Genomic DNA, 144,179 nt, shown 5'->3' on the forward strand with positions numbered 1-144,179 from the left:
ATACTCCAATTCTGACTGGCCTAGACAATATGACAGCAAAGTCCTATAGGAACAGACTGTGATGATCTTTGAAGCGCTGAAGATTTGGCACTGGGCATGCTATAGGCATACACACTATCAAGATGGCTCCCTTTTGGCAAAGTAGCATTAAATACTGTTTCAGATGATAATTCACACCCTTGGTACCCCTGGATAGGATCTGTTTGCCACTCCCTCCAGTGCTCAAATTCCTCTTTTTGTGCCCACAATATGGACCAAAGATACTTGTAGATATGGATGCAAAGTCCTCTCAGTGGACAGGTTTCCACTCTGAATCTTCTGTTAAAAAGTATTACACATGATAAACGTAGCCCAAGTTAATTCTGAGATATTCAGTTCAGCCATCAAAAATATTATTTCCTCCCATATCTCACTGAATATAGGCCCCAAGATTCCAAAGACAGTATTCAGTGAATGCCAGACATTCTAGAACTGCTCCCCCAGTCCATCTGGGTAGCAACACTGCTGAGTTACTAACAGAATTACAATAAGCTCCTTCTTCCACTACTGCTTTTATTAATGCGCCTTTATGTCCGCGTACCAAAGCCAGATTAAGAGCCATGCTATATCAATGTAACAATTGGTGTGGCAAATTAGACTCTTCACACCCTCTTTCCTGCCTACATATGGCACTGGTTGGTTTCCTTAGCTTCTGCTTCCAATGTGTTTCTATGGTTCTTCTCTTTCCCTATTAATTCCTGACGTCACAGAGAACAAAATCTACCTCCATCTGTTAAGAAGACAGAAGTCCAGATTTCCAGACTGTCCGGAGTAATTTCAGAACTCATGGTGAAACCACATCTTCAGTGGGAAACCATCAGATCCAGATACGACAAGCGGAGGGAGTGCAGCCTGAGATTTGTGTATGCAACTGATTCTCAAGAGGTCACAAAGATGCAACTTGTCTTAAGGATTGACCCTGAATAAGACCTTTTATGCTAACATTGCAGCTTAGTAGACATATGTTATTTCTAGGTGTGATATGGTGTTTAGTGAAATGAACCGAAAAGTCCATCACAGCAAAATAAAAAATCCATCAGCACAATATAATGCTGGTGGGTGAGTTTTCTTATTTTATATTTAGACTTAAAGGCAAGATACTGATTCAGACAATTCACTAGTCATAGAAACATAGAAACATAGAATTTGACGGCAGATAAGAACCACTTGGCCCATCTAGTCTGCCCCTTTTTTATTTTATCCTTTTGGCAATCACAACCCTTTTTTAACCTTAATTCTTTGTAAGGATATTCATATGCCTATCCCAAGCATGTTTAAATTGCCCTACAGTTTTAGCCTCTACCACCTCTGATGGGAGGCTATTCCACTTATCCACTACCCTTTCTGTGAAGTAATTTTTCCTTAAATTTCCCCTGAACCTCCCCCCCTCCAGTCTCAATGTATGCCCTCGAGTTCTAATACTTCTTTTCCTTTGAAGAATGTTTCCCTCCTGAACTTTGTTAAGAACCTTGATATATTTGAAAGTTTCTATCATGTCCCCCCTTTCCCTTCTCTCCTCCAAACTATACATGTTAAGATCTTTTAGCCTTTCCGGGTAAGTTTTGTGATGTAGGCCATGCACCATTTTAGTTGCCCTTCTTTGTACACTCTCTAATGTATTTATATCCTTCTGGAGATATGGTCTCCAGAACTGGACACAGTATTCCAGATGGGGCCGTACCAATGACCTATACAGTGGCATTATCACTTCTTTTTTCCTGCTACTGATTCCTCTCCCTATGCAACCAAGCATCTGACTTGCCTTTCTCATTGCTTTGTTGCATTGCTTTCCTGCCTTCAAGTCACTTGAAATAGTGACTCCTAAATCTCTTTCCTCCTCAGTAGTTTTCATTATAGTACCCTTGATACTATACTTAGCCTTTGGGTTTTTGAGACCCAAGTGCATGATTTTGCATTTTTTAGCATTAAACTGTATTTGCCACGTACTTGACCATTTCTCAAGCCTACCTAGGTCATTAATCATTTGTTTGACCCCTCCCGGTGTGTCTACCCTGTTGCATATCTTTGTATCATCTGCAAAAAGGCATATCTTCCCTTCATTACCATCTGCAATGTCACCAACAAAGATATTAAAGAGAACTGGACCAAGTACAGATCCCTGGGGTACTCCACTGGTAACATTTCCCTCCATAGATTGCACTCCATTAACTATGACTGTCTGTTTCCTATCCTGCAACCAGGTTCTTATCCATTTAACTGATTTATAATCCACCCCCAGGCTTTCAAGTTTATTTAGCAGTCTGCGATGTGGGACAGTGTCAAATGCCTTACTAAAGTCTAGATATGCTACATCTACAGCTCCCCCTTGATCTATTATTTTCATCACAGAGTCAAAAAAGTCAATAAGATTTGTTTGGCATGATCTCCCACCAGTAAATCCATGCTGTTTTGGATCCTGTAAGTTGTTTGATTTAAGATATTCCACTACTCTTTCTTTTAATAGTTTTTCCATTACTTTCCCTACTACTGATGTAATTCTTACTGGTCTGTAGTTACTTGCTTCTTCCTTGCTTCCACTTTTGTGCAGTGGAACTACATTTGCTCTCTTCCAGTCCTCTGGAATAGCACCTGTATTTAGTGACTGGTTAAATAATTCTGTTAAAGGTGTAACCAGCACATCTTTTAGCTCTTTGAGTATCCTTGGGTGTATCCCATCTGGTCCCATTGATTTATCCACTTTTAGTTTTGAAAGTTCTGTTAGGACCTTCTCCTCTGTAAATGTATTTTCATCTACCTTATTTTTATGAATGTCCTTGCAACTTAACTGTGGCCCCATCCCTTCTTCTGTAGTAAATACTGAGCAAAAATAATTATTTAGGTGATCTGCTATAGGGGGTCATTCCGAGTTGTTCGCTCGCAAGCGGATTTTAGCAGATTTGCTCATGCTAAGCCGCCGCCTACTGGGAGTGAATCTTAGCATCTTAAAATTGCGAACGATGTATTCGCAATATTGCGATTACACACCTCGTAGCAGTTTCTGAGTAGCTCCAGATTTACTCGGCATCTGCGATCATTTCAGTGCTTGTCGTTCCTGGTTTGACGTCACAAAAACACCCAGCGTTCGCCCAGACACTCCCCCGTTTCTCCGGCCACTCCTGCGTTTTTTCCGGAAACGGTAGCGTTTTTTCCCACACGCCCATAAAACGGCCTGTTTCCGCCCAGTAACACCCATTTCCTGTCAATCACATTACGCTCGCCAGAACGATGAAAAAGCCGTGAGTAAAATTCCTAACTGCATAGCAAATTTACTTGGCGCAGTCGCAGTGCGGACATTGCGCATGCGCATTAAGCGGAAAATCGCTGCGATGCGAAGATTTTTACCGAGCGAACAACTCGGAATGACCCCCATTGCCTTGTCTCCCTCCACCAAATGCCCACTCTCTGTCTTAAGTCTTATTATTCCTCCATTTGATTTTCTCCTTTCACTTATATACTTAAAAAAAGTTTTGCCCCCTTTATCTACTGACTGGGCCATTTTCTCCTCAGCTTCTGCCTTTGCACGTCTGATCACTTTCTTAGCATCCTTCCGTCTGTCCAGATACACCTCTTTGTCATTATTATTTTGAGTCTGTTTGTATTTCCTAAAAGCCATCTTTTTTGCTTTCACACTAGTTGATACTTCTTTTGTGAACCACACTGGCTTCCTTTTCCTGGTGCTTTTCCTAACCATTTTGATACAAAGGTCTGTTGCACTTAGTATTGCACTTTTCAGTTTTTTCCACCTCTCCTGCACTCCTTCCAAGTTCCTCCAGTCTGCCAATGAATCACTTAAACATCTCCCCATTTTTGCAAAGTCAGCATTTCTAAAATCCAACACCTTTGTTTTTGTGTGACAGGAGTTGGATCCTGTCTTTATACTAAACCATACTGCTTGATGATCACTGGATCCCAGGTGCTCACCCACATATATATCAGATATCCTATCACCATTTGTAAGAATAGTCCTTCTGTGTTCAACTGATTCTTATCTAATCATTTGCTTATCATAAATTGTGTTACCAGGATAAACCTTGGTCCTGATTTCCAGTGCTTCTATTCATTCCGGGCCCCTAAAGGTGGGTACACACTAATAGATATATCTGCAGATCAATTGATCTGCAGATATATCTATGGACGGATCGAGCAGTGTGTTCAGCATACACACTGCTCGATCCGTCGGGGACTGACGTCATGAACTTGGCGGGCGTGTACACACGCCTGCCCAGTTCAGCTGTCAATCACCGCCGGCCACCGCAGCATGTGTACGGGCGGTCGGCCGACCGCCCTGTACACACACAGCGACGCGCCAATATATCGGTAGATATATTGGCCGTTGGCTGTGCTGCGCGGCCGACGCGATACGTCTGTGAACGACGGAGTTCGGCCGTATGTAACCCCTCCTTAGCTACTATATTTCCTAGTGGTCTCACTAGAAGATGGTTACTAAGTATCTTGTGCCTCCACCCAAGCTATTTACTTAGGCTTGCCTGGGTAAGCCTCCCCTATATAATAATGTACAATAGTTATAAGTACATATGTATCCTAAATGTATAGAGGGCACATTTGTTTTCACAATATAATATGGTACCTGTGCTTTGTCTTCTCGCCTCCAGGGTCTCCGGATTGAACACAAAGTTACAATTTACATCGGGTAAGTATAAACATGTATATTTATTTACCCCATAACACTGAAAGTGTGACTGTATACATTAATTATAATTCTGATACTCTAATATAGATTTATCCCATACTACTATTTCCCCTGTCAGGAACCTATACAATATGTTTGCATGCATACACAAAAAATTTTACCTTAAGGCTAGTATGAGAGTGACCCGGGTACTCTTAAAAAATAGTAGTGCACTACAACATACTCATGACATTTATCAAATAAAGCATTTATATTAACTATGTAACACAATGTCTTTAGCCAGAATAACATTCCCCTCTCCTTTTTAGTGACGTGATGATCTCACTGATGAATGTTACTGTAGCAAATGTTGCAAATGTTGTTAAATATGTTGCTATATGTTTCCCTGGGTATCGGTGTCCTTTCTGAAGTTGTAACAGAGATCAGCTGTCAATTACTATCCAAGCAAACACTTCGGGGAATAATTATGAATCATTGTATACTGAACATCCTCAGTTAGTTTAGAATTTCAGAGCCCTGTATGCGGTGTGGCTTGAAAAAATGCCTGCTGTAGTAGTTCTTGTCAGTACTGTCCTTTCTGTGTATGCAGCCGGAATAACTGCACTACCACTTTAAATCCATGCTGTTGCATTAACTCATCCCTAACTCTCCTCCTCATACCAGCTCACAGTCCTGCGGGATGACTTCAATAAGATATATATCTATTTCACAGTTCTCTGAAAATGCTGCAAGTTAAAGCATGAACCGAGATACCATGCTATAATAGTATTGGCTATTCACTTCCTATCTAATTCCATATAGTTTATGTGAATATGCACCTGTGTCCTCTTGACATCGTTTCGCTTATAGTTCTATATGTAACCTGGTGATAACGATGCCTATCGCTGGTATTCTTGTGCGTAGGTGAGGTGTGCAAAAGGGTGTAATATACAGGGGTTTGTTCACTCACATTTTAGTTGTCCTGATGAGTTACTGAGCGCTCCCCCGACTCCTCCTTCACTTCTATGACAGAGAGTCAAGTGGGCGGAGATCCCCCTCGTCATTAAACCGACCTTTTCATTTTGCTGTCTTAGCAACCAGAGTGGCTTCTCTGGTTGCCATGGGCCGTCACTTCCCCTCTCGGCAGTCCTCCTCTTCCTCAGTCAGCCACTGCTAGACCGCTATACCTGCCGCCTGGGGCTGGCTGTCGCCGCTGTCATCCGCCTCACCCCTTCTCCGCGGTGAATAGCGCCGGACCTCTTCCGCTCGTCGGCCACTGACCTCGCGGCTTCCCCTCTCAGTGGGCGTGCACAGCCACTCCAGCGCAATGGTGAGTAACTTAGTAGTACTCACTCTGCCGCCCAACAGCGTCTCTCCGTCTGCCCTGCTCCGGTCACATCACCTGGACTCCGCTGTCAGCAGTGAACATACCGCTCTGTCACTTGCCCAGGAGATCCAGGTGTGTACACTCACAGGGGGAACCGCAGTCTGCCGTCTGTCAGCGGGGAGCTCTATTTATCGTCCCCAGACCCTCGGCTCGTGCCTCCTGCTTCCCGCCGGAGCCGCGCGATCCCCCTGCTGCCGCCAATCAACTCCCATCTTTCCATTAGCCTCGCGGTCAGCCCTGCTCTCTGCTCGCGGACCCGCCGTTCCCGCCCGGCAGGTTGTTACTCCTGCAGCACGCGATCACAGCGAGAGACCCTTTTAGCCGCCTTTACTGCCCTGCAGACTATTGCCAGCCACAATGTCTCGAGCCCACATTGAAGTACATATACTAATATATATTAAAGTATACAGGTCGGCTGACTACATACACAATATATGGCCCAACTACATCAATTAATCATCAATACTATTTACATATATAGACAAATATATCTATGTCATATATATATATTTATATCACTTATACTTATAATACACTGTATTATAACACAATAGATTGATATATACCTCAGACATATTGTCTTTTAATTAATAATCGATAGCTATATTAATTGACTGCTAAACAAACAATAAGAACTAACATTCGTGTTACACTCTCCCCCTGGTGATCTGTATATCTCCCTTTTACAAACTATAAGATCACCAAATATCCTCTGCCTTTCCATACCCAAAGTAAGGCCAGGTAAGTATTATACTTGGGTGAATCATTTGAGGTAAATATGAGGGTTTACCTAATTCAGGATATGATAATATCAATGGAGGTTTCCGTTCCCTGGATGGCCTATAACTATGCACTATATTCTCACCAGCATCAGGAATCCTATCCTCACTACAAAGATCCCTACTAGTGTCAACATCAGTATCACATATACTCCCTTCTGATGCAAGTCCTTTTTCAGGTTCTATCTCTCCATCCTCATTATTAATATTAATTAATATATTACAATCGTTTTCTGGGAAACTCTCATTAATCGCATGAGGTGTGGTACCATCAGAGATCCAAGGAACCGAGCTATCATTATCACCACTGTAGTAGAAATATCCTGGGCCATGTTCCTTTTCCTCAGTATCCTCATCATGACCTACTGGGATTTCTGATAATTGATATTGGTCTTGGGAAGAACGTAATCTACTACCATTTCTCCAATTAGATCTTACGATTAGCTCATCTTCAGTAATATCTGGGAGACGAAGATCTTGTGCTATAGGCAAAAGATGCTGTCGGTGGTACGTAAGAACTGGTCCCTCCCCCGATTCTGACCTTAATTTATAGACTGGTATATTGGGTAATTGATCTACTACCACATATGGATTAGGCCTCCATCGATAAGCTAGTTTTTGTCGTCTGGGAATTCCTAATTGCTGTATTAGTACCCGATCCCCTATTCTTAATACATTCTCTTTTACTTGCAGGTCATATCTAATCTTGTTCTTAGCCCCAGCTTTTTTTGACGCTTCCTGCGCTAATTTATGGGCATCTCTAAGCTCTCTTCGTAATTTAATTATATATTGTGAATGAGTTTGCCCATTTGCATCATGGGAGGGAAGACCTAGTGAAACATCTATGGGCAATCGGGCTTCCCGCCCAAACATCAATTCATATGGGGAGTACCCAGTGGATTCATTCTTAGTGCAATTGTAGGAATGAACCAAATGACATATCTTCCTATTCCATTGAGTTCTACCCTGTGGATCCAGTGTACCCATCATATTGAGCAAGGTACGATTAAAACGCTCCGGCTGTGGGTTACCCTGTGGATGATAAGGGGTAGTTCTAGATTTTTTTATCCCACAGCACAGACAAAGTTCCTGAATAATTTTTCCTTCAAAATCACGCCCCTGGTCGGAGTGCAATCTAGTTGGTAGCCCATAGTGGACAAAGAACCGTTCCCATAGGGTCTTGGCTACTGTAGCCGCCTTCTGGTCAGGGGTAACATAGGCCTGAGCATAGCGGGTAAAGTGATCCGTTACTACAAGAATGTTACACCTTTTCCCTGGTGATGTTTCTAATGATAAATAATCAATACAGACTAGATCCATAGGACCCTGGCTTTTAATAGTCACAAGGGGAGAAGACTTAGTGGGAAAAGTCTTCCTCAATACACAAATACCACAGGTTTTGCAGTAATTTGCAATATCCTGTTCCATAAATGGCCAGTAAAAACGGTCATTGATCAATCCTGCTGTCTTATCCACCCCGAGATGACCATGCTGATCATGTAAGGAATTTAAAATAGTGGCCCTATAACATTGTGGAGCAATCAATTGAAATTTTATTTTTCCATTTGATTTAACCAATTTACGGTACAGTATACCGTTCTTCACAACCAGGTGCTTGACATGTCTCATCATCAACTTTGAAGCAGGTGTCATAGCGCCTATATCACAGTCGGCACCACCTGACTCAATACAGCGTATAACAACAGAGATATCTGAATCACTCCGTTGATCCATACGGACTTTGTCTTTACCTATGCATGAAAGGCCTCCTAATTCTAATTGACTTAACCAACAGTAAGCCAGGGGTAATGCCTTTTCAGAGGCTCCAAGGGCACTAATGCTTTCCCGGATCTCTTCCTTTTGGCATCGTATAGTAAAGCACAATCCTTTAATGGTTGTTGAAGGAACTTCAATCCATTCTGACCTATTAGGTTCACTCTCGATTCTTGTCAACCTAGACAACGAATCTGCATCTATGTTATTGATGCCTGGACGATATTTAATTTTAAAATCATAGATAGAAAGTGCAGATAACCATCTGTGCCCTGTGGCATCTAATTTGGCAGTGGTAAGCACATATGTCAGAGGATTATTGTCAGTGAATACCTCAAAGCTGGCTCCATATAGATATTCATGGAATCTATCAGCCACAGCCCATTTAAGAGCAAGGAATTCTAGTTTGTGTACTGGATATCTCCTCTCACTATTGGACAATCCCCGGCTAATATAGGATATAGGTTGTAATTTTTCTTCATGAGGTTGATACAATACTGCCCCTAGGCCATCAAAGGACGCATCCACATGTAGTACATAAGGTATTGTCGGATCAGCATATGCCAATACAGGGGTATTGGTAAGACTCCATTTTAACTTGAGGAAGGCCTCTTCACATTGGCTTGTCCATCTATCCCCAAATTCTTCAGATGGTTTAAAATAACCCCCCCCTGTTAGACGGTTTGACCAGTATGGCTTTACCAACAGGTGGATATCCCTTGGTTAATTCATTAAGCGGGCGACATATCACCGAATAATAGGGTACAAAGCGGCGGTAATACCCACAAAACCCTAAGAAAGATCTTAACTCCTTCAGCCTTGTGGGTCTGGGCCAACTATTCACAGCTTCCACCTTAGTGGGATCAGTGGAAATACCATGTCGGCTCACAACATGTCCCAAAAAAATAACAGAGGGCTGACAGAGCTTACACTTATCTATAGAAAGTTTTAACCCTTTTTTTAGTAATCTATCCAGTACTTTAATCAAACGATGATTATGTTCCTGCAAAGAGGATCCAAATACGATGATATCATCAAGGTAAACCAATACCTCACGGTAATTCATATCACCCACTGTTTGTTCCATGATCCTCTGGAAGGTAGCCGGGGCACCCTTAATACCCTGAGGCATCTTTAAAAACTCAAAGAAACCTAAAGGGCAGATAAATGCAGTCTTCTCTCTATCATGGGGACTCATAGGTATTTGATAATACCCACTCCTGAGATCCAGCACTGTGAACCACCTACTTCCCTGCAGACAGTCCAATGCCTCCTCTATCCTAGGAACAGTGTATTGATCTGGTACTGTGCGTTGGTTAAGCTTCCGATAATCAATACACATTCTGATATTGCCATTTTTTTTCCGAGCCACTACTATAGGGGAGGCATATGGACTCTCAGAATGCTGAATAACTTCAGTTTCCAGCAAAGTTCGGAGATGCTGTCTAACATCCTCCAAATCCGCAGGGGCAAGTCGGCGTGATCTCTCCCTGAAGGGAGTCTCATCAGTAAGTTTAATACAGTGTTCCACACCTGCCGCTTTACCCAAGTCCCATTCCCCAAGAGAAAAGACATGCTGCCTTTTCATCAATTCTTTACATAGAGCATCTCGCTCTGCCAACCCAAGGTCACTCCCCTGGAAACATGGAATTAAATCGCCCAGTGATAGACCCTGAGCCAAAGAGGATTCCCTGTGCCCAGACTCTATTTCCGGGAAATCAGTAATGTGAGTCAACATGGTAGCAGCCATAGTTTCCCTACTCATTTGTAAACACCAATCACTGAGAACTTTGAATAAGTGAGCATTAGTTCCTATAATCACCGGCATTGCTGTCTTATCCCCTGGTGACTCTGGGCATACCAGAGCAATGAAAGGTAATGGTTCTGACACACCAATGAATTCCGTTGGGAATTCTATATTAACTAGTACATAACCCAAATATGGGTATTTCTGGTCACTTAACCCCCAGATTACCAATCCTTCCAAGGGCATAATAGGAACATCAGAGAGATAGTGTCTATACCAGTGCTCAAATATAATGGATACCTGGGACCCACTGTCTAATAATACAGGACAGGGATGTCCATTCAATTTAACGACCACACGAGGAGCAGGTCCAATCATACCATCAGGGATAGAACTACTCCACTGGGCACTCCCCATTGAATCTACATCTAATTTCTGGGAGACGGCGAGGGGCCCGCCAACCTCCCACTGTCGTTTCCCTGAAAAGGAACATTATCTAACTGACCATTAGTTCCGGCTTCAGGGGTACTCCAGCCAAAGGGACAGTTCACCACCCTATGACCCAGCTGTCCACATCGGAAACACCCCCTTGATGTAACATCTCTACTTCCCCTAAACGTTCCCCTACCATTAGTAAGCCCTCTAGTAGAATTATGGGAAGCTACATTGGACGGTGCCACCCTTTGGTTTAATGCCAGAATAAGCTGGTCCATTTTTTTATTTTGTTCTTCTACCAAAGTGAGTAACTTGTCATCCCGTGACACTTGAGCCTCAGGGGAGGGTACTACAACTTTTACGGCTTTGGTATGGGTTTTCTCCCTATTTGTAATTAACGCTTCTTCCTGGGTAATTTCCTTAATTAAATCATTAAGGGTGGGACTTCCTAACAATAACGAAGTACACCGCAATCGCTGAGCCACAGGGTCAGTCGTTAATGCTCCTCGAATTACTTGGGTCAACCTACTACTATTAACCTCAGCAGGAGATAATCCTCCCTTATCTACTATTTTATAAATTATTTTATCCAACCTATATACATATTGCGACAACTTTTCCCCTATCTTTTGATATGTATGGTTGAATCTAGCAACCAAATCACCTACGTCTTCTAAGGTCCCATATGTGTATTCTAAAGCCTGGAAGTAGTCAGCCACAGTGGCCTCAGGATTACTCTTTCTAGTGGCCTGAATGATTCCCATGGCAGGTCCCCGTAAACTTTCTACAATTCTTTGCTTCTTTATGTGATCAGGGCAATGCCACTCTTCCGACTGCTGTATGGCTGCTTCCCTCCAGGCTTCATAAGGTTCCTCACCAGTAGGTACAGGAAGCATTCCTGAGAAAATCCTCAATCGTCTATAGCTACCCTCATAATGCCACCTTTCTAATTGATGTACTACTTTATCAGCTATAACTTCCAACTGATTCCCTAACTTTTCTTCAATACCTGGTGATTGACTACTTTCTCCCCTAGCTGCAGAAATATCTCCTCTATCCGGAGATGACAAATCACCCTCAATTAAGGGTTCAGCAGCCCTTTCACTGCTATCCTTTTCAGGCCATATAATTTTCCACCTGCGGTCTGGGTTAGATCTCACAGCCACCACCTTAGGCAACAACTCAGACTCTAAATCTTGGCTAGTAGATATTAATACAGCGCACAACTCTCCGCTTTCCCTAAACTGCTTATCAGCAATCTTTGGTTGTTTTACCCCAAACAAAAATAACATCTCTGTCATAATTGTTCCCTCGGTGATGTCTGTGAGATCCCCACATAATATAAAACTCCTTTCTGGATTCACTCCCTTTCTTGTACACCAATTAAAGGCTTCACTACTTGTATATTGATTCATTTTGGTTACTGTGCTTCAATTACTCCTGAGTATATTGGAAAAAGTATCTCAGCAGTGCCTCCAAATGTAACCCCTCCTTAGCTACTATATTTCCTAGTGGTCTCACTAGAAGATGGTTACTAAGTATCTTGTGCCTCCACCCAAGCTATTTACTTAGGCTTGCCTGGGTAAGCCTCCCCTATATAATAATGTACAATAGTTATAAGTACATATGTATCCTAAATGTATAGAGGGCACATTTGTTTTCACAATATAATATGGTACCTGTGCTTTGTCTTCTCGCCTCCAGGGTCTCCGGATTGAACACAAAGTTACAATTTACATCGGGTAAGTATAAACATGTATATTTATTTACCCCATAACACTGAAAGTGTGACTGTATACATTAATTATAATTCTGATACTCTAATATAGATTTATCCCATACTACTATTTCCCCTGTCAGGAACCTATACAATATGTTTGCATGCATACACAAAAAATTTTACCTTAAGGCTAGTATGAGAGTGACCCGGGTACTCTTAAAAAATAGTAGTGCACTACAACATACTCATGACATTTATCAAATAAAGCATTTATATTAACTATGTAACACAATGTCTTTAGCCAGAATAACATTCCCCTCTCCTTTTTAGTGACGTGATGATCTCACTGATGAATGTTACTGTAGCAAATGTTGCAAATGTTGTTAAATATGTTGCTATATGTTTCCCTGGGTATCGGTGTCCTTTCTGAAGTTGTAACAGAGATCAGCTGTCAATTACTATCCAAGCAAACACTTCGGGGAATAATTATGAATCATTGTATACTGAACATCCTCAGTTAGTTTAGAATTTCAGAGCCCTGTATGCGGTGTGGCTTGAAAAAATGCCTGCTGTAGTAGTTCTTGTCAGTACTGTCCTTTCTGTGTATGCAGCCGGAATAACTGCACTACCACTTTAAATCCATGCTGTTGCATTAACTCATCCCTAACTCTCCTCCTCATACCAGCTCACAGTCCTGCGGGATGACTTCAATAAGATATATATCTATTTCACAGTTCTCTGAAAATGCTGCAAGTTAAAGCATGAACCGAGATACCATGCTATAATAGTATTGGCTATTCACTTCCTATCTAATTCCATATAGTTTATGTGAATATGCACCTGTGTCCTCTTGACATCGTTTCGCTTATAGTTCTATATGTAACCTGGTGATAACGATGCCTATCGCTGGTATTCTTGTGCGTAGGTGAGGTGTGCAAAAGGGTGTAATATACAGGGGTTTGTTCACTCACATTTTAGTTGTCCTGATGAGTTACTGAGCGCTCCCCCGACTCCTCCTTCACTTCTATGACAGAGAGTCAAGTGGGCGGAGATCCCCCTCGTCATTAAACCGACCTTTTCATTTTGCTGTCTTAGCAACCAGAGTGGCTTCTCTGGTTGCCATGGGCCGTCACTTCCCCTCTCGGCAGTCCTCCTCTTCCTCAGTCAGCCACTGCTAGACCGCTATACCTGCCGCCTGGGGCTGGCTGTCGCCGCTGTCATCCGCCTCACCCCTTCTCTGCGGTGAATAGCGCCGGACCTCTTCCGCTCGTCGGCCACTGACCTCGCGGCTTCCCCTCTCAGTGGGCGTGCACAGCCACTCCAGCGCAATGGTGAGTAACTTAGTAGTACTCACTCTGCCGCCCAACAGCGTCTCTCCGTCTGCCCTGCTCCGGTCACATCACCTGGACTCCGCTGTCAGCAGTGAACATACCGCTCTGTCACTTGCCCAGGAGATCCAGGTGTGTACACTCACAGGGGGAACCGCAGTCTGCCGTCTGTCAGCGGGGAGCTCTATTTATCGTCCCCAGACCCTCGGCTCGTGCCTCCTGCTTCCCGCCGGAGCCGCGCGATCCCCCTGCTGCCGCCAATCAACTCCCATCTTTCCATTAGCCTCGCGGTCAGCCCTGCTCTCTGCTCGCGGACCCGCCGTTCCCGCCCGGCAGGTTGTTACTCCTGCAGCACGCGATCACAGCGAGAGACCCTTTTAGCCGCCTTTACTGCCCTGCAGACTATTGCCAGCCACAATGTCTCGAGCCCACATTGAAGTACATATACTAATATATATTAAAGTATACAGGTCGGCTGACTACATACACAATATATGGCCCAACTACATCAATTAATCATCAATACTATTTACATATATAGACAAATATATCTATGTCATATATATATATTTATATCACTTATACTTATAATACACTGTATTATAACACAATAGATTGATATATACCTCAGACATATTGTCTTTTAATTAATAATCGATAGCTATATTAATTGACTGCTAAACAAACAATAAGAACTAACATTCGTGTTACACGTACACACTGGCCGACGGTCCCGCGATATATCGGCCGTTCAAGAGAACGGCCGATATATCGACCAGTGTGTACGGGCCTTAAGTCATCCGGGCTTTTCAGTTATACAAATTAGGCTGGATTCTTGGAATAACAACCTATATTTTACCAATAATGACTCAGCAACACAGGTTTTCGGTCACCTAATCATAAAAAGGTTTTAGTATTAACTGGAAATCTTCATTTTAATCTAGGAAATGACCTAATTTCATTACTGAAACTCTCAAACATTCTCACATTTATTACCTAGTAGGCTGAAAACTTGTAGAACAAACAGGTTTAGGTAACTGGTAAAGTCTTGTGGTTTATGATAATGTAGAAGACATCTTGGTCTGCATTTACATAGCTCATATATAGCTTATATAGCAGCAATTTGATACAGTATTTATTTAAAGAACTACAGTCGGAGGAGAGCCTGGTAATTCTGATGACAGAGGCAGAATCTCAGTTGCCACCACGCTCATCTCTTACACTAATTACCATAAACATACTGTCAACTAGACAGAAACCACTACCCAATTTTTTAAGCATAAGACTGCATTGTATGGACAGAAATTGTGTTAATTAAATAATGTTTCCCCACCTCTTTATCTATGTACTCCTTTAAGATGTAGGTAGTAACAACCAGCAGTATCCCATGATTTGCTGTGTCTCTGATAGACACCTCTATACTGTACATACGTGAGTCAGCATCCATTATATATTATCATTTTCAGAAACTTTTTATTATCAGGTGGCCCTGTCCAAGGAAATGACACTTAAGGCGTTGTAAAATAAATCACAGAGCAACAGCGCCGTTAGTACAATACACAACAGATAACCATGTTGTACGCATATAACATAAAAACAGATGACATTACTATAACACCACAGAGTGCACAGGACAAATAACAGTTCCTGCTAATAGTCCTTACTCACCAGCAATAACTGTTCTGATGTTACCATCAATTGAGGACAGTGATAGTGCCTGGACTGGAGGAGTGGACCTGGAAACAGAGGAGAGGAGCACAAGAGGATGGCAGCAGCCTGGCATACGTTACCCACTGGATAGGGCAGGGGGGATTGCCAATGAAAAATATACAGGGTCGACTATCAGCACATCAATAATATTTCATTTAGATTAAAAGACGGGCATCTGCCTATGGCCACCTATTGGGAAATGGAGAGAGGAAGTCTCTCAATCTGAGAGTATAATTTTACAAAGCAAATTAAGACCCCACATGGTTGCACTCCTAAATTGGTTAACAGCATATTACATAACATGTGGGACAGAGAGAATAATATAAAACATACTTTACTTACTGTAGTTCCTCTCCCAACACAATTTGGGTGATCTGTGCATCATCAGTCCCCACGCACTGCTGCACTCTGCTATAAGGTGGGCGGGATGGGCTATTATGAGGGGGTCCTCATATAGTGGGGACCCCTTTTCTACACTTTTTTTATATATGCTACAAATATTCAAAATACCTTTTAAACTTGTTTAAATTAAGAGAAAAAAAACGATAATTTCTAAGTGAGTGAATATTCATGTCATTTGGATGCAAATAATATATTTAGATGTCGACATTATAATTTCAGAACATATGGGCCTGGGGCATCTTTTTTCCCTCGTGTCAACAGCCAATGTAGTACTCAACAGGGCCGTAACTAGGTGTATGTGGAGGGGGCACCGCACATAGCGCTGCAGGGTAGGGGGCGCTGTTGGCAGCACTTGTCAAATATCTATTTTCATTACTTTCACGTGCAGCTTTCCCCCTTTTTGAAGCCCAGCATCTCCTGACCACCCCTGTGCCTTACCCCCACCCCTTCCGTCGCTAATTCCTATACAACATTCATCAACTTAACTTGATAGCTCTTTATTATTGAGTCACACTGCCCTTTATAACATTTCAAGATGCCGACATACCCGGGATTCGAACCCATTGCCTGTGGCATTACAGTCAGATACACTATTCATTGAGCTACAGTATCTGTCCTTACAAAGAAATCTAGAGAATTCTAAGCTTGAGAATTCTAACTATATGAAGCTTACCTTGTTCTTTGTGAAAAAATCATCAGCATTGCGGCTGAGCAGATCTATGTAGTGTGTGGCTGCAAGAGATTGGATGTGTGGCTGCACACTACGTAGATCTGCTCAATTGCAATGATGATTATTTTGTACAAAGTACAGGTAGATTCATATTGTTAGGATTATCATAGTTTATATGCAGGATTAATGCTCCCGTATGACTGCCCGTGCGCCCCCACTGCCGTGCATGTGCTTCCATGCCGTGCGCACCTTTGGTGCAAACAATTTCACGGATGCTGGGGACGTAATGTGGCACCAGACCGTCCATGGTAAGGGCTATTCCCCAAACCAAGCAATTAGATGTTTCATCCAGGGATGTGGCTGTGTGCAGGACATAATATATGATACAGTATGTTGACCCATACGTATTGTCAGTATACAGTATTTTCAGTAAAGTGTTCTTAGAGGGGTGGTATTCATGTGACCGACGGTCGGGAGACCGACGGTCACATGACCTCCTCCAGCATCCCGACCCCCACCATCCCGATGGTCGGCATGCCGACCAACAGGGACTATTTCCACTCGTGAGTGTCCACGACACCCATAGAGTGGGAAAAGAACCCGTGGCGACCGTAGGTCGCCACCGAGCCCGCAGCGTGGCGTGCGCAGCGTGGCGAGTGCAGCGAGCCCGCAAGGGGCTTGCTGCACTCGCCCCTCCCCGCCGGGATCCCGGCGTCGGTCAGCCATACTACACCCTCTTAGAGAAGTCCACCAAGAACTACTGTAAATCTGTAAATGCCACTAAAATCTTGTGTCTTGAACTGGCAGAGGTGTTAATGGGGCGTGCACGGGCGTCGACGTTGCATTTGTTTGGCACAGTCCGGACAACGGGTCATGTCTGGGCCGTTTGCAGGGTGGGGTGCGGTGGCTGTGTGACATCACACGCAGCCGCTGCAACCCAAAACATAGCGGCTCGGTGACTGTATTTGCAGCTAGGCTGTGGATGCAGGGGGCAACCCTAAACATGTGTGCGCTTCGCAAGCGCATTTTATTGGTGTGGGGGGGGGGGTGCACCCTGCATGATAGTAGAATGAGTTGTAATTTTGCACATTTTTGCAAAACGACAATGTGTGCTGAATTAGGCCCTGTATCCAACCTGTACTGTATCCGACCAGCACTCTATCCAACTCGCACTGTATCCGACCCGAATGTATGGGACACTGTTTTTATGGTTGGGGAGATTTTGGTTAACTGCTCAACAAAAAGGCTGACTGATCGGGGCTTTACATGGTCACAGAATGCCAGTTATCAGTGGCCGAGGATACCAGGGAGGGGGTACAGATGACTGGACACTGAGAATAGGCATGTGCTGGTGGAATATGCACTTGTGTAGGGGGTCTGCTGTTTCTATTTTACACAGAGTTTAGGGTTTATTCTTTGCTGTGGGGTTTTTAAAAAAACGTTTTTATTATTCTTTTTTACACGGGAAAGAAAAACAATCAGTACAGGGAGCAATAACCATACATGATGATGAAAACAGTAAAGTCCCTGACATACAGAAATACAAAACATAAAAAAGAGAGGAGGGGGACAGAGAAGAGGAGGAAAAAGGGGGAGGGGGGCAAGGGTAAGGAACCTCAAGCATTATCAGTCACTGATTATAACAATTGGGTCAACCAACAACATTTAAAAAGTCCAAATCGTAAGAATGAAGTATGGTACAACTGAAAGAGCAATACATTAATGAAAAAAGCATCTATCAAAATCGATATGAAATATAAGATAGGGAGAGCAGGTCATTATGTTGTGTCAGACATCCCGTGAGTATTCAGGTGTATACCAGCAGTAACGTTTGAGAGACCAGCTAGTAGTTTCAAACACCTGCATAACTTTGTCTCGAGTAGGGGAGTCGAGTGCTTCAACAAGGGGGCCCCGTTTCTTATAGAATGAGACTACACCAGATTCTAGAGCAGGAAAAATGGTTTGTCTATCATAATAAAAAGTTTTCACCAAAAGGGATTTAACCGTTCCAAGAAAAGGGGGGGGGGGGAACTAGTCCAAACACATAAAAGTGTCTTCCTGGCAATTGTTACTACACTATATTGGTCAACAAGGGGATGAAGTTAGGGCCATCTGAGTCTGAGGACCAATGTTTAAAATTTGCACATAATAGTGCAAGGGGTTCGGCCTGAAGTTGTAAATGAAAAATAGAATTGATATACTTTGTTACTTTGCCCCAAAATTTCCGTATTTTCAGGCATGACCACATGTTGTGAAAAAAGGTGGCGTTCTGGCGTTTACACTTTAGGCAATCACCTGACTCCCCTGAAACTATATGCTTTCTCCTGGCCTGGGAGATATACACCCTATTAATTATATTAATGTGAACCTCTTGTAACCAGGTGCATCGCAAATATTTCAATGTGGATTCGAAATGATCAAGTAATATGTCAAATTATAGAGGGAACATCTCGCTCCCATGCTGCTGCATTCTGCTTCTAAACTCTAGTAGGCACTGATCTTGTCAGTTCGGCACTCAAGTATTTTGTCTTATAAGGGTGTAAAACAATAAATGCTAAGAGTGATTGTATAGGATCAGGTGATGGCAAGAGAGACAGCCGTGAGATAATTGACTTAGCATACTGAGAAGCTTGGAGATACATAAAAAACTGTTAGCGTGGAATCTGGTATGTGGCCTGCAAGTCAGAAAACTGTAAAAAAAAATCTGGTAATAGAAATTCAGAGAATTAGTTACACATGTTTGCAAACGCATGTTTAAGTTCTCTGTCTGGATGTGTTTCAGTAATGAGGCCTACTGTGACAAATTACATGGCCCTATGTGGGCACTGCTATTATGTAGTGTTAGGACTGCTGATATCAGAGAAGCCGTGAAGTGGCTCAGCAGCTTAAACATGCGTTGAAAACAAAAATACACTTTTCACTTTTCACTAAACCTGTGTGTTTCCATGAGAAAATGTTTTTTTTTTTCCAGGCAATTTCATTGGATAGCTTGTAAAAAAATATTGGTGAAAATGTTTTATCAGGCCTAATTGGTTACCCTGCCCCCCTTTGTGGTAGATGAATATCTTGTATCACAAATATCTATTTTTACTAAAGGAGTGAAAATCTGGTAACCTAAATGTACTTATTATTATTATTAAGTGTATTTGTCTAAATCATAAATTGATAATATATGCACAAATATAGGATATAGTAAGTTATATACATAAAACACTAACACTGTTGTTACTATTTAATAATACCTTAAGATGCTGCATATAAATATATAATGGTCATAGTTAAAGTTTTGGGGTGCCAATTTCTCATGTCCGTAACTAGGAATGTGCGAATGATATGCAGCACATAGCGCATTTGCCCTGTGGACGCTGTCAAAGTCAGAAAAATATCTCTATACACACTGCCATATTTGCACCTCATACACTCTCCCGTGCGTGCGCATACTCACAGTCGCGGGCACCCGCAGGCGCACGGTATGCGTATTTACGGTAGAGTTTATGTGATCGTAGCGTGCGACTCAATCATTACATATTTTCACTATATAATGTATTTTGTAGATCATGGTCCCTTTGATAGATTCTGAAAGTTTAGTTAATATAGCATGTTCCTGGACAGAGAGATCCCTCTTTGTATTGTACGAAGGGTCTAACAGGAGTCATACAGTGGTGTTTAGTATCCATTGGAAGAACATTTAAAGAGCAATATTCCGGTGTTGGTTTGGAGCGGATTAATCGCTCGTGCGAATAGTTATGGACATAAGAAGTTTATGTCCATTTACTATTATTTACTCTTACTTAGCCATGCGGCGGGAAACCCAGTTTCCCTCCCACCTGAGCTGTTGGAAATCGTCACAGCCCACCTGTATGAATCAACCTATGACCTTTTGTTATAGTGCGAAGCCGAATTCCTGTGTCCAATGAACAATGAGATTGTAGGGACCATTGAATTGTATTGTGTGTGGGGCATAAATAGACAAGCCGATCACATCCAGCTCACTCTTCAACGGTTATCATTGCTGAAAATCGGGAGCTGGATGTCCAGAGGCGCATGCGAACGTTCCCCTTGTGCGTAAGTGTTTCTCCGCAACCATATTGTTCTTACTGTTATTGTGGGCCATTTCTCTCTCTCTCTCTTCTCCTCTTTCTCTCTTATTTTCCCTTAAAACATAATTGTATTGTATTGTATTTCCTGTGTAGTTATCTGGTTAGGTAGTCTATGTTATATTGTAGTGTATGACTTGTATTGTGTTAATTCTTTTGCAAGTATATCATTCATAATATATATATATTAGGCGTTGGACCCTAAGCCCAGGTATCTGTGTATTTCTTATAGTGTTTAGTATTCTCAGAGCGTCGGTGACGCTCGAACAGCATTTGAGTTAATAAGGTTACACTAGGTTGCATCTACACCCTATTTCTACACTAAGGTTTTACTGCATAATATACTGTTTATGGTTTAGATATAAAGGTTTAACATTGTGAGCGTCAGCGCCGCTGGTGATCTCCTCGTGGTCCCGAGCGTCCGCTACGCTATAGCGAATCATTACGTTAGACGGCAGCCAATAGCGTGCCTGCCTGTGATCTCTTGGCCGTGAGCGAATGTGACGCTTGAGCGTCTCAACTACGGCTAAGCGATTGCTACGCAACGAGCGTACCCTTACGGTACTCCATACGTGAATAGCGTACAGTGTTCTTAGACCTCATAAAGGGTTTTATATAAGATAAATATTTAGCTTTATCAATTGGCTGCTCGCCCGTCCTTCACATATCTGCACTAGGTAATTTCAGCAGACATTATCCAGCAGCAAAGGGCGGGAGGTCATATTCCTCGTAGTGCTGTTTGGATAAGCGTCTGCTTCGCTTAGTAAAGGGTGCTGAAGGAATCCGGGACCGGAGGTAAGAACAAAACGATAGTGTCTTTTTAAAACTGTTTATTTCTGTCTTGCGTACACACGCACGCATATCTGCATTTCTTTTCATTCGTGTATTTTCATATATCACTCTCCTGTTTGCCATTGTATAATTGATAAACGTACTAAGAGAGATGTGCCGCTATTTCATAGTTAAAGAGTAAAGGTAATACAGTTAAGGTATAGAAATACACACAGCTCTACCTAAAGGTAAAAGGAGAGATTGGTGTGGTGTGCGGTAGATGATCGAGGATCATCTACATTGATAAACGTGTTAGTTGTGTTACGGTGGACAAAGACTGGTGTACACGTGTCTCTAACAAAGGGAGAGACTCGCGTACGCAAAGGCCGACGCACGCAGCGTAAATTACGCAACGGAGCGTCTGGGTACGCCCACGTAACTCAAGTCACACGATAGTGTTGATTTTTAAGTAACGCAACAGGCGATAAATAGCGCAACAAGCGATAAATAGCGCAACAGGCGATAAGTAGCGCAAATCTATTTTAAATTCGAAATTTAAATTAATAGATCCTTCTCCTAATTTGTAACACATCTGGTCTAAAGAGAAATTTCTGCGCAGAAATAGAAATAGAAACAAAAGTGTATATGTGGTGAGTGAGTGTTTGTTTTTACAATTTTGAGGATTGAACCAAAAGAAATCATCGAGTTCTCGTGAAGGTACATACGTGTAAGTGACATGCACGGTGGCTAGGGAGGCATCCTTGGTTAAACATAAAATTTGAGCATTAGAGTATAGCAGACCAGGAGGTCATACTGTAGCAGACCAGGAGGTCATAACAGACCAGGAGGTCTAGGTACAGCAGACAAGGAAGTCCGCTATAGAGTCCACAGGCACAACACCAAAAAAAAAAGGGTTGGTGCAACACCCATATAGGCCATACAAGCTCTTGCTGAAGAAATTAGCAGCCGCAATTTTCGATTCCGCTGGTCGCTCCGTACATAAGATTAGTTGCTTATGTGCTGAACGATTGTACCGCACGTAATTGTGTGCATTAGTAAACCTGACCGGTACTATTTGTGTACGAAGGTCATAAACGCTATTTGTACATTCTAACGTGATTTGTGTAATTTTTTATTTTTTCAAAAAGGGAAGTTCGCTGGTCACTCAGGAACTATCTGACAACCACACCTTTACTGGAAAGGGTTAATGCTCTGCGGATCACACTCACATGTTCCAGTAAACAAAGGTTAATAGGGGCCCTGGGTCGAGTACGCCAGCACTATATCAGTGTGATCAGGTCGTATTGGTCGGCGTGGGCGAGTGAGTGAGGTGCTCGGTAAACTTCACCGCCAACCTATCGTGAATATCTTGGTTTTTTGTAAGGTTCCGTAACACCTGCAAATTATGGGGGCCAGTTGTTCAGGAAGGGGGCGATCAACCTCGGTTCGGGTTGATTCTATAAACCGACCAGTCGGGTCGGCAAGGTACGTAATGTGTGAAAAGTACGGAAGTCACACAGAAGCTTTATGTGATGAATGGGAGAGAATGACAGTACATGACGGGGAGAAATTCCCAAGAGTAGGTAGCTTCAGCACAGAAGTGTTAACGAATTTAAGGAGAAGGATATGTCTCATTAAATCAGCAAAGAGACGAATCAAGCATTATGATTATTTGCAGTTGTGGCAACAGGAGGGTGACATACAGAGAGGATTGGCTCAGGCGGCGGGATCTGGCTCGATCAGGAAACTGATAGCCACGGCCCCACCGCCACCATACATATCAGGAGAGAAATTGGTTGCGGAGAATGACGCACTAAGGTGTAACAAACAAACACTTAGCAACTGTGTAAATGTTAAAGATAATGTTAACCAATTAACCAATGCAAGTATTAACCCGTGCAAGTTGTACCCTGTTTTGAACTTTCCCCAGGAATGTGATCAAGAGGACGAATCGGCAACAATATCAGCGCTCTCTCTAGCAGCCACCATATCTGAGACAACAGTAGGCACGGCCCAACCTATAAGATTAGTAACAAAGCCCCCTAGCGGAGGGACAGGTGAGGTCGTATCAACGGGTAAGTACGGCACCATACACTATGCTGAAACTATTTCACCACAAACTGCAGAATCTACACAGAATGATGTTGTTAGAATTAATCCTGTTAAGGTAATAGTAGTGCCAAATGGGAAAACGGACACTTCAGGAGTCACTCCTGTTAGGAATATCGCCATGTATAGCCCGTTTACCCGAATGGAATTAAGGACCATAGTGTCTGAATTCCCTGACCCTAGAAAAGATTTAGTTGCTAGCCAAAAATACATCAGAGACCTAGGAAACACTTTAGAGCCCAATAATAAAGATTGGCAAGTACTGCTAAGAGCTTGTTTACCCTCCAATGTCGACGCAACTCAATTTTTAGCTGACTGTGGATTAGATCAGGATGTACCTCTTACAGATGTGTACAACAAAGATAATGTAAAAAGAATAAGTTTACAGTTAAAGGAGTATTTCCCAGCGGTAGTTAAATGGAACAAGATATTCTCCATTAAACAAAAGGAGTCAGAAACAACTGCAGAGTATTTTCACAGAGCATTATCAGAGATGGCAAAATACACAGGCATAGAGGACATTAAAACAAACATAAACCATCGAGAAGTAGCAGTATCGGTACTGATGGATGGTTTAAAAGAGTCATTAAAGACTAGGGTACAGACCACACAACCATGTTGGCGAGGTCTGTCTGTGGCTACTTTGAGAGAGGCTGCTATTGATCACGACCGGAATATCACCAGACACAGGGAGTCACAAGGTGATAAGTTAATGTCAGTAAGTATACAGGCCCTGACCACAAAACAGCCTGTGTTAATATCACCAAACCCTGTGGGTAAGTCAAACGTGGTAACATGTTATTTTTGTCACAAACAGGGACACTTTGCACGAGACTGTAGATCGAGAAATGTACCAAAATCTTATCAACCCCCTAGACAACGACACGACACACGACATTGGGATCAGGGTCCACAGAGACGGAGTTATGAGCCACATACAGGGGAAACAAAAAGATACCCCCCGAACAGAGACTGGCACGCCTCTGGTAGTTCCCAGCTAACTCCCTCACAAGTAGTTGCTGCCAGCGGGATTCAGGGAGGTCACCATACCCAATAGGGGTGTGGCCATACCTGTAATCTGCAGCCAGTAAAATTGATTGCAAGCCTTGGAAGTGAACCCGAAGTTGCAATTAATGTAGCTGGTAAATCATTAAACTTTCTTGTAGATACGGGGGCGGCCAAATCAGTGATAAATTCGACAGTGGGCATGAGAACCACTGGTAGGACAATTCCAGCCATGGGAGTAACAGGAGTAGTCCAGCATTACCCTGTTAGCAAGCCAGCCGAGATTACAATAGGGCCTTTACATACCAAGCATTCCTTTTTGCTGGCTGCATCGGCACCGACCAATCTCCTGGGAAGAGACTTACTGTGTAAAATGGGGTGCGTCATTTATTGTACTCCTGAAGGTGTATTCTTGGACATACCTGAGAATCACGCTCAGGAAGTGCGAGACATGTTAGACTCCCCATCAAAATTAATGTCACATACCATTATGACAAATAGGACTCCCTCCCAAGTAGAAGAAATGACATCTCAGATACCAGAGTCACTTTGGACTAAAGATGGACAGGACACTGGATTAATGGCAAACGTAGCTCCGGTAGTTGTACAAGTAAAAGATGGTAGGATAGCTCCAAAAATCCCACAGTACCCTCTGAAGCCAGAGGTGGAGTTAGGAGTGTACCCAGTAATAGAGCGCTTGCTACAACAGGGCATTCTGGTAAGAACGTCCAGCACTGCCAATAGTCCCATCTTCCCTGTGAAAAAGAGTGGGGGGAGGGGTTACCGGCTAGTGCAGGATCTGAGGGGGATTAACAAAATAGTTGAGAGTCAGTTCCCCGTAGTGCCAAATCCAGCTGTCATCCTAATGCAAATCCCTCCCACTGCGAAATTTTTCACTGTTATTGACCTCTGCTCCGCTTTCTTTTCGGTACCTCTGCACCCTGACAGCCAATATTTGTTTGCATTTACATACAGAGGAGTCCAATACACATGGACTCGATTACCACAAGGATTCATAGATAGTCCAAGTATATTTTCCCAGGCTTTGCATGATTGTTTACAGTCTTTCCAACCAGAGAGTGGATCAGTATTAATACAGTACGTGGATGATCTACTACTGTGTTCTGATTCATTGGAAGCATCCCTGAAGGATACGAAACAGCTCCTGTTTCATCTTTCAGACACAGGACACAATGTTTCCAAAGACAAGTTGCAATTATGCCAAACTAAGGTAAAATATTTGGGACACTGTCTAACACAAGGACTGAGACACCTGACCGCTGATAGAATTCAAGCAATTAGAGACATGACTCTGCCACAAACCCAGCAACAGATCAGAACATTTTTAGGAATGTGTGGGTATTGCCGTAATTGGATCCCAGGGTTTTCCATTCTAGCGTTACCCTTGCAGGAGATGGTCTCCTCAAACAAACCTGATCGGATTTCACATACAGACGAGTCTGAGACGGCATTTGAGAGACTTAAACAGTGCCTAACGCAGGCACCAGCATTAGGTATGCCAGACTATGGGAAACCCTTTGAGCTATACGGAACAGAAAGTGCTGGTTGCGCGGCAGGCGTACTAACCCAAAAGCACGGTGATGCCAGCAGGCCAGTAGCATATTACAGCGCTCAGCTAGACACGGTAGCGCGATCCCTCCCCACATGCTTGCGAAGCATTGCTGCGATAGCATTGCTAGTAACGAAAAGCGAAGATGTCGTGCTAGGTCACAACCTCACAATTCATACACCACATGCAGTGTCAGCCTTGTTAAATTCTGCCCAAACCAGGCACGTCTCATCAGCGCGGTTTACAAGATGGGAATTGGCACTAATGGTCCCCGTAAACATCACCATAAGGAGATGCAGTGCATTAAATCCTGCAACATATCTCCCAGGTGTGCCTGGACAGGCACAAAGGGTGGAGGATGAGAGTGGTGGGGAAGGAGGATTTAATACAAAGGAAGACACACATGATTGTATGGAATATTTGACCCAAAATTTTACCGCAAGGCCTGACATCAGTGACAACCCACTGGAAGATGTAGAACTTACGTTCTACACGGACGGTAGTTGTCATAGACAGTCAGACTTGGGAGACTTGTGTACTGGATACGCAGTCGTAGATGACCAAGGCACCATAGAAGCGGAACCGCTAGGCCCACCTCACTCAGCCCAGGTTGCTGAACTGGTCGCCCTAACCAGAGCATGTGAATTGGCTAAGGGTAAGTCAGCCAATATCTACACCGACTCTAGATACGCATTCGGGGTAGTCCATGATTTCGGAGCCCTATGGCGCCTCAGAAATTTCATGACGGCAGCTGGTACACCGATAGCGCATGCAGCTCACATAAAAAGGCTTCTAACAGCGATACAGGAACCCGACAGAGTGGCTGTTATCAAATGTAAAGCACACACATATAGCCAAGACCCAGTATCACTTGGTAACAGCCGAGCAGACGAAGCTGCTAAGTTAGCAGCTGGTACCCCCAGACAGACAGACACCACACAACTGATGGTATTTAATACCATCAACACACAGAAGTTGTGTGAGATGCAAAATTTGTGTTCCACACAGGAAAAGGCAGTCTGGAAGGCAAAAGGATATGGCCAGGAGTCCTCAGGACTTTGGACGGATGGACACGGTAAACCAGTGGCCCCCAGAGCATACCTTCCATGTTTAGCTGAGGCAGCTCACGGGCTGACTCATCTGGGCAAGGAAGGGATGTGCAAGTTGGTAAGAGCATATTGGTGTGCCCCAGGATTTTCATCTCATGCGAGTAAAAGAGCAATGTCATGCCTTACCTGTTTGAGAAAGAACATCGGAAAGGCAATACCTACAGAACCATCTCATATCCCACCTGCCGGCGGCCCTTTCCAGGTAATACAGATTGACTTTATACAATTACCCCCTTGTTGAAATTTGAAATATGTACTTGTTTGTATAGATGTTTTCTCAAATTGGGTCGAAGCATTTCCGGCGGCCACAAATACCGCTATGTTTACTGCTAAGAAAATTGTGCAGGAATTTGTATGTAGATATGGTATCCCTAGAATTATCGAAAGTGATAGGGGTACCCATTTTACAGGTGATGTCTTTCAAGGAATGTGTAAGTTGATGGGAATTGATAGTAAGCTGCACACTCCATACCGCCCCCAGGCGAGTGCAAAGGTGGAAAGAGTGAACAGCACTATTAAAAATAAACTGAGTAAAGTGATGGCAGAGACAGGATTGACATGGCCAGAAGCTTTACCCATTGTACTGTACAGCATCAGAACCACTCCCAGGTCCCCTCTTAATCTGTCTCCCTTTGAAATCTTGTTTGGTCGACAACCGCATGTTATGATTAACCCTCAGGATGATTTGAAGTGTAACAATGAAGTGACTGTAAAGTACCTGGTTAACATGAGTAAACAGCTAAGGAATCAAAATGATAATTTGAAGTTGGTGATTCCTGATTTGCCAGATAGTAATTGTCATGACATTGAACCTGGGGATTATGTAATGATACAGAATTTTCTACGCTCAGGTTGCCTTATTGACAGATGGGAAGGACCATACCAGGTCTTATTGACTAGCACTACAGCATTGAAGGTTGCTGAGAGAGAGACTTGGGTTCATTCGTCCCACTGTAAGAAGGTTGCTGATCCAGAGAGGTCCCGTGATAAGGAACAGACGGTAGAGGTTGTATCACTGGAGTGTCTGTTCCAGGAGGATTGAGGCGGCACCTGAGCATTGAAAATCACAAGACCAAAAGCAGTTGTCGATCCCCTGTTCCCTTTTATTGTTTTTCTCCAACTTCCCATCCCCTCTCCCTCAAATTATTTTTTCCCCCTTCTCATTCTTCTCCGTTTCCTCCTACAAGATGGACTTGCCCCAAGAGACTGTGATCCGGATTTTCCTGTTGACCATGATGTTGACCAGAGCAGTCTGTTCCGGCGAGAGTACCATGGAGGTCGAGAGAGGTTCTGGAATGGGTTCTGATGATAAAGATGGAGGCGTAATTTTCCAAGAACAACTTAACCAACAAGTAAAGGCGAGTATCAGAAAACGATCCGATAGCATTGACAATAGAAGGAATTGTGAAGGATTGTTAGCTGAAGAAAACTGTATCTGTAGGCTCTGTGACAACGTAGTGGAGGATGGGTGCATTAAGAAATGCCAATCCAGTTTTAATATCCATATGGACCGGCATCCATTGAGTGACTATCACTCCTTAGTGGGTAGTGTGTTAAATAAAACAGATTGTTGGGTATGCTCTCAAGTACCTCAAGGTCATAGCAAATCAGGGCTAGTACCATTTCCTTTAACGTTAGGGGAGGTACTTGAGTTAAGCGGTGGGAGACCGGTGGACAGGAGGTTTAATATCTCCAGCCCTCCTAGTTTGAAGCTCCACCAATACCATGTGGATAGGTCCCTATTATGTTTTAACATCTCCAATCCCCGAAAGCTAGGAAATTGGGAAGTATCATGGAGTAACCAAACCATGACCTTTTCGCATAGAGCAGATAGAATGCCTACAGATACAGAGCTTATACGCCACATAGCCAGTAGAGGAAAATCTTTCCGATATAGGTATACCTTAGGAAATAGGATTACGAGAGTTGGAGAGGTATCACCAGGATACTGTGCACATATCGTACAACCTGATACGTGTACTAAGCAGATGGAAGAATTAGGGTTAGGAGATTTCACATGGAAGGTGTGTAATATGGTTATGTCCTACTCCGTCCCATATGTTCTCCCCGATGATGCATATTTCATATGCGGGAGAAAGGCGTATAAGTGGCTTGCCCCAAACTCTGAAGGATTGTGTTATATTGGAAAAGTACTGCCTGAAGTAATGACTGTATCACATGACAAAATGAAAGACATACACCGTGTTGCCCAAACTCCTTATACTCACACCCATTACGAGCACGTAGTTAAACGGCACCTGATAGAAAGAACAGAGCATCCGGCCTCTGACATGATCCATGAATCCACCGGGATTCAGTTTCTAATCGCGTTAGACATCACTCGCACCGCCAGAGGAGTGTTGAATTATAAATACATATCTGCGCTTGCAAATTTGTTAGATAATATCACTGAAATGTATGATGACACGTTTAGGTATACTGGAAGAGAACTTCAAGCTTATAAAACAGAACTGGTACAGCATAGAATGGTTCTTAATTACCTCACAGCAGTGACAGGCGGATATTGTGTCACACTGGCAACACAATACGGCGTGAAATGTTGCACATATATTACGAATAGCACAGAGGACCCGGTCGAGGTCATAGACCAAAAGATGGACGATATTCTCCAACTGAAGTGGGAATTTCGCAGGAGACACAATCTCACTCTTGCTGCTGTAGGTAATGAGCTGACTGGTTGGGTGTCATGGTTGAACCCGCGAAATTGGTTTTCTGGTTTAGGAGACTGGGCTCAAGGAGTCATAATGGATGTTGGGAAGTTTCTTCTATGTATCTTAGGTGTTGTCATATCAATTGGTTTGATATTTAGATGCGGTCAGGCTTTAATGAAGTGCAATCGTCGTACTAGGGTAATGAGTCTGAGGAGTGAGGAAACTGTAATTCCAATGGATTTGATTTATGACCCAAATGTAGAAACAATGATGTGATGAAAATGCGATTTCTACGGTCCGTTTCTTTCACCTGTTTTTCCGTTTCCTCCAAGGTAAAAAGACCCACTTGGACGAGGAATTTGATGAGCCGATATACAGACAACAGATGGATTAAAGAAGAAGCTTTGACAACCTGATACACAGATTTTTGATGAACTTTGCCATAGATCCCCAGTTTCCCTAGAAATTTTAAAATTACGCTAGCCCAACACTTTTGTAAATCTATGGACATTGACAAAGCTTTTGCTCGCACCTTATGGGCAAAAGCACAAAGAAGACTGCATTCAACAGACACCGAACAAGACTTCAACCGACAAATGTTCATTTACCTGACATAGAATACCACTGCATTTACCGTAATTATGTCTTTTCTTCATCTCTACAACCTTCAGGTAATTACACACATAGTATAGGGAATACAGGCACAGATATCAGCAATCACATATTCCCCCATTCATGTATCATCAACTAAAATGTGCTCCCCATTTTGTTACAACCAAAATCCGAAAAGAGCTCGGTAAAGTTTGACAGCCCATCCACAGACCCGTACCACGGGATAAGAAGGAATTCAAATGTATACTTCGCAATACCTCGAAGCTTGATTTAAAACATGTACGGCACGATGATACATGACCCCCAAACATGGATTCATACACACATGCTTCTGCTATCTCACTAGGTCATACCCTCTTCACACCTTCTCCTCTCTCCTCCCTTACCCAACCATGGAAATGTATTAACCCCTGACATATATTTTTCTCTTTTTGAAATGTTTTAGGAAGTGGCAGTTATTGTCGACTGCCAAAGGGTGGACTGTCAAAGTCAGAAAAATATCTCTATACACACTGCCATATTTGCACCTCATACACGTCCGCGCTGCGCATGCGTACGCTCTCCCGTGCGTGCGCATACTCACAGTCGCGGGCACCCGCAGGCGCACGGTATGCGTATTTACGGTAGAGTTTATGTGATCGTAGCGTGCGACTCAATCGTTACATATTTTCACTATATAATGTATTTTGTAGATCATGGTCCCTTTGATAGATTCTGAAAGTTTAGTTAATATAGCATGTTCCTGGACAGAGAGATCCCTCTTTGTATTGTACGAAGGGTCTAACAGGAGTCATACAGTGATGTTTAGTATCCATCGGAAGAACATTTAAAGAGCAATATTCCGGTGTTGGTTTGGAGCGGATTAATCGCTCGTGCGAATAGTTATGGACATAAGAAGTTTATGTCCATTTACTATTATTTACTCTTACTTAGCCATGCGGCGGGAAACCCAGTTTCCCTCCCACCTGAGCTGTTGGAAATCGTCACAGCCCACCTGTATGAATCAACCTATGACCTTTTGTTATAGTGCGAAGCCGAATTCCTGTGTCCAATGAACAATGAGATTGTAGGGACCATTGAATTGTATTGTGTGTGGGGCATAAATAGACAAGCCGATCACATCCAGCTCACTCTTCAAAGGTTATCATTGCTGAAAATCGGGAGCTGGATGTCCAGAGGCGCATGCGAACGTTCCCCTTGTGCGTAAGTGTTTCTCCGCAACCATATTGTTCTTACTGTTATTGTGGGCCATTTCTCTCTCTCTCTCTTCTCCTTTCTCTCTTATTTTCCCTTAAAACATAATTGTATTGTATTGTATTTCCTGTGTAGTTATCTGGTTAGGTAGTCTATGTTATATTGTAGTGTATGACTTGTATTGTGTTAATTCTTTTGCAAGTATATCATTCATAATATATATATATTAGGCGTTGGACCCTAAGCCCAGGTATCTGTGTATTTCTTATAGTGTTTAGTATTCTCAGAGCGTCGGTGACGCTCGAACAGCATTTGAGTTAATAAGGTTACACTAGGTTGCATCTACACCCTATTTCTACACTAAGGTTTTACTGCATAATATACTGTTTATGGTTTAGATATAAAGGTTTAACATTGTGAGCGTCAGCGCCGCTGGTGATCTCCTCGTGGTCCCGAGCGTCCGCTACGCTATAGCGAATCATTACGTTAGACGGCAGCCAATAGCGTGCCTGCCTGTGATCTCTTGGCCGTGAGCGAACGTGACGCTTGAGCGTCTCGACTACGGCTAAGCGATTGCTACGCAACGAGCGTACCCTTACGGTACTCCATACGTGAATAGCATACAGTGTTCTTAGACCTCATAAAGGGTTTTGTATAAGATAAATATTTAGCTTTATCAACGCATCCACCCGCTATCCCCTTTGTGTGTGTGTGCGTGCCTCTGCCAGCTGCTGTTCAATTAATGTGGATAGGGGCACCAGCAAGTGGGACTTCTTAAGAAATACGTGGCAGGCTGCCCACCCTCAGTGGCTGTCATACAGTGACCTCCGGTAATCAGTCTGGGATACTAGGCAGGGAGCTGCAGCGGGGAGATCACCCAGACCTGCGGAGCAGTGGGCAGGCGACTCTGTCCTGAGGGCACTACAACCAGGTGGACTGGCAGCAGACCTCAGGCAGAGAGCAACAAGGAGAAGTGGGCAGGAACATGGCTCTTGGGCTAGGCCGTGACGTAAGCCACCACCGGGTCTCCTCCGAAAATTTAAGTCCCAGCGCCAAGCAGGTCTGCAGGCCTCAGCATGGAGAAACCCCAGCTGCAGCCCCCCCCCCCTCCCCGCCCCCCACCGCCGCTCTAGGTTCAACCTCCAACCCGGGTCACCTCTGGAGAAGCAGGGGAGGTAGAGGCACACAAGGGGGGATCTCCAGGCAGTGGGAAAAATGGAATGTGTAGGTGTTGTAGGAGCCCAGGCACAGCACGTCTCTCATCCATCAGCTAGTCTTTTTTTTCACAGTTATTTATGTAGTGGTATATTTACTTTTTGAATAGATTATGCAGTAAGGGTTTACAGGCCTAATTCAGACCTGATCACAGCAGCAAAATTGTACTTATTATTATTATTTTTATCATCTGCTCAACGTCTGGATTTGACCCAGTGGTGGCCGTGGCAGCCCCGATGCGGAACGAGTGTGTTCTGTAGTCATCCGGAGAAAGACCCAATTCCATGATGCACTGCCTCAAAACCCAACCAAACTGATAACGGCTAAGCGGCGACACATTCAAATGCATCGACCAAGCACCCTGGGAAACTGGATGAAGCCAAGACCATGAGACAAATCCTGCGATCCCGGCAGTGACCCAATGAAACCCAATATCCTCTTCCAGTCGAACAGTCTTGGAGGGCTGCACCATACAAAAGACCCCATTCTCCCGGACAACAACATGAGATGCCAGCATACACAAAATGGCCCTCTTGGAGGGGGCCACCATTTTGCCGACCCTAAATGCCTTATGATACACCATTGTAAAAGTAAATTTAAAAAAGCTAATTTTCAAATGCTGATGTGCAAACCCTCAAAGTCACTTTCAAAATCCTATGCATCAAAGACCCGTGTGTCAAAGCTGTTATGTCAGGCGGAGTGGGTACTACTCTCACCCAACCATTCATGACTCACCCAGTCAGCGGAGAAAATAGGACGTACCCACCAGCAATTTCCCCAAGTTCACCCTGGATTTCCCCGCTGAATAAAACAATCAAGGAATTCAAGCTGACAATTAATGACATAAACCACCCCAAGATTGTTGCACCAGAAAACATCGGAATGGTTCTCCACCGTACCATACCACAGCTCCAGATTGACCATCACTGGAAAAAGTTCCAGCAACAGAAAATTCTTGGCTTTATTGGGCCATCCATCGGGCCATGAATGGCACCTAGTTATGGCCCTGAACTGCCATGTGTTTGTGACGCTGTTGTGTTGCTTAGTTTAGCCAGCCAGCATGTAGCCTATGTTGGTGAACAATATTGTAAGGTGGTCTAAATTGACTGGAAATTAATGTTACGGAGGTTAATAATATTGTAGGAACAAAAAAAGGCCCAAATTATGTGATTTTTGCTTTTTTTGTCAATTTGTGAAATCCAAATCCAAAATCAGTTACAATGGTTTAGGAAATCCAAAACCGGGCAATAAATCAGAGCCAAATCCAGCAAAAATGGTCCGGTGCACATCTCTAATTATAAGACACTCTCCAATTCAGCCTGGAGTAAAATTTAGGTTCTTAGCATAATTTTTGGGCAAACAATATGGGCACACCTACCACAGCCAGGTGGCCTCATCAGGTGGGTTCCTAACATTTCTAAGGTAAAGTCCAGAGCATGGTACCCCACGGGCCTGCTTAACCCAACCACCCAAAGGCATCACTCCTTTTTTTCCATAAGGAGTGTCAGGATTGGGGTTGGGAAACTGAAGACAATGCAAGGTGGCTAGGTTTGCTTCATCAAGGGTACTAGAGATTGTGGTATTGAAAAAGCGAGAGCAGAATTTGGACAGAGCAGGGAGGAGATGAGAGCAAGGAGAGGGTTGAGATATGTGGAGAAGTTGATAGGGCTAGAGCCATTAAGGTTTTTCTATGTGTGCATGGATTTGGTGAAGGAGAGTTGTCAGGAAGGACAATTATAAAGAGGGAAATTATAGTCTGATAGTGGGAAGAATTGGAGAAGTCTGAGATGTTTCAAAGCTAGAGAATGCACATTTTGGGAAAGTGACCATTACAATGGGTGGGAGAAAAGATTTATAAGGATAGACTGTTGGACAATGTGAATGTGAGGAGTTTAGAGGAGCAGTGCTACAAGGAATTTCAGTGGGGATATTGAAATATCCAAAAATGAGAATGGACAAGCCACTGGAAATTAAATGGGAATTCCAGGTAAAGAAGTTATCAAGGAATTTGGAGGCAAGGTGTGGGAGGTGGTGGATGACAGTGACACTGATATTGCATTAGGAAGTAGAGTCATATGGAATTGTCATTAAGAAAAAGAAGGCGAGGAAAGGGTTCAGGAAGGCAAATACGTAATGTGGAAACAGGAGAGAGTAGGGTACTTAATCCACTACCATTGTAGTCACAAGGAAAGGGAGTTTTGTTGAAGGAGAGAAAACTATAGTGGAGTACAGCAGAGATAGTGTCTCAGAGGCAGAGATTCTGATTTCTGTGAGGGCTAGGAGACTGAAGCCGTTAGTTGAGGAAAAAGTTATGAATAGATGTAAGTTTGTTGCAGACAGATCCTGCTTTTCAGAGTGCTCAGAAAAAGGGGGATGGGTGAAGGCAGGGATGAGACTTTCAAGTGGTTGGAGGTGTGAAATGGGTGAAATGTATAGTGATGGAGGAAGGAGCATGAAGTTATAGTAGGGATTGGGTGGGACTCATGGTTGGGTCTGATGAGGCCAGCAGATAGGTGAAGCATGAGGAAGACAACAAGAACTAGGGAATGAAGGTTAAAGGAGTAGAACCAGTGAAGGGGAACAAGGGGCATTTATGTGTGTGGTGGCAGCAGAATATATTAAGCAAATCTAGATTCAGCTCCTTCTGGAGAGTACATGGGACTCAGCTGTCACCTGCAGAAAAGGAATCAATCAGCTGGAGTCTCAATCCTATTGTTTCAATTTTTTTTTAGGACACATTAGAAAGGGAGCAGCCTTTATTCTGAAGCAAATAAGTATACTTTCTAAAGGAGTTCATTCTTGGGCAAGCAGTGGCAAAAAAATAAAAAACAAACTATCAAAAGTAAAAAAAATATGTATTTAATAATTGCACAAAGGAAAAACAAAATGTGTATTTTTGATCCCCATTATATTTCTAATGCAACATAAATGAATAATCAACTCATATTAAAGGTTTTGTTCTGATACTAGTACAACTGTGACTTGCTCATTTATACACACAGAACAAAAGTGGTTCTGTGCAGCTGTAAAATATAGCGCAAGCCGCTCAGCAAAGGGATGCAGTGCAGGTAGGCACCAGGGGGGAGAGGCGCTGTCCCTGCTCTGCATCCCTGTGCTGAGAACACCTGCTGCTGCGCCTATCACACTGCAGTGGCGCCGGCAGCATGAATAAGCCTCCTCTCTCTCCCCCACACTCAACATAGCTCAGGCATTTGGAAAGGGGCCTGAGCTACACGGACTCAGGGGTCGGAGCTAAACAGACTCAGGGGCGGAGCTAAATGGACTCAGGGGGCAGAGCTAAACGGGATTACAAGACTGGTGTAGAGGAGGACATGCTGCCCCAGATCCAGCCATACAGACTGTGATAGGTAAGTGTGGGGAGAGTGCATGAGACATTGTGGGTGTGGGTGTGTGTGTGTGTGTGTGTGTGTGTGTATGTTTTCCTGAGTGAGTATGCATATGTGTGTGTGTGTGTGTGTGTGTGTGTGTGTGGTGGGAGGTGCGGGCTCTTTGGGCATAATTTTATATTGCTGGGTACGTTATGCATTAGTGGCGCTACTACTGGGGGCACTCTGTATCAGCACCACTACTACTGGGGGCGTCATGTATCAGCGCCGCTACTACTGGGGCCGTCATGTATCAGTATCGCTACTGCTGGGGGCGCTCTGTATCAGCATCGCTACTACTGGGGGCGCTCTGTATCAGCATCACTACTACTGGGGCCGTCATGTATCAGCATCGCTACTGCTGGGGGCGCTCTGTATCAGCATCGCTACTACTGGGGGCGCTCTGTATCAGCATCGCTACTACTGGGGGCGCTCTGTATCAGCACCACTACTACTGGGGCCGTCATGTATCAGCATCGCTACTGCTGGGGGCGTCATGTATCAGTATCGCTACTACTGGGGGCGCTCTGTATCAGCATCACTACTACTGGGGCCGTCATGTATCAGCATCGCTACTGCTGGGGGCGCTCTGTATCAGCATCGCTACTACTGGGGGCGCTCTGTATCAGCACCACTACTACTGGGGGCACTCTGTATCAGCACCACTACTACTGGGGCCGTCATGTATCAGCATCGCTACTACTGGGGCCGTCATGTATCAGCATCGCTACTACTGGGGCCGTCATGTATCAGCATCGCTACTACTGGGGGCGTCATGTATCAGCATCGCTACTACTGGGGGCGTCATGTATCCGCATCGCTACTACTGGGGCCGTCATGTATCAGTATCGCTACTGCTGGGGGCGCTCTGTATCAGCATCGCTACTACTGGGGGCGTCATGTATCAGCATCGCTACTACTGGGGGCGTCATGTATCAGCATCGCTACTACTGGGGGCGTCATGTATCAGCATCGCTACTACTGGGGGCGTCATGTATCAGCATCGCTACTACTGGGGCCGTCATGTATCAGCGCCGCTACTACTGGGGCCGTCATGTATCAGTATCGCTACTGCTGGGGGCGCTCTGTATCAGCACCACTACTACTGGGGCCGTCATGTATCAGTATCGCTACTGCTGGGGGCGCTCTGTATCAGCATCGCTACTACTGGGGGCGCTCTGTATCAGCACCACTACTACTGGGGCCGTCATGTATCAGCATCGCTACTGCTGGGGGCGCTCTGTATCAGCATCGCTACTGCTGGGGGCGTCGTGCATCAGCACCACTACTACTGGGGGCACTCTGTATCAGCACCACTACTACTGGGGCCGTCATGTATCAGCATCGCTACTACTGGGGCCGTCATGTATCAGCATCGCTACTACTGGGGCCGTCATGTATCAGCATCGCTACTACTGGGGCCATCATGTATCAGCATCGCTACTACTGGGGGCGTCATGTATCAGCATCGCTACTACTGGGGGCGTCATGTATCAGCATCGCTACTACTGGGGCCGTCATGTATCAGCGCCGCTACTACTGGGGCCGTCATGTATCAGTATCGCTACTGCTGGGGGCGCTCTGTATCAGCACCACTACTACTGGGGCCGTCATGTATCAGTATCGCTACTGCTGGGGGCGCTCTGTATCAGCACCACTACTACTGGGGCCGTCATGTATCAGCATCGCTACTGCTGGGGGCGCTCTGTATCAGCATCGCTACTGCTGGGGGCGTCGTGCATCAGCACCACTACTACTGGGGGCACTCTGTATCAGCACCACTACTACTGGGGCCGTCATGTATCAGCATCGCTACTACTGGGGCCGTCATGTATCAGCATCGCTACTACTGGGGCCGTCATGTATCAGCATCGCTACTACTGGGGCCGTCATGTATCAGCATCGCTACTACTGGGGGCGTCATGTATCAGCATCGCTACTACTGGGGGCGTCATGTATCAGCATCGCTACTACTGGGGCCGTCATGTATCAGTATCGCTACTGCTGGGGGCGCTCTGTATCAGCATCGCTACTACTGGGGGCGTCATGTATCAGCATCGCTACTACTGGGGGCGTCATGTATCAGCATCGCTACTACTGGGGGCGTCATGTATCAGCATCGCTACTACTGGGGCCGTCATGTATCAGCGCCGCTACTACTGGGGCCGTCATGTATCAGTATCGCTACTGCTGGGGGCGCTCTGTATCAGCATCGCTACTGCTGGGGGCGCTCTGTATCAGCATCGCTACTGCTGGGGGCGTCGTGCATCAGCACCACTACTACTGGGGGCGTCGTGCATCAGCGTCGCTACTACTGGGAGCGTCGTGCATCAGCGCCGCTACTACTGGTGGCATCGTGCATCATCACCGCTACTCTTGTGGGTGTCATGTATCAGCATCGCTACTGCTGGGGGCGCTCTGTATCAGCATTGCTACTGCTGGGGGTGTTCTGTATCAGCGGTTCTATTGCTGGGGACGCTCTGTATCAGCCGCGCTATTGCTGAGGGCGTTGTGTATAAGCAGTGCTACTGCTGGGGGCGCTCTGTATCAGCAGCGCTACTGCTGGGGGTGTTATGTATCAGCGGCACTATTGCTCGGGGCGTTCTGTATCAGCGGAGGTATTGCTGGGGGCGTTCTGTATCAGCAGTGCTACTGCTGGGGGCGTTATGTATAAGTGGCACTGCTGCTGGGAGCATTTTGTGTATAAGCAGTGCTAATACTGTGAGTTTTATGTGTATTAGAGGCGCTACTACTTGGGGTGCAATGTGAATAAAATTGTGCTACTCTGTGGCGTAATTTGAAATGGGGGAATTAATGTGTTGCCACAACCCTTCCTTGTGAGACCGCACACCTTTTTAAATGCACGCTGTCCCTATGTAAATTATGGGAGGGCGCAAATTTATAGTTTGCAGGGGGTGCTGAACACCCTAGCACCGGCCCTGTTGTCTAGGACACATAACTCCTTATACTGTAGATTCTCTACAGCTACACAATACTTTCAGCAGAAGTCATAACATGTAGTTTTGGCACATTTTGTTGTACAAGGGTTAATATATACACAGAGCGTTTCCCTGGTATCACTACAGGTTTACATGTTTTACATAGGAAACCACAAACACTATATTTCCGTTCTCATTTACAGCAGACAAGGCAGATTTCTTCTTATTAGCAGACATGTTTTTTCTGTTAATGAAATGAATTTACAGATGGAAATGTCCACAACCAGACACAGTATGCAGGACAACTGTGGTTCCCAGCTGGAAAGTCTCGTCCTTAGCAATTTTGGTGCTTGTTCGAAAACATTGGACAGTGAAAGAATCCACAGCCTGGCAGAAGCCTTGGCAACGTTGCCGAGGGGAAAGCAGGTAAGTGACTTATTTAGTTGATGTCATTATAAAAAGTTTTGACGGTATTTTATTGCTAATGTTATACATATCATTACTAATAAAGAACATCGCTCAGCTTAGTTTTAAATAAATTATTTAATGAAAAAAAGCTTTTGCCTAAAAATGAAACACTGTTTATGCATAGCCCGCCAACATATATGTAGGCAGACATGTAAGATTTCAGCCAGACATGCACGTTTTCAGAATAGGATTTCCCATTGAAAAAAATTAAATAAAAATTCCCATATACTTCCCCACATACTGGGCAAATAAAGAAAGTACATATTTGAGATTAGAAAGAATCCTTTTCATTTATATCCCAAATACTGTATTTAAATATATATTTTGAAAATATTTCCTTGTAGATTGTTTTAGAAAAAGGGTAACTATATATGTAGGCCTTATATAATTTAATTGATCAGTTCTTAAAGATCCTTCTAATCCCTATTATATAGTGTAATATATGCACCCTTATTTTTCTGCTGCCCTCAGTTATTTGCAAATGTGATTTAGTAGTACGTTGATGTGCTATTTTTGATCTAATAGCCTTTGGGAGAGATGAATTCAGCAAGTGATAAAGTGATAAAGTGATAAAGTGGAGCAAAATAAAGTACCAGCTAATCAGCTCCTAACTGTCATGTTACAGTCTGTGTTTGACAAATGACATGCTGGTTGGTTGGTTGGTTGGTTGGTTGGTTGGTACTTTATCTCTCTCCACTTTATTACTCTCTAAGGGGTATATGCAATTGCGGTCGAATTCCCGAAATTGTCGAAAAACTGGACTTTTTCGCAAAAAAAATAAAAAAAATCGTCAATGCAATTCAGTACTTTCCGTCAAAAAAACGGACTTTCAAAATTCGACTTTTTGAAATTCGACATTTGTCAAATTCAACATTTCTGCAATGGTACAAATGCTGCAATTCGCCAAAAGTATATTCAATTGAAGTTTGGAAATTCGACAACAGTGCTTTTAGACAGTAAATTCGTCATTTTCAATCCGCCACACTTTGGTGGGGGAATCTAATAAAAAAAATTTAAAACATGTTTTTTTTTGGAGTTTTTATTATTGGTAATAGCATATCTATTTATATTAGAAGGGATTAGGTACTTGGTTTGTCTATTTTGGAGGCACAAGTATTATTTAAATATTTTTTAAAAATATTATTATTATTATTATTATTATTATTATTTTTTTTTAAATGGAATGGTAAAATCCCGAAAAAAAATGGCGTGGGGTCCCCCCTCCAAAGCATAACCAGCCTCGGGCTCTTCGAGCCCTACTCTTTTTGTCCCCCGTATTTTTTGCACCAGCACCAGGCGCAGAGCCCGGTGCTGGTTTTAAAAATACGGGGGATCCCCTGTCATTTCCCCCCCCCCGGATTTTTAGAACCAGGACCGGCTCGAAGAGCCCGAGGCTGGTTATGCTTTGGAGGGGGGACCCCACGCAATGTTTTTTCGGTTTTTTTTCCATTTTTTAAAAATCGGAACAAAATCCGTCAAATCGTCCGTTTTTCGTCAGCGGAACTGTCGAATCCGTTTTTTATTGAATATGGTCAATTTCGGCACCCACTTGCCGAAATTAGACGGTCGAATTGTGTCGAATTAAAAAACGGCCGAAAATTTGCCGCGATTCACCGCTAATTGCATATACCCCTATGGCTTAGTACATCAGTAAGAAGGATTGTTTTTAGTGACAATGAATAATATACTGTACTGCTGTCACTGTTACATCATCCATTACCTTCATCATTTATCTCAAAGAAAAAAAATAAAATAATAATAATAACAACAATGTTATAATCTTAAAAATTTGCATAAAACAAAAACTAATGCGCATGTTAAAATAAAATGTTCATAATTTTTTATTTTAAAAAATTGAAACGTTTTCTTTTCATACTTGTGATTCGGCATTAATGCATGCATAGGGACTTATAATGTGCCAGTCTATCACAGAACCTTGCTCTATAGCAGTGTTTTTCAACCACTGTGCCGTGGCACACTAGTGTGCCCTGAGCAGTCTCCAGGTGTGCCGCCATAGAAGCACAGCCAGGCCTGTCAGTGTTTTGCTGCTACTGAGGCCCTAGAACGATCAATACTGGTGGGTTTAGTGGTTGCAGAGCCAGTTCTAATTTTGGGCCCGGGCAGTGTTGGGCTCTTCTGGCTTTCTCAGATGTGGCTCAGGCGTTACCTATGGAGAAGCTGCGACATGCCATCCTAGGACACGCAACTGCACCATGCATCACCATTACATTTGAATGTGCCTTGGCAATATTTAAATCTTGTTCAGTGTGTCGCGAGTTGTAAAAGGTTGCAAATCTCTGCTCTATAGACTGTATATAAATTTGAAATAGAAGTGACATCACAGTCCTAAAGCTACAAATCACTGATTTGATTGTAGCTGAAATAGTTTATGCAAATGTTTTACTAAATGCCACCCTTTTAGGTAGGCAGCCCAAAATGATTGTCTAATGCACCTGTAAAATAAAAGAACATACATACTGTATGCAATATACAGTAAGAGTAAAAAATTTTTAGATAATATATTACTGTGTATGTGCATTAGTAAGCTGGTGATAACTTTTTTTGTATCTGGTAACTGTGCAGGCAATGCAATTCCGAAATCTGCAGTAGTATGCTGTGACAAAGACCATAATTTCAGCTGAGTAGTGACAACACTAAATGGATAATTAATGTGACAAGGAAATACATGCTGATAAGCGATAAGATTAAGATGAAATAGTTGTCTCAGAGCTTGAGGAAGAAAAAAATGGGAGTGGGTTTAGGGCCATTGCAGATACGGTATGTAACTGTAATAACACTGTTAATATTGCTGCAATACAGTTTCTTTAAATATAATGGTTTTGCTATCATCCTGGGGCCACCTGCCGGAGCCTCTGTCCCTTGGATTCTGTGTTACTAGTCTGTTCCTTATCTGCCACTGAGACACTCTTTTAATTGTGGTTCTTCAGAGACTAATTCAAGAGATGACTAATCTTCCTAATCAATGGCCAATCAGAGGAAGAGGTGGGTTATTTAGACCCAGAGGTTTCCGCATTCTCTTGTCTGATTTCTGGGGTTTGTAGATTTGTGATCTCTTCTTGCTACTTCTACAATTGTTACCTGCGCACCAATATGTCTATTTATCAAAAAAATAGTTCTAAGGTGCTCATTTATCAACAAGTGACAAAACCCTTTGTGAATGATAAAACTTTTTGTGTATGATAAATGATGCCCCAGCCAATCAGTTCCTAGCTGTCATGTGTTCAGCTCCTAACCATCATGGGTTTGAAAAATGACAATTGGGAGCTGATTGGCTGGGGCATCACTCATCATATGCAATGAGTTTTATCACTCGCAACGAGATTTATCACTCATTGATAAATGGGCCCCTACATCGGGAGTAAATGACTGATTTCACAAGTCATTTGGTTTTCCCTATTTATCATGAATTGGGGCTCTCCTGCAAAAGACTCTCTATCCAAATCATGGTGAAGCTATTACCACATATTTAACAAGGTCTGATGATGGTCAGATGATTGTACCCCGTAAGTTATTTTGATTTCCTCCAAAGTTGCGTGAATACCTGCACATGTGCAAGTGAAGATTTATAAGGAACCCCAAAAGATCATTACTGTACTTATTGCTGCAATATGTCATGATAAGGAATTATACTTTTCAGGGGCCCCCACTGCCACCATTAATAAATAGGTCATTTCGGTGTTTGATTACTGATGCACTGACTTTGGCTGGTATAACTATGTTCCATTTCTGCCTGCATTGGCCTTGGCTAGTTTCTTCATTGGCATTGAGCTTCTTCTCTGATGCCAGATATATTCAACACAATTGCACTTGCTTTGTGTGATAAAGATGTACCCTTTAACATCAGATATAAAAGTGACACCCAGACTGTATAATAGACATTGCACCTTGTATACATTGTACAGGTCTGTTTATAACTTTCATGGATGATTCACAATTATGTATGTATTGTCATAAACAGCAGGAGGTGATATAAATAAGTATACTACATTTAATATAGGTGTGTCCTTATTCTAAGGCCTGGCTCTCTTGGCCCATATCTTGATAGTGTGCTTCTTTCACCAGCTTCCCAAGAAAGGTTGTGCCCCGTGGACCTATAATAGGCATGCTTTGGGTGGATCAAGGAACGTGACCTTATTTGTTCTGACTTTTCTATTATAAATGTTGACAGATATGGTACACAGGATTGGATTCTGTCCACTTACTCCAATGAGACTACTTTGGGCAGAACAGTAGAAGGTATTAACTGAAAGCAATCACAAGCCAAGAAAATCGGTTGAGGGCTCTGAGTGTGTGTGATAGGTTCCAATGATCTTGCAGTGTTCCAAGTAAAAAGTGCACTATTTAGCTGTCTGTTCAAAGTGTCGCTTTCCCCTACTTGTTAATGAAGAAAAGCCACTACTACACCCCCCCCCCCCCCCCGAGACGTAATTGTGGACTTGCCTAAATGTCAAAGGAGTTATTAGATTGTAGATACTGCTAAAAGTGAAGTGCTGAGTATTAATTAAACTTAATTTGAGTGATATGTATAATATTTTTTTTATTATTTTGTGCAGGTGACCCACTGCTCTGACAATTTTTTTTTTTAAAGTACTAAGTAAATGATTTCAGTGGTCTCTTGATATTCTTCCTAATAGGATCCTCTATACAAAAGCACTACGCAATCAATTACAAGAAGAACCCACTTTATGGGGTACAAATAAATCTGGCCCCAGGATGTTCCTGAAGCGGTGGACATGGCCTAGAGGCGGCTGTGCATGCGGCTCAGAGCGTCCTCAGCCCCAGTTGAGTCTTTGCAGCCCTGCTGTGCCAGAATCACACTGCCAGTTGCTGGGGGAATGCAAGTGAGTTGCGCTGCACCAGAAGTGATGTAGCAGGAACCGGTGATTAATAGTAAACATATCCACAGTAATATAATAACACCCAGCCCCAAAGAAAGTGCATGTTATGAACATGTAAGACTCCTCCAGAAGCAACCCCACAATAAATAGCTCTATCTGGCTGTAGTGGAGTGCAATAATGCACAAATCACCACTGTTGCCAGGGCAACATCAGAACAATCTCAAAAAGCATGACGGGTGCTATGATTGACCAAAGATTACGGTTGCTAAGCAACCAAACACAAAGTTAAGTAACAAATACAAAATACAGGCTATTGCAAGCATGCCCAATCTGAAATTTAGCAAAGGGGGTCAAAAATAGGCCAAATAGACCAAATCTTTTATAGTATATCCACAAGCAATAAAATGCTTTGCCACTGGAGGCATACTATAATCAATAAGAGAAGCAGCTTTTTTTTTTCTTTTTTAATCTGTTTATTGTTTTTAAAAAAATGACAGTGTATAAATAACAAATACACAAGCAGTGAATACATAAACATCAGCCAACAATGTAGAAAACTACAACATACAGTAGTTGGCCAAGGAAGTTAAATCGACCAAGGCTAACTGGTATGAGGTACAATATAATCACCATTCCTAAAAACCGCATACAAGAAATGTATAACAAGACCTCATAGCAATTCTACAGTTAGATAACAACAGTAAAACCTTGTGATATAACAAACATCAAAATGTAAAAATAAAAATAGATGGGGTGGGGTTTTAAGGTGGCGAGGAAGACCTTGAGATCTCCTAATTTAGACATAGAAAATATGCAATGAATACATTATTGACAATCACCCAAAGTGAGCAGAATTAGCATAGATTAACAGAAACCCTGAGCTAAAAATTTGTAAAGGTGATGTAACCACAGCTCTATCTGTTGTAAACATCAACAATAATTCAGAATAGTCAGTGACACAAATACCACAAGGTTGTTTCAAACACATGGAGAATCTTGGCCTGTGGAGGTTGGTCAGTTGTCTCATGGTAGACGCCACATTTACTATAAAAGCATTTAACTCCTGATACAATTGCTGGAAAAACAGCCTGCCTGTCAAAATACAAGCATTTCAGGAGTAAAGTATGAACTGCCTTCAAGAATGGGGGGAAGGGGTGGCCTTGCGGCAAGAGAGGTCCAGTTATATAATATAACCGTTTTTGGCACTTTGATAATTACAGTCAATAAAGGTGTAAAGGCCACTATAGATGAAGTTTAAACATATTATTAACAAAAGGGCATACTTTCCCCCCCCCCAGAACTTACTTATATTTCAGGGCAGGACCAGAATTTGTGAAAAAATATTGCAATGAGGTGTCTACATTTAAGACAAGAGCCCAACTCATCTGGCACAATACTGTATGTCACCTGCGAGCCTGGGAGACATAGGCTTGATGACTGGTTTTCAGGTGTACTTTCTGTAACCAGGGACAGCACAGATGTTTCAGAGTACTATCATACCGGCTCTACCATTAGGCATCTTTAGGTGACTGCCTAGGGGCGCTGGCTACTGGAGGGCACCACTGAATTTATCTAGCAAAAAACTGAAGGATGTCTCTGTATGTGGGTCAGTAATGAACTTACAGATACGGGATGGAACACAATAAGGAGCATACAAATATGTGTATGTCTGTGCGTATATATGATTGTATACACATACAATTAAAGGAATGTAGTTGGCATCCCGGCGGATGGGATGCCGACGTGCAGAATACTGGTGCCAGAATCAACAACACCTGTCAGAATGCTGAATGTTAGTATGCCGGGGAGGGTTAGGGTTAGACTGCGGGAGAGAGGGTAAGGGGTAAGGTTAATTAATTTCATTTAAAATCTCGGTACAGGTTGAGTATCCCATATCCAAATATTCCGAAATACGGAATATTCCGAAATACGGACTTTTTTGAGTGAGAGTGAGATAGTGAAACCTTTGTTTTTTGATGGCTCAATGTACACAAACCTTGTTTAATACACACAGTTATTAAAAATATTGTATTAAATGTCCTTCAGGCTGTGTGTATAAGGTGTATATGAAACATAAATGAATTGTGTGAATGTACACACACTTTGTTTAATGCACAAAGTTATAAAAAATATTGGTTAAAATTACCTTCAGGCTGTGTGTATAAGGTGTATATGTAACATAAATGCATTCTGTGCTTAGATTTAGGTCCCATCACCATGATATCTCATTATGGTAGGCAATTATTCCAAAATACGGAAAAATCCCATATCCAATATGCCTCTGGTCCCAAGCATTTTGGATAAGGGAGACTCAACCTGTATTATGTTTGTTGGGGTGCAGCTGTCAAAATTCTGTCTGGCGGCATCCCATTCCCAACCCCACTTAAAAATCCCCACCAGACCGCATATACAGTATTATACAGTATATAAAGAATAGACGACACTAAAGGACTTTTAAAGTGAAAGCGCATTGTGAACAAAGTCATTTACAATATACATTATCACTTTAAAAGTCCTTGAGTGTTGTCCCTTTTCTTTGTATATGTATAATTATGCAATTCCCCCCAGCCCACCTAGTGGCCACTAGTATTGCCCCTCCAGGATGTGGTGGTGGTGGTGGGGTTTGCAGGTTAGGGGGCGCTAGGCTGAAGCTTTGCCTAGGGTGCAGAGTGACCTTGCACCAGCACTGGATAGAGGATATATCTTTATTCCATACTGATACAGTATGAGCCCATAATTTGTCACTATATAAGCTAATCATTTTAGAGTTTAAGTACCTTGTTTTATAAAGAAAAAGTGTTAGAAGTGATAACAATTTATTAATAGGATCTGGGCTGCCTATAACAATCTTCTGGGACATACTGAGGTGGGTATAGTGCTAGGTTTGAAGATACATAAAAAATGGATTATTATTATCTTACCCACAATGCGTTTACCAGTTTCTGTGCATCTCTGTGATTGATATCATATGTATTTCTGTATGTCTTTTTATTGATGGTCAGTAAAAATTTAGATTGCATAAAAAAACCCATTATGAGGTAGTTGGGCCTTGTCTGCAAGGCTTTAAAGGTCAAAATGATGCCATCCGGGTCAAAAACATCCTTATTCTTGGATATAACTTTCTCCATCCAACGCCTAAAACAAGCATTATCAAGTCCTGGTGGGAATGATGGGTTACCACAAAAAGGGACATATTGTGAAGCTACAGTATGGGGGTAATTATGGATGGGTCACGTAACCAATTATCAGGAAACTGTGCAGGTGCAGGACCCATTTTGAGCATGAGTCACACACATCAAGCAAATCCAGCAGTTTAAATGCTAGAAATAGTTTTGAGCATTTCCCCTTTAACCCTTTAAGTGGCATGCCCGGAAATCTAACGGGCTTGCCAGCGATGGCAGCCCTGGCAACCCCGGATGATTTATGGACATACTACATACTGATGTCCCAGGGACAGCCATGCAGTGTTCATGGTGCCCAGGAATCAGTATACTCCATTATGGAGTTTAGCCCGCCCACCAGACTCCTATTGGCCAGGGGGCAGGCTTAGCAGTAAAATGCATTATGCTGATTTCTGGGTGCCGCAAGGCAGCCGGGAATCAGCGCTGGGGCTGGCGATCTCCAACGGGCATCGTCAGACGATTTATCTCGCCCTGCCCCATCAGTCACCCCCCCTGCACCTCCCCCTCTCCCACTTTAATTTAAGAACACTCCCCCAGGAAGTGTTTTTAAATTAAAAAACTTGCCACTGAAGGGGTTAAGGCAGGCATGTCCAAACTGCGGCCCTCCAGCTGTTGAGAAACTACACATCCCAGCATGCCCTGACACAGCTTTAGCATTCTCTGACAGCAAAACTGTGTTAGGGCATTCTAGGATATGTCGTTTCACAACAGCTGGAGGGCTGCAGTTTGGACATGCCTGGGTTAAGGGATTCCGGGAGTGCCACAATGCACAGGTTGTTCCTTGTGGTTCGGTTTTCCAAATCATCATTTTATGTAAAACTTGCAGATGTTGCTTGTGCAAATCCTCATATGGCTGTTTAGGAGTAAAAACATCCTTGAAAGTTTCTCCCAGTTTAACCTCTGTAGAATGAGTGAGTTGCATAATATTTGTATTGGCTTCCTACAGTGCTTGTATGAAGGAGTCAGCCTGCTCCTGTATCATGGGGGCCATAGTGGACTTAATAGCCCTTACAATGTCAGCATATATGGCCAGTGGAGGGGAGGCAGGGTCAGTGGGCACACAGTCAGCCTCAGTAAGAGGAGAGGGCTGCTGGGAGGCAGTGAGGGAGTATGGAGGGGACACTGTGGCCACCATCTTGGAAACGTGGTCCTGCTTGTCCTAGTGCTGGCGCTGCTGTCTGTTAGGCATGGATAGGGTGACAAACCTCTCCATGCACTCCTGAGAGGTTCCCGATACCAGCGATGGTGGCGGTTCAGCTGTGGAAGTCTGTTGCAGGGCTTGAGAAAGGGGATCAGCTGCAGTCACAGAGGAGCAGCTCCAAGCTACTACCATCCCCACCAGAGCTTAAAGTCCAAGAGAATCAGCTTTTTTTAATCAAATACCTGTGAATTGCAAAACATTTCTTGACCATCTGGATAGTCTTCCCTATATAAATCAACTTGCAGGACAAATTATCAAATAAATCACAAACTTGGTTTCAGAGGTCATCCTGTGATGGATATGATATGCTTTGTGTGCAGCTCTGAATCCAATCTCTTTTTTTAGTTGTGAATGCTCTGATATGTGTGTGCATAGGGTGTAGTATGGTATGCCGGCGGGCGGGCTCCCGGCGACCAGCATACCGGCGCCGGGAGCCCGACCGTCGGCATACCGACAGCGTGTCGAGTACAAAGGAGCCCCTTGTGGGCTCGCTGTGCTCTCCACGCTGCAGGCACGGTGGCACGCCACGCTATTTATTCTCCCTCCAGGGGGGTTGTGGACTCCCACGAGGGAGAATAGCTGTCGGTATGCCGGGTGTCGGGATCCCGGCGCCGGTATACTGTGCGCCTGGATCCCGACATTCGGCATACTGAAGACCACCCGTGTGCATACAATGACCTGTGTACATGCTCTGACATGTATGTGCATGTGAGTGGATGTGTTGACCTGTGTGTGCACTTTGTATATGCGTGCATGCTTTGACATGTGTGTGCAAATCTTACCTGTTTATATGTGATCTAACTTGTGTGCATACTCTGATCTGTGTGTGCATGCTCTGACATGTGCGTTTATGCTCTGACATGTGTGTGCATGCTCTGACATGTTTGTGATATGCTTTGACATATGTGTGCATGCTCTGACTAACCATATCTGAGTAACTCTGCTGCTTATGTGACTAAAGGGAATATTACTGTATCAGCATGTCACTGTTCTCGGTCATAAGTATATTTTTTTCCTGTGACTTTTCGTGGTTATAAAAAAATTTGTAGCTTTAATTTCTGCAGAATGGTCTGTAATTATCATCCTGAGAACATGGTAATACAACGTGCATCATTACGGTACAAGTGCTGTCACAATACCAGTTAAATAGGCTTCCAATGCAAAAGCACGGGGAAGTCTTCTCTGGCAAAAATGGGTGAAATTTACTGGCAGCAGTTATTGCCTCGGTAAGCCCTTTCTTTTATGGGGTGAAATGATAGTGAGCCATGTCTTTGATAAAAAGGCTCATGGTTCATGGCATACATTGTGACATTTTGACTGTCCCCACCAGGAGGGGGAAGTCAGGTGGGAGATGCTGTAAGAATGGCAGCAAGTAGCTCATGGTGCTGTGATGATGTCTTCATTGTGTCCCCGTCACCTGCTATACAAAGCTTTGATTCTCTGTATTGTAGAGCTGATGATGTGACTTGGCGTGAATTGTGTCATCAATGCGACCGAACTGCGTGGCTGCTTCCCGAAGTGAGTGTGAGGAGCTAGCTGGGTACTGATTGCGAGAAAGTTGATTTCTCTGCCCAAGGTCAATGAGGCCATACTTGTACGGAGAAACTGTACCTGCCCTAGGGCTGGTGCAAGTTTTGAAGAAGCGACCGATTATGTATCTAAAGATGCACCGATTGGTATTTCAGCACCTATGGACGCTGCAGAAACTGGCCGTCTCAGTCCTTGCACAGTCAGGTGCATAGATGTACACAAGGGAAGAGATTTGTAGTGGCATTTTCCTAAAGTTGCAGACAGGTGACCACCAGTAGATGGAGACACGTATGTGACCCATGCAGCTATGTCCAATTTAGAATCACCCCCACAGTGAAGATGACAGAGGGAGAAATGTAAAGAAAAGAGAGAGAGAGAATAAAAAGCACTAAAAAAAAATAAGATTTTACTTACCGGTAAATCTATTTCTCGCAGTCCGTAGAGGATGCTGGGGACTCCGTAAGGACCATGGGGAATAGACGGACTCCGCAGGAGATAGGGCACTTTAAGAAAGCTTTGGATTCTGGGTGTGCACTGGCTGCTCCCTCTATGTCCCTCCTCCAGACCTCAGTTAGAGAAACTGCCCTGAGGAGATGAACAGTACGAGGAAAGGATTTTTGTAAATCTAAGGGCAAGATTCATTCCAGCCACACCACTCACACCGTATAACTTGTGATAAACTACCCAGTTAACAGTATGAACAATAACATAGCCTCGGTTCAAACCCGATCAACTATAACATCACCCTTATGTAAGCAATAACTATATACAAGTCTTGCAGAAGAAGTCCGCACTTGGGACGGGCTCCCAGCATCCTCTACGGACTACGAGAAATAGATTTACCGGTAAGTAAAATCTTATTTTCTCTAACGTCCTAGAGGATGCTGGGGACTCCGTAAGGACCATGGGGATTATACCAAAGCTCCCAAATGGGCGGGAGAGTGCGGATGACTCTGCAGCACCGATTGAGCAAACAGGAGGTCCTCCTCAGCCAGGGTATCAAACTTATAGAACTTTGCAAAGGTGTTTGACCCCGACCAAGTAGCAGCTCGGCACAGTTGTAGCGCTGAGAACCCTCAGGCAGCCGCCCAAGAAGAGCCCACCTTCCTAGTGGAATGGGCCTTAACCGATTTAGGCAATGGCAATCCTGCCGAAGAATGCGCCTGCTGAATTGTGTTACAGAGGTATTTCAACTCTACTGTTTTGAGTGGTTCAAACCAAGGTGACTTGAGGAAACTTAATACCACGTTAAGGTCCCAAGGCGCCACCGGAGGTACAAAGGGAGGCTGAATATGCAGCACGCCCTTCACAAAAGTCTGTACTTCAGGAAGAGAAGCCAAATCTCTTTGAAAGAAAATGGATAAGGCCGAAATTTGAACCTTTATGGACCCTAATTTTAGGCCTAAATTCACTCCCGTTTGAAGGAAGTGAAGCAGACGGCCCAACTGGAACTCCTCCGTAGGAGCAGTTCTGGCCTCACACCAAGAAACATATTTTCGCCATATACGGTGATAATGTTTCGACATCACGTCCTTCCTAGCCTTGATCAGGGTAGGAATGACCTCCTCCGGAATCCCTTTTTCCGCTAGGATCCGGCGTTCAACCGCCAATCCGTCAAACGCAGCCGCGGTAAGTCTTGGAACAGACAGGGCCCCTGCTGTAGCAGGTCCTGCCTTAGAGGAAGAGGCCACGTATCTTCTGTGAGCAACTCTTGCAGATCCGGATACCAAGTCCTCCTTGGCCAATCTGGAACAATGAGGATTGTTCTGACCCTTCTTATTCTTATTATCCTCAACACCTTGGGTATGAGAGGTAGAGGAGGAAACACATAGACCGATCTGAACACCCAAGGTGTCACCAGAGCATCTACCGCAACTGCCTGAGGGTCTCTTGACCTGGCGCAATACCTCTTTAGCTTTTTGTTGAGGCGGGACGCCATCATGTCTATCTGAGGCAGTCCCCACCGATCCGTGATCTGTGTGAAGACTTCTTGATGAAGTCCCCACTCTCCCGGATGCAGGTCATGCCTGCTGAGAAAGTCCGCCTCCCAGTTGTCCACCCCCGGGATGAACACTGCTGATAGTGCGCTTACATGGCCTTCCGCCCAACGTAGAATCCTGGTCGCCTCTGCCATGGCCACTCTGCTCCTTGTGCCGCCTTGGCGGTTTACATGAGCCACTGCCGTGACATTGTCTGACTGAATCAGAACCGGTTTGTTCCGAAGCCATTCCTCCGCTTGGCGTAGGGCATTGTATATGGCCCTCAACTCCAGGACATTGATGTGGAGACCAGTCTCTAGGCTTGACCAGAGACCCTGGAAATTTCTTCCTAGTGCGACAGCTCCCCAACCTCGGAGGCTTGCGTCCGTGGTCACCAGGACCCAGTCCTGAATGCCGAACCTGCGACCCTCCAGGAGGTGAGCACTGCGCAGCCACCACAGGAGAGACACCCTGGCCCTGGGAGACAGGGTGATCCGTTTTTGCATGTGTAGATGGGACCCGGACCATTTGTCCAATAGGTCCCATTGGAAGGTCCTTGTATGGAACCTGCCGAAGGGGATGGCCTCGTATGTAGCCACCATCTTCCCCAGAACCCTCGTGCAATGATGCACTGAAACCTTTTTTGGCTTCAATAGGTTCCTGACCAGAGCTACGAGCTCCTGGGCCTTCTCCACTGGAATAAAAACTCTTTTTTGGTCTGTGTCTAGAATCAGGCCCAAAAAGGTCAGACGCGTTGCACGGACTAGCTGGGATTTCGGTAAATTGAGAATCCAGCCGTGCCTCTGCAACGTCTTCACGGACAGAGACACGCTGTCCAGCAACTTCTCCCGAGATCTCGCCTTTATGAGGAGATTGTCCAAGTACAGGATAATTGTGACCCCCTGCCTGCGCAGGAGCACCATCATTTCCGCCATTACCTTGGTGAAAATTCTCGGGGCCGTTGAAAGACCAAACGGCAACGTCTGAAATTGGTAGTGACAGTCCTGCACTGCAAATCTCAGGAACGCCTGGTGAGGAGAGAAAATCGGAACATGAAGGTACGCATCCTTTATGTCCAGGGACACCATCCAATCCCCTCCCCTCCAGGCTGGCGATGACCGCTCTGAGCGATTCCATTTTGAACTTGAACCTCTTCAAGTACAGGTTCAGGGATTTCAGATTTAAAATGGGTCTGACCGAACCGTCCGGTTTCGGTACCACAAACAGGGATGAATAATAACCCTCTCCTTGCTGGAGATGAGGAACTTTGACTATCACCTGTTGAATGTACAATTTGTGAATTGCAGCTAACACCAGCTCCCACTCCGACGGGGAAGCCGGCAGAGCCGATTTGAAAAACCGGCGAGGAGGCATGTCTTCGAATTACAGTCTGTATCCCTGGGAAACAATCTCTATTGCCCAGGGATCCACCTGTGAGAGAACACAGACGTCGCTGAACAGACGAAGACGTGCCCCCACTTGATCTGTCCCCCCCCCCCCCCGGAAAGCCCCAGCGTCATGCGGTGGACTTTGCGGAAGTAGGGGAGGACTTCTGCTCTTGGGAACTAGTCGAGTGCAGCTTTTTTCCCTTGCCTTTACCTCTGGCAACAAAGGACGATCCCCGTACCTTCTTGCTTTTATTGGAACGAAAGGACTGCATTTGATAATGCGGTACCTTCTTAGCATGCTGCGGGTGAACATAAGGTAAAAAATTCGATTTACCGGCCGTAGCAGTAGAGACAAGGTCCAAGAGGCCTTCTCCAAACAACTCCTCCCCTTTGAGTCGGCGTCTCCCGTCCACTGTCGGGTCCACAAGAGTTGCCTAGCAGAAATAGACATAGCGTTTATTCTGGAGCTTAGTAAACAAATGTCTCTCTGAGCATCCCTCATATACAAGGCAGCATCTCTGATATGCTCAATGGTCATTAGAATGGTATCCCTATCTAAGGTGTCAATTTCCGTAGATAAGGAGTCTGCCCATGCCACGACAGCACTACAAACCCAGGCCGACGCCATGGCCGGTCTAACGATAGTTCCTGAATGTGTGTAAATGTGCTTCATGGTAATTTCCTGCTTGCGATCAGCAGGATCCTTGAGGGAAGCAGTATCCGGAGAAGGCAGTGCCACCTTCTTGGATAAGCGTGTCAGTGCCTTGTCTACTTCAGGCGAAGATTCCCATCGTATCCTATCCTTCTGTGGAAAAGGATACGACATAAGAATCCTTTTGGGAACATGTAGTCTCCTATCCGGAGACTCCCAAGCCTTTTCGCACAATTAGCTTAGCTCAAATGAGGACGGAAACGTGACCTCAGGCTTTTTCCCTTTATACATGTGAACCCTCGTGTCAGGGACTGGGGGTTCCTCAGTGATATGCAAAACCTCTTTTATGGCAATAATCATGTATCGAATACCCTTTGCCACCTTCGGCTGTCATTTTGCATCCTCATAGTCGACACTAGAGTCAGTATCTGTGTCGGTATCTGTGTCAGCGACCTGGGATATGGGGCGCTTTTGAGACCCTGAAGGTCCTGGCGCCACGGGGACAGGCACGGTCTGGCTACCTGACTGATCCCTAGCCTCAGCCTTGTCTAACCTTTTATGCAGGAGATTCACATTTGCATTTAAGACATTCAGCATATCCACCCAGTCCGGTGTCGGCGTTGCCGACGGCGACCTGACATTCAAACACTCCCCCTCCACATTAAGCGAGCCTTCCTCGTCAAACATGTCGACACACACGTACCGACACACTTCATACACACAGGGAAACTCTTTTCTGAAGACAGTATCCCCTTTAAGGCCCTTTGGAGAGACAGAGAGAGAGTATGCCAGCACACACCCCAGCGCAATGACCCTGGAGACCAACACAAAATGTTTTTCCCCAGCAGCGCTGTATAATATCTTATCCGCCAATTATGTGCCCCCCCTCTCTTTTAAACACCCCTTCACCGTGTGTAAGCAGGGGAGAGTCCAGGGAGCTTCCTCTCAGCGTTCTATGGAGAGAAAAATGGCGCTGGTGAGTGCTGAGGGAGAAGCCCCGCCCCCTCGGCGGCGGGCTTCGGTCCCGCTCAAATTTGTGTAAAAATGGCGGGGGCTCTTTTATATACATGTACAGTGCCCAGCTGTACATGTATATATCTTTTTGCCATGTTTTGAGGTGTTATTATTGCTGACCAGGGCGCCCCTCCTGCGCCCTACCCCCATACAGTGACCGGAGTGTGTGAGGTGTGTGGAGTAATGACGCACATCTGCGGTGCTGTGCGTTACCTCAGTGAAGCCGCTGAAGGCTTCTGCTGCCTAAGACGTCTTCTTGTTTCTGTTCTTCTGGCTCTGTGAGGAGAACGGCGGCGTGGCTCCGGGGGTGGACGCCCAGGACGAACCTGTGTTCACCCCCTCTGGAGCTAATGGTGTCCAGTAGCCGAGGAAGCAGATCCTATCATTTAAGTAGGTCTGCTCCTCTCTCCCCAGTCCCTCGATGCAGGGAGCCTGTTGCCAGCAGTGCTCCCTGTAAAAATAGAAAAATCCAAGCAAAAATGCTTTCTAATGCAAAGAACTCAGGAGAGCTCCCTGCAGTGCGCCCATCTTCCTCTGGGCACAGTGTAAAACTGAGGTCTGGAGGAGGGACATAGAGGGAGGAGCCAGTGCACACCCAGAATCCAAAGCTTTCTTAAAGTGCCCTATCTCCTGCGGAGCCCGTCTATTCCCCATGGTCCTTACGGAGTCCCCAGCATCCTCTAGGACGTTAGAGAAAGACATTTACAGTAAAAGTTAGTGAGTATAAGAAGTTGGAGAATTTAGAGCTACTTTCTGGGGGCACCAAAAATTGAGTGGGATGAGCACAGCTCACCTGAGTCAGTTGGAGAGGATTGCAGCGACAGGGTATGCCCACACCCCCATGATTGGCCATGCTCTCACTGCAGCACCGAGGGCCACCTGCTACTTTCTTGAGACAGTTTGCAAAAAGACTTTAAGCTGCAGTTTTGTCTGCGCCTTTGGGGGTCATTCCGAGTTGTTCGCTCGCAAGCTGCTTTTAGCAGCTTTGCACACGCTAAGCCGCCACCTACTGGGAGTGAATCTTAGCTTATCAAAATTGCGAACGAAAGATTCGCAAAATTGCGAATAGACACTTCTTAGCAGTTTCTGAGTAGCTCCACACTTACTCGGCATCTGCGATCAGTTCAGTGCTTGTCGTTCCTGGTTTGACGTCACAAACACACCCAGCGTTCGCCCAGACACTCCTCCGTTTCTCCAGCCACTCCCGCGTTTTTCCCAGAAACGGTAGCGTTTTTTCGCACACACCCATAAAACGGCCTGTTTCCGCCCAGAAACACCCACTTCCTGTCAATCACATTACGATCACCAGAACGAAGAAAAAACCTCGTAATGCCGTGAGTAAAATACCTAACTGCATAGCAAATTTACTTGACACAGTCGCACTGCGGACATTGCGCATGCGCATTAGCGACTAATCGCTCCGTTGCGAGAAAAAAATAACGAGCGAACAACTCGGAATGACCCCCTTTATGCTAATGCTGCTACAAAACCCTTCCCTGGTGTACATCTGTGCATCCCAATGTATAGCAACTAAGATGACCACTTGTAGCACCTATAGTTGTTCCATTGCCGTCTGGTGCCTCTTTACGGCAAGTGCAGTTTCTCCTTCTGAGTATGGTCTCCTATGTCAGCACTGTGCATCTATGTATGCAACCCATTTCAGCAATACACATGTGTCACTCAAATAGGATGCAACATCTCCGTCTATTTAGCCACACACCTTATTGTCTACCAGTCACCGTCCAGGACTGCTACCATGTGCATGGCCATCTTAACAGCATTGTAGGCCTTGGGCAAATAAATGTACTGGGAAAAAATGAAATAACAAATTATAAATTAAATGACACCTCCTGTAGTCCTGCACCGTCTATCCACATGCTTCCACCAGCTGTCAGTGCTTTGATGATTGGATAGCTCCAGCCATCAATCAATCAATCAATCAATCAATCAGCTTGCTGACATCAATTCAATGTCTGGCTGCAGGCTGGGAGGCAGGTGTATAAGTCATAATCAGAGAGGCTGGCCAGCATTCTCTACCTGCCTCTCAAGAAGCTCTGGAGGCACCGGCCATGGGGTGTGTGGGAGCAGATGCCTCCTTGCCTAGATCGCCCCTGCTCAAAGGCCCGTAGAATCATGGGGAAACTTGGCAGCTATCATGTGTGCCTATTAGAGATGTGCGCGTTCGGTTTTCAGAAAACTGAGCTTGCCCAAACTTCTGATTCTGAGTGATTCTGATTCCAGGTTCAGATTTTCCCACCAGTCTCAGATCCAAAAATGATGCAAAACATCATCCTCTAGGCAGCTGATCCTGAATGTTTTGGAATCGATAAAAGTCAGGTGCCATTTCACACAGAATGCCAGAGGGTTAGGGTGTGGGCTGTGATTAAGGGCTGTGGGCTACCATGTCAGACTCAGTGTCATCATCATCATCAGTGACCCAAGGCTGTGGGCTGCAGCACTTTCTGTGACTGTGTCAGTGTCTGTTACCAGTGAAAGGCTGTGGGCTGCAGTGTGACTGTCAATGAAGATTAAGGGCTGTGGGCTACTGTGTCAGTGTCAACATCATCAGTGAACTAGGGCTGTGGGCTGCAGCACTGTGACTGTGTCAGTGTTAGGCAAATCATCATATACAAAAATAAAAATAAAACGCGTAGTCATGTCAGGATTGGATGGGTTCAGGCAGTGATCAGGGGGGCCCTGTTAATTATTAATAGCGATGTAAGTCGATATGGATCAGTCAATAGAAGAGCAGGAGCAGCAACCTAGTACTAGTACCTTGGCTACTGCCAGAGTCAACTCAGCGCACCAGAGTATAACAACATTATGACATGTGGTTAGGCCTAAAAGAATTGCCCAGAATTATTGACACCTCTACCGTGACTCAATCTGATACCGTAAACATCAATAGAGTGGTGGAAGATTTTTTTTAACAACACTATACAAGTTAGCATGTCAGACAGTCCCTTTGACTGCTGGGAGGAAAGAAAGGCAATTTGAAGGCTCTTGTGCAAAGTAGCTTTGCTTTACTTAAGCTGCCCACCCTCCAGTGTGTACTCATAAAGAGTGTTTAGCACAGCCGGGAACCTTGTAAGTGATCTGTGTAGGAGGCTACTTCCTCAAAATGTAGAAAAGCTGATGTTCATAATACTGAACTACAAATTCCACGAGGAAGCCCTTTCTTGCCAATTACATCAATGTACAAAGACTTTAATGGTGGATTCCAGTAGGAATGAGTTAATATTGTGTGATGACATTAACACTGATGAAGGTGATATTAACACTGATTAACACTGATGAAGGTGTAGAATCAGATAAGGAGAATGATCTCTTCCAATTCTAGAGAGTATTAACAACACTGTTAGCTGCTTTAAGCCCATTGGTAGCTTGTTTTGTGAGGGACCAAACAAAGCAAGCACTTTAGCCACAAAAGTGGCAGTTCCTGTTGATGGAGTGCTTGGTTTGTAAAACTGTACATGTCTTTTTTAATATACAACATAAGGGTAAGTGGGAGGGCCCAAGGACAATTCCAACGTGCACCACTTTTCTTTTCATAATGGGCTGTGTTTTTTTTTTTTTTGGGGGGGGGGGGGGGGGGGGCTAAGGTGACAGTCTTTTTTGCATAGACAAACAGTTTTATTACTTATTGATTTAATACGTTACTAATTTGCACCACAATTTTAACCAGAAAAGATTACAATGTTAATAGCCAAGGATTCCATCCTGACACGGGTTGAAAGAGAAGTCAAGAAAATGAACAGATGTTGCAGAGCTATTCAGCCTATCTTACATTTCTGGACTCAAAAATTATTTAAATCAATCAATCAATCATCTTGTATTTTCTTAATCAATCATTTAAATTAATGAATGAATCAATCAATCAATCAATCAATCAATCAATCAATCAGTCAGTCAGTCAATCAATCAATCAATCAACTAACGCTCTACCTGCCTTCCACTACACAGATAAATCCACCTACATTTCCCTGTACTGCCTTTGGGCCTCTAATCTAGTTCTTGATTAACAAAAACATATTTGGTTTCTATGGGATCGTATAGTTTATTAAACTCCTCTGTGGCAATGTTTCATAGATAAACTATAAACTGCCGTGTGTTTGTGCCACTGCTCTATTGCTCAGTTTAGTCAGCGAGCCTTTGGCCAATATTGGTGAACAATATTGTGAGCTATGAGGTGGTCAAAATGTACTTTAAATTACTGGAAATTAATGTTTTTGAGGTTAATAAAGTGTAGGAACAAAAACAGGCCCAAATTATGAGGGTGATTCAGATCTAACTGAGCATGCATATGCACCGCAAAGCGCACGCGCATTGGACAGCAATAAAGGGCATCGCTGGTCAGCGACGGGATGGTGCGAAAAATCTGTTCACACGGGCGTTCGCAGGTGATAGGCGGGAAGAAGCAGTTTATGGGTGGTAACTGACCGTTTTCTGGGAGTGTCCGGAAAAACACAGGCGTGCCAAAGTGTTTTCAGGGAGTGTGTCTGACGTCAGTTCCGGCCCCAATCAACCTGTTGTGATCGTACTGTAGGAGTAAGTCCTGGGCTGCGCAGAGACTGCACAAAGTGTATATTAGCAGCTCAGCGTACACATAGGATTGCACACTTGCACAGCGAATATACACTCCCCCTGGAGGCGGCGACTATCTGAATGCAGGACAGCAAAATTAACAGCCCAGCGATCAGATCTGAATCATCCACTAAGTGATTTTAACAGGTTTTATAATTTTTTAAAATAAATACTGATTCAAAGCCAAAACCAACACATGTGAGGGTGTTTTGGGCATACCCAAACCAAAACACGATGAAGAATAAGAACCAAAACCAAAACACTGGGTCTGCGCACAACTTTTAAGTTTTAAGTTTAAGGCAATGAATTGCTCACAATCAGACATGTACAAATGACATAATTTACCCTTATTTACAGCTTGCCAAATCAAGATCAAATTCACTGGTTGACTCTACTGGATCAGAACCCCACAGGTTAGTTTTGTGGTCCCCTAATATACAAGGATTGTGCTGTATAATTGCAAATTTGTTCAGAGCTAATTCCCTGTTTTCTCTTTGCTAATTACTTACTGTATACTGATTTTTTGATGAGATTGAAAATATAAACTAACTGTTCCAGTCTCAGAAGCCTAAAATGAGCAACATTATTCCAGGCTGCAGAGGAAAAGAATTGGTACTTTTGCGTTCAGAGCCTGCAGGGTGTCCCAGGTTACTAATCCCTCAGACTAAATGAATCACATGTACTGAATCACATTTCTGGTATAGTAGGAGATATATCAAGCACTGAAGCAGGGGTGTATCTAGGGGTCCGAGCACCCCTGGCAAAGTAAGGGCTGGTGCCCCCCCCCCCACACACACATTTGAAATAAGGAGGGTGTATCAAAAAAGGGCATGGCTTATGGGGAAGGGGCATGGCCACACAGTAATACTTCCAATTCAAATTATGCCACACAGTATCATATTACACCGCACAGTAGTGTCTCCTGTATATGTTATGCCACACAGTAGCATATTACACTGCACAGTAATGTCTCTTATTCATGTTATGCCACACAGTAGCATATTACACCGCACAGTAGTGTCTCTTATTCATGTTATGCCACACAGTAGCATATTACACCGCACAGTAATGTCTCTTATTCATGTTATGCCACACAGTAGCATATTACACCGCACAGTAGTGTCTCTTATTCATGTTATGCCACACATTAGCATATTACACTGCACAGTAGTGTCTCTTATTCATGTTATGCCACACAGTAGCATATTACACCGCACAGTAGTGTCTCTTATTCACGTTATTCCGCAGAGTAGCATATTACACCGCACAGTAGTGTCTCTTATTCATGTTATGCCACACAGTAGCATATTACACCGCACAGTAGTGTCTCTTATTCACGTTATGCCACACAGTAGCATATTACACCGCACAGTAGTGTCTCTTATTCACGTTATTCCACACAGTAGCATATTACACCGCACAGTAGTGTCTTTTATTCACGTTATTCCACACAGTAGCATATTACACCGCACAGTAGTGTGTCTTATTCACGTTATGCTACACAGTAGCATATTACACCGCACAGTAGTGTCTCTTATTCACGTTATGCCACACAGTAGCATATTACACTGCACAGTAGTGTCTCTTATTCACGTTATGCCACACAGTAACATATTACACCGCACAGTAGTGTCTCTTATTCATGTTATGCCACACAGTAGCATATTACACCGCACAGTAGTGTCTCATATTCACGTTATGCTACACAGTAGCATATTACACCGCACAGTAGTGTCTCTTATTCACGTTATGCCACACAGTATCACATTACACCGCACAGTAGTGTCTTTTATTCACGTTATGCCACACAGTAGTACCCCTATAGGAAACACTGGGGTATATTTACTAAGGTCCCGATTTTGACCGAGATGCCGTTTTTTCTTCAAAGTGTCATTTCGGTAATTTACTAAGCAAAAATCTCGGCAGTGATGAGGGCATTCGTAATATTTTGGAAGTCCTAGGAAAAAATCACGAATCAATACACCATCGGTCAAATACGCCTGCAATTTCGTAGAAATCGGTAATTTACTAAAAAGTGCAAATCACAAACACTGCCGACAATAGCCAAACACTGCCGTGCAGAAATACAATTCGTGAAAAAGTGCTAAAAAAAAACAGACCTGCTTTTTTATCCCGTGTTTGGATAGGCATGCAGGGATCCATGAGATCCGTGCATGTTTATCAGTGGGAAGGGGATGGGAAAGTGTTTTTTTTTTTTTTTTTTTTTAATTGCGTAGGGTCCCCCCTCCTAAGGAAAACCAGCCTCGGGCTCTTTGAGCCGGTCCTGGTTGCAAAAATATGGGGGAAAAAATGATAGAGGTTCCCCCATATTTAAACAACCAGCACCGGGCTCTGCGCCTGGTCCTGGTTCCAAAAATACGGGGGACAAAAAGCGTAGGGGTCCCCCGTATTTCTGAAACCAGCACCGGGCTCCACTAGCCAGATACATAATGCCACAGCCGGGGGACACTTTTATATAGCTCCCGGCGGCCCTGGCATTACATAACCAACTAGTCACCCCTGGCCGGGGTACCCTGGAGGAGTGGGGACCCCTTCAATCAAGGGGTCCCCCCCCTCCAGCCACCCAAGGACCAGGGGTGAAGCCCGAGGCTGTCCCCCCCATCCAAGGGCTGCGGATGGGAGGCTGATAGCCGTTTGGAAAAAAAATTAATATTGTTTTTAGTAGCAGTACTACAAGTCCCAGCAAGCCTCCCCCGCAAGCTGGTACTTGGAGAACCACAAGTACCAGCATGCGGAGGAAAACCGGGCCCGCTGGTACCTGTAGTACTACAACTAAAAAAATACCCCAATAAAAACATAAGACACACACCTTGAAAGTATAACTTTAATACATACATACACACCTCCATATACACATACTTACCTTATGTTCACACGAGGGTCGGTCCTCTTCTCCATGTAGAATCCATGGTGTACCTGTGGAAAAAATTATACTCACAAAATCCAGTGTAGAAGCCTCTTCTTCTTTTAATCCAGTTGTAATCCAGGTACTTGTCAAAATAAAAAAATGGACACCCGACCTCGCACTGAAAGGGGCCCCATGTTTTCACATGGGACCCCTTTCCCCGAATGCCAGAAACCCCCTCTGACTTATGTCTAAGAGGGTTTCTTCAGCCAATCAGGGAGCGCCACGTTGTGGCACCCTCCTGATTGGCTGTGTGCTCCTGTACTGTATGACGGGCGGCACATGGCAGTGTTACAATGTAGCGCCTATGCGCTCCATTGTAACCAATGGTGGGAACTTTGTGGTCAGCGGTGAGGTTACTTTCGGTCACCCGCTGACCACAAAGTTCCCACCACTGCCATTAGTACATCTGATCCCGCCCATAGGCACACACATGTACACTTACATACATACATACTGTCACACACAAAACACATACAGTACATATGATATACAGTACAGTCACACATGCAGTATATACAAATAGTTACACACATATATACAGTCACATACATATATAGTTACACACTTATTCACATAGTCACACACTAATACACACATAAATACAGTAGATACTTATACACACACACACACAAACATACATACACATATAGTCACATACATAAATGCAGACATTCATACAGACTATATAGTGTTTACCCCCTCACTTCACAGACAGGATACACTCAATGCATGTACTTTAGTAGCTCCTTGTCCTCTCCCTCTCTCCTCCATGCTGCTGGGTTGCCTGGCACTGACTGAGTGCCATGTAGCCCCGCCCCCTGTTTCCACTCCATCCACTTCCCGAAGGTCAGTGCCGTGCAGTGCAGTCTTGTGCCAATCCTCCCCTCACTTAATACGGATTGTGCCTTGTGACTGTCTATTACTGCCGGCGCCGGTGTCCAGCGGCACAGCACTGCACTAGTGATCAATCAGACTCAAAATAAACTACAGCTCCCGGAGCTCACAGCAACAAGGGATGCTGGGAGCTGTAGTTTATGTTGAGTCTGATATACAAGTGAGGTGCGGTACGCTGCCACCTGACACTGGCGCCGACACTAACAGACAGTCACCAAGTCTGACACTACTACAGGATTCTACCACCTGGACATGGGTGGCACTGCCAGACGGCGCCCCCTCCTTGCTTGGCGCCCCTGGCGAGTGCCATCCTGGCCAATGGGTAGATACACCCCTGCACTGAAGAAGGATAAAGTGGAGTGTTTCCCAAAGCAGTCACTCACATTCTAACTGTCATTTAGCACAGTATTTGATCAGAAGCTGATTGGTTGGATTTGGTATGGATGACCAGCGTACAGGATGCCGGCTGTCAATATCCTGACAGCGGCATACTGCCCGCAGTGGGGTGAGCTAAACGCATCCCGATTGGTTACCTTGGACAACTTCTCCACTTTATCTCTCTCCAATGCTTGATACATCTCCCCCATAGTAAGATTAAAATCATGAAAGGCATTAGCTAAGTGTTGAATCTGGCAAGGATTATAATGTCGTGATTCTTGTCCTGAAACAACTGACACCATTCCCTACTAAAAATCTATGACAAAATAGGCAACACCTATGGAGGTAAATAACAAAACTGTGGTTTTGCAAATAAGCTGTGTTTTCTCAGCGTAAAATAGGCCACACCTATGGAGGTAAATAACAAAAGAGCCAAAATAGGCCACACCTATGGAGGTAAATAACAAAAGAGCCAAAATAGGCCACACCTATGGAGGTAAATAACAAAAGAGCCAAAATAGGCCACACCTATGGAGGTAAATTAACAAAACTGTGGTTTTGCAAATATGCTGAGTTTTCTATGTTTTGCAGGTGGTGCATTCCGAAAATTTACTAAGGTCAAAACACCCATATTCATGTAGCAGTGGTCTTTTTTTTTAAGCGTGGTATCTACCCAAAAAGAGCAACCACCACTACACATCCAATCTAATGCTAACAACATAGCAACTTGACATGAGGGTTGATTTATCAACGTTTTTACCATACGCAACATGTTTTCAAACTTGTTGCCTAAGATATATTGGGCTAGATGCATCATCCCTTGGAAAGTGATAAAATAGGGAGTAAAAAAGTACCAGCCAATCAGGTCCCACCTGCCATGTAACAGGCTGTGTTTGCAAAATGGCAGTTAGGAGCTGATTAGCTGGTACTTTTTCACTCTCCATTTTCTCACTTTCCACGCGATGATGCATCTGGCCCTGTGTGTTCTAGCCAATCAGCTGCCAACTGTCATTTTTCAAACACATGACAGAAGCTGATTGGCCGGAGACCCATTTATCATCCAAAAAGTGTTTTTTTTGCATATGATAAAACTCATTGATAAATCAGCCCAGTGGTATATAATAATCCAAGGTGGTATAGCTCCCAGTATGTAGTTTTCCATCAGAGCAGAGTGGTAGCCAGGTAGCCACAGTTTGCCTTAGTAATGACAGCTTTGTAATGAACTCCAAGTTCGGTGGCCGTAGAGGACGCCGGCTGTACTCAGACGTTTTTTTAAAGGGGCAATCTCGTGCAAGACTAAACCATGCCTTGTACATGATTGCCCCTTTAAAAATAAATAAATCAGAATTCGGTCGAACTTCATTACATCCCTCCCCAAGTAACAATATTTTGATTTTGTTATTGCAGACATTGCATCGCCCAGTTTTGTAACAACATGCTTGCACGTTTGTAATGCTTTTGTAATTCACTAATGTGTTATGTGTAATTGCTTGAACAGTGTTTAATACTTAACGTTTTATAAAGGTTTTTTTTACAACAGTCCTTACTTGTATATTTGTTATGCTTGCTTATTATGTATTATATATATTTAATTTTAGGAGAATAGTCGTTATTGTGAAACAGGATAACGAACCTTTTGGATTTGAAATCCAGGTAACATATGACACCAGATGCTTGTTTATATCACTAACAACATTGCATGATGAGGATGTAGGTGTTGATAGCTTGCAAAGTTATCATATTCAGGAAACTGTCACAGCACTACCTGCATTCACATTTCACATTTATTTCATTGGAGTGTTAAGGCCCATACACACTCACATTGGGCGATTTTGAGCTCAAAGTAGCTCACTTTTGGCATTTTGAGCTACTTTGAGCTCAAACTCAGCCAGTGTGTATGGCCGAGCGATGAGCGGTGTGCGCTGATGCCCGCTCCCGCATCATCGCTGGCCGCCACCATCCGTCGGGCTGTTTGAACAGCCGAGTGAAGCACTTTCCACAGGTTCCTACTGTGGAAAGTTCTGCATTCCCCCGTGAACATCGCTGGCACATGGAAAAACGCCCAGTGTGTATGCACCTTTATTTTGCCTAATCTCTCACTGTTGACCTCTACTCTAAAACCATTTGCTCTAAGGGGTACATTTATTACATTTTACATTCGATTTTAAGTTTGATTGAAATCAACTGAAATCAAATCAAATCAATATTCTTTTTCACTCATTAAATCCCAAATCTACTAAGATTCGATTAAGAAATCAATTTCAAAATAGATTTCGATGTTGTTCGATTCATCCATCCATATGTATGTTAGGTTCCTGGTGCTCAGAACAAGAGAGATGTTGCGTAGTGAGTCCTGAGCACCAGAACGTGACGCTGAAATAAGGTGTGGTGTGGAAATAGCCCCTAGCACCCTACCTCCATTGTTTCACCCGTGTGGTCAGTTCACGCCTGAGTGACTATGGTTTCTTGGGCCCACGGCAGCCGCGTTTGAAGGGCGGATTAGGTCTGCCCAACTCCGATGCCCCCAGGTCTTAGAGTGAGACAAGGCGTGAACCGAGACAGGATAATAACAAGGGGACCTCTAACTAAAGCAAACAGAAGGCTAGGGGCTACTAACAACCCTAAAACTAAATATATGTGCGGCACGCCGCCAAAGGAAAAGAACAACAAAGGATATGCTGTCCACTCGCCGACACAATACTGTTGTGTACCGGCGGTGACAGCATAAGCAGAACCCTCTGCAAAACACCAGTAACAAAATATAACCAAAGAATACTGCGGCCTAGGCCGACAGACGCGGCAAAGCCGCTACTCACGGAACCGGTACCAATACTGGCAAATGGACAGGAACCCCCAATGTAGCCGACACAGACTCTCAGAACCGGAGGACAGGCAGAATCCCAAACGACAGACCGGTGGACACCAAGAAGCCAGATACTCGACCAGGCACAGACTAAGCCACAGGACTTCAGGACAGGAACGCTTCACGGCAGGACACGGGATCAGACACTGGAACCGACACTGGAACCGACACTGGAACCGACACTCAAAGCAGCTAGACAGACACTGCTAGACAGGAGCTCAGGAACTGGCAGGGACTAGCTCAGAACTCAAGAACTCTGGAACTCTGGAAATATCACCAGCATCTGTGAATTGCCCTGAGCCAGAATATAACAGAGAGTCTTAATTAATTATGTCGTGCAGCTGCCCTGCTGCACAACTGAGAGGTGCAATCAACAGACAGGTGAGGCTGAACACATGGGAACAAGCTGCAATTACACAGACTCACCACCGGCAGCAAACAAGAGTATTCTTAAACCAGAGCAACGGGAAATCCTGGCCTGCAAGACAACTATAAACATAAAAATAAGATTTTACTTACCGATAAATCTATTTCTCGTAGTCCGTAGTGGATGCTGGGGACTCCGTCAGGACCATGGGGATATAGCGGCTCCGCAGGAGACAGGGCACAATAATAAAAGCTTTAGGATCAGGTGGTGTGCACTGGCTCCTCCCCCTATGACCCTCCTCCAAGCCTCAGTTAGGATACTGTGCCCGGACGAGCGTGCATAATAAGGAAGGATATTGAATCCCGGGTAAGACTCATACCAGCCACACCAATCACACCGTACAACCTGTGATCTGAACCCAGTTAACAGTATGATAACAACGAAGGAGCCTCTGAAAAGATGGCTCACAACAAGAATAACCCGATTTTTGTAACAATAACTATGTACAAGTATTGCAGACAATCCGCACTTGGGATGGGCGCCCAGCATCCACTACGGACTACGAGAAATAGATTTATCGGTAAGTAAAATCTTATTTTCTCTGACGTCCTAGTGGATGCTGGGGACTCCGTCAGGACCATGGGGATTATACCAAAGCTCCCAAACGGGCGGGAGAGTGCGGATGACCCTGCAGCACCGAATGAGAGAACTCCATGTCCTCCTCAGCCAGGGTATCAAATTTGTAGAATTTAGCAAACGTGTTTTCCCCTGACCAAGTAACTGCTCGGCAAAGTTGTAAAGCCGAGACCCCTCGGGCAGTCGCCCAAGATGAGCCCCCTTCCTTTTGGAATGGGCTTTTACCGATTTTGGCTGTGGCAGGCCTGCCACAGAATGTGTAAACTGAATTGTATTACAAATCCAGCGAGCAATCGTCTGCTAAGAAGCAGGAGCACCCATCTTGTTGGGTGCATACAGGCTAAACAGCGAGTCAGATTTTCTGACTCCAGCCTTCCTGGAAACATATTTTTCAGGGCCCTGACAACGTCAAGTAACTTGGAGTCCTCCAAGTCCCTAGTACCCGCAGGTACCACAATAGGTTGGTTCATGTGAAAAACAGAAAACACCTTAAGGAGAAATTGAGGACGAGTCCTCAATTCTGCCCTGTCAGAATGAAAAATTAAGTAAGGGCTTTATATATGATAAAGCCGCCAATTCTGACACACGCCTGGCTGAAGCCAGGGCTAATAGCATCGTCACCTTCCATGTGAGATATTTTAAGTCCACAGTGGTGAGTGGTTCAAACCAATGTGACTTTAGGAAACTCAAAACAACATTGAGATCCCAAGGTGCCACTGGGGCACAAAAGGAGGCTGTATATGCAGTACCCCTTTTACAAACATCTGAACGTCAGGCACTAAAGCCAGTTCTTTCTGGAAGAAATTCGACAGGGCCGAAATTTGAACCTTAATGGACCCTAATTTTAGGCCCATAGACAGTCCTGTTTTCAGGAAATGTAGGAAACGACCCAGTTGGAATTCCTCTGTAGGGGCCTTCTTGGCCCCACACCACGCAACATATCTTCTCCAAATGCGGTGAAAATGTTTTGCGGTTACATCCTTCCTGTCTTCGACCAGGGTAGGGATGACTTCATCTGGAATGCCCTTTCAGGATCCGGCGTTCAACCGCCATGCCGTCAAACGCGGCCGCGGTAAGTCTTGGAACAGACAAGGCCCCTGCTGGAGCAGGTCCTTTCTTAAAGGTAGAGGCCACGGGTCTTCCGTGAACATCTCTTGAAGTTTCGGGTACCAAGTCCTTCTTGGCCAATCCGGAACCACGAGTATCATTCTTACTCATCTCCCTCTTATGATTCTCAGTACTTTTTGTATGAGAGGCATAGGAGGGAACACATACTCTGACTGGTACATCCACAGTGTTACCAGAGCGTCCACCGCTATTGCCTGAGGGTCCCTTGACCTGGCGCAATATCTAGTTTTTTGTTCAGGCGGGACGCCATCATGTCCACCTTTGGTTTTTCACAACGGTTTACAATCATGTGGAAGACTTCCCGATGAAGTCCCCACTCTCCCGGGTGGAGGTCATGCCTGCTGAGGAAGTCTGCTTCCCAGTTTTCCACTCCCGGAATGAACACTGCTGAGAGTGTTATCACATGATTTTTCGCCCAGCGAAGAATCCTTGCAGTTTCTGCCATTTCCCTCCTGCTTCTTGTGCCGCCCTGTCTGTTTACGTGGGCGACTGCCGTGATGTTGTCCCACTGGATCAATACCGGCTGACCTTGAAGCAGAGGTCTTGCTAAGCTTAGAGCATTGTAAATTGCCCTTAGCTCCAGTATATTTATGTGGAGAGAAGTCTCCAGACTCGATCACACTCTCTGGAAATTTTTTCCTTGTGTGACTGCTCCCCAGCCACTCAGGCTGGCATCCGTGGTCACCAGGACCGAGTCCTGAATGCCGAATCTGCGGCCCTTTCATAGATGAGCACTCTGCAGCCACCGCAGAAGAAACACCCTTGTCCTTGGAGACAGGGTTATCCGCTGATGCATCTGAAGATGCGATCCGGACCATTTTTCCAGCAGATCCCACGTAAAGGTTCTTGCGTGAAATCTACCGAATGGGATCGCTTTGTAAGAAACCACCATTTTTCACAGGATCCTTGTGCAATGATGCACTGATACTTTTCCTGGTTTTAGGAGGTTCCTGACTAGCTCGGATAACTCCCTGGCTTTCTTCTCCGGGAGAAAACATCCTTTTCTGGACTGTGTCCAGAATCATCCCTAGGAACAGTAGACGTGTCGTCGGAAAAAACTGCGATTTTGGAATATTTAGAATCCACTCGTGCTGTCGTAGAACTACTTAAGATAGTGCTACTCCGACCTCCAACTGTTCTCTGGACCTTGCCCTTATCAGGAAAGCGTCCATATTTCTTTTAAGAAGAATCATCATTTCGGCCATTACCTTGGTAAAGACCCGGGGTGCCGTGGACAATCCAAACGGCAGCGTCTGAACTGATAGTGACAGTTCTGTACCACGAACCTGAGGTACCCTTGGTGAGAAGGGCAAATTTGGACATGTAGGTAAGCGTCCCTGATATCCAGTGACACCATATCGTCCCCTTCTTCCTGGTTCGCTATCACTGCTCTGAGTGACTCCATCTTGATTTGAACGCTTGTATGTAAGTGTTCAAATATTTCAGATCTCACCTAGCCGTCTGGCTTCAGTACCACAATATAGTGTGGAATAATACCCCTTCCCTTGTTGTAGAAGGGGTACTTTGATTATCACCTGCTGGGAATACAGCCTGTGAATTGTTCCCAATACTGCCTCCCTGTCGGAGGGAGACGTTGGTAAAGCAGACTTCAGGAACTTGTGAGGGGGAGACGTCTCGAATTTCCAATGTACACCTGGGATACTACGTGTAGGATCCAGGAGTCCACTTGTGAGTGAGCCCACTGCGTGCTGAAACTCTTGAGATGACCCCCTACCGCACCTGAGTCCGCTTGTACGGCCCCAGCGTCATGCTGCGGACTTGGCAGAAGCTGTGGAGGGCTTCTGTTCCTGGGAATGGGCTGCCTGCTGCAGTCTTCTTCCCTTTCCTCTACCCCTGGGCAGATATGACTGGCCCTTTTGCCCGCCTGCCCTTATGGGGACGAAAGGACTGAGACTGAAAAGACTGTGTCCTTTTCTGCTGAGATGTGACTTGGGGTAACAAAAGGTGGATTTTTCAGCTGTTGCCATGGCCACCAGGTCCGATGGACCGCCCCTTTATACGGCACTACTTCCATGTGCCGTCTGGAATCTGCATCACCTGACCACTGTCGTCTGGCAGATATGGACATCACATTTACTCTTGATGCCAGAATGCAAATATCCCTCTGCGCATCTCGCATATATAGAAATGCATCCTTAAAATGCTCTATAGTCAATAAAATCTTGTCCCTGTCAAGGGTATCAATATTTTCAGTCAGGAAATCCGACCAAGCCCCCTCAGCGCTGCACATCCAGGATGAGGCGATTGCTGGTCGTAGTATAACACCAGTATATGTGTATATACTTTTAGGATATTTTTCAGCTTCCTATCAGCTGGCTCCTTGAGGGCTGCCGTATCTGGAGACGGTAACGCCACTTGTTTTTATAAGCGTGTGAGCGCCTTATTCACCCTAAGGTGTGTTTCCCAACTCGCCCTAACTTCTGGCGGGAAAGGGTATACCGCCAATAATTTTCTATCGGAGGAAACCCACGTATCATCACACACTTCATTTAATTTATCTGATTCAGGAAAAACTACAAGTAGTTTATTCACACCCTACATAATACCCTTATTTGTGGTACTTGTAGTATCAGAAATATGTAACACCTCCTTCATTGCCCTTAACATGAAACGTGTGGCCCTAAAGGAAAATACGTTTGTTTCTTCACCGTCGACACTGGAGTCAGTGTCCGTGTCTGTGTCTGTGTCGACCGACTGAGGTAAATGGGCGTTTTTACAAGCCCCTGACGGTGTCTGAGACGCCTGGACAGGTACTAATTTGTTTGCCGGCCGTCTCATGTCGTCAACCGACCTTGCAGCGTGTTGACATTATCACGTAATTCCTAAATAAGCCATCCATTCCAGTGTCGACTCCCTAGAGAGTGACATCACCAATACAGGCAATTTGCTCCGCCTCCTCACCAACATCGTCCTCCTACATGTCGACACACACGTACCGACACACAGCACACACACAGGGAATGCTCTGACAGAGGACAGGACCCCACTAGCCCTTTGGGGAGACAGAGGGAGAGTTTGCCAGCACACACCAAAAACGCTATAATTATACAGGGACAACCCCTTATACAAGTGTTTTCCCTTATAGCATTTTTATATATGTAATCATATCGCCAAATAAGTGCCCCCCCTCTCTGTTTTAACCCTGTTTCTGTAGTGCAGTGCAGGGGAGAGCCTGGGAGCCTTCCTCACAGCAGAGCTGAGCAGGAAAATGGCGCCGTGTGCTGAGGAGAATAGGCCCCGCCCCCTTTTCGGCGGGCTCTTCTCCCGGAGTTTGTGAGATCTGGCAGGGGTTAAATACATCCATATAGCCTCAAGGGCTATATGTGATGTATTTTAGCCATAAAAAGGTATTATACATTGCTGCCCAGGGCGCCCCCCCCAGCGCCCTGCACCCTCAGTGACAGTTGGTGACTGTTGGTGAAGTGTGCTGACAACAATGGCGCACAGCTGCAGTGCTGTGCGCTACCTTATGAAGACAAAGTCTTCTGCCGCCTGTTTCTGAACCTCTGGACCTCTTCAACTTCGGCATCTGCAAGGGGGGTCGGCGGCACGGCTCTGGGACGAACCCCAGGGTGAGACCTGTGTTCCGACTCCCTCTGGAGCTAATGGTGTCCAGTAGCCTAAGAAGCAAATCCATCCTGCACGCAGGTGAGTTTTCTTCTCTCCCCTAAGTCCCTCGTAGCAGTGAGCCTGTTGCCAGCAGGACTCACTGAAAATAAAAAACCTAACTTAAACTTTTATTCTAAGCAGCTCAGGAGAGCCACCTAGATTGCACCCTTCTCGTCGGGCACAAAAATCTAACTGAGGCTTGGAGGAGGGTCATAGGGGGAGGAGCCAGTGCACACCACCTGATCCTAAAGCTTTTATTATTGTGCCCTGTCTCCTGCGGAGCCGCTATATCCCCATGGTCCTGACGGAGTCCCCAGCATCCACTAGGACGTCAGAGAAATAGGAATGAACCACTACCTGTGGTTCATAACAGTACCCTCTCCTTAAGGGTGAGCTCCGAACACCCCATGAACATAACATAACATAAACAGAAGTATAACATAAAATACATAACCAAAATGCAAAACAGGAATGAGCCACAGCCGTGGCTCATAACATTACCCCCCCCCCACCCCTTGAGGAGGGGTCAAAGGACCCCAAAATTCAGGTTATCCAAAACAAGGTATACATTAATAAACCTGACACTGGAATAAACAAACAAAGATAAGAAACAGAAACAAGCTGTGGCAACAGCTTGTAACAATGTATACATGACTTTTTCCATCATCTTATCCTTAAGGTGTTAAAACTTTTAAGTATCACCGCAGCCATAACTAAACAGAAACTTGGGGGACGTTTACCATTTAACAAGACCTTAAACGCATTAACAACATGCCTTTGTCTCCCTGTAGCACTGGTTTATAAAAGGATTATAAGCTTGCCTGGGCATTACAGACTCTGTGTGCACCAAGAGCTGCATAAACTGCCTGCACTACTACAAATAAACATTTAAGTCCCCATTCTGATTATAATGGTACATTTTTGAGTTGTCAAGTAAAATTTTTACGAAAGCAGACTTACATAATAATTAAGTGTTTGAATACTGGCCCTGTCTACATATCTGACTTTATTTATGTTTGCATTACAGACTTACAAATTACAGTATGAGCACGGATCAGAGATGAAGACATACGTGTGCAAAGTGCATGATAATAGTCCATCCAGTCATGCTGGACTGAAAGCTGGTCGGTGCCTCCCTCTACCACAGAGCTTATTGTAGTTTTATATTTCTTTAATGTAATAATTATGATGCTGACATTATACTACTGGATTGGTCACATTATCTTCTTTATTATATCATATACATTCATTTTATATAATGAGATATGTGATCAGGGATAGCTTTAGGGTTTTAATTATGTGAAAGCAAAGTGCCCTTTTAACAAAGCGCCCATTTAACATAGAAATCATAAACTTAGGTCTGGAACAGAAATGAGCCAATGATAGTGCTCAGCAGTGCCACCTTGTGGTCACTTGTGCATTTCTCGATTAATGAATATCCCCTGGAATATATTACCCCAAGGGAAATATGGAAAGTGTGTATACTTTAGTTTCACTCTGCACAACTAATATGACTTTTGACTCATGTAATGTTTATTTACTCTGTATTTAGGTGATATGCTTACTAATGTTAATGGGATGAACACAGAAGGATTCAGCCACCAGCAGACCGTTGAACTAATACGATCATCAGGAAACTTTCTCAGGTAAATTGGTTTATGTAGTGAATGGTTGTTCATATTAGCCACACATACTGGGACAATTATTTCAAGCCGCTCTGCTCCTGTCAGTCTGCTCAAGCAGTGAAACTTCAATAAAGTTCTATTTTGATTATGAGAGAGCAAAAAGAAATATAATAATATTGTAACATAACATATGTTTACTCATAAATAAGGTTCAGTAAAGTAAGGCTACTTACAAAGGTAGAGTCATATCATCACTTAACGTGATACAACCATATTGTTGGGGTGTTACAATGACACCAAGCCCTTATAGCATAATAAGTTTATTATACCATAGTTATACCGTCTGGCCATACTGGCACAAGGATAAATGCTGGAGATAAATGCTGGAGATAAACAGAAGACTAGAACCAGGATGTGGGTATGAAAAAAACTCTGTATTAAATGACGAATCCGGCAGAACAAACAAAGATAACTTGCAGTAGTACAGAACACAGGGTTGAACTGAAAATCCAGCAGAACGGAACAAAGATCACTTGCAGTAGTACAGTACACAGGGTTTAACTGAAAATCCAGCAAAACGGGACAAAGGTCACTTGCAGCAAAGAATACTAAACAAACCTGGATACTGGTACAAGAGTCTCTAGGCACAGGTACAGATTGCAGACAAACTAAACAGGGGGTCCTAGGAAATCAGGCTTCAAACAAACTAAGAACTGACAGAACTTAACAGGAGCTGAAACAAAACTATAACTGGTCCTGACTCTAAGGGCTCACTGACATAAATTGAGGCCAATCACAATGACAGGCCCCAAACAGCAATGTGCTGCAGCTGGGTAAGGTAATCAGGAGAGAGCAGCCTGTTCCAGCTTATTACCCCAGCTGGGACTGCTCTTCAAACTACAGTAGCTGAACTACAGCTCAGAAGCACTGCAGGTCAGAGACACATTAGCAGCACCTCTGGCAGCCCAGAGGTACTGCAGGCAAGAACATAATAGCAGCACCCCTGGCAGCCCAAAGGTACTGCAGGCCAGAACATAACAGATGGCAGAGTTCATAACCCATACATGTACTTCAGTGTTATAACAATAAGAATAGTGCTTTATCACCTGTGCTCCACTACAAGATGCAGTTGGAATTCAATAGAGAGGCCACCACTCCCCTATCAACAATGCATATACAAAACAATAGAATCCAGTACGTCTAGTCAGGGTACAGAGTCACAATAAGTCAATAAACGCTGATCCCAACAAAGTCCTTTTTTATCTGCCATAGTTCCATTTCTTCTACTTGTGATGGACTTCTATAAAATCTTTAATACCTCAGATTAACAGAATAAAGTACTCATATATTATTGGTTCCCAACAATAGAGGTTATTCACAATTCTCACTTACACTCAGGTTCTGAAAATTCTGCTCATACTGTATGCCAGTGATTTTCAACCTTTTTCAACTCACGGCACACCGAACAATATTTTTAAATTGCCAAGGCACACCACCAGTCCTCCATGGGGAAAAAACACACACATTGGCCCCCGCGGTAATAAAAGAAACACACGGGCATTCACAGTAATAAAATAAATATATTCGCCCCCACAGAAAAACCGCACACATATTTGGCCCCCTCAGCATAAAAAAACCAAACATTTGGCTTCCTCAGCATAAAAAAAACAAACACTGGCCCCCTCAGAATAAAACAAACAAACAAACACTGGCCCCCTCAGAATAAAAAACAAACAAACACTGGCCCCCTCAGAATAAAAAAACAAACACTGGCCCCCTCAGAATAAAACAAACACTGGCCCCCTTAGAATAAAAAAAAAAAAACACTTGCCCCCTCAGAATAAAAAAACAAACACTGGCCCCCTCAGAAATAAAAACAAACACTGGCCCCCTCAGAAATAAAAACAAACACTTGCCCCAACAGAAATAAAAACAAACACTGGCCCCCTCAGAAATAAAAACAAACACTGGCCCCCTCAGAAATAAAACAATACATTGGTTGCTACCTCCTGGTAGAAGAGAAAGGAGCTCAGGTCCGTCATCGGCTCATAGTGCAGAGCTGCGAGCGGAAAACAGGCAGGCAAGAATGCAGGCTGGCTAGCTGGCGAGTGGGGCCGACGTGCGGGCTGTACAGCAGACGGTCGTACGGGCTGACGGGTGGGCATGCTGCCAGCCATGCTATGTGGCGCACATGACCTATGATGTCACGCCGCTGCGTTGCTATAGGTCACGGCTCAGGCTCTCCCAGAAGAGCCCAGCGCTGCCCGCGTGTCCGTTGTCCGGGTCCACAGTTGGTGCAGGCGGCTCTGACTCTGTGGCACACTTGTCAACCAGCTGCGGCACACTAGTGTGCCGCGGCACATGGGTTGAAAAACGCTGCTGTATGCTGTAGTTCTTACCATGAATCTAAAATATCTGTCGGCCTTGCACCTAGAACAGGGATGCTCTTGACATGGATTGTGAAGAGACTTGCCTTGATCTTGAAGACTAGGCTGGTTCTGATCTCATTCTCTGTAATGAGTATGTGAGTTTCAACTTCAGAGAGAACTAATAGCAGATAAAATGTCTGGACCTGAACATACGTCTTCTGAAAGTTGTACTCAACACATAATCATTCAGTCTGCAGCTTTGTGATCCATTATTCTGAGGCGAAAGTGCAATTTGCAGGAGAGAGTGAGCAAGGAGGATGCTGGGAAATGTAGTCCCCAGCTCTTTCTACCTTTGTGTAAATGGTTTCAAGACTGGACTATTTGATTTTCTCCATTTAAAAAAAAATAAAAAATGGAAGCAGCTATTTGTTGACAAAATTCATGAGTATGCTGCCAATCAATTCACCAGGAACAAATCATAGGACAGAGACATGAGGCCCAGTGATGTCACTAGCTTCTAGTGAATGAATACTGTAGTCTGCAATCTATACCCATACAGCTTCTGCACCTCATACCTCAGTGATGTTGCAAGTTTCTAACAGACTGAAAGGCAGAGCACTCGTACTCATGACTATTCTGTAGGCCAATCTTTACCTCAGGACTCAATGGCCTCTTTGAGCTGTTTCATATAATTTTCCACCTTTCTTTCGTTCTTTCTTTGTAGAATTGAGACCAAAAATAGTGTGAAAATTAGACAATCAGAATTACAAGCTAAACTGCTTCTTTTAAAGGTAAGCTGCATTATATCTATGTAGAATAGACACAAATCCATTGGGAGGTGGTTGATAGATTGACAGTCAAAAGTTCAACAGTCAAAAGGTCGACAGGGTCAAAAGGTCGACATGCAAAAGGTTGACACAATGGTCGACACATTTTTTTTAGGTTGTTTTTTCATGGTTTTATAACATTTGCTGCACTTATAATCCATGTCACAAACTATTACCTTTAGTAACCTTGTGGTGAGTGAAGTAGAATGGAGTGAGCCACCATGGCCAAAGCCTGGCGAGCGAAGCGTTGCAAGCAGAGTGAGTCCATGAGGGGACGTATTTCACATATTTGGCTGAAATATGTTTAAAAACACAAAATAATATTTAAAACAGTGTGTCGACCTTTTTTATGTTCCCCTTTGACCCCGCCGACCTTTTGACTGTTGATCTAATGGCTGTCGACCTTTATAATGTCTATCTTCTGTATCACACCCAACCCATCTATTCATACTCACCTATATGCACAGGCTTCACATTCTTGTTATAACCATAAATTCACAGAGTCACAGCTGCCAGCTATCACTATTTATGGGAGAGAGTCTGGATTTCAGTGACAAAAAACAAGCGCGTTCACAATACAAAGTGCATGACCTTCCATTCAGTGGGCATGGTTGGTGGACTGGGGGCCTGCATTGGCAGTGATTACAAGTACTGTATAGTTTGTGTATTCCAATCGTGTCCATATTATTATCCTTTATTTATATGGTACCGCTGGGGTTCTGCAGCGCCATATCTCATCATAGTTAGGATTCCTGGTGTATTAGAAATGTCTGTTGGACCACCAACCATAAGCTAAAAATAATAAACCTACAGTAGTGAGTGAACATATGTTATAAGAGGAGGGTAAAGCAGGAATATGTAACATATACTGACACACCTGTCTCCATTTAGTTTTTGTGCCACAAGCTAAATTCCCCCAACCCATCACATGTTCCCATCGGCTGCAGTGTCCTGTGGAGCAGGGCTCAGGCTACATAACGCATTAGCATCATATTAATAATAAATATTCTAATATAATAAATGACTATACTTGGAATTGCATTAAACATATGGAACGAGAGGATGAGAACTGTACAGTCGGATATTATATGGGACAAATCTTCAGAATCTGGGTTATGTAAAGTAGGGACCATTGGCAAATATACAGCAGGCTGAACAAAGGGATATATGTCAATAAAAAGACAATGCACCCCAATTTGCATGAATCTAACTCTACATTGTAGCATTGCGTGACAGAACTCTTACAAAGGAAACATTTGGTTTACACATATTTCTGTGGTCTTTAGAGTATTTGAAAGATTACAAGAAGAGATTGCTCCCCAGTAGGACATATCTGTATGTGGTAGATCGTGGTGCTGCAATGTCCTCAGTTTCAATAGCTCTATTCTTACTTTAAATGACTGTTATGATTCCAGCACTCTGGTCTGAGGAGATCTTATTGCAAGGACCGGAGCACTGGAACGTAATGCTGGGAAAGGGGAATGGAAAGGGAATAGCCCCTGGCGCCCTATCTCCGTTGTCTCGCCCGTGCTGTCAGTACACTCTTGCGAGACTATGGTTGCTTGAGCCCATGGCAGCCGCGTTTGAAGGGCGGATTACGTCTGCCCAACTTCGATGCCCCCTCAGGTCTTAATGAGAGACAAAGAGTGTACCGAGACAGGGTGATAACAAGGGGCCCTCTTACTGAAAATACCAAAAGCCAGGGGCTACTAACTAGCCTAAAACTAAATGTATGTGTGGTTTGCCGCCAAAGGAAAAGAACAACAAAGGAAATGCTGACCACACGCCCACACAATACTTTTGTGTACCGGCGGTGACAGCATAAGCAGAACCCTCTGCAAAACACCAGTGACAGAAATAATAATGGAATATAGCGGCCTAGGCCGACGGACGCGGCAGAGCCGCTACTCACGGAACCGGTACGAATACTGGCAAACGGACAGGAACTCCCAATGCTGCTGACATAGACTCTTAGAACTGGAGGACAGGCAGAATCCCAAACGAAAGACCGGTGGACACCAAGAAGCCAGAAACTTGACCAGGCACAGGCAAAGGCACTGGACCTCAGGACAGGAACGCCTCACGGCAGGACACGGGATCAGACATAGGAATCGACACAGGGACTGACTCAGGAATCGACACAGGAAGCTCAGGAACTAGCAGGAACCAAGCTCAGAACTCAAGCAGACCGGATACCCAGAAATATCACCAGCGTCTGTGAATTGCAGTCAGCCAGCATATAACAGAGAGGCCTAATTAATAATCTCATGCAGCCGCCCTGTAGCATGACTCCAAACTGACAAGATGCAATTAGCAGCCAGGTGAGGCTGAACACATGGGAACAAGCTGCAATTACACAGACTCACCAGCGGCAGCAGACAAGAGTATTCTAAAACAGAGCAACAGGAAATCCTGGCATGCAAGACAACTTTATAAACATAAAATAGGAATGAACCACTACCTGTGGTTCATAACAGTATCCCCTCCTTAAGGGTGAGCTCTGAGCACCCCATGACACCCACGGGGAACATGAACAGAAGTATAACATAAAATACATAACCAAAATGCAAAAATGGAAATGAGCCACAGCCGTGGCTCATAACATTACCCCCCCCTTGAGGAGGGGTCAAAGGACCCCAAAATACAGACTATCCAAAACAAGGGATACACAAAAAAAAACCTGACACACTGGTCTAACAGACACGAAAACAGAAACAAGCTGCAACCACAGCTTGTAACAGTGCCCTCCCCCTGGCGGTGGCCACTGGACACAAGATAAGGGGAAAAAAAATCTTTTTTTTTTTTTTTTTTAATATCAAGGCAAGAGTCAAAAATTATTTCTTTTTCTTCTTCTTCTTTTTACAAAGCTCTTTAGGTCTGACCAAGGTAATTCCCCAAACATTGTCTGAACTGATGGTACCACCCAGCAAGGCTGCGTTCAAATCAGAGACAGGTTTCTTACCCTTGGGAGCTGAACTTTCTGGCAAAGTACTATTATTAGAAGAAGAAGAAGAAGAAGTCAGAAAAGCACATCCTGCAGTCAAAACAATGGGCTGGGACTCTTGTGCCGAGTTTACAGTATTTGGTGGACTCTCAGCAGACAAGACGGGTGACTTAGAGGAACCTGAACCAATTTCTTTAGAACCATATCTTTTAATAATTGCATCACTGAATGCTGGGGGATCCTGAAGAATGGGATCTTCAGCTTTCATTAGGCTGGTCGCCCACTCAAAAGGCTCTCCTCTAAAAGAATAAATCAGATAAAGCACAAGGTTCTCTGAAGTGATGCCCAGAAATGGTCTAGACAACATAATAATGTAATAGTGTTTGTAAAGCGCCAGAAATTGGGCTAAGTCCCCATCAAAGATTATGGATGTTGAGATATCAGAGTCAGGATCTGTTTCCTTCCCATCTGACTGACTGGAGTGCTTTGGTAGGACCTGGTCACTATTGACCTTACTCGAGGCTGAGACTCTCTGAACCCCACCCGGGGCAGTGACTTTCTGAACCCCACCCGGGGCAGTGACTTTCTGAACCCCACCCGGGGCAGTGACCTTCTGAACCCCACCCGGGGCAGTGACCTTCTGAACCCCACCCGGGGCAGTGGCCTCCGGGAACCCCGCTGGGGCAGTGGCCTCCGGGAACCCCGCTGGGGCAGTGGCCTCCGGGAACCCCGCTGGGGCAGTGGCCTCCGGAAACCCCGCTGGGGCAGTGGCCTCCGATTCTTTTACTGGGACCGAGCCGTCGGCCTCCCCCACTGGGACCGAGCCATCGGCCTCCCTCTCTGAGTCGATAATTATCAAAACTTCTCCCGGGACTATGACTTCCGGAACTTTTGCTGAAGCTATAACCTTCAGCACCTCCACTAATGCTACACCTCTGAAGTTCTTTCCTGGGGAAGCGACCTCTAGACCCTTCTTAGAGGTTGCGTCTCTCGAGACCCCACTTGGGGATATTACTTCAAAGATCCCTTCTGGGGTTTTGCTTCTCGAGTTCCCTTCTAGAACTATGGTTTCAGATACCCTTTCTGGGGTTGCGCTCTTCAAGTCCCTACCTGGAGTAACAGCTTCTGAGACCCCTTCTGGTATGGAAACCTGAGCTAAAATATTTGATGTCCCTCTATAAGCTAGAGCATCGGGTACCGCACCAGCACTCTGGGCATCGGGTACCGCTCCAGCACTCTGGGCATCGGGTACCGCTCCAGCACTCTGGGCATCGGTTACCGCTCCAGCACTCTGGGCATCGGGTACCGCACCAAGATCCTGAGCATCGGGCACCTCTCCAGGACCCTGGGCAATGGGCACCACTCCAGGAACCTGGGCAACGGGCACCACTCCAGGAACCTGGGCAACGGTCACCACTCCAGGAACCTGGGCAACGGTCACCACTCCAGGAACCTGGGCAACGGGCACCACTCCAGGAACCTGGGCAACGGGCACCACTCCAGGAACCTGGGCAACTGGCACCACTCCAGGAACCTGGGCATCGGGCACCACTCCAGGAAGCTGGGCATCGGGCACCACTCCAGGGGCTTGCAACTCTGCTTCAACAGTAACCTCAAGAGAGGAGAGAAACATTCTCTTTTGATTCCTAAATCTATAATGGGGCTCCCTTGCCCAAGGACCCCAATTATAGGACAGAGAGCTTTTTAGTGTGGGTTGTGTGACAAGTACCTCTGCCACAGTAGAGACAGGAGTAGGTCTTGTATCCTGACTCAACTTGGCCAGAGGGCAAGACTCGTCACCACACTTTGGCTTGCGCAACTCACAGGTCTGCAGATAGTGGCCTAAACCCCCACAATATAGGCATAAGTTTAAGTTTCTGCGATGCAAACGCTCCTCTTCTGAGAGCCTGGGCCACAGAAAACTTTTAAACCTTTTCTCTTCAATTAAACCAGAGGATTCTCTTGTCACCATACTGTGAACAAGAGTCTCTTTAGAGATAGATGTACTCTCAACGACTTCTGGCAAGATGAGCAAGATTTTAGTCAGAAGGTTTTGCAGTTGCTTTAGGGATTGCTGCAAAACTTCTAGTCGCTCTGGTCTCAAAGCACTGAAAACAGAGTTCAGGGCTGCGAGAGATGCCTGCAGGGCTTGCATAGTAGACATAGGAGGATTTAAAACTAGACAAGACTAGACAAGGCAAGACTAGACAAGGCAGGACTAGACAAGGCAGGACTAGACAAAGCAGGACTAAATTTTGCTAAACAAAACAAGACTTTTTTTTTTTTAAACACCGGACTGGATTTTTTTTAAAACACCGGACTGGATTCTAAACACCGGACTGGATTCTAAACACCGGACTGGATTCTAAACACCGGACTGGATTCTAGACTAGACACTGGACTGGGCCAAAAAAGAAAAAAAAGTTTTATTTCTTTTTTGTGGTATGGCTGGTGATAATGTTATGATTCCAGCACTCTGGTCTGAGGCGATCTTATTGCAAGGACCGGAGCACTGGAACGTAATGCTAGGAAAGGGGAATGGAAAGGGAATAGCCCCTGGCGCCCTATCTCCGTTGTCTCGCCCGTGCTGTCAGTACACTCTTGCGAGACTATGGTTGCTTGAGCCCATGGCAGCCGCGTTTGAAGGGCGGATTACGTCTGCCCAACTTCGATGCCCCCTCAGGTCTTAATGAGAGACAAAGAGTGTACCGAGACAGGGTGATAACAAGGGGCCCTCTTACTGAAACAACCAAAAGCCAGGGGCTACTAACTAGCCTAAAACTAAATGTATGTGCGGTTTGCCGCCAAAGGAAAAGAACAACAAAGGAAATGCTGACCACACGCCCACACAATACTTTTGTGTACCGGCGGTGACAGCATAAGCAGAACCCTCTGCAAAACACCAGTGACAGAAATAATAATGGAATATAGCGGCCTAGGCCGACGGACGCGGCAAAGCCGCTACTCACGGAACCGGTACGAATACTGGCAAACGGACAGGAACTCCCAATGCTGCTGACACAGACTCTTAGAACTGGAGGACAGGCAGAATCCCAAACAAAAGACCGGTGGACACCAAGAAGCCAGAAACTTGACCAGGCACAGGCAAAGGCACTGGACCTCAGGACAGGAACGCCTCACGGCAGGACACGGGATCAGACATAGGAATCGACACAGGGACTGACTCAGGAATCGACACAGGAAGCTCAGGAACTAGCAGGAACCAAGCTCAGAACTCAAGCAGACCGGATACCCAGAAATATCACCAGCATCTGTGAATTGCAGTCAGCCAGCATATAACAGAGAGGCCTAATTAATAATCTCATGCAGCTGCCCTGTTGCATGACTCCAAACTGACAAGATGCAATTAGCAGCCAGGTGAGGCTGAAAACATGGGAACAAGCTGCAATTACACAGACTCACCAGCGGCAGCAGACAAGAGTATTCTAAAACAGAGCAACAGGAAATCCTGGCATGCAAGACAACTTTATAAACATAAAATAGGAATGAACCACTACCTGTGGTTCATAACAATGACAGGAGAAAATACAAATTTGTCTAAATATTGTTTTTTTCTATCACTTTGCATCTCCAGTAACATAAGTAACACGTCCTTAGCTAGGTATTTTCCACCTATACATTGTACCGAATCACAGGGCAGGAATCTATGAGATATGTGGTTTCCTGTGCTCATGTGGCAGTTTTGTGCATAGTTACACAAATGTTAAACTTGTGCATTTTTATATTTGAAAACTGGTTTGAAAAAAGCAAAATCATTTCTGTTGTCTACAGGAAGATTTGCGGTCAAAATGGAAAGAGCTACAAATTACTGTAAGAAAAGAACACCAGCTGCTTTATGGTACAGTACATTATTTATTTATTTATTGGTGTCTACTCATAGTGCTGAGGTTATTAAAATACCAGTAAACTTGAAATACAATTGAGTTAATATAAACATATATCTTGAAACATTTAGTGGCATATCTCCCAGAGGCAACAAAAGTGTTCTTCCCTGGGGGGGGGGGGGGGGATCCAGTTAGCATACCGGCATTCGGGATACCGGCAGTCAGAATCCCGACACCAAAATCCCCAACACTGGTCAGAAGAAAAATGGCAGGATCCCGACATTGATCACAATACCGGTGCCAGAATCTTGACTGTCGGAATCCCGTATGTAAGTATGCCGGGTAGGTTAGTGTTAGGTGCTAGAGGGAGGGTTAGGGCTAGGCTGCAAGGGGAAGGGGTTGTTAAGGTTAGGCTGCGGGGAGGGAGGGCTAGGCATCAAAATAGGAGGGTTAGGGTTAGGCACTATGGGGGGAGGGTTAGGGTTAGGCTACGGGAAGGAAGAGTTAGGGTTAGGCAGTGCCGAACTGGCACATGAAGGGCCCACCAGTGGAATGCAGTGGTAGAGGCCCATGTTTAGGGGTGTGGCTGATCTCCAGAGGGGGGGGGGTGTCCAGCTACCATGTTGGTTTGCCTAACCAGTAGAGAGTGCATCAGCTGGGCCCCTTGATAAATATATATATTAAATACTGTTAGTGCATGTATGATACTGTACCAGAAAGTCACTGTAGAAAATACACAATAGTCCTGTGCAGTATAAGGTAACATATTTATAATGTATAATTCAAGTGCTCAGTCTGGAACTTGATCCCTAGATAAGGGGGAGGGCCCACAGGCAGTAGGGCCCACTGGGGGTTTCCCCTGTACCCCTGTGGGCCAGTCTAACACTGGGGTTAGATTTAGGGTGCAGGGAGGAGAGTTAAGGTTAGGCTGAGGGAATGGTGGGTTGGGGGTAGAGGGAGAGTGTTAGAATATGTACCTAGTAGGTATCAGGATGTCACTGTCGGTCTTCTGACCGCCAGCATCCCAAGCGCTAGGATCCTGGGATACCATCCCCTCTCGCCACCAGGAGTGTTTGTGAGGGGTTCAGAGAGGGCGGTAGTGTGAGGCATGTAAGCAAACAGGGAGTAGTGCTAGGTTTGGGGATCTTGCCAAAAGTGCCCATGTAGATGTGTGTGTGTGTGTGTGTGTGTGTGTGTGTGCGCGTGCGTGCATGTGTGTGTGGTGTGTGTGTGTGTGTGTGTGTGTATATATATATATATAAACAGAAGAGGGGAACAAGCGCCTATTGTTATGAGCCATGGCAGTAGCTCATTCCTGTTTTGCATTTTGGTTATGTATTTTATGTTATAGTTCTGTTTGCATGCCAGGATTTCTCTTGTATTTATTTAGAAGACTCTTGTTGGCCGCTGGTGGTGAGTCTGTGTAACTGCAGCCTGTTTTCTATGTGTTAAGCCTCACCTGTCAGATATTTGGTCATTATGTGGTGAGTCTGTGTACTGCAGTCTGGCTCTTGTCTGTGTAACCTCACCTGCCAGTATTTTGGCCATTACCTTGTGCCTGGCTTCCAGCCATCCTGATTGGGGCATGCTTCCCTTATTACCCAGCTAGACCTGCAGTTCAGCACTGGTGATAGAAGTTTGTTATGATACCTGTATGTTCCACTTCTTGGTTAGCTTCCTGCAAGCTTGTTACTGGTCCCTGTCAGCAGCTTCCAGTGGAGCCTGTCTTCCTGCCTCTGGTGTGTTCCTGCATCCAGCTTGTGTACTCCAGTGTCTTGTGTCCAGTTTCCAGAGTACGGTCTGAGGGATCATTTCCTGCTGTCCTCCGAGTTTGTCTTCCAGTGGAGTGGTCTGGTGTCCAAAGCCTCGGGGTTCCGGTCATTTCCTGCACGCACCTTCCGTGGTGTCGTGAGTAGCGGCTCTGCTGCACCTTTACGGCTGAAGCCGTATTATTGTAATCATCTTGCCGTCATGTTTTCTGCGGAGGTTCCGCCACTGTTGTCCTTGCCGAACTACGACGGATTCGTATTTGGCATTTGGGCAGCGTTACTTTGGTTACGTTTTTTCTTGGCGGCCGCGCCACACGTAAATTAGTTTATTATTTTCTGTGGTTTCCCCTTTTGCTTTTGTGTCTGTCTTAGTTTTCCACGTGTTCTCTCTCTGTCTCGGTTAACGCCTTGTCACCAACTAAGATCGGGGGGCATCGGACTTCGGGCAGACCTAATCTGCCCATTCAAACGCGGCTGCCATGGGCCCAAGAAAGCATAGTCTCGCAGGCGTTAACCAACCACTAGGGAAGGACAACGGAGTCAGGGGTTTCTGTTAGGTATTGCTGCGTACCCCAGTTCTGTCACAGCTTCACGCATCTGTACTTGGAACTCTTCTGCTGCCACCCTATCTCCTGGGTTCCAAGTACAGAGAACATAACAGTATCACCGGCCATACAACAAAAAACAAAACTAAACAGAGTAGTTTTCTTTTTTGGTAGAATCCAGTCCTGTCCGGAATCCAGTCCAGTCCAGTCCAGACTTAAGTCCAGTCCAGAATCCAGTCCAGCCTTGTCTTGTCTAGTTCAGAATCCAGTCCAGCCTTGTCTTGTCTAGATCAGAATCCAGTCCAGCCTTGTCTTGTCTAGTTGAGAATCCAGTCCAGCCTTGTCTTGTCTAGTTTTCTGAATCCAGTCCTGCCTTGTCTTGCCTAGTTCAGAATCCAGTCCAGCCCTAGTCTTGTCTAGTTCAGAATCTAGTCCAGCCTTGTCTAGTCCAGTCTTGTCTGTCTAGCCTGAAATCCTCCTGTGCCAACTTTGCAAGCTCTGCAGGCATCTCTCTCAGCCCTGAACTCTGCTTTCAGTGCCTTGAAACCTGAGCGGCTGGAAGTTTTTTGCAGCAATTCTTAAAGCAACTGCAAAACCTTCTGACCAAAATTTTGCTTATTCTGCCCGAATTTGTTAAGAGTTCATCTATCTTTAAAGAGACTCTTGCTCACAATATTGTGACAAGAGAATCCTCAGATTTGGTTGGAGAGAAAAGATTTAAAAGTTTTCTGCAGCCCAAGCTCTCTGAAGAGGAGCATCGGCATCACAGAAACTTAAATGTATGCCTATATTGTGGGGGTTCAGGCCATTTTCAGCAGACCTGTGATTTGAGCAGGCCAAAATGTGGCGACAAGTCCTGTCCTATGGCTGAGTTGAGTCAGGGTTCAAGACCTACTCCTGTCTCTACTGTGGCAGAGGTACTTGTCACAAAACTCACACTAAAAAGAACTCTGTCCTATAATTGGGGTCCTTGGGCTAGGGAGCCCCATTATAGATTCAGGAATCAAAGGAGAATGTTTCTCTCATCTTTTGACTTTCCTGTTGAATCAGCATTGCAAACCCCAGTAGTGGAGTCTCAGGGTCCTGAAGCGGAGCCCGATGCCCAGGGTCTAGGAGCGGTGCCCAATGCCCAGGGTCTAGGAGCGGTGCCCAATGCCCAGGGTCTAGGAGTGGTGCCCGATGCTCAGGGTCTAGGATGGGTGCCCGATGTTCAGGGTCCTGGAGCGGTGCCCGATGCTCTGGGTCCTGGAGCAGTGCCAGATGCTCATGGTACTGGAGTGGTGCCCAATGCTCAGGGTCCTGGAGTGGTGCTTGATGCTCAGGGTCCTGGAGCGGTGCCTGATGCTCAGGGTCCTGGAGCAGTGCCTGATGCTCAGGGTCCTGGAGTGGTGCCCAATGCTCAGGGTCCTGGAGCGGTGCCCGATGCTCAGGGTCCTGGAGCAGTGCCTGATGCTCAGGGTCCTGGAGCAGTGCCTGATGTTCAGGGTCCTGGAGCAGTGCCTGATGCTCAGGGTCCTGGAGCAGTGCCCAATGCTCAGGGTCCTGGAGCGTGCCGATGCTCAGGGTCCTGGAGCGGTGCCTGATGCCCAGGGTCCTGGAGCAGTGCCTGATGCTCAGAGTCTAGGAGCAGTGCCCAATGCTCAGGGTCCAAGAGGGGCTTTGGATATAATGGTTCAGGTGTCAATCCCAGAAGAGGTCTCATAAGCTGTTACCCCAGGTAGGGACTTGAAAGGTGAAACCCCGGAAAGGGTATCTATAGCCATAGCTCCAGAAGGGAACTCGAGAAGCACAACCCCAGAAGGGATCTTTGAAGCAATATCCCCAGGTGGGGTCTCGAGAGGCACAGCCCCAGGAGGGGTTCTAGAGGTCGCTTCCCCAGGAAAGGACTCAAGAGGCATAGCTTTCGTGGAGTTTCTGAAGGTCATAGCTTCAGTAAAAGTCCCGGAGGCCATAACCCCGGGAGAAGTCTCGATGATTATTGCCCCAGAGGGGGTTCCGAAGGCCACTGCCCCTGGTGGGGTTCGGAAAGTCTCAGCCTCGTGTAAGGTCGGTAGTGACCTTATTCCAGCAATACACTCCAGCCAGGCAGATGGGAATAAAGCGGATCCTGACTCTTGATATCTCAACATCTATAGTCTTTGATGGGGACTTAGTCCAATTTCTTGCGCTCACCAAACACTGTCACCATTATGCTGTCTAGACTATCTTTGGGCATCACTTCAGAGAACTTTGTGCTCTATCTGATATATTCCTTTAGAGGGGAGCCTTTTGAATGGGCGTTCAACTTAATTAAAACTGAATATTCCATTTTTCAGGATGCCCGGGCATTCAGTAATGCAGTTGTTAAGAAATATGGTTCCAAAGAAATTGGTTCAGGTTCCTATAAGTCACCCATCTTATCTGCTGAGAGTCCACCGAATACTATAAACTCGGCACAAAAATCTCAGCCTATTGTTTTGACTGTGGGATGTGCTTTTCTATCTTCTTCTAGCAGTATTTCTTCTGAAAGTTCAGCCACCAAGGTTAAAAAAACAATCTCGGGATTGAACCCAGCCTTGCTGGAAGGTACCATCAGTTCAGACAATGTTTGGGGAATTACCTTGGTCAGACCTTAAGAACCATGTAAAAAAAAGAAGAAAAATAAATAATTGCTGACTCTTGCCTTGTTTTTTTGGGGGGGAACTGTTACAAGCCACAGCTTGTTTCTGTTTTCTTGCATTTTCTGTTTATACCAGTGTGTCAGGTTTTTAATTTATCCCTTGTTTTGGAAAACCTGAATTTTGGGGTCCTTTGACCCCTCCTCAAGGGGGGGTGGGTACTGTTATGAGCCACGGCATTCCTATTTTGCACTTTGGTTATGAATTTTATGTTATAGTTCTGTTTGCATGCCAGGATTTATTTTGTATTTGTTTAGAAGACTCTTGTTGGCCGCCGGTGGTGAGTCTGTGTAACTGCAGCCTGTTTTCTATGTGTTAAGCCTCGCCTGTCAGATATTTGGTCATTATGTGGTGAGTCTGTGTACTGCAGTCTGGCTCTTGTCTGTGTGACCTCACCTGCCAGTATTTTGGCCATTACCTTGTGCCTGGCTTCCAGCCATCCTGATTGGGGCGTGCTTCCCTTATTAGATATATAATACAGAAAAATCAGCGCTAAAGGTTAGGCAAGATAGAATTCACAATGTTTATTACACAAATAGAGAAACACTGATTAGTACAATAAATTCATAATAAAAATTACTGTTGCAAAAGAAGATAAAATGTATGTAGGGCAAAGAGCAGCACTGCTACAATTGTCTTAGATTAAGCTAGGGAGATGTTAATGGCACATATTACCAGTTCCTCATGTGGGTGAGTCCTCCAATAGGTTAGCACTCCTATATAGCAATGGAGATCCTCTTACTGGTGAAATCTGCTGCAGTTGGTAATGTCCTGCAGAAACGGAACCATAGCAAGGTCCTTTTGTAAATATTCCAGGACGTATCCAAAATGATGGCAGCAGCTCCCAATCAATGGACCTCAGGCAGACCTCTATGGTTAGTTGTCCCAGACTTGTCACCAACGCGTTTCACTGCTTCAGCATATTTTTCAAGGTGTATGTGCAGTGTGCAGTGTGCCCTTATATAGCAGTGCTGATCATAAAAAAAAAAATTTTAACTTCAAAAATTTTTATTGAGAAAAAAGATACATTTTTATGGGGTACAGAAAAGAAAAAAAGGGATAAGTGGTACATCATACAACAAAGCATGAAGGTATACAATAAAACATAAATAAAATGGAGGGGTACAGGAGGGGGGAGGGTAGGGAGCATCCAGTAAATCCAGAGTGTTTGTACTCTCACGGGCTAGAGGGGAATCAAGAGAGCCTTCTCGAGAAATAGAGGGACAGAGTTCACCCAACAGTTATAGATGTAATACTAGAGATCCTAAAACTATGTTACGAGGAGGACGAGAGTGCCAGTAGTGTCACAAAGGGAAACCTAAATTCCAGCACAGTGAATAGAGGCTGTTGAAGAGAGAGAAAGAGGAGGAAGGTATATAGGAATGTGCAGAGGGCCCATCGATACACTAGTAGGAGAAGGAGATAATGTTGATCTGAAATAATTGAGGAGGAATCTCAGTAAGCAGGCATAGCAACTCTTTACTCACTGTCCGGTTGTTTAATTAAATTAGTCTGAGGAGGGTCGCTCGGAGAGGAGTTGTGAAAGTAATGGGAGCCCTCGCCAACCTCAACAAACTGCTGCCACAGAGACCAATTTTTCCTAGGAGAGGGTGAGCTGTCAGGGGGGGGGGGGAAGAGGGGGGGGATATATTTAGTTTCCATAAGAAAGTGGTGGCTCGTTTTGTGGATTACTTTTAGTAAAGTAGGGGGCACAGGATGTTTCCAAAGTTGGGCCAAGTTAGAGCGAGCGCCAATTAGAATGTGACCTAATACATATCCGCTAGAGGGGGGGGACGGAGGAGGGAACAATATGTAATAATGCGAGGCCAGGGTCCGGGGTTAGGTGGGTATCGAGAACACTATTAATCAGGTCAAAAACTTCAGACCAATATTTAAGAAGGTGTGGGCAGGACCAAAATATGTGGAAGATGTGTCCCACAGAGCCGCAAAGCCTCCAACATTTATTACTGCAGGAGGGCCAAAATCTGTGTAGTCGGTCGGGGGTCAATTATATTCTGTGGATTAGTTTTATGTGCATCTCTGTATGGTTCAGGCATCGGGACATGGAGTGGGAGGCTAAGAAGACTTTTCGCCAGTCAATCGGAGATAGTGTTCTGCCTTAATCTGATTCCCATTTCAATTGTGAGGGGGATTTAGTTAAGGAGAGACGAGAGAAAATCAGTTGTGAGGTCGTGTCCGATGACAGCGAGGTATTGGGAATCGATCTCCACCAGTGTGTGATTTACAAGTAGTGAAACATTTCTGAAGCGGGTAGGGAGAACTTAAGTTGAAGAGCAGCAAAGGACAATAGAGAAAGTCCGTCAAGAAGAGCACTTAGATGCGATATACCTGCGTGTTTCCATTTAGTAAGATTCAGATGGGGTATCATCTTTGTGAGTGTAGTGACGGAGATCTGGGTGAGGCAACAGGTAGGGGTCTGCAGAGTGGTAGATAGTTTGTCCCAGGCTGTTAGCGCAGCTTGTGTGGATGGAAGCAGAAGTGGAAAGGCACGTCGGAGCGTTTTGGGGATGCGGAATATATCTGCAAGAGGGAGCGAGTGGGCTCGGGTCTGTTCAAGGTCCACCCAACCTATCTGGTTGTTGACATCAAAATAGTGTTTAAGAGAAGCCAGAAGACAGGCTTCCTGATATAGGAAGATGTTATGTAGATATAGACCTCCTAGTACTTTAGGTAGAACTAATTTAGAACGTGCCAGGGAAGGTGGCTTCGAGGACCAAACATATGTAGTCATTATAGAGGAACAGGTCCGGAGGGCCTTCTTTGGAAAATTATATGGGATTGTGCGGAACAGTTACATCAATTTGGGGAGAAGAGACATTTTAAATGCAGCCATACGGCCTAGCCAGGAGACCTCATAGGAGGCCCAGGATTTCGCCAGGGCCTCAAGCGTCTCTATTAGAGGGGAGAGATTGGAAGTGAAAACATCAGGAGTGTGGGTCGGGATGGTAATACCAAGGTATTTTATCATGTGGTTCTGCCAATTATAGGGGTAGGATGATTGGAGGGCTGGCAAGGAGTGGGAAAGATTGATGGGTAAGGCGTCCGTCTTAGTGGTGTTGAGCTTGTAGTAAGAAGCCTGGCTATATGCATCTAAAGTAGAGTGTAAGAGAGGGAGAGTGTTGACGGGATCAGAAATAAAAGGGAGAACATCATCTGTGAAGAGACTTAATTTGTGTCGGGAAGATCCAAATTGCAATGCTGGAAAATGGGGATTATTCCGGATTGAGATGGCTAGCGGTTCAATTGATAAGACAAATATTAGGGGAGAAAGGGGACACCCTTGTCTGGTACCATTGGTAATTGGAAAGGAGTCGGAGAGGAATCCCTTGCTGAGCACCCGGGCTGTGGGGGAGCTATATAGCGCCAAAACAGAGGTCAAGATACGATCTCTAAAGCCAAAACGAAGAGGAACCTCACACATATATGCCCAGTTCAGTCTATCGAAGACCTTCTCAGCATCCAAGGACAGCAAGAGAAGGCCCTGATCATTTGAGAGTGAGTCGATCAAGTTAAAGACTCTGCGCGTATTATCTGATGCTTGTCTCCCAGGCACAAAACCAGTTTGGTCCGGGTGCACCAGCAATGGAAGAAATTGGTTAACTCGTGTCGCAATCAACTTGGCATACAGTTTAATGTCACAATTGAGCAGTGCTATAGGTCGGTAGTTGTATACGTAGGCCGGATCCTTGCCAGGCTTGGGAATGGTGACTATACGTGCTTCCAACAGTTCTGGTGGGAGGGTGCCTAGACCCGAGAACGCGTTGAATAGGGTAGTCAAATGGGGGATAAGAATATCGTGGAATGCAGCATAGAAATCAGCAATAAACCCGTCTGGGCCAGGGGCCTTGTTTCGGGGAGAGGTTTTAATAGCTTCGGAGATTTCAGCAGGGGACCAAGGGGCATTAAGTGTGGACAACTGCTCCTGGGTGAGAGCGGGAAAGGGAAGACCATCTAAAAAAGAAGAAATAGAGAGAGAAGTGGGTTGGGGGGTTGAGGAGTCATCCAGCAAGTTATAAAGTTTGGCATAGTATTGTGCAAATAGGTTTGTTATGTCCTTAGGGTTTAATACCTTTTGTTTTGAGGAGTAGAGGAATTTGATTTTGTTTCTAGCCTGTTAGGCTCGTAGTTTGCGGTCTAGCAGTCTACCAGGTTTATTACCTAGGAGATAAAAATTTTGCCTCATCCTATTCAATGCCGCTTGGGTACGTGCAAGCAGCAGTTGTTGGAGACGGCTATGTACATTAGATATTTCTTTTTTAAAGAAGTCTGGAGGGATTAGCTATATTCTCTGTTTCTAGATCAATCAGTTCATCTTCTAGTTTTGACTGCAATTGGAGGGCTTGTTTTTTGAGGGTGGCACCAGCTTGGATAGCTGCGCCACGGGTAACCGCCTTAAATAATTTTAAGCAGTGAAACGCGTTGGTGACAAGTCTGGGACAACTAACCACAGAGGTCTGCCTGAGGTCCATTGATTGGGAGCTGCTGCCATCATTTTGGATTCCTACTATTCAATTCCCAGCTTAATCTAAGACGATTGTAGCAGTGCTGCTCTTTGCCTTACATACCTTTTATCTTCTGTTGCAACAGTAATTTTTAATATGAATTTATTGTACTAATCAGTGTTTCTCTATTTATGTAATAAACATTGTGAATTCTATCTTGCCCAGCCTTTAGCGCTGATTTTTCTGTATTATATATCTGGTTATCAGGGTCTAACTAGCCCTATCTATTCAGCAGCTGGAGGATCTTCAGCACACGTCAGCGACAATCACTTGTGCTTCCCTTATTACCCAGCTAGCCCTGCAGTCCAGTGCCAGTGATAGAAGTTTGTTATGATACCTGTATGTTCCAGTTCTTGGTTAGCTTCCTGTAAGCTTGTTCCTGGTCCCTGTCAGCAGCTTCCAGTGGAGCCTGTCTACCTGCCTCTGGTGTGTACCTGCATCCAGCTTGTGTACTCCAGTGTCCTGTGTCCAGTTTCCAGAGTACGGTCTGAGGGATCATTTCCTGCTGTCCTCTGAGTTTGTCTTCCAGTGGAGTGGTCTGGTGTCCGAAGCCTCAGGGTTCCGGTCATTTCCTGCACACACTTTCCGTGGTGTCGTGAGTAGCGGCTCTGCCGCACCTTACGGCTGAAGCCGTATTATTCTAATCATCTTGCTGTTGTGTTTTCTGCGGAGGTTCCGCCACTGTTGTCTTTGCCGAACTACGACGGATTCGTATTTGGCATTTGGGCAGCGTTACTTTGGTTACGTTTTTTCTTGGCGGCCGCGCCGCACATAAATTAGTTTATTATTTTCTGTGGTTTCCCCTTTCGCTTTTGTGTCTGTCTTAGTTAGTTTTCCCCTTGTTCTCTCTCTGTCTCGGTTAACGCCTTGTCACCAACTAAGACCGGGGGGGCATCGGAGTTCGGGCAGACCTAATCCGCCCATTCAAATGCGGCTGCCGTGGACCCAAGAAACCATAGTCTCGCAGGCATTTACCGACCACTAGGGAAGGACAACGGAGTCAGGGGTTTCTGTTAGGTATTGCTGCGTACCCCAGTTCTATCACAGCTTCAAGCATCTGTACTTGGAACTCTTCTGATGCCACCCTATCTCCTGGGTTCCAAGTACAGAGAACATTACACCTATGGTGTAATATTTCCTTTCAAGAGTGCACAAACAACATGCAACTCATAGAACTGCACACCAAATTATAACTTGTGTTCAGAGCACATCAATCCACTGCCTCATATTCCTCGAACAGCACCGGAATCTAGAAGTCAAAGGGAGAGAAGAAACGCCATATGGTGTAGTATGTAAGGTCTTCAAGGTTAGGAGTAACACACAGCTAGCATGCGTACCATATAAATAATGAGAATAAGCACATCAAGCAAGGCCTTAGTATCTTCTTATATCCAAATGTTTGGATAGTTAAGCACAGCTTTTCAGGTCCCCGTGGGTATATGCAAGCACTCCTCTTGGTTTAAAGATAATAAAAAGAAATATTTATTAATACATCAAAAAAAAAAAGTAGCTTAGCTTGGTAGATCTCAGCAGTTAGTGTAGATTGGTTCAAAATAATTCTCAGGTAAGTCTCAACTTACCTGAGACTTATTTTGAACCAATCTACACTAGCTGTTGAGATCTACCAAGCTAAGCTACTCTTTTGGTTTTTTTTCTGATGTATTAATAAATGTTACTCGTTATTATCGTTAAACCATGAGTAGTGCTTGTATATACCCACGGGGACCTGAAAAACTTAACTATCCAAACATTTGGATATAAGAAGATACTAAGGCCTTGTGTGATGTGCTTATTCTCATTATTTATGTGATACGCATGCTAGCTGAGTGTTACTCCTAACCTTGAAGACCTTAGATACTACACCATATGGCGTTTCTTCTCTCCCTCTAACTTCTAGATTTCAGTGCTATTCGAGGAATATGAGGCAGTGGATTGATATTGTTAGGGTCTCCTGCCCTGTGCTGCCACGTCGTCATGGCAACCGGGAGACAAGTGCTAGTGGAGTAACCTGAGCGCAGCTGATACTCCGGTTCGGGTCTTTTGCTGTGCAGTGGTTATAGGCTCTGTGCACGGCAGGGGATCCGGTGCTGGTTTTTGTGCTCACAGTCTGTGAGGTCTGAGTGGGGCGTGGACAGCACCTGCTTTATAAGGCCTCTTTTCAGGGTAAGCAGATGCTGCTGAATCTTTGTTGGTTAGTCAGTTCATGAAAGTTAGCCAGTACTGTGTAGCTTTGTATTTGTTTGTTGCTTACTGCAAATAGGCCTGGGGATTTGGTATTACACTCTGCCAATCCAGACCTAGCAGTAAGACTGGAGTCAGTCGTTTAGCTTGCTGGGGTTCTGTTACTACTCTGTGAACTTAGCAAGTTTGCGGCTGTATTCTAAGACTTGCCTGTCTAATCCTGTCTCACTGTGCTAGGTGTCAGGGGTCAGTTTAGTGGCAGTAAGCTAAAACCTGTGCACTGCAAGTGAGAATCAGAATTGTGGAGTCTCTCCTTGTGTCTATCATTCCATCTCTGACCAAGGAGTTTACTGCCACACCCGTTGGTAACCCTTTAGGGTTTTGCTGTTGCCCTTAGCAACAGCATTTCGGGTTCTCTACGTATTAAAACACAACATCTTGCTATTTCCATCTGAGCAGTTCTAATACAAGGGAGATACCCAGTTCCTTAGCCTCTGGGCTTCTCTGTTCACTTTGTGTGTATTTTGTTACCCTATCACCTTCTGTGTACGTTATGTCATATTCCCCAGTTTGTCTGTGAGTCCATTTGTTTTGCATAACAGTTCAAACACCAGTACATTCCTGCAGACACTGGAGTGCATAACAGTTCTGACACCAGTACTTTCCTGCAGGCACTGGTGTGCATAACATATTCAGCAGCCTAATACTCCTGTTGAAATTTTGTGGGAATATGGAGCATACCCCTCAAAATACGTTGCAACAGGTGGTCGATCAGGTGCAGGTCCTGACTCGACAATTTAATGATTTGTCCATTAAAATGCACACCTCCCAGGCTGCTGGCGGAGCTCCCGCAGCAGCAGCACCTGCAGGGGTTAAGGAGCCGAAAGTAAATCTCCCGGATCGTTTTTCTGGAGATCGCTCGCAGTTCTTTTGTTTCAAGGAGAGCTGCAAGCTATACTTCTGGCTTAGGCCTCAGTCTTCTGGGTCGGAGATTCAGCGGGTGGGCATAGTGATTTCCTTGCTACAAGGAGACCCACAGGTCTGGGCATATGGGTTGCAGCCTGACTGTCCGTCGCTTAAAAGTGTTGATGCTTTTTTTACGGCACTGGGCATGTTGTATGATGACCCTGACAAGACGGCCTCAGCCGAGGCTCAGATTTCGATCCTTAAGCAAGGGCGAAGGCCAGTTGAGGTTTACTGTACGGAGTTTCGGAGGTTGGCCCATGATACCCAGTGGAATGACCCAGCCCTGAGACACCAGTACCGAAGAGGTCTTTCTAACCAGATAAAGGACCAACTGGTACAATATCCCTTGCCTGATAGCTTGGATCAGCTCATGCAGTTATCCATCCGGGTGGATAGACGGCTGAGAGAGCGTAGGCTTGAAAGGGAGACTGAGATTTCCTTCCTTCCCAAGGGAACCTCAGACTCTGAGGAATTTTCTGAGGAGCCTATGCAGATTGGGGCTACCCGCCTCTCCTCGCGTGAGAAGACGCGGAGGAGACAGCAGGGCTTGTGTTTGTACTGTGGGAATAAAGGTCATGTGGTAGTATCATGCCCAGAAAAGCCGGAAAACTTCAGGGCCTGAGGGTGATGGGAAATATCCTGTCAGGCCAGAAGTCAGAATTTCCCAAGAAGACTTTTATCATTCCGGTGACCTTGAAGATCCTCGGTCAAACTGTCAAGACTGAGGCCTTTGTGGACAGTGGGGCCGACGGGGTTTTTATGGACCGCCAATTCGCCCTGAAACACTCTGTTCCCTTAGTACCCTTGGCATCGGAAATTGAGATTTGTGGGTTAAACGGGGAACCATTATCCCAAGGTAAAATTACCTCTTGCACTAGCCAGATTTCTTTGTTTATTGGAGCCACACACTCTGAAAAATTGTCCTTTTATGTGACTGTCTGTACTTTTGCCCCATTGGTGTTGGGGTTACCCTGGTTAAAGGCCCACAATCCTCAATTTGACTGGGTCTCTGGGGAGATTCTTAGTTGGGGTACTGATTGTTTCAGGAGTTGCTTGAGCCTTCCAGTCAGGCTCTCGCAGCTAAGTTTGCCAGGATTGCCAGGGTGTTATGCAGATTTTGCGGACGTGTTCTCCAAAAAAGTTGCAGAGGTACTACCTCCCCATCGCCCCTATGACTGTGCCATTGATTTGTTGCCAAATGCTAAGCTTCCCAAGAGCAGGTTGTACTCCCTGTCACGTCCTGAGACTCAGGCTATGGCAGAGTACATTCAGGAGAACTTGGCTAAGGGATTTATCAGACCTTCACAGTCTCCAGTTGGGTCGGGGTTCTTCTTCGTGGGTAAAAAGGACGGTTCGTTGCGACCCTGCATCGACTTCAGGGAATTGAACCGTATCACGATTAAAAACTCATACCCACTGCCTCTCATTTCGGTCTTGTTTGACCAGCTTCGTACTGCCACCATTTTTTCTAAGATTGACCTACGCGGTGCGTACAATCTAATCCGAATAAGAGAGGGGGATGAATGGAAGACTGCCTTTAATACCCACTCAGGGCATTATGAATATTTGGTGATGCCTTTTGGGCTCTGTAATGCCCCGGCAGTCTTCCAGGATTTCATGAATGATGTGCTCAGGGAATATTTGGATAGATTCTTAGTTGTATACTTAGATGACATCCTAATCTTCTCCCATTCCCTGGAGGAACATCGGAAGCATGTACGCTTAGTCCTCCAGAAACTCAGAGACCACCGGCTTGGGGCGAAGCTGGAGAAGTGCGAATTTGAAGTTCAGCAAATCGCATTTCTAGGATATATTATCTCCCCAGAAGGTTTCCAAATGGAGGGTTCCAAGGTACAGGCAGTCCTGGATTGGGTGCAGCCCACTAGTTTGAAGGCGCTTCAGCGTTTCCTGGGCTTTGCGAATTTTTATAGACGATTTATCGCTGGATTTTCGTCTATAGTGGCGCCCTTGGTGGCACTCACTAAGAAAGGGGCGGATGTTGCTCATTGGTCTTGTGAGGCTAAAGCGGCTTTTGCCCGTCTCAAAAGGGCATTTGTTTCGGCCAAGGTGCTGCGACACCCAGATCCAGAGCGTCCTTTTGTGGTGGAGGTGGATGCCTCTGAGATGGGTATTGGGGCAGTGCTTTCTCAGATGGGAGTGTCTGATAATCGCCTTCATCCCTGTGCTTACTTTTCCCGTAAATTTTCGCCTGCCGAGATGAATTATGACGTGGGTAACCGGGAATTGTTGGCTATTAAGGATGCACTCGAGGAGTGGAGACACTGGCTTGAGGGGGCTAAATTTGTGGTCTCAATTCTCACTGACCATAAGAATCTGGCATATTTAGAGTCAGCGAAGCGTCTCAATGCCAGGCAGGCACGATGGGCTTTGTTTTTTGCTCGCTTTAATTTTTTGATAACATATCGCCCTGGGTCAAAAAACATCAAGGCTGATGCGCTCTCGCGGAGTTTTGCTCCAATCCAGGAGACCACCGAGGAGCCGTTGCCCATTGTTTCCCCATCATGTATTAAAGTGGGCATTACCCAGGACCTCTTATCATTAGTCCTTAGAGCACAGGAGCAGGCTCCTCCAGACCTTCCGGTAGGTCTTTTGTTTGTGCCTCCTAGGTTAAGACAGCGAGTGTTCCTGGAATTCCATGCCAAGAAGTCGGCAGGTCACCCGGGTATTGCCAGAACTCGGGAGTTGCTATCTAGGGCGGTGTGGTGGCCCTCGGTGGCTAAGGATGTGGATCAGTGGGTTCGGGCATGTGACATCTGTGCCCGAAATAAGACTCCTAGAGGGGTTCCTGTTGGCCCATTACATCCACTCTCTATCCCATCTAAGCCATGGACCCACATTTCAATGGATTTTGTGGTGGACTTGCCCAAATCCTCGGGGATGACAGCCATCTGGGTTGTCGTTGACAGGTTTTCGAAGATGGCGCACTTCGTTCCACTGGTTGGGCTGCCATCAGCCAGACGCCTGTCTGAATTATTTATGCTGCATGTTGTGCGTCTCCACGGGTTGCCACTTGATGTGGTCTCTGACCGCGGATCCCAGTTTGTGGCAAAATTCTGGAGGGCATTTTGTTCCGATCTCCAGATTTCTGTCAGCTTGTCGTCAGGCTACCATCCGCAGTCTAATGGGCAGACTGAAAGGGTGAACCAGTCCTTGGAGCAGTTCCTCAGGTGTTATGTCTCCAAGTGTCAGACTGACTGGGTTGCTCATCTGTCCATGGCGGAGTTTGCCTATAACAACGCGGCTCACTCTGCTACAGGGATCTCTCCCTTCCTTTGTGTGTATGGGCATCATCCTAAGGCCAATTCTTTTGACCCCCTGGACTCCACGCCTGGTGGTTCCTCTGTGGTTTCGGTCCTTAGAGGTATTTGGCGGAAAGTGAAGAAAGCCCTTGTGTCTGTGTCATTAGTGACCAAAAGGGTTTTTGATAAGCGGAAAAGACCCTGCAGCTTCAAATTAGGAGACTTCGTCTGGTTGTCAACCAAGAATTTGAAGTTGAGACAGCCATCTCATAAGTTAGGCCCCCGGTTCATCGGCCCTTATAAGATCACCAGGGTTATCAATCCGGTGGCATTTCAGTTAGATCTGCCCCGTTCTTTGGGTATCAATAAAACATTTCATTGTTCCCTTTTAAAACGGGCGATTAGTAATCCTTCTTCCAGTGGAAGACCTTCCCCTCTTCTGATACGTGGCCAGAGGGAGTTTGTTGTTGAAAGGATTCTTGACTCCAAGGTGGTTCGGGGTCGGCTGTCATTTTTGGTGCACTGGAAGGGGTATGGCCCGGAGGAGCGGTCGTGGGTGCGCAGTTGTGATCTTCATGCCCCCAGACTGATACGCTCTTTCTTCTCGCAGTTCCCCGATAAACCCGGTGGTAGGGGTTCTTTGACCCCTCGTCAGAGGGGGGGTACTGTTAGGGTCTCCTGCCCTGTGCTGCCACGTCGTCATGGCAACCGGGAGACAAGTGCTAGTGGAGTAACCTGAGCGCAGCTGATACTCCGGTTCAGGTCTTTTGCTGTGCAGTGGTTATAGGCTCTGTGCACGGCAGGGGATCCGGTGCTGGTTTTTGTGCTCACAGTCTGTGAGGTCTGAGTGGGGCGTGGACAGCACCTGCTTTATAAGGCCTCTTTTCAGGGTAAGCAGATGCTGCTGAATCTTTGTTGGTTAGTCAGTTCATGAAAGTTAGCCAGTACTGTGTAGCTTTGTATTTGTTTGTTGCTTACTGCAAATAGGCCTGGGGATTTGGTATTACACTCTGCCAATCCAGACCTAGCAGTAAGACTGGAGTCAGTCGTTTAGCTTGCTGGGGTTCTGTTACTACTCTGTGAACTTAGCAAGTTTGCGGCTGTATTCTAAGACTTGCCTGTCTAATCCTGTCTCACTGTGCTAGGTGTCAGGGGTCAGTTTAGTGGCAGTAAGCTAAAACCTGTGCACTGCAAGTGAGAATCAGGATTGTGGAGTCTCTCCTTGTGTCTATCATTCCATCTCTGACCAAGGAGTTTACTGCCACACCCGTTGGTAACCCTTTAGGGTTTTGCTGTTGCCCTTAGCAACAGCATTTCGGGTTCTCTACGTATTAAAACACAACATCTTGCTATTTCCATCTGAGCAGTTCTAATACAAGGGAGATACCCAGTTCCTTAGCCTCTGGGCTTCTCTGTTCACTTTGTGTGTATTTTGTTACCCTATCACCTTCTGTGTACGTTATGTCATATTCCCCAGTTTGTCTGTGAGTCCATTTATTTTGCATAACAGTTCAAACACCAGTACATTCCTGCAGACACTGGAGTGCATAACAGTTCTGACACCAGTACTTTCCTGCAGGCACTGGTGTGCATAACAGATATGCTCTGAACACAAGTTATTATTTGGTACGCAGTTCTATGAGTGGCATATTGTTTGTGCACCCTTGAAAGTAAATATTACACAACAGGCACTTGTTCCCCTCTTCTGTTTCCAGGTTCTTTGGCTATATAGCTAATGGCTTTTTGAGGATCTGAGCAGCCGCCCAAAGAAGTGGACTGTGTATAAGTGAAACTATTAAGCTTATACTGGACATTTGAGATCTTTCTGTGGACCATAGAATACGGCACAGAAATATCGGACTAAGAGGGGCGCACTGATCTACAACTTTTGAATTATTTATCTATCTACTGTATCTATCTATCTATCTATCTATCTATCTATCTATCTATCTATCTGCCTATATATATATATATATATATATATATATATATATAGAAAAACAATTGTACTGGCACTCACTTACTGTCCAGGAACACATACTGCTCAGGTGCCATCCATGAGACCAAATTGACTCAACTAATACACAATCCAATTGGCGGCACTCCCAAGGCTTGATGTTATGAAATAAACAGACGAACTGCGTCTCAGTGTCCAACGTTTCAGTCTGACGACTTTTATGAAGAACATGTATATATATACACACACACATGCACACACGCATAGTACATATCTTAATATTATTCAATAGGATTTTTGGAGAAAGGAAATGGACAATGGACTTGTCACTAACTGCAAAACTTTCTAACACCTACATGAAAACAAGGTGAAGTTCTATTGAGAGAATATTTTAAGAATACAAATGCTTATTGTCTTATTGTAATGATTAAATAAAATAAAGCAGAAAACACCAACAACAAAAACTATCCAGTATTTCATCTAACTTCTTCAAATAACATTTTTGCAGGAACAATAAGTGAATCCAAAATACACGAGGAGCTTGACTGCATTCATTCCAAGATATTTGAGAACCACTCAACCTGTTCTTTCCTGAATAAACACAGAATGTCGAGCTCAAGCAGTGGCAGAAGCTGGATTAGCTCCATGATTCTTAATGGTGAAGCCAGGCTGGGATCGATGTCCGAATTTGATGAAGATTCAGGAGAAGAAACCTTAAGTCGCCAGTCTAGTATAGAAGAAGACTGTGTACTTCATAAGGTCATTGGACTTCCTCTAATGAAGTCTTCCTTATCCCGCCATAGAAGCATTAGTGTCACAAGTAGTGAAAGTGAACCAATGTCACCAATATGGGACTCCATAAGTCTATCAAACATTTTTGGGACACTGCCACGAAAAACCAGAAGACAAAGTATCAGAAAAAATTTCTTCAAATTTATGCCTGGTTTGCACAGATCAGTAGAAGAGGAAGACACCCCGATGTAACTGCTACTATATCATTCTACTTTATCAGCATTAATAAAGGATCTGTCAAAATAATGTAATATACAAAACAACTGCTGTATGAATTCAGTACCATTGGGAGACACAGACTGGGAGGCAAGACTGTTATTATTACTAAAGGCAAAATCTAATTTATAAATAGGAATACTAGACTCTGGCCTAAAGGTGACCAGAGCAAAATAATTTTGAAAAGACCCCTTACTGTGGAATTGTGCTGTACATTTCATATCGTTTAGATTGTAAATTCTCCTTCCTATTGTCTCACGTTTGTATAACTGTTAGAATCATATAATTGTTGCAATGCCCTGTATGTATTACTTACTCTGTACAGCATTGGTGCTTTATATATAAATGATAATCACACACAGTAACTCCAAGTAAATTCACTCACCAGCTAGGCTCAGTGAAGGGCCCATTCTTAATCAACATTCACAGAAATGTAGCATATTAACTAACTATAACTACCCATATGACTGAAGTGAAGTTTGGTTCTTACCTTCAAAGCCAGGTGTCTGAGAGTAATCAAGAATGCTGATGTCCCCTATGCTGTCCACACAGACTGAGAAAAAGTACATGTGGCCTAGGAGTGAAGCCAACCCTAGGTACAATATTATTGACATCCCCAGCCTGAAACCCAATACCCTCTCTCCCCACCGCAACTGCCCTCAGCCTCCATGGTGAGGACAGTTATGCAGAGCCGCTCAACTGCATAGACATTATGATAGTGTCACTGTTGGCTTAGGTTCCGCCCCATGGTCCCAAAGCTGAAGACAGTAATTAGGCAAGTAGCCCCAATCTCTCCCACACCTTCTTCACACAAATTGGCACCCACAACACCTACTGTCCCCACTGGTGCTACATTAAAAAATTATCTGTGGCTTTGAAGAGTGTGGTGGGCAGCCTGCTCTGCTGCACCCAGCAGGTTGCGCCCCTAGGCACATGCCTCATATGTCTTGTTGGAAATCAGCCACTGAGGAGTGTGACCATGCAAACTAAAAGGATTTTGACCAGCTTTAATGTGACTCAGCTGGCTTCCCAAGATGAAGTCCCACACCAAAATCTGTCACTTAAGGGTGCCAAAGGGAGGCCAAGACCCGGATACTTTGTACCTGTTCCTGCTTCCTCTTGGTTCCTATGGTGATAATTTATAGGCATGAACACAAAATGGCCGCCTCCACTGCATGAGTGTTTTTTCTTCTTCATTTTTCTCTACTTTTATCCTATTACTCTGCAAATTGACCTCAACTCCTTTAAGTTGTTTTCCACTACAAATCACTTTTTTTTATTTCTCACAGTCAGTTGATTTTTATAAATAAATTTTGAAAATGCCTACATTATTCATCAAATGATATAGCTGAATTTCAAGATTCCCCTTTTTTTTGTGTTATTTTGTTATATCTAGTAATGAGAAATATGTAATTGCCCTGCTTTTTACATATTTATTTTGTACGTATAATTCTTTTAACTGTGTGGTGTTCCCAAAAGTCTTTATTTAAAATTTTATATCTTAGTTTTGTAATATAATAATGCTTACTGTAATAATGCTTACTGTATCTCATGGCAAGAAAACAAATTCTCTTAATATTTACCACACAAACGCAACTTGAAAAAACTGGATGAAATATTCCGGTATAGAATATAGAAATATATGCATACAAACATTGCAGTGCATTAAAAAGTGTTTGTTTTGAAAATGGTAATTACAGTAATCATCAAGGGTACTGAGGCTGGCTTGTTTCACCTCTGTTTTCATAGGTTTAAACTTTCCTCTAGGGGCTCTGATTTCTTCACCCACTCCAAAAACATACTGTTAGACTAATTTGAGTTCTGACAAAATTAGAAGTAGTGTCTATGGGGGGTATCTTACAGGTGAAAATACATCAGGCGTGAAAAACATTAGCTTTTTACGATTTTTCTCGATGTTTCACCCTTATTTTCTTACAAGCTATCCAATTTTGTCACCTGTAAAAACAATACATTATCTTCGGGTGAAAACAGGACTGTTTCTGGGGATTTGGTTTCACCTACCTGAGGCAGGTGAAACAAAATCCCTGATAAACTAGCATGAGCAGCAGCTCATGGGCTAATTGGATAGCCCACTGCGGCACAATTAGCCGCTGTAATTTACCACAGCTAATTGGATACTTAATTTGTGTGTGCGTGCTTGTGCTATATATTAGGGAATTTAGACTGTAAACTTCAATGGAGCAGGGACTAATATGAATTATATATATTCTGCTTAAATGGCTACATAAATTGGTGGCTTATATAAAATAATAATAATAATAATAATAAATATAATAATAATAATAATCAGAGGCGTTGCTTACCTAAATGACACACGTTGCGGCACCCCCTAAGTGTTTCTGCACGCCGAAGGATCGCGACCCCAAAAGGGGGTGTGGCTTCATGGATGGGGCATGGCTTCACATGAGGGGCGTGGCTTTACATCCTAATCCCCCGTTTCTTCACATGGGGGGTTCGGTAGACTGTGCTGCAGTACCGGTTCCTACACTGTGATAGGAGCCGAGTGCTGCATGTTACAGTGCAGCACCTTGCTCCTGTCACTGAACAGGAGCTGGTATTTTGGTGTCACCCCTCGGCGGGTAACACCCGAGTGCAGGCCACACCCACCTTGTGACGCCACTGATAATAATAATAATAATAATAATAATAATAGTAATAATAATAGTAGTAATAATAGTAGGAAGGCTTTCTTGTGCATTAACATGAGTGAACTTCACGTATAATTTTTTCTGTACCTTCCCATAGATTTTATGATGTCAGCGCTGTTCCGATTCTTAGATCCCAAAAGAGGTATGGTCTATGAAGAAAGTTGAGATGCCAGAAGTTGAAGTTTCAAAATGAGCCTGTAGAATCCAGCTAGTATTGGTGTTTATTTTAAGAATCCCCCTTTCTCCGGATATGCTTACTGGTACTTAGTAGCCTCAAGTAGTAAAGGTTTTTTCTAAGTTGGGTATTGACATAGCAGAATATTGTAGGTACAGATGTGTCAAAGTGAAACACACACACAGAACACTGTGTACACAGGTAAATGCAAGTGCTAACACTGGCTTGAAAAAGAACAAGGTTCCAATAAGAAGTCACTATAGACAGCAATACAGAGAATAGTCAGTGTCCAGGTGAAATGTCAGGGCCGGCTATGTTCCATAGAATAGGTAACACCCAAGAAAAATGATGAGACAGACAACAATTCAAACATGAGTATTCAGGCAAAAAGTCAGGGCTGGCAGCAATCCATAGTCAACATTCAGTGAAAAAGGTCAAGGCAGGCATTAATGCAGAGAATAATCACTGTTCAGGCAAAAAATCAGTGGGCAGGCAGCAATGCAAAGAACAGATACCATCCAAGCAAAATGTCATGGCAGATGGGAATCTTCAAAGTATTTACTGTCCAGGCAAAAGGTCAGAGAACATTGTTGGGGTATCAGAGGTATGATTTATGCCAGATCATGAGTAATGATTATTTGTACTGAAAGTGCTTTTTAAATTGTTGGGAGAGATGATGTATTAAATATTCTGCACATGTTTAGAAACATTTTATTTATTTGAGTATAGTGCTATCTATGAGCAATAAGATGTTGATTTATATGTGGAGTGCTTATAAATATCAACTATATCTCTTCATGGGGAACAATAGTTAAAATGAAACTTGTAGACTACAGGAACAAACAATACAGGTTGAGTCTCCCATATCCAAAAATCCAATATCCAAAATATTTTGAAGACCCAAATTTTTTGAGTACGACTGAGAAAGTGACACCTTTGCTTTCTGAATGTTCAAGGTATACAAACTTGTTTCATGCACAAAATTATTGAAAATATTGTATACAATTTTCTTCAGGCTTGGGAGTATTTTACTAAAGGTCATTTTTCATACATTTTTTAAATTAAAATTGATCTAATTCAGTGTAGTATTTCCAGGACTAAAGCACACATTTACTAACATTTAAAAAATCATGTAAAACACCATTGTGTGTTTTAGCCCCGAAACATAACATTTCCATCAATTTAAACCTGATAAAAATCATTTATAATATACCTTTAGTAAACATACCCCTATGCAGTGTCGGACTGGGGCATGAAGGGCCTACCGGGGTAATGCAGTTGTAGGGGACCATACTTAGGGGTGTGGCCAGCCTACAAAGGGGGTGTGCCAGCCTCCACAGAGGCTTGAAATACACAATTGTTCAGTGTAGTGTAATACAACATATCTGCCATGTATAATACAAGTGCACAGTCTGGAACCTGTCCCTTAGAAGAAGGAGTGGGCCCTCAGGCAGTGGGGCCTACCGGTGGTTTCCCTGGTACCCCTGTGGGCCAGTCCGACCCTGCCCCTATGTGTATAACGTGTATTTGAAACATAAATGCAATTTGTGTTTTGAATTGGGTCCCATCCCCAAGATATCTCATTATGGTTTCTCATATTACAGAATTCAGAACAATTCAAAATCCAGAATATTTACTTCTTGCCAAAAGCATTTTAGATATGGAATACTCAACCTGTAGTTCCAAAAACCTTTCTCCTTGTACATTCATACACATTGTTTATGTATTGCATAAGTCACGTTTCAATATACACAACCTTCCAAGACCCGCCTCAGCACTGCTTGTTGTGCAAAATGAAGAAAATTTCTATTAAGGTGAATTTGGAACTCAGTTTTGTGTCTTAAAATGCTAAAAGGTATTAAACAATAATGATGGGTGTGACCTCTTCCAATAAAATCAATCTAAAGCTAAGTAATGGTTCATTAATTATGTGAAGATACGATGAATGGAGACAGATATATTATAAATCATAAATCTTGCCAACAAGTTTAGCTGTAAGCCCCTACTTTTATCAGCTTCATAATTCATTTACCGTTTCATAATTGATGATGACTACTGTATTTGTCTGCAGGAAAAGCAATTGTGCAAGCAATGTTTAATGTCTGTTCGCACTATAAATTGTTTGCAGGGACACGGTACAATCTGAGAATTTTATTAGCCAATTGTATTGCAGCTCCTAAAACAGCAGTTAACCCTTACAGTTACAAAGAAACTGATAATTAATCATATTCAACAATAAATGGTCAGAAAAAGGAGCACACCATTTTGCTTGCGCACGGGGGAGGGGGGGGGGGCAGATATATCCCATAACAGTTGTCTACAGTATATAGTGTATTTGATCTGAATTTATTACTGTTTTGAATCTAATAAAGCATATAGTAAAACTTAAAGGTCCAAATATATATCGATGTGCTGGATTAAACTAAGATATTCTTACAAATGCTCAGGATAAGTATTAATTGTGTCTGCTGCTGATAGTATTTTATTGTAATTCCTGTATATCCATTATCATTTACACTCTATTTACTATATTAGGTAATTGCACTCTATTTTCCTGAGTTGTATATTTTGCTTATGCTTGTCCATCCCTTTCCCACCCCTCATATACAGTATATTCCAAATAAAATATATTTATTCCAACAAGACAGGGAAATAAAGCCTTTTTGTCCCTGATAATGTTTAAAGTTCCCTAACAACTACAAAAAAATCCTATATTGTAGCCAGGGCTTAAAGTGGTCCTGGTGAGGTGGTGGAACTCATGGAGGAGGACCATGGAGGCACCAAGACCTGAGGAAGGAGTAGGTGACTGCAGCTCATCAGTAACACTAGTGCCGCCTGTATCATCGATTAACGCAGATGATGGGGTGGGCTTTTCTGTTGGAATTACTGTGCAGTGCAATGGAGATGGTGGGACTAGTTCCCCCTGCCATTACAGGTGGTGGAACTCAGTTCCACCTCGTTCTCCCCCACTTTAACCCCTGATTGTAGCTATAAGTGCTGTAACAAACACGGAGACTGATTCTGCATTGGGAGCAAAGCGAAAAAGAGCAAATAACTTTGCACCTTGGTAAAACCATGTTTCCCTGCTGGTGGGGCAGATTTGACATGTGCAGAGAGATCTAGATTTGGATGGAGGTAGCTCAATTCTAAATTGCAGTGTATAAAAAACTGCCAAGTATTTCTACAAACCACAGTAGGATAAATTTGTATCTTGTATATAATTGTGTCAAAAGTTTAATGTCACTAGGGGGAAGATAAGCTTTTCAAATATGAAGCACTTGTTTAATGACGTTCCTGTAAAGATTAATAGAACAAAATAACTAGTGTGAATTATAAGCTGGTTGCCGAGATCTAATGTGACTAGCAGTGGTCACTTGCTACGGATTAAAGATTAAGAACAATTGTTGCTGCTGTGTACAATGAAAGCACAAAGAGCCATTCTTGTGAGAATAGAAAATCTCTCATGCTATTGGCCTGACAAGATGTATAATAATCACTGGCTGCTTAGACAAAAGCTTGATTGCGCTATTTGTTCCCTTATAAGAAAGGCAAATGTGTACTATTATTGTAAGAATACTGCAGGAAACGTGCGGGCCCCAGCTCTGGAAAGGCAGTATTGCTGAAGATCTGACAAACTCTCATAATGTCATTGAGTTATTTTTGTTTTAGCCCTGAGCCTACAAAAGAAGAGTGCTAAGCTGACAAAGAGCTGCTGAAATTTATTTAATACTGTCACATTTCGCTGTTGGGATTTACAATTATCTTGAAGACAGCCATAATGGCAGAAGAATTACAGGTCCCTGAATATAATGGAAATGTGCAGACTGAAATAATCCCAGTGCAGATAACTGATGTCATAGATGAAATGGACACATCTGTTTTATGCGAAACGCGTGATTGTGATCCAGTATTTACAAGCAAATGTACAGAGGAACCTGGTATCCATCTAGTGGACACAGCTGTTACTCCAATTATGGATGTACATAAGGAAGAGATAGAAGAAGGTATTCTGACTTTTAAATTAATGTATTCATTATACAAAAAACTTTTTAATTTTTTTTATTTACTGCTGTCTTCTAAAGGAAAATATATTTATTATATTGATGTTATGTGCAGCCTAGCTACTTTTGTTCTGGAGATTTTAACTGACATAAATCAAGAGTTTTTATATTGTAGGTTTGAAAAGATGAAATCATCCCACTTTCCTAGTGTCTACAACAGAACTTGACATTCATATTTACTGTTTTAGTAGGTTTAACAATTACTATCTGTTTTGAAAGACAGTTTAGTTAATGGGGAAAAGTTGATACCGTTGAATAGTTTTTCTTTAACAATAGCGCAAAACAAATAACAGTGTTTACAAACTGTCATATAGCTTTTCTATATACTGTATCACAATCTATCTATCTATCTATCTATCTATCTATCTATCTATCTATCTATCTATCTATCTATCTATCTGTCTGTCTGTCTGTCTGTCTGTCTGTCTGTCTGTCTGTCTGTCTGTCTGTCTGCCTGCCTGTCTGTCTGTCTGTCTGTCTATCTATCTATCTATCTATCTATCTATCTATCTATCTATCTATCTATCTATCTATCTATCTCCTCACCATGGATGTGCGGTGAGGTAAATGGTACCAGAGCCAGATTTACACACAATGTATGAGCCAAAGGGCATTATATACAGGTGCAGCAGTATAAACTCCTGGAAATTTATCTTTCGGCCCCCACACATGGAGCGATGTGTCCCTTCAGTTAGACATTGGGAGTGACGGAAAGTGCCACCTTCAGCAAGTGCACACGCAACGACGAGCAACGGCAGGGGGGTTGGATAGGGGATTGGGGCCATGCTGCATTCGACACCATGGCATCGTTTGCCACCTCCTCAGGTTCACCTGAATATTGAAGGAATCTGAGGAGGCTACAAATAACTCGCGGGTGTGTGCATCGGCATCGTTATCATGCCACACACTGTTCTAATGTCGGAAATGCCCACATTAAAATACTGTGTCGTGTGTAGGCACCAAATCAGTCTATTTACCTCTCAGTCTAAAGCTGCGTAGACGCGGCATGATCACATCGTGGTGCCCGGAGGATGGGGGTGGTGGCATCGGCAAATGCATACACACTTGCTGATGTTGGCAGCGACGAACGGGGGTGCGGGGGCCATGTTGCATTCGGCAGCATGGCATCGCTAACGACTGCCCCAAATCTTCTTGCATATTCAAAAGACATGGGGCTGTCGCTAGCGACCCGTGGGTGCGCATCACCATCGGCATCGGTCATACACACGAACCGATGTGTCCTTCTGTTTGATTGGGAATGCTCACATCGATGCTGCAATTGACCTGTGTGTATGTCTATCTATCTGTCTATCTATCTATCTATCTATCTATCTATCTATCTATCTATCTATCTATCTGTCTGTCTGTCTGTCTGTCTGTCTGTCTGTCTGTCTATCTGTCTATCGTACAGGTCTAGTGCTACCATGTTACTGCATTATGTGTGTGATTGTTAGTTTGTGTGTGAGTATACCTATATACACTGAACATGATAATGTATAATCTGTTAAAGGGAAAAATCTAAAACCAAATAATTGCAGTTCATCACATTGTATTATTTTGTTAAACAGGTATATATTAAAACAACAAGATTACTGTAAAATAAATAATATATAATAATAATAATAATAATAATTTAAAAAAAAGAGAACGTGTTGCCCCCTGCTGGCGTTATGCAACAGCAGCAATGGTGCACCAGACACAGCTCTCCAGAGTGTGGTTCCCAGGGCTCCACTAAGTGGAGGTATTAGCTCCGTTCAATTACAATTTTTAACCAGATATTTATTTTTTAGAGCTAAAGGGAGAAACAGGTCCAGAGTCGATATCCCTAACAGAATGTGAAGCACAGGAAGAAGGAGAATGTGAATCGATATTAGGTAGGACAATATCATAGTGATATAATGAAATAGCTGATTTGTGTGCATGTACAGGCTGGTTTACATCAGTCATCAATTTTGAAAGTGATCAACAGTGTACTGGGCATACATAGTGCTCCAGAAAGATCAGAGCACTTTCCAGCATTTCTGGAGTCAGGCCTTGATGATGCAAATCACGTCACCACTCCCTCGCGCTAACAGTCACAAATATACTCATCGGTTAACTGGATTCTAGCAAAAATGGATGCCAGAATGTGTTTGTGCAGTATGGAATTTGGATTGTTATCTGGGGAAGGGAATGATGTAAGTGGTTCAGTAGTCTCTGAAGAGGGATGTTTAATATGGAGGCCCAATATACCTGGTGGCGCATCAAAGAAAAGCATTAATACATTAATGGAAGAGCCATTATGTCATGGGAAATTCAGTGCATAGTAATTAACACAATGCTCCCCCAATTTGCATTCTACTCATATGCTGTATGAACCCTATTTAAATGTAACACTTGCACACACTGCTCTCTGATACTACAGTAAAATTACATTGCATGCAATATTACGTAAGTCTGTAGTCATTGTGTATTTCATACATCTGTATAAAATTAATATACTGTAGATTACTGCTGTTGTTGTAGTTTGGGTGGTATCCTCAGGACCCCACACAGTGCATGTTTTGCAGGTCACCCTGCAGGTGTACAGGTGCACTCATTACTCACTGACACATTTTAAAAGATCCACAGGTGGAGCTGATTATCTCTCTTGTGATTTTGTGTGAGGAGACCTGGACATAAACTGACTGGGTTCGTGAGGGGCGAGTTTGAGAACTTGTGCTGTAGTTTATTGCAGCTGAAGCCAGTACAATTGTGTTAGTATAGTGATAGTGGTGGTGGTGGTGGTGGTGGTGGTGGTGTAGTAGTACAATGAGGGTTGTACAAGTTTGGATGCACAGATTTAGGAAAGGTTAATGACGCACCAAGTCTAGGGGGTATAACTATACCTAGGCTGTGTGCACAGCTTCAGCAAAAACTGTCACTGTATGTAGATTAGGAGATGTTTGCTGGCACTGTATGCAGATTAGGAGATGTTTGCTGGCACTGTATGCAGATTAGGAGATGTTTGCTGGCACTGTATGCAGATTAGGAGATGTTTGCTGGCACTGTATGTAGATTAGGAGATGTTTGCTGGCACTGTATGCAGATTAGGAGATGTTTGCTGGCACTGTATGCAGATTAGGAGATGTTTGCTGGCACTGTATGCAGATTAGGAGATGTTTGCTGGCACTGTATGCAGATTAGGAGATGTTTGCTGACACTGTATGCAGATTAGGAGATGTTTGCTGACACTATATGCAGATTAGGAGATATTTTCTGGCACTGTATGCAGATTAGGAGATGTTTGCTGACACTGTATGCAGATTAGAAGATATTTTTTGGCACTGTATGCAGATTAGGAGATGTTTGCTGGCACTGTATGCAGATTAGGAGATGTTTGCTGACACTGTATGCAGATTAGGAGGTGTTTGCTGGCACTGTATGAAGATTAGGAGATGTTTGCTGGCACTGTATGCAGATTAGGAGATGTTTGCTGGCACTGTATGCAGATTAGGAGGTGTTTGCTGGCACTGTATGCAGATTAGGAGGTGTTTGCTGGCACTGTATGCAGATTAGGAGATGTTTGCTGGCACTGTATGCAGATTAGGAGATGTTTGCTGGCACTGTATGCAGATTAGGAGATGTTTGCTGACACTGTATGCAGATTAGGAGATGTTTGCTGACACTATATGCAGATTAGGAGATATTTTTTGGCACTGTATGCAGATTAGGAGATGTTTGCTGACACTGTATGCAGATTAGAAGATATTTTTTGGCACTGTATGCAGATTAGGAGATGTTTGCTGGCACTGTATGCAGATTAGGAGATGTTTGCTGACACTGTATGCAGATTAGGAGGTGTTTGCTGGCACTGTATGAAGATTAGGAGATGTTTGCTGGCACTGTATGCAGATTAGGAGATGTTTGCTGGCACTGTATGCAGATTAGGAGGTGTTTGCTGGCACTGTATGCAGATTAGGAGGTGTTTGCTGGCACTGTATGCAGATTAGGAGGTGTTTGCTGGCACTGTATGCAGATTAGGAGATGTGATTTTATTAATCAATAGGAAACTGGTCTTGATGCCCTTAGTTGACAAAATACCACAGCCATCTGTATAAGAAAAAATGGTCTATAGACAAAAGCTAAAACCATGCATTAGGCAAACCAGTGCTGCAGATCACAGTCCCCACTATGCTCAATGGGAATATCAGTCTGCGTCAATTTACCAGGATTCAATAAATGTAGCTTTTTTGAGCCTGGCCCAGATAGCTAATGCTGTCCTAGCCCCTGGGTAGAGCATTGCCAGAGAGGAATCTTCTGATCGTTCCCAGGCAGACTCCATGCTTTCCTACACATGTGCAGGGCAGAGACGGTATAACTTTGCTTAGTCAGGAAAGATTCCTACTGTAGTTGAGTGGGTTTTTTCTCTTTTGAAATCTTAGGATGGGTTTAAGTATTGTTCTGGGATCATTGTGGTGGTCAGAAAGTCATTCCACAATCATGTGAATTCCTCTTGCCCTGCCACCATGGGCTGTTAGCACTTGGGAGCATGGTTGAAATTTTGGGGGTGTCTGCAAATGCACCTCTCTGCAAAATGGTCAATTTAAATACTTACCTGTTTTTCTTACTTACTTGTATATATTTTTTTACTTTAAACTGTGAACGCAGTGTAGCTATTCAGTCAGCTAATCCCAGTGCTATGCTTGTGAAAGTTTTACCACTGATAGCTTCCCCACTTTTTTGCAATGTCCATGTCCAGATTAGGATTTGTTGGTCCACAGGGCAACTATCTTGTGGGGGCTTCTACAAATAAAACTGTCCACAAGATACATCAGCAATGATATTAAACTGTATAATGTGTAAATACTCCCAGCAGCCCAAATGTGTCCCCAGTTCACATTATGGCACACCGAAACCCCAGTTCACATATGCCACAGTGCTCCCCCATGCTGGTGATTATAGCTTTGTATAGGGGCCACCAGTGTGTGAGGGCCCCTGGGCAACTGAGCTGGCTGCCCTGTTGTTAAACCTGCTCTTACAATGTCCATTTTAGGACAACATCAAATCTAAAAGTGACATCACTTTTAAAACTGACTGATGCTGACACCTGACATTGGTCAGTCATTGTTGTTACTTAGAAATGACACAGGTGTCGAGTGCCTCACAGTGACACCTGGCTTTGTTATTTGTCACCGTTACTTGTCAAAATTGACAATTTTTGTATTTAAATAAAATGAGAGCTGATGCCTGATGCTGACTCTTGACACCTCGCTGTCAATCATTGTTGTCAATTGTTAGTGTGACATATTTTAAAATAACATCTGACACTGACAGCTAATGCTGACTCCTGATTTGGCAGTTTTATTATTGTTTCCGGTTATTTATCAACTCAGTTTTCAATCAGACTACACCTATGTCAGGGGTTCATTTATCAATAATCACATTTGCAATGTGATCGCAATATTAGCACCTAAAATCACATTACAGGATATTACTCCGTCCAAATGTATGAAGCGGCACATAAAAAAAGCCCATCCCTACAATGTATTCACTACACTGCCGGGACTCCTGCACATGCCTAATCTGCAGTTCATTGCCGGGGAGACAGCTGCGCCCATGCTGTGTGATAATATGATCCACAAATCCTCACAGATAGCCTAACATCGGAGACCTATGTAAACCATTAGGACCTGAGGTGTAGATGTACTAAGCCTTGAAAAGTGATAAAGTGGAGAGTGATAAAGTGCCAACCAATCAGCTCCTAACTGCCATGTTACAGGCTGTGTTTGAAAAATGCCAGTTAGGAGCTGATTGGTTGGTAGTTTATCACTCTCCACTTCATTACTTTTCAAGGCTTAGTATATCTGGCCCTGTACAGTCTTTAAATGCACCATTAGTGCATCACCGAAACTTGCTTAAGCCCTATGGCTGATGCAGATTCTACATCTGAGTATGGCCTCCTATGTCAGTGGTTCTGCGTCTCTACAGGCAGCCACTGTCACTTGTAGAATATTTGTACCGAGCGCTGAAAAGATTAATTATATATTAAAAGATTTGTAAAAAAACTTGTAAAAAACATGTGAAAAACAGTGGCACCTGTAAGGAAAAATACTGTTAATGTAACGATGTTTACAGCTCCTTTTGGAGAATTTTTGAGCTAAGTCCGTCCCGATTCACAAGATGTGAAAGATCTACCTCTCCCTACCTACTGACCGGTACTCATGCAGGGCTCCAAGATGTAATATGGTACGTCCTCTTCTCCCGTACCGCTGCGTCCAGCGGTCTGGGATCGCGGTCAGTTGTCAGGTCGCGGCCCGATGACGTCACACTGCGGTTCGGCGTCGGGGAGTTCGGGCCGGTCAGATGGTCGACTGTAGCTCTGTGCCTCCAACGCGTTTCGTGCGTCACCGCGCACTTAGTCATGGATCTTGACTAAGTGCGCGGTGACGCACGAAACGCATAGGTAGGGAGAGGTAGATCTTTCACATCTTGTGAATCGGGACGGACTTAGCTCAAAAATTCTCCAAAAGGAGCTGTAAACATCGTTACATTAACAGTATTTTTCCTTACAGGTGCCACTGTTTTTCACATGTTTTTTACAAGTTTTTTTACAAATCTTTTAATATATAATTAATCTTTTCAGCGCTCGGTACAAATATTCTACTAGTGTTCATTTTAAACAGAGCTGCTTAGACACACACAGCGCAGTTGTTCTTTAAATTTTATAGCCACTGTCACTTACACATCTGCTTCCGTTTTGCTACCCCCTGTTACCTCACAGAAACGCCCACTATTATTCCCAGACCCTGCGTCCCAATCTGTATTGCGTCCATGTGTGCAGACAATCAGGTCACGTGCACAGTGCAAAACACATCAACTACATGGATATCACCACTTCTGACTCAGGTCCAAACTCTAACATGTTTCCCTTTTAAAACAAAACAAGTTTCTATTTGCAGTTATACTTATAATTCATAAAAAAAATTTTTCAAATAAGTTATGAAAAAGTGACATCACTAAGCAACAAATATTTGATGGTATATTACTGTACATGTTGCCATCATATGCATGCTTAATTTATTACTATTTAACTCTTCCTATGCAGAAACGGACAGTGAGTGTGCTCCAGCAGGTACATTTATTGATAAAGAAGACTTAAATGAACAAGACAAAGACCAACAAGACAAAGATCAACAAGACAAAGAACAAGAGGGAGTTGAAACAGAAACCCCAGAAGATATCTTGCTGTATAACCAAAGGAAGCACCTGGCTGATACTAGTGCAGAAGATATGCTGATTGAGACAGAAGAAGAAAACACATCCATTGAAACCGACAACGAAAATGAGGATGGGTCATATGACGAGCAAGAATATAGATCCCATTCAGTTAGTCCAGGTGGCAGCCATATTGAATCAAAGGAAGATCAGTCAGTGTCAGGAAACAGGCCTGATATTTCCAGGCACAGCTATTCCAGATATGATACTGTATCATACCGCAAGATCAGGAGAGGAAACACAAAGCAGAGGATTGATGAGTTTGAGTCGATGATGAATTTGTAATCTTAGTGCAGCCAACATTCCTGACTGGAAGTTTAAGGCATAATAGGCCAAACGGTTCCGGTATGAATGGTCGACCATGTTATGGTCGACAGTCATTAGGTCGACCACTATTGGTCGACATTGACATGGTCGACATGGACACATGGTCGACACATGAAAATGGTCGACACATGAAAGGTCGACACATGAAAAGGTCGACATGAGTTTTTTAACTTTTTTTGGTGTAGTTTTTTGCGTAAAGTGACTGGGAACCCCAATTAGTGCACCGCGTCCCCTCGCATGGCTCGCTTCGCTCGCCATGCTTCAGGCATGGTGCCTTCACTCCGCTACCGCTTCGCTCGGCACAGATTACCATTCCAATCGTAGTCCACGTGGATCGTAAAGTATGGAAAAGTTCCCCAAAAGAAAGAAAAGTTAAAAAACTCATGTCGACCTTTTCATGTGTTGACCATTTTCATGTGTCGACCATGTGTCCACGTCGACCATCTCAATGTTGACCAATATTGGTCGACCTAATGACTGTCGACCATAACATGGTCGACCATGTGAACGGATACCAGGCCAAACAGTACCTGATCTTCCCAGCACAGCCACATTCATCCAAACCGAAACCATTTCAGGGAGACCCAACCCCTATCTGACTGGCCACCTCCATTTATACAAAAAATAAGGGACTCTCCTATAGATATCTGGACTGTTGGCAGGTAGAATTCAAGATTTATTACACAACTATTAGTTTGACATTTTACTTTCCGTTGGCCTATGTAAACATAGCAGATTAACTCAAGTTCCAATTCATAGTAATTATAACATTTTTAGCATTGGTTTAGTGGTTGAACTTACTTCCTGTTTCCTTCCTACACCATTTAGCTGTAGAAAAGTATTATAATACCACTATGACATCTATGCAATTCTAACACTACATGAGAAAAGTGGATTCCCATTCCTATGTAAAACTACATTCTGAGGTAACAGTTTACATATATATTTTCTCATAGCATAAGCCTATCACTGTGATATGTGATTAAAATAAAATTAAAATTAAAATGTCGGGCATAATTTGGATTTTTTTCTCTTTTTTATTTTTTTGTTACATATAACCAGTGTGTGTAACTGAATTGTATCACTGATGCTGAATAAAGACCCTAGTGATGGGGCTTACCCCACTCTCCCTAACAATGAGTGTCCTTTGACCAAGATTCTTAGTTTGGGATGAGGGGCTGGTGATTAAATATGTTAATTACGCATCGCAGCAGCATACACATCAAACATAGGAGTGTACACATCTGTATAGTATCATTTATAAAGACCCCGCACTCAAAATAAGGTACATAGACATGCCAAGAAGGGTTGGGAACCGTACAGTCAGGATGACAATGGTCAGAATGCCAACAGCGGCATCCCGACAGTTAGAATCCTGACACTTTTTGAAAGGTAAACTAACCCTATCGCTTACCCTCTCCCTCACCCTCCCTGCACACTGCCTAACCTAAACCCTTCCCTCCCGCGGACTAACCCTCCCTCTCGTGCCAACTTAACTCCCCTCCCGTAGCCTAACCCTAAACTTAGCACAGCTACGATCACTGACACTGACATGTGGGGGGACGCCCAGCACAGGGCTAGTCCGCCCCGCATGTCAGGCCGCCCCCGCACAAGTACAAAAGCATTGCACAGATGCTTTTGTACTTGAAGAGTAACTACCAGCCAGTGCAGGTCCTGCGGCTGGCCGGGAGTTACTCGTCGCTGTCCGGGTCGCAGCGGCTGCGTGTGACGTCACGCAGCCGCTGCGGCCCGCCCCCCGCACGGTCCGACCACGCCTGCGTTGGCCGGACCATGCCCACAAAACGGCGGCCAAATGCTGCCATGCCTCCCCCTCCAGCCCAGCGACCGCCTCTGCCTGTCAATCAGGTAGAGGCGATCGCTAGGCAACGACAGCCGTCAGCTGTCAGCCATGCAGGCGCATGCGCAGTTCTGACCTGATCGCTGCACTGCAATGAACTGCAGCGAGCGATCAGGTCAGAATGACCCCCTGTGAGTGGTGCTGGGATTCCGGTGCGGGTCTTCTGATCAGCATCCTGTGAGTTTCAGGATGCCAACTACATCCCATCAAGAAGTATCTTTTGCTTAGTTTCAATACATATATTTTGAAGATTAGACTTTCTTTACATGCAACCTATTATCGGAGAAAGTGTTGGCCCTCAACAGCTTCTCAGGGGTAAGCACAAGATTGTACATGGGATGAGGTAGGTATTGAAATGTAAAGCAAATAGTACAAAGGGAAATATCACAGTTTGTACACAGAGGCATCACTAAGGTTGGTGTTACCCGGTATGGTAACTCATGGCGTCATCCCCATGGCACATTGTGTATAACGTGCTCTACCTGGTGCAATGTGTATAACGTGCTCTACCTGGCGCAATGTGTATAACGTGCTCTACCTGGCGCAATGTGTATAACGTGCTCTACCTGGCGCAATGTGTATAACGTGCTCTACCTGGTGCAATGTGTATAACGTGCTCTACCTGGCGCAATGTGTATGATGAGCGCTACCTGGTACAATGTGTATAACGTGTTCTACCTGGTGCAATGTGTATAACGTGCTCTACCTGGTGCAATGTGTATAACGTGCTCTACCTGGCGCAATGTGTATAACGTGCTCTACCTGGCGCAATGTGTATAACGTGCTCTACCTGGTGCAATGTGTATAACGTGCTCTACCTGGCGCAATGTGTATAACGTGCTCTACCTGGCGCAATGTGTATAACATGCTCTACCTGGTGCAATGTGTATAAGGTGCTCTACCTGGCGCAATGTGTAGAACGTGCTCTACCTGGTGCAATGTGTATAACGTGCTCTACCAGGCGCAATGTGTATAAGGAGCTCTACCTGGTACAATGTGTATAACATGCTCTACCTGGTGCAATGTGTATAACGTGCTCTACCTGGTGCAATGTGTATAACGTGCTCTACCTGGCACAATGTGTATAATGAGCTCTACCTGGTGCAATGTTTATAACGTGCTCTACCTGGCTCAATGTGTATAACGTGCTCTACCTGGTGCAATGTGTATAAGGTGCTCTACCTGGTGCAATGTGTATAACGTGCTCTACCAGGCGCAATGTGTATAAGGAGCTCTACCTGGTACAATGTGTATAACATGCTCTACCTGGTGCAATGTGTATAACGTGCTCTACCTGACGCAATGTGTATAACGTGCTCTACCTGGTGCAATGTGTATAACGTGCTCTACCTGGCACAATGTGTATAATGAGCTCTACCTGGTGCAATGTTTATAACGTGCTCTACCTGGCTCAATGTGTATAACGTGCTCTACCTGGTGCAATGTGTATAAGGTGCTCTACCTGGTGCAATGTGTATAACGTGCTCTACCTGGCGCAATGTTTATAACGTACTCTACCTGGCGCAATATGTATAACGTGCTCTACCTGGTGCAATGTGTATAACGTGCTCTACCTGGCGCAATATGTATAACGTGCGCTACCTGGTGCAATGTCTATAACGTGCTCTACCTGGTGCAATGTGTATAATGTGCTGTACCTGGTGCAATATGTATAACGTGCTCTACCTGGCGCAATGTTTATAACGTGCTCTATCTAATGCAATATATATATAACGTGCTCCATCTTATACAATGTGTACAAAGTGCTCTACCTGGCGCAATGTGTAAAAAAATGTGGACATATATATATATATATATATGTATATCTACATACACACTTTTCTTAAATAAAATAATACTGGATTATAATGAAATTAACCATTTGTTTGTACAAATGGTACTAATTTCAAGACAATACATGTTTACTTCAGGAAAAAAAAATAGGATTTTGATAACCTACCAGTAAATCCTTTTCTCGTAGTCCGTAGAGGATGCTGGGGATGACATCAAGACCATGGGGTATAGACGGGATCCGCAGGAGACATGGGCACTCTAAAGACTTTTCATTGGGTGTGAACTGGCTCCTCCCTCTATGCCCCTCCTCCAGACCTCAGTTGTAGGAACTGTGCCCAGGGAGACTGACATTTCGAGGAAAGGAATTACTTAACTAGTGGTGAGATATCTACCAACTCACACCCTCAACCATGCCACACACATGGCATTCAACATAACACGCCAACATGCATGAACTAATTGCAGCAACATGCTGAAACCAAGATAACACAACCTGTGTAACTGTAATAACTAAACTGCAGGTCAAGTACGCACTGGGACGGGCGCCCAGCATCCTCTACGGACTAGGAGAAAAGGATTTACCAGTAGGTTATCAAAATCCTATTTTCTCATACGTCCTAGAGGATGCTGGGGACGACATCAAGACCATGGGGTCTATACCAAAGCTCCAGTATGGGCGGGAGAGTGCGGATGACCCTGCAGCACCGATTGACCAAACTTTAGGCCAAGGTGTCAAACTTGTAGAACTTAGCAAATGTGTTTGACCCTCACCAAGTAGCTGCTCGGCAAAGTTGTAATGCCGAGACCCCCCGTGCAGCTGCCCAGGATGAGCCCACCTTCCTAGTGGAGTGGGCCTTTTCCGACGTCGGTAACGGCAATCCAGCCGTAGTATGAGCTTGCTGAATCGTATTTCTAATCCAACGTACAATAGTCTGCTTTGAAGCAGGACAGCCAATCTTGTTGTGATCATACAGGACAAACAGAGCCTCTGTTTTCCGTATACGAGCTGTTCTAGCAACATAGATTTTCAACGCTCTAACCACATCTAGAGACTTTGAATCAGTGAATGTGTCAGTAACTACTGGCAGCACAATAGGTTGGTTTATGTGAAAAGCAGAAACCACCTTAGGAAGAAAATGTTGTCGAGTTCGCAACTCTGCCCTATCTTCATGGAAAATCAGGTAAGGGCTATTGTGAGACAAGGCCCCCAATTCAGACACCCTCCTTGCGGATGCCAATGCCAAAAGCATCACCACTTTCCAAGTGAGAAACTTCAACTCTATCTTTTGTAGAGGCTCAAACCAATCCGATTGAAGGAACTGCAATACCACGTTAAGGTCCCATGGTGCCACTGGAGGCACGAATGGAGGCTGGATGTGCAGAACCCCTTTCACGAAGGTCTGAACCTCTGGAAGAGAGGCCAATTGTTTTTGGAAAAAAAATGGAAAAAACGTCCTAAGTGAAACTCTTCCGAAGGAGCCTTCTTGGATTCACACCACATGGCTGACAGCAGCATCAGTCAGAAATTTTAGTCAAATCATCATGCATAGGACACCACAAATAGGTTGAACTCGATGGACAATTGTCTTTTTTCAACCTCAGATACTATGTTACTATGTTACTATGTTACATATTTTCTCCAAATACGGTGGTAATGTTTTGACATTACTCCCTTTCTGGCCTGAATAAGGGTGGGGATGACCTCCTTAGGAATACCCTTCCTGGCTAGGATACAGCGCTCAACAGCCATGCCGTCAAACGTAGCCGCGGTAAGTCTTGGTAAACACACGGCCCCTGCTGCAGTAGGTCCTCCCGAGGAGGAAGAAGCCGAGGATCTCCTATGAGTAACTGCTGAAGATCTGGGTACCAAGCCCTTCTTGGCTAGTCTGGGGCAATGAAGATTGCTTGAACCCTTGTCTTTCTTATGATCCTGAGTACTTTTGGGATCTTCGGAAGTGGAGGGAAAACATACACTGACGGAAACACCAGTGCATCCACTGCTACTGCTTGAGGGTCTCTCGACCTGGAACAGTATCTCTGAAGCTTCTTGTTGAGACGAGACGCCATCATATCTATTTGATGAAATCCCCAAAGACTTGTCACCTCTGCGAAGACTTCTTGGTGGAGGCTCCACTCTCCTGGATGGAGATCGTGTCTGCTGAGGAAGTCTGCTTCCCAGTTGTCTACTCCCGGAATGAATATTGCCGACAGAGCTTGTAGATGGTTTTTCTGCCCAGCGGAGGATTTTTGTCGCCTCTGCCATTGCCGCTCTGCTTTTTGTTCCGCCCTGCTTGCTTATGTATGCGACTGCTGTTACATGTCCGCCTGGATCTGCACGGGACGGTCATGAAGAAGATGTACCGCTTGTTGAAGGCCATTGTAAATGGCTGTTAGCTCCAGAACATTTATGTGAAGGCAGGCTTCCTGTTGTGACCAACGTCCCTGGAAGTTTTCTACCTGAGAGACTGCTCCCCAGCCTCGGAGACTTGCATCCGTGGTTGCTAAGACCCAGTCCTGAATCCCGAACCTGCGTCCCTCTAGCAGGTGAGAGCTGTGCAACCACCACAGGAGCGAAATCCTGGTTTTTGACGACAGGATTATCTTTCTGTGCATGTGTAGGTGTGACCCCGACCATTTGTCCAACAGGTCCCACTGGAATACTCTGGCATGGAACCTGCCAAACTGTATGGCCTCGTAGGCCGCCACCATCTTCCCCAACAACCGAATGCACTGATGGATCGACACACTTGATGGTTTCAATATCTGTTTACCATTTTCTGGATTTCCAGAGCCTTTTCCAGCGGAAGAAATACTCTCTGAACTTCTGTGTCATCCCGAGGAAAGACAACCTTGTCATCGGGTCCAACTGTGACTTTGGGTAATTTATAATCCACCCGTGTTGTTGGAGTATTGTTAGGGAGAGGGATATGTTTTGTAATAACTGCTCCCTGGATCTCACCTTTATCAGGAGGTCGTCCAGATAAGGGATTATGTTGACTCCTTTCTGACGAAGGAGGACCGTTATCTCCGCCATCACCTTGGTGAATACCCTCGGCGCCGTGGAGAGACCGAAAGGTAACGTCTGGAATTGATAATGGCAATCCTAAATTGCGAATCTCAGATAAGCCTGGTGAGGAGGATAAATGGGAACATGCAGGTAAGCATCCTTTATGTCCACCGACACCAAGTAGTCCCCCTCCTCCAGACTGACAATCACCGCCCGAAGTGATTCCATCTTGAACTTGAACCTTTTCAGGAAGAAATTCAGATCTTTTAGATTTAAGATCGGCCTGACCGAGCCGTCCGGCTTCGGAACAACAAAGAGGCTTGAATAAAAACCGCGCCCTTGTTGTGACAACGGTACCAGGACTATGACCTGGTCTTGACATCATTTTTGGATTGCCGCTGTTACTGCTTCTCTCTCTGGCGGAGAAGCTGGCAAGGTCGATTTGAAAAATCGGTATGGGGGAACGTCTTGAAACTCTAGTTTGTATCCCTGGGATACTATTTGCAACACCCAGGGATCCAGGCCAGACAGAATCCAACCCTGGCTGAAGAGTTTGAGACGTGCCCTCACCCAAGCGGCCTCCCGCAAGGGAGTTCCAGCGTCATGCTGAGGATTTGGCAGAAGTAGGGGTAGACTTTTGCTCTTGGGAACCTGGAGCCGGTGTGGGCTTCTTTCCCCTTCCCCTTCCCCTACCTGCAAAGAAAGGGGAAATACTCGTCATTTTGTATTTATTGGGCCGAAAGGACTGCATTTGCGGGTGATAGTTCTTTTTTTTTTTTTTTGCCGGTGCAGGCGCAGAGGACAAAAATGTTGACTTACCTGCGGTAGTCGCCGAGACTAACGCATCCAGGCCATCGCCAAATAAGGCCTCACCTTTATATGGGAGAGCCTCCATGTTTCTTTTGGAATCTGCATCCGCGTTCCATTGGCGAATCCATAAGGCCCGCCTAGCCGATACTGCCATGGTAGCGGCTTGTAAACTCAAGAGTCCAATATCCTTCATTGCTTCCAGCATGTAGGCGGCAGCGTCCTTGATATTCCCTAACTTAAGGAGTATCTCATCTTTATCAATTGTGTTAATTTCTGATGACACGCTTTCTGACCATTTTTCAATAGCGTGACTCACCCATGCACAGGCAATAGTGGGTCTGAGCAGTTTAACATTGGTAACATAAATGGATTTCAATGTCGTTTCCATTTTTGCCAGGAGCTCGGAGAATTACCTTCTTTGTCAACCTGGAAAGTTCACTGTCTAACACAGGGGGTGACTCCCATTTTTTCCTGTCTTCAACAGGGAAAGGATAAGCTATGTGAATCCTTTTGGGAATACGAAATTTTTTATCAGGATTCACCCACATCCCTTCAAACAGAGCATTTAGTTTGTGTGAAGGAGGGAACGTGACTTTGGATTTCTTTTCCTTACATAAATAAGCTTTCTCCTGAGGTACTTTCTGTAACCTCCAACACATCCCTTATAGCCACAATCATATATTGTATACTTTTTGCCAATTTATGATCTATCTCTCTGGATTCACTATCGTCGACACAAGAATCAGAATCCGTGTCGGTATCAGTGTTTACAACATTTGCAAATGGTTTCTTATGTGACCCAGAGGGGCCGCCCGCATAAGGAATAACAGCATCCTGGAAAATCACATCTTCCACAGATTTTCTCCAGCATGCAGCCTTAGATTCAGACTTATCCAATCTACGGTTAATCAGATGCATACTGTAACGTAGCTCTTTCACCCATGCAGGCTCTTGGTGTGCTGGTAGCGCCACCACATTACAACTCTGTGTCCCTAAAATGGCTTCCTCCGGGGAGGAACTCCCTGCCTCAGACACTGGAGGGGGGGCAACTTAGGTAAAATAAAACCAGTTTGTGCAAGGGCCTCCAAATTGCCTCTTTTTCCTGCCAGTATACGTACGAACTGTCTGACGTGCCTACTTGGATGCTGTCACTCATATAATCCTCCACCATTCTTTCAATGGTGACAGAATCATATGCAGTGACAGTAGACGACATGTCAGTAATCGTTGGCAGGTCCTTCAGTCCGGACCAGATGTCAGTTTTCGCTCCTGACTGCCCTGCATCACCGCCAGCGGATGGTTTTGGAAATTTGATCCTTTTCCTGGCAGCTCCAGTGGCGGTAGAAAATGAAGGAGGAGCTGTTGACGGGTCACGTTCCGCTTGACTTGACAAGTGTCTCACCAGCAGGTCTTTGAACATCTGCAGACTTGTGTCTGCCGGAAAGAGAGATACAACGTAGGCTTTAAACCTAGGATCGAGCACGGTGGCCAAAATGTAGTGCTCTGATTTCAACAGATTGACCACCCGTGAATCCTGGTTAAGCGAATGAAGGGCTCCATCCACAAGTCTCACATGCCTAGCGGAATCGCCCACATGTAATGCACGCACATTATTGGTGGCGTTGTCCGATGTCACAAATCCCCAGGAGAGTCCAATTGGGGTAAGCCAATCTGCGATGATGTTTCTCAGTTTCCGTAAGAGGTTGTCAGCTGTGTGCCTCTTCTGGAAAGCGGTGATACAAAGCGTAGCCTGCCTAGGAACGAGTTGGCATTTGCGAGATGCTGCTACTGGTGCCGCCGCTGCTGTTGTTGCTGCGTGAGGCAATACATCTACCTAGTGGGCTGTCACAGTCATATAGTCCTTAGTCTGCCCTGCTCCACTTGTCCACATGTCCGTGGTTAAGTGGACATTGGGTACAACTGCATTTTTTAGGACACTGGTGACTCTTTTTCTTTTTCTGTCTGTGTACATTATCGGTATCACCTGCTTAGAGAAGTGGAACCTAGATGGCATTTGGCATCGGGGACACACTACCTCAAGAAATTCTCTAAGTCCCTGTGAAGTAACGGCGGATACCGGACGCACGTCTAACACCAACACAGCTGCCAAGGCCTGAGTTATCTGCTTTGCAACAGGATGACTGCTGTGATATTTCATCTTCCTCGCAAAGGACTGTTGGACAGTCAATTGCTTACTGGAAGTAGTACAAGTGGTCTTCCGACTTCCCCTCTGGGATGATGATCGACTCCCAGCAGCAACAACAGCAGAGCCAGGAGCAGAACTAGGCGTTACACTCAAGGATCCATCGGAGGAATCCCAGTTAGGAGAGGACTCGTCAGACTTGCCAGTGACATGGCCTGCAGGACTATTGGTGTTCCTGCCTAAGGAGGAAATTGACACTGAGGGAGTTGGTGGTGTGGTTTGCATTGGGAGCTTGGGTACAAGAGGAAGAAGGGATTTAGTTGTCAGTGGACTGCTTCCGCTGTCACCCAAAGTTTTTGAACTTGTCAATGACTTCTGATGAATGCGCTCCAGGTGACGTATAAGGGGGAGTGTTCCTAGGTGGTTAACGTCCTTACCCCTACTTATTATAGCTTGACAAAGGCAACACACGGCTTGACACCAGTTGTCCGCATTTCTGTTTAAATAATTCCACACCAAAGAGGTGATTTTTTGGTTATTTTGACCAGACATGTCAATGGCCTTATTCATCCCACGGACAACAGGTGTCTCCCCGGGTGCCTGACTTAAACAAACCACCTCTCCATCAGATTCCTCCTTGTCAATTTCCTCCTCAGCGCCAGCAACACCCATATCCTCATCCTGGTGTACTTCAACAGTGACATCTTCGATTTGAATATCAGGAACTGTACTGTGGGTGCTCCTTCCAGCACTTGCAGGGGGCGTGCGAATGGTGGAAGGAGCCACCTCTTCCCGTCCAGTGTTGGGAAGGTCAGGCATCGCAACAGACACAATTGGACTCTCCTTGGGGATTTGTGATTTAGAAGAACGCACAGTTCTTTGCTGTGCTCTTGCCAGCTTAACTCTTTTCATTTTTCTAGCGGGAGGATGACTGCTTCCATCCTCATGTGAAGCTGAACCACTAGCCATGAACAGGGCCTAAGCCGTTCCTTGCCACTCCGTGTCGTAAATGGTATATTGGCAAGTTTACGCTTCTCCTCAGATGATTTTAATTTAGATTTTTGGGTCACCATTTTACTGAACTTTTGCTTTTTGGATTTTACACGCTCTCTACTATGACATTGGGCATCGGCCTTGGCAGACGACGTTGATGACATTTCATCATCTCTGCCATGACTAGTGGCAGCAGCTTCAGCACTAAGTGGAAGTGGATCTTGATCTTTCCCTATTTTACCCTCCACATTTTTGTTCTCCATTTTTTAATGTGTGGAATTATATGCCAGTAATATTATTATAACAATAGCAATGGCCTACTGTACTGTACTACTATATACTGCTCACAACAATGCAGCACAGATATGGATACTTGAAGTGACATGGAGCTGCAAGATACAGCAATGGCCTACTGTACTGTACTACTATATATACTGGTGGTCACCAAAATGCTGCACTGTACTACTATATACTGCTCACAACAATGCAGCACAGATATGGATACTTGAAGTGACACGGAGCTGCAAGATACAGCAATGGCCTACTGTACTGTACAACTATATACTTGTGGTCACCAAAACGCTGCACTTTACTACTATATACTGCTCACAACAATGCAGCACAGATATGGATACTTGAAGTGACACAGAGCTGCAAGATACAGCAATGGCCTACTGTACTACTATATACTGGTGGTCACCAAAATGCTGCACTGTACTACTATATACTGCTCACAACAATGCAGCACAGATATGGATACTTGAAGTGACACGGAGCTGCAAGATACAGCAATGGCCTACTGTACTGTACTACTATATATACTGGTGGTCACCAAAATGCTGCACTGTACTACTATATACTGTTCACAACAATGCTGCACAGATATGGATACTTGAAGTGACACGGAGCTGCAAGATGCAGCAATGGCCTACTGTACTGTACAACTATATACTTGTGGTCACCAAAATGCTGCACTTTACTACTATATACTGCTCACAGCAATGCAGCACAGATATGGATACTTGAAGTGACACGGAGCTGCAAGATACAGCAATGGCCTACTGTACTGTACAACTATATACTGGTGGTCACCAAAATGCTGCACTGTACTTCTATATACTGCTCACAACAATGCAGCACACATATATGGATACTTGAAGTGACACAGAGCTGCAAGATACAGCAATGGCCTACTGTACTGTACTACTATATATACTGGTGGTCACCAAAATGCTGCACTGTACTACTATATACCGCTCACAACAATGCAGCACAGATATGGATACTTGAAGTGACACAGAGCTGCAATATACAGGAATGGCCTACTGTACTGTACTACTATATATACTGGGGGTCACCAAAATGCTGCATTGTACTACTATATACTGCTCACAACAATGCAGCACAGATATGGATACTTGAAGTGACACAGAGCTGCAAGATACAGCAATGGCCTACTGTACTGTACTACTATATACTGGTAGTCACCAAAATGCTGCACTGTACTACTATATACTGCTCACAACAATGCAGCACAGATATGGATACTTGAAGTGACACAGAGCTGCAAGATACAGCAATGGCCTACTGTACTGTACAACTATATACTTGTGGTCACCAAAATGCTGCACTTTACTACTATATACTGCTCACAACAATGCAGCACAGATATGGATACTTGAAGTGACACAGAGCTGCAAGATACAGCAATGGCCTACTGTACTACTATATACTGGTGGTCACCAAAATGCTGCACTGTACTACTTTATACTGCTCACAACAATGCAGCACAGATATGGATACTTGAAGTGACACAGAGCTGCAAGATACAGAAATGGCCTACTGTACTGTACTACTATATACTGGTGGTCACCAAAATGCTGCACTGTACTACTATATAGTATATACTGGTCACACAACAATGCAGCAGATATTGAGCACTGATCAGGATACTAGAACTGAGTCTGACACGGAGCTGCAAGATACAGCAATGGCCTACTATACTGTACTGCTATAATATATACTAGTGGTCACCACAATGCAGCACACTGAGCACAGATATTGAGTTTTTTTAGGCAGAGAACGTAGCCACATCCTCTCTGCTCAATCTACAATGCACGAGTGAAAATGGCGGCGACGTGCGGTTCTTTTTATGGAATACGAATCTCGCGAGAATCCGACAGCGGGATGATGACGTTCGGCCTCGTTCGGGTTAACCGAGCAAGGCGGGAAGATCCGAGGCTGCCTCGGACCCGTGTAAAACACGTGACGTTCGGCGGGGTTCGGATCTCGACGAACCAAACCCGCTCATCTCTGATAATAATCTGTTCCCCTTTAATAGGACAATCCAATTAGGTGCGAGTTGTGAGTTTGTTTCATGAATCTCGTAGACTGCACACGAATGAGCGCACCTTTGAATTCTCCAATCCAATTAAAAATGCCTATTCGCAGTGCTCGCAGCAGGGGTTTTGCGAAATGTCTGCCAAATGCGATGTGGGAGAAGTGCATAAAAAGTGGGATGATCCCCAAATAGTGACAATTTTGTTTGCAGAATCATACAGAAGGCTGTTAGTGTAAGGAAAGTACTGGAGACAGAGGCGTAACAAGGGTAGGACGAGTGGGGCACGTGCCCTGGGCGCCTTGGCAGGCCCAGGAGAGGGGGGCGCCGCTGGCGGGCAGGGCATCATGCCCCACTCGCCCCCGTCACGCCGAAATCTGAGGGGAGGAGAGCGCAGCGTCTCTCCCTCCCCTCACCGCTGCTGCCGGAGACCTGGAGCGGTGAGGGGAAGGAGAAGCGCTGCGCTGCGCTCTCCTCCCCTCACATATCAACAAGCGGTGAGTGACCGGGGGGGGGCGGCACAGTGGGGCATGTATCTGGCACTGAGTGGGGCATGTAACTGGCACTGAGTGGGGCATGTAACTGGCACAGTGGGGCATGTATCTGGCACAGAGGGGCATGTATCTGGCACTAAGTGGGGCACGTAACTGGCACTGTGGGGCATGTAACTGGCACTGTGGGGCAATGTAACTGGCACTGTGGGGCAATGTAACTGGCACTGTGGGGCATGTATCTGGCACTATGGGACATGTAACTGGCACTGTGGGGCAATGTATCTGGCACTGTGGGGCAATGTATATGGCACTGTGGGGCATGTATCCGGCACTGTGGGGCATGTATCTGGTGAGTGGCCACACCCCTTCTGGTGTGTGGCCACGCCCATTTTTTTTGTTGCCGCGAGCGCCTTTGGTGCGCGCACATGCTTCTTTTGGTGGATTTTTTTTTTTTTTTTGGGGGGGGGGGGGGGGCGCGCCATTTTCCATCTTGCCCTGGGCTCTGAAAATCCTAGCTACGCCTCTGACTGGAGATTTAAGTGTTAAATGAGTGATTTGTGCAATTTTTTTAACAAAATAATAAAATGATAAAAAGCTAACTTTTTTATTTATTTTCATACAAATGCTTTCGGGAAACTTTGAAGGAACTTTAAATAAAAATTATAAGAAACATGTAATTATTGGACTAATTAAGCTAATTTGAAAATCAAGGATTTTCCCTATCATCTCTCACCCTCAGTGAGGTGCAATCAAAAAAATGCGAGTTTACTGTGACTGGTTCAATGCAAATTTCTAATCGGATTGCAAATGAATTTGCAATGTGAATTTGTAGAGAAAATGGCAACTCGCATGCTAAAACTCCTAATTGGATTGAACCAGGGGCGGATTGGTCCACCGGGACACCATGTGACATCCTGCTAGGCTGGTCCCATAAGCCATCTGCCAGGCCGGTACATAGTACCTGCTGGGCTGAATTGCGACTGCCGACATGCTGCGAGCGGAGCTTAGGGCAGCGCTCAGAGGGGGACGTCCAACCAACCCTTCTAACCAGCAGAGACAGGCTACCGCCGCCAGCACCAGCAGCAAGCCCGGGAACCTTGGCGGTAGTACAGGCAGGGCCAGACAGCGGGGCCAGACAGCGGAAGTCTGCCTCCTAATGTGTGTCTGGGCGGCAAGGCGGCCGGGGAGGGGAACGTCAAGACAGGCGTACCTGCTGCAGCACAACCTGGACCAGCCAGCGGAGATCTGCCTCCTGAATAAGGAAAAGGCTGGCTGTAGGGTGACAGCCGGGAAAAAAATCCACAGCCATTTTGAGCCCATAGGTGTGGATGGGAAGAAGCCATCTGAAACCACAGGTGAAAAAGGGACAAAATGAAATCGGTAAGAGTGCTGTCCCTCATATGTAGCTTGTATACTGTGTGTGTGTATATAACAGGTGATCTCAAACATGGGTGTCCCCTGTCGTGTGTGTATTAGTCTAGTCACAGAGAATACCTCCTACTCTTATGTCACCAGCTATATTGCTCACCCCCTGCCCTGTTCGAGGAAGCCCCTGTACCTGTACTGACTCCCCTCCTGGGACAAATGTCCCTTCCTGCTACTGGTGGCGCCCCCTTTGGAGAACATGGCACACGGCACTGTGCATAGTATTTCTTTTACTTTTTTTTTTGTGGGGGGGGGGGGGGGGGGGGGTTAGGGGATGGGATGTGACCACACCTCATGATTTGGCCACGTGCCCCAGTACCGGGACACCGTACCAGATTCCGTTTGGCTGATCTGGTCGACCCCGCAGTGGCCTGCTGTCACCCCCTTGCCGGTCGGCTGCCACGATCGGAACTCCACTCTGACAGCGGCAGCGTTTACTGAAATGTAGATGAAAAATGTCCGCCGGCGGAGCTGCTGCGCATGTGAAGCTGCAGCAGCCCCACCAGCCCCCCTTTGCAGGACAGGGCCTTAAATCACAACTGACGGCTTCGCCCTTGGATGCACCTCCAGCTCCATGTCCGCCTCCAGTCCCCAGCCGCAGCAGCCAAGGCAGACGCAGGAGCCAGCAGCTGCCAATTCTGACTGTGATAGTCAGTGACTAAATGTCCCAAAGATATACTAGTAGTGTGCGTGCCTGATATATAGTATATAGTAGTAGTCCTGTTTACAATGCACTGTAGTTGTATATATGTATGTGTATATATATATATATATATATATATATAAAATAAATATATATATAAATGTGTTCTGCTGCAGTTTTATATATATATATATATATAATATATAAATATATGTTTAAGTGTATAATGTGCTCTACCTGGCGCATAGTGTATAACGTGCTCTACCTGGTGCAATATGTATAATGTGCTTTACCTGGTGCAATGTGTATAACATGCTCTGCCTGGTGCAATATGTAAAATGTGCTTTACCTAGTGCAATGTGTATAATGTGCTTTACCTGGTGCAATGTGTATAATGTGCTCTGCCTGGCGCAAAGTGTATAAATAGGATTTTAGTTACCTACCGGTAAATCCTTTTCTCGTAGTCCGTAGAGGATGCTGGGGTCCACATTAGTACCATGGGGTATAGACGGGTCCACCAGGAGCCATTGGCACTTTAAGAGTTTGAGAGTGTGGGCTGGCTCCTCCCTCTATGCCCCTCCTACCAGACTCAGTCTAGAAACTGTGCCCGAGGAGACAACATACTTTGAGAGAAGGACTTAACACAGATAGTGGTGAGATTCATACCAGCTCACACATACAAGGCACGTCAAGACAACTAGCTTGAACTAATCCAGCAACCACTGAAACATTACTTACCAAGTAACACTGCAGTACTCAACTAAAACAAAGTTGTACTGAACCAAATAACATATGCAGGAAAACGAAGCGCTGGGCGGGTGCCCAGCATCCTCTACGGACTACAAGAAAAGGATTTACCGGTAGGTAACCAAAATCCTATTTTCTCTTACGTCCTAGAGGATGCTGGGGTCCACATTCGTACCATGGGGATGTACCAAAGCTCCCAGAACGGGAGGGAGAGCGCGGAGGCTCCTGCAGAACTGATTGACCGAACTTCAGATCATCAGAGGCCAAAGTATCAAACTTGTAAAACTTTGCAAACGTTTTCGACCCAGACCAAGTTGCAGCTCGGCAAAGTTATAATGCCGAGACACCCCGGGCAGCCGCCCAGGAAGACCCCACCTTACAATCCTGCCGTAGAATAAGCATACTGGATAGTCAACCTGATCCAGCGAGATATCGTCTGCTTAGAAGCAGGACAACCAATCTTCTTGGGATCATATAGGACAGAGAGTCCGACTTTCTGTGACGAGAAGTTCTCTTCACATATATTTTCAGAGCCCTTACGACATCCAAGGACTTTGATGTAATAGAGGAGTCTGTAGCCACTGGCACCACAATAGGTTGGTTGATATGAAATGCCGACACAACCTTCATGAGAAACTGCTGGCGTGTCCGGAGCTCAGCTCTATCTTCGTGGAAGATCAAGTAAGGGCTTTTACAGGATAAAGCTCCCAGTTCGGATACCCGCCTAGCAGAAGCTAAGGCCAACAAAGTGAACGCCTTCCATGTGAGAAATTTGAGCTCCACCTCCTGTAGAGGCTCAAACCAATCCGATTGGAGGAACTGCAACACCACGTTAAGATCCCAAGGCGCCGTAGGCGGTACAAAGGGAGGTTGGATATGCAGAACACCCTTCAAAAAGGTCTGAACCTCAGGGAGGGCAGCCAATTGTTTCTGAAAGAAAATGGATAGGGTCAAAATCTGGACCTTCACAGACCCCAATCTCAGGCCCATATCCACTCCTGCTTGCAGGAAGAAGAGGAAACGTCCCAGTTGAAACTCTACCACAGGAAAGTTCTTGGACTCACACCAAGAGACAGATTTTTTCCAAATATGATGGTAATGTTTAGACGTTACCCCTTTCCTAGCCTGTATGAGGCTAGGAAAGGGGTAACGTCTAACGTCTTTGGAATGCCCTTCCGAGCCAGAATCAGGCGCTTAACTTCCATGCCGTCAAACGTAGCCGCGGTAAGTCTTGATAGGCGAACTGCCCTTGCTGTAGCAGGTCCTCCCGAAGAGGAAGAGGCCTCGGATCTCCTTGCAGTAGATTCAGAAGGTCCGCGTACCAAGCTCTTCTTGGCCAGTCTGGGGCAATGAGGATCGCTTGAACCCTTGTTCTCCTTACGAGCTTTAGGATTCTTGGGATGAGTGGGAGTGGGGGAAACATGTACACTAACTGGAACACCCACGGAGACACCAGGGCATCCACTGCCACTGCCTGTGGGTCCCTCGACCTGGAACAATAACACAGAAGCTTCTTGTTGAGACGAGAGTCCATCATGTCTATTTGGGGTAAGCCCCAAAGATCCGCTATGTCCTTGAACACCTCCAGATGGAGTCCCCACTCTCCTGGATGGAGATTGTGTCTGCTGAGGAAGTCTGCTTCCCAGTTGTCTACTCCTAGAATGAAGATGACTGACAGCGCCAACGCGTGCCTTTCTGTCCAGAGGAGTATTCTTGTTACCTCTGACATTGCTGCTCTGCTCTTCGTTCTGCCCTGTCGGTTTATGTAAGGCACTGCTGTTAAGTTGTCTGACTGTACTTGAATGGCCCGATTTCTTAGAAGAGGGGCCGCCTGAAGAAGACCGTTGTATACGGCTCTTAGTTCCAGAATGTTGATGGGCAGGCCGGCTTCCAGGCTTGACCACCTTCCCTGGAAGGTTACTCCCTGAGTGACCACTCCCCAGCCCCTGAGGCTTGCATCCATTGTTAGCAGGACCCAGTCCTGAATCCCGAACCGGCAGCCTTCAAGGAGGTGAGGCAGCTGAACCCACCAGAGGAGTGAAATCCTTGCCTTTGGTGACAGACGAATTCGCTGGTGCATGTGGAGGTGAGATCCCGACCACTTGTCCAGGAGATCCAGTTGGAAGGTCCGAGCATGGAACCTCCCATACTAGAGAGCTTCGTAAGAGGCCACCATCTTTCCCAATAGGCGGATGCATTGATGAACTTACACCCGGGGTGGCTTCAGGACATCCCGGACCATAGCTTGTATCACCAACGCCTTTTCCTGTGGAAGAAACACCCGCTGCACTTCCGTATCCAGGATCATTCCCAAAAATGACAACCTCTGGGTCGGTTCTAAATGTGACTTTGGAAGGTTCAGAATCCAGCCGTGACTCTGGAGCAGTCGTGTTGTGAGAACAATGGACTGCAGTAGCTTCTCCCTGGACGACACCTTTATCAGGAGATCGTCCAGATATGGAATGATGTTCACACCCTGTTTGCGGAGCAGTATCATCATTTCCGCCATCACCTTGCTAAATATCCTTGGTGCTGTGGAGAGGGCCTGGAACTGAAAATGACAGTCCAGCAATGCGAAACGGAGATAAGCCTGATGCGGCAGCCAGATCGGAATGTGAAGGTACGCATCCTTGATGTCCAGTGACACTAGGAATTCCCCCTCTTCCAGACCTGATATCACTGCCCTGAGAGACTCCATCTTGAATTTGAACTCCTTTAGAAAGGGGTTCAATGATTTTTGGTTCAGAATGGGCCAGACCGAACCATCCGGTTTCGGTTTGAATAGTAACCTTTGGTCAGCATTGAAATTCCAGCCTGTATCCCTGGGACACGATATCTCTTACCCAGGGATCCAGGCCGGACGATACCCAGACCTGACTGAAATGTCTGAGTCTCGCTCCCACTGGCCCCACCACGGGGGCGTTCGGTCCACCATCATGCGGAGGACTTTGGGGTACCTGACGCAGGCTTTTGTTCCTGGGAACCTGCAGCGGCAGGTTTCTTGGACTTAACCTTACCTCCCCTAAAGAAGGTTTTGAAGTCCTGGCCTTTCTAGGCTTGTTAGGCCAAAAGGACTGCAGTGCAGCTGAGGAGAATTATTTTTTCGGAACAGGTGCTGCTGAGGGAAGAAACGGAGACTTACCCGCTGTAGCGGTGGAAATCCACGCATCCAGGGCTTCCCCGAAGAGAGTCTGACCTGTATAGGGTAGCGACTCCACACTTCTTCTGGATTCCGCGTCGGCCGACCACTGGCGCAGCCAAAGTCCCAGACGAACTGAAACAGACATGGAAGAAATCCCAGCAGCCATGGAACCCAGGTCTTTCATGGATTCTACCATAAAACCCGCAGAATCATGTATGTTGCGTAAATATAAAGCAACATCATCCCTATCCATTGTATCCAAATCCTCAAGTAAGGTAGCCGACCACTTCACTATTGCCTTTGCAATCCATGCACTAGCAATAGTGGGACGTAATATGGCCCCAGAAGTAGTGTACATTGATTTAAGCGTGTTATCAATCTTTCTATCTGCCGGCTCCTTTAAGGCAGTAGATCCTGGAACAGGCAAAACCACCTTTTTTGAGAGTCTGGACACAGATGCGTCAACAATCGGAGGGTTTTCCCATCTTTTCCTGTCCTCGTCAGGGAAAGGAAAAGCTACCAGAACCCTTTTTGGGATTTGGAATTTATTTTCAGGGTTTACCCATGCTTTTTCAAAAATAGCGTTCAACTCCTTTGACGCAGGGAAGGTTAGCGAGGCTTTTTTATTTTCTGTGAAAAAAGCCTCCTCAACCTGATCAGGTGTGGTATCATTAACATTTAACACATTCCTGATAGCCTCTATCAACAATTGCACCCCCTTTGCAAGAAATGCAGACCCCCGTAACACATCCCCATCACCGTCTGTAATGTCAGTATCGGTATCCGTGTCGTCTTGTGTTACCTGCACAAGCGCACGTTTGTGGGGGTATATAGTGGGGTATCCTGAGGTACCAGACAAGGGCCATACAGCCATAGAGGTCTGCAATACCTGGGTTGCAGATTCATTACTAGCAACCCTGTCAGATATCTGAGAAATCCAAGTTTTGATAGAGGAAAACCACTCTGGTTCCCTTGCTAGAATCTGTGCTAAACCAATGCTAACCTGATTACATGGAATGGGATCATCCTGGGAGGATAAATCCTCTGCAGCATATGACACAGTGTCCCTGGACATAGCTAAAGGAGACCACCAAACACGCCACACACACACAGGTGGGGGTAGACAGAGTTTTCCCCCAAGAATGGCAAGAGAGAGACAGAGATTGGAGCCAACCCACACACACACAGCGCTTTAAGCAAGGAGAAAAACCCCTTATCAGCGTTGAATTGTGCTCCTTAATAGGATACACAGTCAATAACAGCCTCCACTCCCTTCTATAACCACCTGGTACCATATACAGTAAGCTGGAGTTGCTGTGGAGGGACCTGTGTCTTCCTTTCAGCTGTGCATGCAGGAAAATGGCGCTGGAACGCTGCTGGGTCCGCTCTGAGGAGAAGCTCCGCCCCCTTAATGGTGCTGTCTTCCCACTCTTCTGATGTTTAAACTGGCCTGAGGAGTTTTGCTGGCTGAGATCCCTGGACCCCGACAGGCTTGCTGACCAGTGTGTGAGGTAAGCGCTGGCCCTGGGTGCCCCTCACAGCGCCTCACTATGTGCCTCTGGTACCATCCAGGAGCGCGGTTAATACCGCACTGCATCTCCATTTCCGCCATCTTCACACCGGCCCTCCGCTTGCTAGGGGGGTCGTGACTAACTCACCACTCACTTCAGCTCTGTAAGGGGTCGGCGGCATGCTGCTGGGGCGAGCGATTCCCCTGTGTCAGAGACCGATCAGACCCCTCTGGAGCTCAGTGCCCAGTCAGCGGAGTAAGTGGCTCAGACCCCGCAGGGCGGACACTGCTCCCCCCCTTAGTCCCTCGCTGCAGATAGGCTGTTGCCAACAGCCTCCTGTAAAAAAATAAACTCTAATTCAATACTTTTCCAGGAAAGCTCAGGAGAGCTCCCTTAGCTGTGACCGGCTCCTCCGGGCACATTTTCTAAACTGAGTCTGGTAGGAGGGGCATAGAGGGAGGAGCCAGCCCACACTCTCAAACTCTTAAAGTGCCAATGGCTCCTGGTGGACCTGTCTATACCCCATGGTACTAATGTGGACCCCAGCATCCTCTAGGGCGTAAGAGAAATGTGCTTTACTTGGCACAAAGTGTATAATGTGCTTTACCTGGTGCAATGTGTATAATGTGCTCTGCCTGGCGCAAAGTGTATAATGTGCTTTACCTGGTGCAATGTGTATAATGTGCTCTGCCTGGTGCAAAGTGTATAATGTGCTTTACCTGGTGCAATGTGTACAATGTGCTCTGCCTGGCGCAAAGTGTATACCATGCTCTGCCTGGCACAAAGTGTATAATGTGCTCTACCTGGCGCAAAGTGTAGACGTGCTCTATCTGGTGAAATATGTATAACATGCTGTACCTGGCACAGGAGGTTCTACCTGGTGCAATGTGTATAAGCGGCACTACTGTGTGGTGTAATGTGAATTGTCACTATTATGTGGCCATACCTCTTCCCCATGAAGCCACGCCCCTAAAATTTTCCTGCGGTTCGCACTTTCCATACCTGCATGTGGTCAGACCTTCTGAGCAGTAATCCCACCCACTTGACAGACTCCATCCCCTCAACAGACCCCCTTCCTGTTAGCGCTGCTTCCATAAATTTCCCGGGCTGGTTTTCGATCCCAATCTGCCCCTGGATTGAACCCAAAATTGGTGCCCCATTAGTCTAATAATAACCTGTGTCCACTTTAGTGTAATGATAATATGTACCCTCTGTGCCTCTCACAGTCACTGCACACAATCTGTGCCACTCACACACACTGACGCACATTCTGTGCCTCTCTCTCACACTGATGCACTCTCTGTGCCTCTTACACACACTGATGCAGGCCGTGCCTCTCACACACACTGACACACACTGTGTCTCTCACATACTGATGCACAATCTGTTCCTCTCTCACACACAGACACACACTGATGCACACACTATGCTTCTCACACACACTGATGGATACTGTGGCTCTCACAAACTGATGTACACGCTGTGTCACTTACACGCACTGATGCACACTCTGTGCCTATCACACACACTGACACACACTCTGTGCCATCCACAGACTGACACACACTCTGTGCCTTTCACACACACTGATGCACACTGTGCCTCTCACATATTGATGCCCTATCTGTGCCCCTTACACACACACACACACACACACACACACACACACACACACACACTATATGCCTCTCACACACACACACTGACACCTGTTTTAGTGATGGTTACCCTCAACTGACGATGGTTTTGCCATTGATGTCAGAGATCAAATGGTTCTCCATCAATGGCACAGAGCCCCACAATCGTTTTTTTTATCTTTTCTCACTGGCGCCAGGACATGGAGCATAGCTCTCCCCCCTTATACAACCTATGAAGCCCCACCCCTAACTCTGATTGGCCTACTGCCCACTGAGTAATAGAGCAGGAATTACCAGTGTTTGGCAAACCCTCAATGGTTCCCCTGTCAATGGTTTTATATCATCGAAGTTAACAGTCACCAATGGCCATCGTGACTGTGTTCTTCCTGCAGTTTCCTCTTGAGCATTCTGCAGTAGAGATGGCTACTGACTCACTGTCTCAACACTGTGACTCGAATCATCAGGAAGTGTGAATGATTCGAGTCATTTACTGTTTAATGAGTTGAGACAGCTGCAGCAGTAGCTTCTCTCAGCCAGAGGGAGGGAACTCAGTGTGTCCTTCAGTCAGTGTGTTCTGCTGAGTGTCTTTAGCTGTGATTGGCCAGAGGCTATACCAGGTGACACCCAGTGGCAGGGGGGAGGGAGCAGTCACGACTCACTAGTCAGTGAGTGCTGTGCTGCTGTGCCTGATCCATTTCATGATTCATCCTGAGTCTGCCAGTGAGTTGAGACAGTTGTACACTGTGTAGACTCAGTGACTCAGTGGATGAATCTGATTCATGCAGCATAAGCCTGCAGGAGGTGAAGCCCCTGTGGTACAGTGCTCTCGGCTCAGTGCTCACTGTTCCTGTGTGAAGGGGATTGCCCCCTTCTCCCCAACGTCGCGGCGGGCGGCGGCGCGACGGGCAAGTCCCAGTCTGGAGGGGCTTGCATCCGAAAGGATTCAAGCCCCTCCAATCACAGCGGCGCATTTCAAACGGCGCGCCAAGCGCGAGCCAATCAGGGCTCGCGCCTTGGCCACCAATCAGAGCTTGCCGCGGCGAGCCAATCGGGGCTCGCCGCGTCATAGCTCCGCCCGCTCCCAGCGCCATATAAGAGACGCTGCGGAGCGGGAGCAGTCAGTCGAGCGGCGGACGGCGACGGGAGAAGAGCTCCAGCGGAAGACAGCGGGTCCGGCGGCGGCAGAGCAGCGGAAGAAGACGTCGGCGGAGCAGAAGAAGACATCGGCGGTGCGGGTGAAGACGTCGGCGGAGCCAAGCAGGAAGGCAGAAGACGGCGACCAGCGACGGAAGTCCGGCGGAGAGTGCTGCAGCGTGTGGAGAGCAAAAGAGCTAACGAAGGTCCCCGCTGCAGCCTCTCCCTCCGCGACAGGTAGGCGGCCCTGGGCCACCTCCACTTATTTATAAACCCTCCCTAGAGCACCAGGGACAGGCACTAGGCCTGCGGGGAGAGTCAGGCCCTGTCGGCCTGTGCGCCCAGTAGGCAGGCTCCGGCCTGTGCCCACACCAGGCCTCCGGCCTGTGCCCCTCACCCAGGCCTCCGGCCTGTGCCCCTCACCCAGGCCTCAGGCCTGCGCCCCTCACCCAGGCCTCAGGCCTGCGCCCCTCATCCAGGCCTCAGGCCTGCGCCCCTCACCCAGGCCTCAGGCCTGCGCACCTCACCCAGGCCTCCGGCCTGCGCCCCTCACCCAGGCCTCCGGCCTGCGCCCCTCATTCAGGCTCCTGCCTGCGCCCCCTCCGGCTGGAAGTGGGCTGTGCAGCAGCTCTTGAGGGATCAGTGGCTGTTGTTTGAAGCCGACCGGCCTCACGCGGTGTATGGCCCAGGGGATTGGAAGTGTGGAGTAACGTTCCCGTCCCACACGTCGCCATCCCCCGGCCGTCGGGAGTGGGCCATCGTCTGCTCCAGACCCCCGTCCTTCATTGCGAGCCAAAGGCACCGGCCGGTGTCCAACATCTGGAAGGTAGGACTGGTAAATCGGGGTAGACTGTTGGGCCGGGGAATTGTTCCACTGACTTGCCGGGTAGTGAACGTGATTAATTAGTCCGGTCTCTGTTTGATTGGGGTAGAACCAGTAGCCTCCAGTTTAAGTTAGTTTGTTTAGGCAGGCGTAGTTGGCTGTATCGTTGTTAGCCATAGAGTAGCCTGCAGGTAGGGAGGCTGTTCTTCTTGCCCCAACAGGAGCGGAGAGGTGCGACAATCAAGGTGACCCGCAAGTTGGAAGTGAGTATCACCCTGTGCCTGTTTGTCTGTCATTCCCCCCCTGTATACCGGTCGGGAGGGTTTGCTCGCGGACGCGAGGACCCCCCTCTCACCACACAACGTGCGAGAGTGCGAGTGTGTGAGAGTTGGGTAGCTGAGGCCTATTGGCCAGTGATGACCTTCCGCCCAGCCGGTGAAGGTCGCGGCTACCCCTGACGTGTCCCGCACTCTAGGCGGAGGTCGGGCGTACGTCTTATCCGGCATATCCCTCTCTTTCCAGACCCCCGTCGTCCGCGGTGAGGTGGTGTTCGCGCTGGTGCCTGGTCCGGAGAGCGGAGTCCCTACGCATCTGGATATCGTCTGTGACGGCGTTGCACAGGTGGGTGAAGTGACGACACCTGCACAGCGGCAGGCAGTACATCCTTGTTAGGCCGCTCACATTTGGCGTAGTCGGCAGGATGGACGGAGATCAGTCACTACCCACAGCCGAGAAGCCTTGGACAGATGTGCCGAAACTACCCACTCGGAGAGGCTCGACTGCCAGCTCCACTGATGTGGTACCGAGGGGAACGGACGACGAGCGACGAAGGTCATCACGTCGACTCAACGTCGGACCAGCCCTCGCCCACCTACCCCGTTACGACGGTCGCAATATGACCTTAGAGGACTGGAAGGCCTGACTAGAGGCGACGTTTCTCATCTATCAGGTGCCCGACGACCTGCAGGTGCCCCTCGCCCTGAATTCTCTGGAAGGCGAGGCTCGTCGGACGATTCTTTTACGACCCGACGATGAACGCGAGGAACTGGAGGAGATCTATAGTATCCTGGGGGATATCTATGGGGACACCTCCTCGGCGGGGACCCTCCGGCAGCGTCTGTTTGGCCGGTTCCAGAGGGAGGACGAGTCCATTCCCCAGTATGCCAACGCCCTCCAGGAGATGATGGGAGAAGTACGTCGGAAAGACCCCGATGGGTTTGGGGCACTTACCAACACCAGTCAGATATTGCGAGATCAGTTCGCCATGGGACTCAGGAACGTGCCCCTGAGGCAGGTGATGCTGGATAAGATATCCCAGGATGACACCCTGACCTTCCATCAGGTGGAAATCGACGCCGTAGCCAGGGACCGCAATGCCAATTACGGGCCACACGCTGTCTTTCCCCAGTGGGTGCAGCCGATCTCCGCGCCCGTGGCTAGCAGGGAGATCAACCCATTAGAGACCTGTGTGCAGGACCTGAAAGAGGCCTTTCTCCGGGTGACCAAAGAGATGAGGGAAGAGGTCTCCCAGCTGAGGGAGGAGGTGTACCGGCGTGACCAGCGGGGCACGGAGTCCCGTGAGCGGGACACCAGGCGGCCCCGTGGACGAAGCACGGGACCCGACGGCCGTCCGGGTGAGGGCCGAGGCCCTCGTTGCTACCGCTGCCATCGGTACGGGCATATTGCACGGACCTGTACCGAAGCAATCCCGGAGGCGCAGTTAAACTGACCTCTCTCGCGGCAACGGGACCACG

General features: G+C 45.3%; 2 protein-coding genes across 2 annotated transcripts; both read left to right on the forward strand.

Moving 5' to 3' along the window:
- Positions 1-39,520: 39,520 nt before the first annotated feature.
- Positions 39,521-104,776, forward strand: CYTIP (cytohesin 1 interacting protein). The gene is made up of 8 exons (XM_063932293.1): positions 39,521-39,725; positions 60,515-60,570; positions 65,957-66,011; positions 74,010-74,106; positions 74,535-74,628; positions 77,701-77,767; positions 84,540-84,606; positions 102,959-104,776. Exons 1-8 carry the CDS (start codon positions 39,555-39,557, stop codon positions 103,432-103,434), a joined length of 1,083 nt encoding a protein of 360 aa, XP_063788363.1. The 5' UTR covers positions 39,521-39,554; the 3' UTR covers positions 103,435-104,776.
- Positions 104,777-109,791: 5,015 nt separating this feature from the next.
- ERMN (ermin) lies at positions 109,792-118,950 on the forward strand. The gene is made up of 3 exons (XM_063932294.1): positions 109,792-110,306; positions 112,154-112,237; positions 117,430-118,950. The coding sequence occupies exons 1-3, from the start codon at positions 110,081-110,083 to the stop codon at positions 117,882-117,884; spliced, it is 765 nt and encodes a 254-aa protein (XP_063788364.1). The 5' UTR covers positions 109,792-110,080; the 3' UTR covers positions 117,885-118,950.
- Positions 118,951-144,179: the final 25,229 nt, after the last annotated feature.

This window comes from Pseudophryne corroboree, chromosome 7 (assembly GCF_028390025.1).
Source record: "Pseudophryne corroboree isolate aPseCor3 chromosome 7, aPseCor3.hap2, whole genome shotgun sequence".
Classification (NCBI taxonomy): domain Eukaryota; kingdom Metazoa; phylum Chordata; class Amphibia; order Anura; family Myobatrachidae; genus Pseudophryne; species Pseudophryne corroboree.

Excerpts from the sequence above, each read along its gene's own strand:
- ERMN (XM_063932294.1), top strand. The coding sequence starts at position 110,081 with ATGGCAGAAGAATTACAGGTCCCTGAATATAATGGAAATGTGCAGACT. Across the intron at positions 110,307-112,153 it reads TAAGGAAGAGATAGAAGAAG|AGCTAAAGGGAGAAACAGGT; the intron begins GTATTCTGACTT and ends TTTATTTTTTAG. Across the intron at positions 112,238-117,429 it reads AGAATGTGAATCGATATTAG|AAACGGACAGTGAGTGTGCT; the intron begins GTAGGACAATAT and ends CTTCCTATGCAG.
- CYTIP (XM_063932293.1), top strand. The coding sequence starts at position 39,555 with ATGAATTTACAGATGGAAATGTCCACAACCAGACACAGTATGCAGGAC. Across the intron at positions 60,571-65,956 it reads ACTGGATCAGAACCCCACAG|GAGAATAGTCGTTATTGTGA; the intron begins GTTAGTTTTGTG and ends ATTTAATTTTAG. Across the intron at positions 66,012-74,009 it reads CTTTTGGATTTGAAATCCAG|ACTTACAAATTACAGTATGA; the intron begins GTAACATATGAC and ends TTTGCATTACAG.